This window comes from Podarcis melisellensis, assembly GCF_964234715.1.
Source record: "Podarcis melisellensis genome assembly, chromosome: 2".
In the NCBI taxonomy this organism is placed as follows: Eukaryota; Metazoa; Chordata; class Lepidosauria; order Squamata; family Lacertidae; genus Podarcis; species Podarcis melisellensis.
Genome location: NC_138529.1, coordinates 82194122 through 82298899, shown reverse-complemented (window position 1 = coordinate 82298899; position 104778 = coordinate 82194122). Strand labels below are relative to the sequence as shown.

General features: G+C 46.9%; 1 protein-coding gene across 1 annotated transcript; it reads right to left on the bottom strand.

The window, feature by feature from the left end:
• Positions 1-10614: 10614 nt before the first annotated feature.
• CELSR3 (cadherin EGF LAG seven-pass G-type receptor 3) lies at positions 10615-101898 on the bottom strand. The gene is made up of 36 exons (XM_081899390.1): positions 97820-101898; positions 68328-68960; positions 56510-56732; positions 55565-55680; positions 52937-53025; positions 52115-52272; positions 49551-49714; positions 48696-48821; positions 47601-47770; positions 47150-47335; positions 46799-46909; positions 46086-46254; positions 45584-45725; positions 45046-45166; positions 43426-43609; positions 42317-42418; positions 40985-40999; positions 36934-37028; positions 35089-35298; positions 33094-33277; positions 32254-32403; positions 31083-31269; positions 30721-30888; positions 30013-30139; positions 29454-29660; positions 28936-29110; positions 28239-28351; positions 27233-27312; positions 26656-26782; positions 25147-25260; positions 24623-24759; positions 23729-23835; positions 22693-22866; positions 21840-22040; positions 16770-17892; positions 10615-16283 (listed from the first exon to the last, which is right to left on the bottom strand). The coding sequence occupies exons 1-36, from the start codon at positions 101868-101870 to the stop codon at positions 16256-16258; spliced, it is 10467 nt and encodes a 3488-aa protein (XP_081755516.1). The 5' UTR covers positions 101871-101898; the 3' UTR covers positions 10615-16255.
• Positions 101899-104778: the final 2880 nt, after the last annotated feature.

The following is a 104778-nucleotide window of genomic DNA, read 5'->3' as shown; positions in this document are numbered from 1 at the left end:
AAAAGGAGAGCTTTTGTTTAAGTCCAAAATGTTACCCAGTTCTGTATGGAAGCTCACCTGCTGACAGTGCAGAGGTGGGGATATCAGGTGGTGGGATGAGTTTTGTTTCAACTTTTATGACTCTCAATTTTGTTGTGTTTGCATACTGCCTACACAAAATGTATTCCATTATTTCTAGACTAGTAATTGATAAGCCAAACTTCAGGTACACTTTTGACCTTCAATTATAGATTGACCATCCAACAAACTTCAGATAAACTCTGGCCTTGATCATTAAAATTCCTCAAATAACCCTTTGACCCTTAGCAACAGGGATTTAACGCAATACTCTTTCCTTTTTGTACCCAAAGCCCCTTGGGAATTTTATGCTACCCAGAATTCATTATGAACTTGCTTTGTCTTTGTGTCCCCCCCCCTAAAGCAATCGCTATTCTGTGCTTATTTACATCTTCAAAGACTTGGCCATCCTGCATGACCGTTCTCATTTGCCTATGCTATAGCCTACCTTTATAAAATAAGATATTTTCTGTTTCTTGCTCAGAGATGGATTGGCATTGTTCTCAGTTGCCATTCTTACCAATTCCAGAAAAGCTAAATAGACTCTCCCTTTAGGAGACTTCTTTTTTGTTTTATTTGGTTCTCATTTAAAAAATCAAAATGAAAACGCAGCTGTTGCATTTTTAATTATATATTTTATTGTAGTTTTTAAAAATTGTGGGATGTTATTGAATAAATAAAAAAAGGAAATTTACATTTGCCCTTCTAGAAGTTTCTCAAGAAATGTGGGATAAGTAACACTGAATATCTTGGTTTTTGCCCCCTTTATGTAGTATGGAGCATTTTATTTTTGGTACACCTTGTGCCTCTGATGGTTTCAGCTATAGGTTTATGTTTCTGTATATTCCGAAAGTCATGTGCACCACACTCCTGTTCTCTCCTTTCTTATGAAGGTACTCTCCACTTACCTGTCTGTATCTCATTGCAAATATCTGTATAACCAGCTTTTTCATTTTTTCTTGTGAATGAATATAACAGCCCATGCCAGCCTTTCTTTGGTTTGGTTTGGTTTTCATGTGTTTGTCCCAGGAAATTCTATTTTGTTATTTGGACTATATGGATAACAATTAATAAAAAATACTTTTAAAAACATTTTATTTCCAAGTCACCTTGAGATAACCTGTTCCTAAAGGTGGAAAATAAACAAACTATGAATGAAGGATGTAAACTGTACCCATTTATTTTTTTGGGGGGAACACACTTCTAGACACAGGTATCAGGCAGTGGATGGCAAGACTAGGTCCTCCCTCCCCACAAATCATTGAGACTGGAAATATTAGCAGAAAGTCAGTAACTGGGTGACTCTCACCATCTCTGCTCCACCAGTGTTGGCATGTTCACATTAACCAGTAAGAATTCAGAAGCAGAGTGCCTTAATCGTATTAGTCTAATTTCCCTTCTCTGTCCCTTTTCCTCCTCATGAGTAGAGCCCTGCTTGATCAGGCCAAAGGCCCATCTAGTCCAGCATATTGTTCTCGCAGTGGCCAATCATAGGTCTATGGGAAGCCCACAAGCAGGACTTGAGTGCAGTAGAACATGCTAGAATCTGAAGGCTTCTTCTTTGGCTTCAGAGGTCTAGGGCAGAGGTGGGCAACCTCAGGCATGGGGTCAAAGCTGATCCTTAGGCATCTCTAACCACCCTTCAGGACTCTCCTCAGGCCACAGCCTGACAACACACCTCACAGATTCTTCTCCATGTCCTCTTCTAGTACTGTTGTCTGGCTGAAATGTTTTTGCATCTGAACACATCTATGTATAAATAAACCATATAACATAAAGATACCAGTCTCTGTTCTGGTATCCGTTACTGAATCTGTTATTGAATCTGAGGAGACTCACATAGGAAATGCAAATGCTCCTGGCAGATGTGTCCTACAATCAGCAACCATTGGTAAGTGCGGGTGTTTGCCAAACCCTGGGGAACATGGTGTGCTCTTTTCTGTGGAATTGTGGCCCATGCTCTTATGAGTTACACACATGGAAGGCCCCAATCACCTTCCTTATCTTGTTATGAAATTATAGATCGCAGATGGCAATTCAATCCTTTGTGTACTCCATGACCTTGATAACAAGATCAGATGTTGGACTGTGGTGGGTTTTGTTTTTGTTTTTTGTCTCGTTAAGTTCTCTGTTGCTGAATCATGACCAGAGGACAGCATGCCATGCCACCTTGTTATTTTTAGATTATTACAGTAGGAAATGAATTAAATGACAACAATAAAGCTTGGGTCACATACTCAAGATGCAAATGTGATACAGTCAAGCCAATGAGAGCGATCACGGGATTTTCCAGTGCTTCATATAGCCCATGCAGCAATGCCATTAGGAAATTTCAGATTGTGAACTTAATGGTCTTATGGGGGTGGGGTCATCTTTAGAATGATGACAACATATTGTTATGAATTCGTGGATGCCAGGCTTCTAATCCCTATAAATCTAGCTTCTGCTGCTTCTGTAACTACTGGTCTTAAATCTTATTGCTGTGATAGTAGCTTGTGTGCTACGCTTTTCTAATCTGAGCCATGCTTTCCTCAGGGAGTTGAGAATGTTGTTGATATCTGTTTTGGCACTGTCATTAAAACATCTGTTTTTATTTGTCTCTGTGTGCCACAACTCTGGTCCGTTCTCTTTCCTCTTTTTGGCCTCTCCTCTTACACGACAAAACCTATGGTCCTCCAGATACAACTCCCATCATTCCTGACCTTTGGCAGTGCTGGCCAGAGTATTTGCATCCTAGGATCCTCATTCCTGCTTTATATAGTTAGCTTTGCTTGCAGTTATTCTGTTTAAGGTATCAAAAGAATTATTCTACTGCCTCCAGCCAACTACCAGTCTCCCAAAATTCTGTTTTTCTCCATAATTCCATTACTAAGCAGTTTTTATCTAGTGCACAACCATTAAAAATGTAATAGACCTGTAGGATCAAGCCACAGGCTCATCTATTCCATCACTCTGCCCTCACAGTGGCTAACCGTGGTTTGTTTTGCTTTTGCTTTTATTATGTGTTTTGTGTTTTTTATCTTGTATTTTTATATAGTGAACCGCCCTGAGATTTTTGGATGAAGGGCAGGATACAAATTTAACAAACAAATAAATAAAAATGAGTGTTCAAATATACGTCAGGCTAGCTTCCTCATGAGGTGATTGCCAGGGCCATTAAAACAAAAGAGGGAAAGGGGCCCTGTGCCAGGAGACAAATGGGTGGGGCCCCTCCTCCAGCTCTTAGATGGTTAGAAAGACAAAGCCCGAGTTTTTAGGGCAAAGCTTTGTGTGATGTTAAGAAGCTATGGGAAAAACAGCAAGCAGAGGGTTAGCAATGCTTGATATCTGTTTGAATCCGAGGCTGCAGCTATGAGAGAAGCAGGATCTTTTGGGGGTGTTAACATTGTGAACCCCTCCATCGTAGACTCAGGTTGCATATATGTGTAAATAAACCATATATCATAAAGATACCAGTCTCCACTGTGCCTCATTTCCAAAAGGAAATGCAAACCCAAAGGGAAAAGCATCTGGAACCCCTTGAGTCTTACACCACCTGGAGACTGGGATGGCATCAGAGGACACACCCTACACAAGCTCTGCTCCATGTCTTCTTTGAGTGCTGTTGTCTGGCTGACATGTTATTGCCTCTGAGGAGACTCACATTGGAAGTGCAAATTCTCCTGGCTGATGTGTTCTACAATCAGCATCCAATGGCAAGTGCTGGTGTTTGCCAAACCCTGGGGAACATGGTGTGCTCTTTTCTGTGGAATCATGGCCCATGCTCTTATGAGTTACACACATGGAAGGCCCCAGTCACCTTCCTTATCTTGTTATGAAATTATAGATCGCAGATGGCAATTCAGTCCTTGGTGTACTCCATGACCTTGATAACAAGATCAGATGTAGGACTGCAGTGGGTTTTGTTTTTGTGTGTTAAACCCTTTGAATCATGACCAGTATGCCACCTTACTATTTTTAGATGATTATGGGGGAAATGAATTAAATGACAACAATGAAGCTTGGCTCACAGATTCAAGACCTAAATGTGATGCAGTCAAGCCAACGAGAACAATCACAGGACTTTCCAGCAGGCCATGTGGCAATGCTGTTAGGAAATTTCAGATTGTGGACTTAGTGGTCTTATGGGTGTGGGGTCATCTTTAGAATGATGGCAACATATATGTGTATATCATCACCAACCTCAAAATGTGGTTGCTGCATTTGGATGGGACCAGGGCAGAGAATGGCGCTTGGGGGCAGACTCCAACTCATTCTGCTGAGTGGAGCCCTGGTAGAGTTCAGAAAGGGCAACCGAAATGACCAAGGGGATGAAGTGACTCCCTGGTGAAGAAAGGCTGAAGAATTTGGGACTACTTAGTTCAGAGAAAAGGTGAGAAAGCAGCAACATGATAACGTTTATAAAGTTTTGCATGGCATGGAGAAACAGAAAATGGCAAATGTAAGTACAGTCGTACTTTGGTTCTCAAACAGAATGCGTTCCAGGAGTCTGTTCGACTCCCGGAACCATTCGAAAACCAAAGTGCGGCTTCCGATTGGCCGCGGGAGCATCCTGCAGCCTATTGGAAGCCACACCGGACGTTCAGCTTTTGAAAATCGTTCAAAAACCGGAACACTCACTTCCGGGTTTCGATTGTTCGGGAGCCAATTTGTTCAGGAGCCAAGGCATTCAGCTTCTATGGTATCAGTGTACTGTACACATTGGGGCAAAAATGGTCAAAGTCATATATTCTGTGTTATGTACTGAAGTTCTCACCTTGGGCCAGCAGGGGGATTCTGTAGATAGTTTTCACTCAGGTCCACATTTGCAAATAAGGGATTGAAAGTGAAGTTCAGTGATTGGATAGTTACAGAAAGTAGTTACTGTTGCATTCTAGTGGAGCTCTATATAAGCAGGCTGGCTGAACCCTTCAGTTCAGTTCTGTTCTGGCCTGTGAATAAACAAGAGCTGTTTGAAGAATCGCTGTGTCGTCTGATATGTTCACCCACAACTTAACATTCCGTATTATTCTATTTGAGTTTGTTTGTTTTTGTACAATCAAGCAGTGTATAAATTCTGTGAAATTAGTAAATAAGGCTGTTCATTTTTGGACATCTAATAAAGTTGAGCGTTGGACAATTCAGGACCGACAAAAGAAAATACTTCACACAGCACCTAGCTAAATTATGGAATGCTGTCCCACAAAGACAGTGGGGGGGGGGGGTCACCAGCAGCTTGGATGGCCTCATAAGAGGATGAGTCAAATTCTCATAGGCTAAGATTATCAGGGGCTACTAACCCTGATGGGTATGTTCTACCTCCTCAGTGAGAGGTGGCATGCTTCTGAATAGCAGTTGCTGGAAAGTGGAGTAGGGTAGTGCTCTTGTGCCCAGATCCTGCTTATGGGCTCCCCTTGGACACCTGGCTGGCCACGGTGAGAACTGATCACTGGACCAGATAGGTCTTATGTCTATAACAATATGGCTAGAGCCAAGAGCAAGGCAGACTTTAGGCTTTGTTCTTCCCCTCCTCCTATCCGGTTACTGGCTATTGGATTCCCATTAAACCACTCCTTTCCTTATCTGCTTGTTCAAGGCTGAATTGCCACTTAAGCAAGAGAGACACAACCCCTCAATTAAGCTATAAACGAGGTCCTTGCAGAAAAGGACCTAGAGACCTTTCACTCTTATCACTTACGCTTTCACTCTCCTGTGCCTGCCTAGTTTTCTTTGCTCGCTTTCTCGTAGTCGGTTCTTGCTTCTTACCTGCCCATGAGTTCTGTTGCTTCAAAGCTAAATTTTGGTCCTCTTCACAATCAGGAAGGTGCAAATCCTGTGTAGACAAATCACATCCCAAAGCAGCTGAACTGCCAGTTGGACTTTACCTGCTGTTACGGCTGCTGGCTGACAAGCTTAACTTTCTTTTTCATTTCCTCAAAAATACATATAACAAACAATCCCCATATTACCACCCCCCACAGAAACATCCCAGGCATAAACAATGTTAATGATGTAGTCAAACATTATGCAGGTCTGTGTAATGGTTTCAAGTTGGTTACATCAGGTAGGTGCCTTCCACCCTCTCTTTCTTTCTTTCTTTCTTTCTTTCTTTCTTTCTTTCTTGACTTCTTTTTATTCATTTTCTATAACCAAACCACAAAAAAGGAAAAACAAAAATAAACAACACACACCAAAGAAAAAAGAAAACATCAACCAAAACAAAACACATGAACAAACCAGAAGACAAACATTAATTAACAACAAATAACGGTTGACTTCCCTCCATCTCGGTTTTGGGTTATGTAAATATTAAATCCATTCTGCAGTTTTTCATTTTATATCGTCTACACATCGCAAGGGTTATATTAAACCTACTGTGATTTTTATATCTCTAGAATTTGTTTCCATTTATGTTATGAATTTGGTCCAATCGTCAATAAGCTTTGTACCTTTTTGCTGTCTGATGTTCTGCGTCATTTTTGCCAAATCCATATATTCAAATAATTTAATTTGCCAATCTTTAACGGTCGGGATATTTGGGGTTTTCCAATTTTGTGCTAGCAGAATCCTGGCAGCTACAGTTGCGTATTGAAACATTATATAATCTTCTTTCTTAATCTCGTCTCCGATCATTCCCAGAAGGAAGGCTTCGGGCTTTTTAACGAAGGTGTATTTAAGTATTTTTTTCAGTTCATTGTATATGGATTCCCAATTTTTTTTAACTTCTTCACATTTCCACCACATGTGGTAGAAACTTCCCTCTTTAGATTTACACTTCCAACACCTTTTATCACCAGTCTTATACATTTTTTTGCAATTTCACAGGGGTGATGTACCAACGGTACATCATCTTTTCCATATTTTCTCTAAGGGTAGTACAGGCTGTAAATTTCATTCCTTTAGTCCACAACCTCGTCCATTTGTCAAAATCCAAATTATATCCGATGTCTATTGCCCATTTTACCATAACTTCCTCCACCCTCTGTTTCAACCAATTTTCCCAGAGTGAGCCATGTGGAGGTGGCGGTGAGAGGACACCATCCTTTCCAGTTCCCCGAATGGGCCATGCAGTTTCAAAGCTGTCTTTGTGTTTCTTAGCGCTCCAAGATGCTTAGTTTCTCCATAAGGGTTTGTGTTCCATCTTCCTGTGGATGATGTTGTGCTGGTCCCGGGGGTAAGGTACCGTGGGTGTAAGCAGAGTCCACACGAAGAGGGGCGAGGTCCGAGGCGGAGAGCCGGGCGGGGAACAGGAATGCTGGAACAGGAGGCTGAGCAGGGAACAGGAACACCGGATGGTCAGGAACAGGAGGCCGAGCAGGGATCAGGAACACAGGTAGGTCCGAAGCCAACAACGACATTGCTCCCGCCACCTGGGGCCGGGCTGACTGGGCTTTTATCCTCTTCTAAGGCTTGGGGCGGTCCCGGCCCCCAGGAGCCCCGCCTCCTCTGGCCTTAAGGCGAGCACTCCTCCTGGGGGCAACCAGTTCCCTTCGCCTCTCTGCCCTAAGCCTCTGCAGATCAGGAGAGGCCGAAGGGTTACTGGGCCCTGGAGGAGGCTCACCTGTGGCCACTGAGTCGTCAAGCCCCTCTGGGGCCAGAAGGGCTTCACCTGGGGCCAGCTCCTGATGCTCTGCCACAGGTGCAGGCTCTTCAGCATCTAGGCCTTGCCCCAGTTCAGCCGGCCCTGGAGGCGGGGACTCCTGTGCAGGCTGGGATTCCTCTGGTTCATCCTCTGAATCGGAATCCCAGGCCATCACAGATGTTGAGATTCCTGCATTGCTGGTATTTGGACTGGATGACCCCCAGGTCCCTTTCAGCTCCGCAATTCTACTCTGCTAGCATCCTGAAGCAAAAGAGAAGATGGGGAGTGTGAGATGCCTGCCACTGTTTGTGTGAACCCGACAGTTGCATATGAACAGGGAAGGTTAGAGGTAAGTGAGGTATATCATATTGCAACATATTGTAACTGCTTCCTCAAGAGTTATTTTGTTTGGAATTGAGAAAGCAGCGTATGAGTCAGTACAGGGGTAACTGAGCACCAGCAGGGAACAAAGAAACGTAAACTGTGCATGGTTGTATTTCAAACAATTTCCGATCATTTATTTGTTAAATGTGTATACCACCATTCATCAGTAGATCTCAGGGCAGTTTGCAGGATAAAAGGATTGTGGTTCTCATTGTTCGAGGCAGTTCTCATTAGACTCATTTTGTGGAGGCTGTCCTTTGCTGCAGCAGAGAATAAAGAGGGCACCTAGCTTGATGCCATGCTTCAGATTTTTTTTTTTAAAAAAAGATTGTCAAGGAAATGCCCTTAGGTGTTTGTCCCAGGTGGGATTAAACAAAGACACGACCATGAGAAGTGCAAAGCAAGGCACCCGGATAGGGCATCCTCCACACCGCCATACCTCTAGGGTTAAGTTAGTAGATGTTTTCCAATATTTCCATCTGCAGCCATGAAGAAGATTAGTAGGTCTTTAAGTAAATTATTATGTTCAGCTATAGATTAAACAAAGCAAGCCTTGGATCAGGTTGTATATCACCTGTCCCATAATAGAAGAAGCTTCTTCGGAGATTCTTTTTCCAAAACAATTGTAGAGTTTGCAATCCCAACCATATATGGAAATATGAAACATAACTGTTGACATCCTCTTCAACATAAAGCAGATGAAAGAGATATTAACCTGTGGCATTTCGTGGGTGTCTAGTGCCATCTGTGAATTGCTTTAAAACCACTTTCCCTCATTTTAGCAAACACTGACTTCATAGGGTTTCCCCACCAGGTTTTCGCCAGTCTGCGTTGTCAGTTCCACAGTGTACATGCATTTCCAATACAGATTTTAATGAGATTAGATCCCCTGTGATCACAGCACAGATAATCTTGTAGATATTTGAGGGAAGTTTTTTTTTAAATGTCTATGTAGAATTAAAAACTAGTTGTTCAAATGTAGATTACTAGTTAACCGTTCAGGATGGTTGACATTCCATCAGTGGGACCTGATGCTTAGGAGATGGGCACAATTCAGTGTTGGTGCTGACCTTAAAAACCCTAAACGGCCTTGGCCCAGTATACCTGAAGGAGCATCTCCCCAGAGTGGTTGGGGAGGCCTGGCCAGATGGGTGGAGTATTATTATTATTATTAATCATCATTAATATTATTATTATTATAATCAAAGCTTGGATAAGGTGACCTACTCTTGCTTTTATATCTGTCAATGGCTTTTAGCAGGTATAGGCAAACTCGGCCCTCCAGATGTTTTGGGACTACAACTCCCATCATCCCTGACCTCTGTTCCTGTTAGCTAGGGATGATGGGAGTTGTAGCCCCAAAACATCTGGAGGGCCAAGTTTGCCTATGCCTGGCTTTTAGTCATGATGTATCAACAGAGCCTCTATGTATCAGTTACTGGAGATGGAGGACAGGGGAATGTCCCTCCATTCATGCCTTGCTTGTGACCACCCAGTCATTTGACTGGTTTCTGTTGAAAATGGGACGCTACAGCAGAGCGACCTTTGGTCTGTCCCAGCAAAGCAATTGCTCATATGCCCTTTACAAGCATTTCACTCTGGAATCAGCTCAAATAGTAGCTGGAAGAAGAGAGCAAGTTTAAGATTGTTCATGGGGTGGAGTGGAGGGTGGATCCATGGTTTGCTGTAAATATTTATCCCTCTTCACTCTTCAGAGGAAAATAAAACTCCGGTATGCTCAGTAACTCATTCCTTGAGTGTTCCAAAGTTGGGCAAAGCTATTGGGTTACTTTTTCTTCCTTCCATGTTTAGCTATTGTTTTCAAAGAGATTATTATCCAACTACGATGACTGACCATCAATTAAAAAAAAATAGTAATCAATTAATGTCAGTGCTTTTTTCCTGGGGGGACACATACCCCTAAATATTTTGTGTATCTAAGTTTGGCCTCATTGAGGGGCAGTATTTCAATATGAGTAGGAAAATGAGAGTACCCCTAAACATATTTTTAGAAAAACAGCACTGATGGATGTCATTCATGATTAAGGCTGCAAGCCTTTGTAATGCTTACCCGTGATTAAGTTCCACTGAACTCAACAGAAATGACTTTTGAGGAGACATGCAGAGAGGAGTGTGTCCTGCACACATTTACTTGGAAGCAGGTAGGCTGTATTGAAATGTGGGACTTAAATCTTGAGGAGGTAGGCACAGACTCACATTGTAAATTGAACAGAATAAGCCCTACAGTCCAATAGTTCTCCAAGTGATTCTTACTGGTTTACCAGGGTGGTTAACCAGGAGCCCTTCTGGTGTTGATGGACTACAACTCCCATCACCGTGGACCACTGATCACGCTAGGGGGATTGATGGGTGCTGGAGTCCAACGACATCTGGAGGGCCATAAGCTCCCTAGTCTTGTTCAGCGGGGTACCATTTTATCCAGTGGAGAGGACCAGTCTTTTAATTTCCTCATCCTCATCATTAAACTTTCAGAAACCCTGGAACTTCAGCATGGCTCATCATCATATAAGCACTTCTGCCATACTTTTCCCCATGAATGAAAAATTTAGAAGAAGTAAGAAGCAGACAGGCACAAAACGAGGGAGCCACACTGTGTTTTATCTTTTATTTCCAAATCTGTTGCTTTCATGGTACAATTTTACATGGCTGGGGAGGACGTCCACAGACCTCTCTCTGCCCCTTGCCAACAAACTGGAGAGGGGGAGGGAAAGACGAAAAATAGAATTAACCAACCAAAACAAATGCTCTCCAGAGCCTAGGCCACCACATGTACAATCAAAGAACCGCTCTGCAGATTTGCACGGCAACTTCATCTCCCAGGAAAGAGACGGGGATGGGGAATGCCTCCCCCCAGGAACATTCTGAGCTCTTCAAGGCAGTGATAAGAGTGCCAGCTGTCAGCAGCAACACAGCAAACACTAGGAAGGCATGAGAGAGGCTGACACTTTTGCCTATAGCTCAGTGTCATTCTTTTTGGCACACATCTCTGCGAAGCGTTTGATGAGTTCGGTGGATCCTTTCCTTATTCCCCAAAGAGGCATGCAAACCTCTCGGGCAGAAGTAGCGCCTCTGAACATGACCCATCTGCTTTCTTCCTCAAACTAACAAACAGGGTTGGTGTTGTTAAAGGAGTGCCCTGGTAGACCAGGACAATCTGCACACAGCTTTGGTGGGTTTGATGGCCTCGCACCCCTCCTAGACAAAACCATGTTCAACATGCTGGGAAGTAGAAGTGGAGGTTCTGAAAATGGAAGCCTCCTTGTAAGAAAGATCTGTACTGATGCAGTTATGTGTGTGTGTGTGTGTGTGTGTGTGTGAGAGAGAGAGAGAGAGAGAGAGAGAGAGAGAGAGAGAGAGAGAGAGAGATGAGGGCTTTCCTTTGATGGCATGGCCTCTTCTAGATATTGAATCGAACCCACAAGAAAACATAGCCACTCACCCAATCAAGCCCTTCCCGAAGAGAGAGAAAAGCCTGGTTCCAATATAAATCAGTTTAAAATAAAAACAGAAACTCCAGTATTCCACCAACCCACCAACTAGCTTACTTTTCTTTTCTTTTTGATGATGAATAAACATTGCAGACATCAATTGAATTATAAAGAGGGCAGAAAGTACAAACAGCATCCAAAGAAAGTAGGAGACAATCTTTCTTGAGATCGGTGGAACAAAGAGAAAATCTGGATCCTGGTTTGGCTATATATACATACACAGACTGAAAAACCCCCAGTGTAAACAAGCTCTTTAATGGAGCCCAACAGGTCACATTCAGGGATGATGAGTACACAAAGGACTTTTGCATTCAGCACGTCTGGAATGATCTGCACTTTTACATGAGAAAGAAGTTGCATTTCATTTCTTTTACATATTTGCACAAAAGCATGCCTGGGTCTTTGCTTGCTTCTCAGCCTCGTTTCTTCCTAGCTTGATTCTTATAAACAAGTAAGTTCTGCTAATTTTTTTTTCTGGGCCCAATCCCCCATCTTCTGCCTTTGCAAGGGTCAGTGATAACTGTGCCCTCTGCTTGGAAGCCGAGGTAGATTGCCACCCGCCTCTTGGCTTGGCACATAATGGTTTCCTCCATTTCTACATGGGAGAATAAAGGCAGCTCTGACCAAAAGCTGGAGCAATCCCACCTTTGCTCAGGCAACAAGTGGGAAAGGTCAGAAGGCTAACGGGAGCCCTTTCCCTCCCAGGGTAACAGACTGTGGAATGTATTTGAGAATCATTAAAAAAGAAAAACCCCATTCCTTTTTCTTAGTCACAATTAGACCAATCAAAAGGCGTCTGGCCTGAGCGAGTGGAAGGGGCGGCCACAAGCCAGCTGCCACACACCTTGGACCATCACAGAAAAAAAAGTCCCCCAGTGTAAACATTAAGTCAGTTTTGTTTAACATTAAGCTGTAGCATTCTGTGGTAATAAGGCAGTAAATGGAGCATTGTCGCCGCTGAAAGTGAGTTAGGAGACATCAACATGAAAGGGAAGCCTGAGATTGGAAGTAGATCTTATATAGCACCAAAAGACCAGTTGCTTCTCTGATAAGCACAATCCTCTCGGCCACCAGAGCTAGAAATTTAAACATTCAGACAGATATGTGGTACACTCCTCTGTGTGTGTGTGTGTGTGTGTGTGTGTGTGTAGGGTGTTATTTGGACGCAACCTTCTCAAATTATCCCTGTATTTGGAAGAAAACAAATTTAACATATCTGGGAGGAGGCCGCCTTCTCCCTAACTTGGAGATTTTAATGGACGGTTCTGCTTTCAAACAGGCAATTCTTGGTGATGGTTCTGAGAGAACGCATTGCCACGAAGGGACTGTATCACTTGCCCTTATGAACATTCAGGTCCTACTCTCTGATCTGGGCGAGGGCAAGGGTTTTATTGGTTGTTCTGCAACATTTCCTCAGTGTCACCACATTATTGCTGTCTGGAAAGGCACTCTTCCGCTCTGGCGCAATAAAAGTGGGGCACTTCTGCACCTCAGCCCATTGGTGGAGTGAAAATTCACAGGATTTCAGCAGGAAGCTTATGGGACACACACCAACTTGTTTGTCTACCCTGAAACTTTTGCAGGAGCAAACAGCACTGGCAGGGATTGCGTATAACTGCCCTGACACCATCATGAGTGCAAATCATCATGAATGCACAATGAAAAGGTAATCTGGAGAGGCGAACAGTCCTAAGTGGAGTTAAACACCACTAGTGGTACCCCACTATTGCTTTAAAAAAAGTGTGGTTAAAAAGAAAACAAACAGTTGTGCACCAAGGCCCCAAAATTAACTGGGTGCCCTTGAGAGTTGACTAGACTGCCACACTCCTGGGACAAAGAAGAAATGAGTATATGGGCACCCAAAGGAAGAGTGGAATAAAGTGTGAAAAGCAAATTAGAATTACAGGTTGTTGCTTTATGTGTGTCTGTGTGCATTTTGCATTTCTATTTCAATTTAAATAAGCACAAGTGCAGTGATGAGGGCCGTTTCTTCTAATGCCTGGATAGAAAGGATGGCTTTTGACAGCAAAGCAGCTTTTCTGAATCTTTTAAGGCCATTGAGAGCTATAATTTGTTAAAAACAAAAGCACCTGGAAATGCATTTGGTTTAGAGCTGGAGAGGTGTGTGTGTGTGTATGTGTGTGTCCATGTACAACTACATACAATGATGTAAATGTTCACTTCATTTCAAGACAAGAGAGAAATGCTTACAGTCCAGGGAGTAAGAAATCATGTACTGTACTGTGAAAAAATGAGCAAGTCAAAGCTATTGACTAATTCTGGAATAAGTGAGGCGAAAGTGTACAGTTAAAATGCTTTGGTACTACTGTAATGAGACTTAGGGCTACAGTCCTTATGCATACTTACTCACTAGAGAGTAAACTCCATAAAAATAGTGGGACATTTCCATGCAAACAATAGGATTGCACCATAACATGTATAGGATTGCGCCATAACATATATAGGATTGCACCATAAATCACAACTGGATTTCACTAGTTTCTACCTAGAGAACATATTTGTGTTGTTTTGTATATATGCACACCAGGACATGAACTGCTAAATGAAAAGGATGAATGAAGGATTTGCTCCCTTGTTTAATTCGGTTGTGGTCTATAGCTCATATTCGTAGGTTTTCTAGATCCGTATCAGTATCCAAACGGCAGATTAAAGAGAGAACTCCTGGAAGATTAGCACTTGCTTAGGAATGCCAGGAGTCAGTGGCAGACCTGAGCAGCAGCATGAAAGGCATGGAGAGATGGTGGAAGCAAGTCAGGTGCCACTTCTGCGTAAGCTTGGGGTGCCACTCTGGTACCCTTCTGCAACCTGGTGCCCTCCAGATGTTTTGGGCTCCCATTGTCCCTGACCATTGGCGACCATGGTACTGATACTGATGGGAATTGGGGAAGGCTGGCACTATGGGATAAGCCTCAGATTGACATAGATACTTCCTGAGTAATCAATAACCTCACCACATGTGGATTACATCAGTGGTATAGCATACCACAAATATGAAATAATGTTATTCCACGGGTGGGGAAACTATTGAAGGACCCTTTAAAAACAAGGTTTTGAAAATAATGCAGAAGAGCATCCTGTCAGTTTAGGCCAATCACTGCCAAGATGAATGAGATCAGCATCACATTAATGGAATGTCTGGAATCCTCAGAATGCTTTCTTCTTCATTTGATGAGAGGGAACATGCAGAGGTTGGGTGGAAGGAAATAAGTTTTCCACAAAGGATTTCTTTTGAAACTTCAGGGCGGGGGTCCCATTCAAAATGGGATGCTTTGGAGAATTCTCCAATCTCTCTTTCAGCTTTTAGTGAAGGTTGCCCATTTCCCGCCCCCACACACCCCAGGCAGGACTTCTGAACTTTTGTTTTTTAAACATATCATTCTGAATTTTTCAATGCTGTGTGTGTGATGCCAAAAAAATTCAGCAGGTGGCTGTAGTCAGGGGTAGATCCTGACCTGCTAAATTCCTGCTGCTGTTAAATGTAAGAGCCCCACGGGGAAAAAAACAAGCCACCCTGTTTTCGAAGTTGTGTCCTAAACACTGTATACCATGACATTCACACTCAGGGCCCAAGGAATAGGAAATTGGTAGGAGAAGGTAGGCTGACAGCGAAGCACCGTGGTTAATGCACTTGTCATGAAGGAAGAAAATGAATGAGAAAGAGGAAGAGAAAGGCAAGTTTCTCATGTACGCCATGGCTGGATCAAGGCTAAGTTTAGGAAGAGGCACCTTAGAGGGCTCAGATTCTTCCATCTCTTCACTGTCAGCCCAGCCTCACAGGACGGATGGTTCCCAATACCCAGTCTGGCTGCAAAAATGTCTGAGAAGAGGACGGAGGCCGTGTATGGAAGAGCATATAAAATATATGCGAGGCCTCTAAATTGAAGCAGTAAAGCTGTGCCCACATGGGGAAGCATTCACAAGAGCTCCACGAAAGCTCCTGGCTAAGGGAATGTGGGAATTCTGGCGCATTCAAGGGTCCAATCACGGGACTGACGGCTTGGGCCAGTGGTGGGTGTGTTTGGGCCTGCCCCTTCCCCAGCAAGATGGCCGCCACTTAGTGCTGCCACCGTGAGGATGTCAGGCAGGGGCCTGCCTAAAGGGCAGTCTGAAGAGGGCCTTCAAATGATCTGTCGCTCCATTTTTCCTACCCTGCAAGGCCCTCTGAGGAGCCCTCACTTGGAGAAGAAGCCTGCATAGCATCATGCCACAGTTCGGACGTTATCACTGCCAAAGACAAATGAGATCAGCATCACGGCAACGGAAACAGCAGGACCGTAAAAATAACCATAGAAATTTCTCTTCTCTCTGATTACAAAGTTACAAAAATGTATAAAAAACCCCTTCCCGGACCCTCCCACCCTTTCACGGTTGCACAGAGTATAGAAATGTATCAGAAAGGAAGATTTCAATTGGTCTGGGTTGTTGTTGTTTTTGTTTATATGATTTGCTCGTGGTGTGTTAACTTCCCCACCTCATTCCCTCGGAGCAGGGAGAGTGGCCAGTGTGGCACAGAGGTACCCCCCCTTCAAAGACACCTTTCTTCCACAGCCAGGTCTTGCCTGACTCTCGGCCCACGAGTTCTCCACGTGGTTGATCTGGGCCCCCAGTCAGCCTCAGTCCTTCCGTGGTAGGTGCCCTGAGGGATTCCCAATCCTCTGCTGGAAGTGCCTGGCCCCAGCAACCATTCCTGTTTCTTCCTTTGTTCTCACAGCAGCTGGACCCCTCAGGAATGACCTTCACTTCTTGTTATTCTTTGCAGGGGGATGGGAAGAAAGGAAAGATATAATTAAGATGGACATTCCTTTCTTAAGACGCCTAAAAACAGAACATCTCTGTTCAGAACGAACTGCGTTTATGAGTTTAAGGAAATGTGTCCCCCTCCCCAGATTATGCCACCAATTCTGCACAATTTTTCAACTTCCTGACTGCTTCCCAATTTTCAGCCAAAAGTTCTCCAGCGAGAATTTTCAGCTCAGTCCTGCAACTGATGGGGCTTTTAGACCACACTGAGTGGTGGTGAATCCCGAGAACCTAGTTCAGGGCAAGAAAATCACAACCCTCCCTGACATGCAAATACCTTCTCCACCCCTGAATCAAGATTTTCTCTCGTTCAGCTGTTTTCTCTTCAACAAAGAGATCCACATTTCTAAATCCGCCCACCTTACTGGATAGGTCACAGGCAACATGAATTGGACCAAGAAGGGGGGAAATGCCCCCTCAGAAAGGAAGCCACTTACTCTGAGTCTGGCGAGAGCTCGGAAATACTGTGGGATGTTGCAGAGCGAGGTGGTGAAGGGCACGGCATGGAGGGTGTCGAGGAAGTCTGGGCCACGGAAGGCGTGGGTGTGGTCTGTGGGCCTGAGGGAGTGCTGGATGATTGCACAGAGGACAGGACAGAGGAGTTAAAAGATGCTAGGATGGAAGAAAGGATATCTAATTGCTCTGTGGAGGGGTGACGGCTGGGGGTGGCTTCTAGATTTTCTCTAGAAGGGAGCCTCCTGGAGAGGAGTTCAAGGTTTTCCCTGGAAGGCTGCTGTCTGGAAAGAGGCTCCAGGTTTTCCCGAGAAGCCTGCCTGCCAGGCACTATGTCCAGATGCTCTCTGGAATTAGATCTTCTGGATAAAAAGTCCAGCTGCTCTCTCGACGTCTGCCTAGCTGTTGCCAGCTGCTCCCTCAGAGGCTGCTTCCTGGAAAGCAGATCCAGCTGTTCTCGAGAAGGGTCTCGACTTGGCAGTGTGTCCGTCCGATCTCTCGAGGCTTGCCTGTTCGGCATAGTGTTTAGCCATTCCCTAGAGAACTCCCTGACTGCTCCCCCACAGTCTAGCGGTTCTCTTGACCCAAATCTACAGGGCAAAGTATCTAGATGGTCTCTAGATCCCTGCCTCCTGGGTAGGGTGTTCCCATGATCTCTTTGATCGTGTCCAGAAGCTGCTTCTGCTACATTTTCTTGAGACCCATGCCTGCTGGGTATGCTTGCAAGGTGCTCTCTGGACCCGTGGCGGCTGAGGATCGTGTCTAGGTGCTCCCTTGACCCAGGCCTGTTCAGGATGGTGTCCAAACGCTCTCGAGAGCCGTGCCTGCTGGCAACTGCTTCTAGGCACTCGCCGGAGGTGTTGCGGCTCAGCTGCTCTCTGGACATCTGCCTCCTCATCAGCATGTCCAGCTGCTCCCGGGAAGAGTAGCGGCTCGCGGGCTGAGAGAGGCTGCCTGCCCCCGAATAGATCCTGCCGTAAGAAGCAGCGGGGACAGCCCGGTGGCCCAAGGTGGAGGTTTTGTACCAGGAAAGGTCGTTGGCCATCCTGCCCACGGAGGGCAGGCCTTGCAAAGTTGGAGGGTACTGGAGCCGATTCTTCAGGATACCTACACAATGTAAGCAAAGCAGAAGGTGAGAAGGATAAGCCTCTCTCCCAGGGCTCTCTCTGAGAGCTTTCCATTGGCAATGCCCATCCTATCTATAGTCATCTTACTCTATCCTATTTCCTAACAGCAGGTCACTTTTGTATTTCTATTGATAGGAGAAAGCTTCCTTATCCTGCATTTACTCTTCTCTGTCAATATCCCTCCTCCGGTGTCTCTCTTTATGGCCTCTTCCTGCTGTTTCTGCTTACTTGAAGAATCACCTTATCCTTTGTATGTCCACTCAACTGCTTCAGTCTGTGGAATTAGCATTTAACAAGTGATACACAATGTTGGAAGGATTCTATCCTTCATTATGGCAGAACCTACACTCTGGAAATCTCTGTCCACGGAGGCACCTTTTCTGTATTTTTGGCATATGCCAAAACCCTTTTTTAATGCTACCCCAGACGTGTTCATTTGGCATGTGTTATAACATGCAATTGTATTTCATTAGGTATATTTTTAAATTGGCTATTTTATTTAAAATCTAGGCCATCTTGTTTTTAACATATTGTGTTTGCTGGTATTTCAAATGTATATTTTATGTAAACTGCTTTGTGGCTTTGATCATTAAGCAGTATATACCGTATTTTTCGCTCCATAGGACGCTCCTGACGAAAAGACGCACCAAGTTTTTAGAGCAGGAAAACAAGAAAAAAAAATCGGACTCAAATGTTGTACTAAGCTATTTAAAACAGCAAAGTGTGTGGCTCCTGTCCACTTTGCTGCTTTAAAGCGAGCCACGGTATATAATGAAGAGAATGGGCAAAGGACAGACATTCCATTATAATGCAGCTGTTTTCATTATCACTGGGAAGTCAGTATTGGCAGCAGTCACAAAAACTAAAATTTGAGCATTTTACTGTTATTAATCAAGAATATTAATAGTCAGGGAGAGAAACCAGGGCTGTGCAAATGAGAAGTGCTTGGAGTATGGAGGAACAGCAAAGAGATAAAATGATTGCGCTCCAGTTCCTAAATCTCTGAAGTTTTCTCAAAATAGGCATGGTTGTTTTGAAAGGAAGATTCAAAATGGAGTGACTGAGCAAAGAACAAAGGAGGAAAAGAGGGCAGATAAATAGCTTCCATTCAATAACAAGAGAACACAATGTTTTTGGTTTGGTATAGGTGGACTGTACTTGTAAGAATTTGTATAATGAATTATAGATTTGGAGTGGAATATCAGTGTCTCTTTTCAGCAATAAAGATTAGCTGCTAGGAACATGGTCCACACACAAACACACAGGATGTCTGGTTATAGTTGTGCAGTTTAAACTGTTCCTGAGCCAGATGCCTGCTCAGTTGTAGCTGAGCTCACTATTACTGGTTTGTGGAGATGCTTTGCATGTATTTATGACTATTTCTGCAAAACTGCTACTTGAAGAAATCCCCAAACTTAATATTTTTAAACTTCAAATGGAGCTCAGAATCCTGTTAGGCAATCCTCTGCAGTTGAATAAGGAGGCACTGAGAGACAGCAATTTGCTGCTCCCCACCAAGCATCCCAGGGGTGCAGGGCAAAGAGCACCCCAGGAGCACACAGCCTTCCCTCTGCATGCAAACCTTGTCGGGGCTTCAGGGGAAAGCAAAGGCTGCAGGCAGAGCAGTGTGGCTCCTCCCCCCCACCCCAAAGAGCACCCCAGGAGCACACAGCCTTCCCTCTGCTTGCAAACCTTGTCGGGGCTTCAGGGGAAAGCAAAGGCTGCAGGCAGAGCAGTGTGGCTCCTCCCCCCCACCCCAAAGAGCACCCCAGGAGCACACAGCCTTCCCTCTGCTTGCAAACCTTGTCGGGGCTTCAGGGGAAAGCAAAGGCTGCAGGCAGAGCAGTGTGGCTCCTCCCCCCCACCCCAAAGAGCACCCCAGGAGCACACAGCCTTCCCTCTGCATGCAAACCTTGTCGGGGCTTCAGGGGAAAGCAAAGGCTGTAGGCAGAGCAGTGTGGCTCCTCCCCCCCACCCCAAAGAGCACCCCAGGAGCACACAGCCTTCCCTCTGCTTGCAAACCTTGTCGGGGCTTCAGGGGAAAGCAAAGGCTGCAGGCAGAGCAGTGTGGCTCCTCCCCCCCACCCCAAAGAGCACCCCAGGAGCACACAGCCTTCCCTCTGCTTGCAAACCTTGTCGGGGCTTCAGGGGAAAGCAAAGGCTGCAGGCAGAGCAGTGTGGCTCCTCCCCCCCACCCCAAAGAGCACCCCAGGAGCACACAGCCTTCCCTCTGCTTGCAAACCTTGTCGGGGCTTCAGGGGAAAGCAAAGGCTGCAGGCAGAGCAGTGTGGCTCCTCCCCCCCACCCCAAAGAGCACCCCAGGAGCACACAGCCTTCCCTCTGCTTGCAAACCTTGTCGGGGCTTCAGGGGAAAGCAAAGGCTGCAGGCAGAGCAGTGTGGCTCCTCCCCCCCACCCCAAAGAGCACCCCAGGAGCACACAGCCTTCCCTCTGCTTGCAAACCTTGTCGGGGCTTCAGGGGAAAGCAAAGGCTGCAGGCAGAGCAGTGTGACTCCCCACTCCACCCCCAAAAAGCACCCCAGGAGTGCGGAGCAAAGGCGCACAGCCTTCCCTCTGCTTGCAAACCTTGTCAGGGCTTCAGGGGAAAGCAGAGGCTGCCGGCAGAGCCGCGTGGCTCCTCCCCCCCATCCCAGGAACACACAGCCTCCCCTCTGCTTGCAAACCTTGCCGGAGCTTCAGGGGAAAGCAGAGGCTGCCGGCAGAGCCGCGTGGCTCCTCCCCCCACCCCCAAAGAGCAGCCCGGGAGTGCACAGCCTTCCCGCTGCTTGCAAACGTTGCCGGGGCTTCAGGGGAAAGCGGAGGCTGCCGGCAGAGCACCGTGGCTCCTCCCCCCACTCCTAAAGAGCAGCCCAGGAGCGCAGGGCAACAGCGATTTGGCTCCAGGGACCACACATTCGCTCCATAAGACGCACAGACTTTTTCCCTTACATTTTAGGAGGGAAAAAGTGCGTCCTATGGAGCGAAAAATACGGTAAATCCTCTTACGTGAAAAATAAGGAAGGTCAGTGGATGACATACTAACCACTGATAATAATACATTTTCTAAATTTATTAGCCATGTGTTACGGTTGTATTTGAGCGGATTATTCTGTATTGCAACACAGGGGTTTGTTTATACCAAGTCAGAACACTGGCCCATTTATCTCAGGATCCCCTCCTATACTGACTGGTAGTAGCTCTACCTGTTTGAGACAGGAGTTTTCCCCAGCCATTTCCCTGGAGATGCCAGGGATCTTTCTCATTCAAAGCATGTGTTCTAACACTACACTATGCCCCTGACTTTCCCTGGACCCCAAGCTACCCAGCAAGCATCATGGATGAGTGGGGATTTGCCACTAGGCCATCTTAGAGGCCCATATAGGCCTCGGTCACTTCCTTCTGAGCTTCTGAGCCATAATAAGGGCGGTGACAATAAAATTATGGCACATGAAAACAAAACAAGGTGCTGCCCCTCCCTGGACAAAAGAAATAAAAGAAAAAGGAGTGAGACATAATCTGAATAGCTTTAACAAATTCATATTTCTGTGCAAATGCACTCATTCCTGAGGGAAATCATGCTTTTGTGGAATTTCACAGGATGATGATTAATTCAATTTATATACCACCCTTCATCCGAAGATCGCTGGGTGGTGTACAACATTAAAAACATAATTGACATAGAATAATAATAAAAGACAATGAAACAATCACGGGGGAGGGGGATTCATAATAACAGCTCTAAGCTGCGTGAGTGTGGCACAATTTGATCCACTTAAGCAGCTGTGATGCTTATAAAAAGTAAAAAAAAAAAATCAATAAGCATCTGAATGGGAAGCCCCCTTTGAGCTTGAGGCCTGGGCCACATGGCTCTCCCACATTGGCCCTGCTTGCCACTACAGCGCACTGGCTGCAGTTCCGTTTCTCTTACCTTTCCGCTGCCTCTGGGTCTGGGTGAGGGAGTTCTCATCGCCACTGGTCAAGGCCAGGTCCGGCTGGTTGTTGTTGGCAGCGTCCTTACTGGCATCGAACCCAAGCTTCCGCTCAGAGCCCCATTTCTGGAGGGAGCAGGGGTGAACTTCGCATTCGCCCAGCGCTGGCCAATAGGACATCAGGTCATTGCCATCTACATCTAGAGGGAGGACATGGCTGGTATATTACAAGGCGGACAAAGTGCATCTCAGCAGATTAATGTGAGAATTCGCCAGGGTTTTTGACTACGTGCTGTGAGGAAGAATTGGTTAAGTTTTTCATCCTTTGCAGTGGATGGCGCAAAACTAATAGGGATGTGTCACATTGCCAACTCCCCACTGTGTAGCATCCACTGCATGCTGCGCAGCTCTGGGGGCAGAGAAATAGCAAGTGCCTGGATGACACCTGTACTGAAGGTAATATACAGACCATCAGGTAACGCCCCCTTTGGGATGTTTGCAGAGATCTCAGAGTGCCTGATATGAGTTGGAAGAGATCATGCAAGAAGACTAAGACAGCAATTAAGTATTTAGTTTAATTCACATGCACAATTATTTTTCTTCTTCGCACTGAAATGCAGGCTCCTTAATTTTAAGAGGAGCTACCCGCAGGCAAATCCTTGACCACTGGGCCATGTGGGCTGTGTATTATGGGAAATGGAGTCCAAGAGACCACAAGATTTACAATCCTGTCTTAAGATGTGCGTTCCATGTTTTGTAATGGGCCCTGACATGTTACACAGTGCATAGCTCAGAGCTTGTTGCCCAGCTTGGCCTGAGAGTCAAGGCGTTTCTCTGCCCAGCAGAACTTGCCTTTGGGTGTGGTGTTGGAAGGGTTGGTGAGGAGCCTCTCGCTGTGTGCTGCCCTTTTGAACTGGCGCTGGAATCTGCCACGGAGATGCACGTTTTCCTCGCTCTCTGATGATGGAATCGAGAGGCTGCGCTCTTCGTCAAGAGAGAGGTCGCTGTCCGAGTCAGAGTCTTGATCTGCGGGGAGATATGTAACACATGTAAAGAAGGTGGGGTTGAGGGAACAGCTTTTCAAGTGATGGCTAATAGCTTTCCAGTACATAAACTGCCCTCTCCTGAGCAAGCTGAAGTTATGAACCCTGCCAGACTGGAACAATGGGTCAGTCTAGCAGCACATACCATGTCACTGGTTCACAGCCTCTAGAGGACAAAATGTTAGAATGGTGGTTCCCAAATGTTTTGGTGCCACTGTCATGGACTGGTTGGATGCAGAGGAATTATGGGAAGAACCAGCTGAGGAACCCCAAAGGGAAGAAGGCTCAGAGCCCAGGGAGTGGCGGTGGGACAATGATGAGTGGTCAGAGGGAGAAGACTGGGAGGAGGAGGTGTCGGAAGCTGAAGGAGCAACAGGACTATGTGAGCTGGGAGAGTCTGTGTCAGACAGCAGTCCAGGATCAGAGGCAGAAGCTGAAGTAGGAGAAGAGAGAAGCTAAGAGGCAGAGATGAGTCAGGCTGGTGAAGAACCACAAGTGTCTCCCCCTCCTGCTGTGACAAGATCCCACCCACTGGTCACCCAGAACTAGAAGAGGCATGAAAAGATAAGAGAAGTTAGTTTTGCACAGGCGCAGTCTCAGATTGCTTAGGAAAAACCCTGGAGGGGAGGGAACTTGCTACTTCTTCCCTTCCCTAGAGACGTCTGCTCACTTAGTCACTTGCCCTTGTTGCAGGCTTGGTCTGTGCTCAGTATATATAAAGATGTGTCAAGATGGCATACAGCATTGGAAGATTTCTTTTTAATTTGGGATCTGGAGACACCCCTTCACCTTTCACAGCCGCAGACTTCCCCATCAGAAGCACGCCTCCTGGATTTTGGCCTTACCTGGCCCTGCGTCACGATGAAACATTGCTATGTCAAGGTCTGTTGGACCAGCGTGGTTGAGCAAGTTGTTTTCCAGAGCAGAGCCTTGATGCGCCATCATGTTCTCTCTGAAACTCGTAAGAGAGAAATATTCAGAACTCTTGCCTGTCCCTTCAAGTGAGAGGTCAGAAATCAATGTTGGGAAGTGCACAGTGGTAAAAAGGTTTGTTAGACAGGCCTAGTCCATGAACACCTATCATAGGGTGGAATTCAACATAGGGCTAAGGAGATTGTTCTGTCAACGCAAGCATTTCCACATGGCTGATGGAACAATCTCCTTTCTCCTCGTCCCACGTGCTGTTCTGGGAGTTCTCTCAATGCTTTAGAAGAAATCCTTGTGTAGCAGGGAGGAAAATTGAGGAAAGCGCCATTGGGCCAGCAGGATCCCTTGCACTAGCTTCTGCTATCAGAACTGATTAAGAATCATAGAGTTGGGAAGGGAAGGTCCAACCCCTGCAATGCAGGAATTAGTTGAATCCGGCCCATAGTAAAAGTATAGTCCATGAGCTCTGTTGCTGGGTTTTTAAAATAATAATAATAATAATAATAATAATAATAATAATCTCTGTTCTTTTGGAAATCTCTGTCCTGCATCAAGAGAGAAATGTGGAGGTGAGGGGTGTCATTTTGAGGGATGAGAGGGAAAGAACCATTCCGATCTGCATCATCATTCCATTTGCTTTTATACCCAGCCTCGCAAACAGAGGAACCGCAATTAAGTCCCAGGGGCTGCTTTGGTCTCCAGCGGAAAGGCTACCCTTCTCAGCACGCAAGTGCCTATAGCTGTATGTTCTCAAGTGGTGCTGAGGGTGGGCAGCCCAGAGACTCATTCTTGCTGCTGCTGCCGCTGCTCACCTGAGGTATCCCCGCTGGCTGGAATGGGTCCGAGCTGAGCGCACACTGCTGACAGAAGAGATGGTGGAGGCTCCCAGGGTGATACGGATGAGGCCACTCTCTTCAAAGAGCGCCGTGTTGTTGTAGGCGTTGGGACCCTGGAGTGGGAGGGAAACACACACCACAGAGTAGCCTCTCTAGGGAGATGCCTGAGGCGCTTCCATGCCCACCTGTCAAAACTGGCCTGCCCAAGAGTGGTTCAGTTCTGGATTTGACCCTCAGGCTGGAAAAAGGCTCCCCCTGCCCCAGGTAAACTAAAAGGACTATTTCCTTTAGAAGTAACGAGGGCAGTAGGAAGAAGGCCTGAACCCCTTCAAGGATGCACACCTGAGGTAGGCCAGGTGACTACAAGGCAGTCCTCCTGCACTTTTTGATCAAAGTGTTAAGGTCTCTTTTGGGAGAGGACAGTATCCTTGGCTTTGGATGGACCAGGTTATCCTCCCATCTCCCTTAACCCAACGAGTAAGATCAAACGCAGCTCCCACCTGACCGCTTCTGGTGGATTCCTCGCCCTGACCCATCTTGCCAAGGCAGGCTAGTTTCCAGGCTTCCTGTACCTCCTTGTTCAGCACACAGAACAGAATCAGTACTGCCAAGCCCTATGGGGGGATAGGGAAGAGGGGCTGTGAATCTGAAACTTAGAAATTGGTGTTACGCTGTGTCAGGCCATTGGTATTCAGACTAGAAGCAGCTCTCCAGATTTCAGGCAGCTATAGCTGGAGATGCCAGGGGCTGAAGAGGAATCTTCTGTATGGAGCACATATGCTCTGCCACTGGCCTATGTGCAGTTACTGAATCTGAGCTGCAAATGCCATTTATGAGTCACCGAAGATGGACCAGGAAAGTGGGGTGCGCACCATCCACTTGTTCTGTCTTGCATGGCATATGGCAATCCAAATTCTTCCTCCTTGTTACGGAACATGCACAAAACCACTACTACATAAATGCTGAGTGTTCATGATCTAATTACCAGAATGACTACATTAGCTTTCCGCTAGAGGGAGCAATTAGTCTCTATGTGAGCTCAAGGATAGGAAAACTCTACATAGAAGCAGGCAAATATGAATCGACACATAAAGTACAGGAAGCTCTGTGAGTATAGAGATCTAACAAGACTACAGCATATCAGAAGTACTGAAATAAGCATATGTACAGGCACCACCGGATATCTCAAAATGTCTGCAAAGTCACACGATATTTAATTTGCCTTTAAGTAATATTTCGCAAGAATCTTAGCAAGTGAATTCTAGGGTGGTGGTAGACTAATTTCTGCTCCCCCGCTATATGTTTCACTCATTATCATAATTCCTTGCTTCCTATTTAATTTTTTTCATGCAAATGCCTTCTGTAAAAGTTTTAATGTATGTACTTGAAAATAGGGATATGCAAATCTGGTCAATTTTGCAATCCCCCCAGTCTTAAATTCAGTTTGCCGCATTTTCAGTTTGCAATGTGTTTTAAGGGAAATTCCTCACATGCATTTTGTACCATTTATTTTAGCTGGAGAAATCCATGGCAAAATTTGGGCACAACATGCATTGTTTTGGAAAATGTGAATTAGGTAGGTTCATATTAAAACACGAAATGTCTTGCTTCTGGACTGGAAGGGCTGCCATCATGCATTGCTTGGTATGTTAATCACCACACAGTTGCTGGCTGATATATCGACACTTACAAAGCATGTGCAATTTACAGCAAATGTGCCAGTTGTGTTTGCAATTTATTTAGATCTGCACACCCTCAATCGTAATGTAATGGAGCAAACACACCAGATTGGCGCGTGTGACTTGATCCAGAGAAATTTGCAACCAGTTCTGTGAGTGAAGAAGGTGTAGACTTATGACTCCCAAACCACATGTGGTTCATTTGGGGGAACTGGTGAGAATTAGTTATGTTCTGCAGGATTGCTCCCACCAGAAGCCACTATCCTCTTTGTCTGCTCCACCATATCCTGATTCCTGCCTGACCATCCTTATCCTAGTGCAGAGAGTTACCTGAAGGCTGCAGAGGACAGTGTAGAGGTAGTGGAAAGCCAGGACACTGTTGTTGACAGCCAAGAGGCCAAAGAGCCAAGCAGTGCTAATAACTAGAAGCAGAACGAAGGAGCTTCGCAGCGTCATACTGGAGAGAGATAGAGAGAGACGGAGAGAAAGAGCCATCCAGAAGGACAGACACAGAGGTTAGAATCTGTGGTTGAGCTGCAGGGCAAGAGACACTAAGGAGGGTCACAAACCCATTTCTACACAATCCAGCCACACCCATAAAATGCTCTGGGAACAGGCTCCCAAGAGGGCAACTCTTTACAGCTGAGGGTGCAGGGTGTTTCCCTAACTCACAAAACAAGTGACAGCGGCCAATACTAGCTGAGTACTGACAAAACTCACCACTTCTGCCTCAAGCAATTTCAGTTGTGGAGGAGGCAGACAATCCAGATGACATTTAGAAGGAGAGCATCTCAAGGCAGAGTGACAGAAAAGTGGAAGGACACTTACGGGGAATGGAAAAGTGATGCTCAGGCACTATAGAGCACGTTTCTGTCTGAGCAGATCATTGTGATAAGTTAATACTCACAGAACCGATTTCTTCTTGGCTTCCTTCTGGCCTGGTGAGCACAGCATCTTTGCAACCAGCAGAAACATCACCCCGTTCATCTGGAAGCAGACTGGCTAGTTAGGAACAGGCACTCAAGTGGAAAACTCTGTTTTGTTTTATATTTATTGTCTATATCCCACCCTTCCTCACTTTCATGCTCTTGCTTGTCAACACTGCCCACACTGTCTTTGAGGATGCTGTATTTGGTGTGCATTGCACAGCTGGCTTCACTGGACTCTGCAAAAGAAAAGCTTTGTCTCCCCTCTTCCGACTCCTCTTCCGATTCATGGGACAGGGCAAAAGATAAGAAGATCGCCAAGGATGGGGTCACAGTGCTTAAAGGCTCACAAGCCCCCAGAGTCATAAAGTGTGGAAAAGTACATGAAAGTTGAGCTGGATCAGGCCAGGAGCCCATCTGTGTCCAGCATCCCCAAACAGATGCCCACAAGAAACTTGCAAGAAGGACTTGAGCACCAGAGCACTCTCCTCTCCTGAGGTTTCCAGCAACTGGAATGCAGAAGCATATTGCCTCTTACACTGGAGCAACAGCTGGTACCAGTGATAGCCTTATGCTCCATGAATCTGTCTAATCCTCTTTTAAAGCCATCCAGGTTGGTAGCCATTACTGCCTCCTGCAAGAGCCAATTCCATGCTTTTACTATGCACTCTGGGAAGAACTACTTTCTTTTGTCTGTCCTGAATCATCCAACATTCAGCTTTATTGAATGTTCGCAAGTTCTAGTCTTTTAAGAGAGAGAGAACTCTTCTCTGTCCACTTTCTCCATGCAGAAATGATAAAATGAAGGGCCAAACTGGGGGGGGGGGAGGGAAAGGAGAGAGAGGAAAAATAAGTGCAACACTAAACATTAATGACAGGAAAAGGAAGCAGAGGTACAGCAGAATGGGGACCAAATATGCTGAACGAGGAAATGGAAAGGCTACAGCATCCTGGCAAAGAGACTGAAGAAATGTGAGAAGTGCTTACCACAATGACAACGGCAATGGGCCCTGCAAAACTCCAGATCAGTTTATCATGGATGGAAATCCAGCAGAAATCTGGATTCCCAAAGCCCTCTGGATCTAAGCCAACAGATAATCCTGTCCAAAAGGAAGGAAGAAGGTCAGCCGAACAATGTATTATGTTCTACATTCCTAGTCAATATACTTTCCACATCCTTGTAGGTCAATGTAAACCTGCTTCCTCCGTTCTCCTTTGATCTACTCAGCTTCTGATGCAATCATGAGCAGGAATGCTACAAACAGAACTCTCCAGTGGTCTTGCTTTTGAAAAGGCTTTTATACCCCAGGAGGCTCATTTCTATGACAAAGTTTGAGAGCCTCTGATCTGTGAGTCTTGCTGCTGACTAGCCACACAAAAGAAGACCTGAAGTCTTGGCTCCCCAGAGACATAGGCTTATGACGGACACAAGCAGTTACCCGCAGCATTTCAGCTGAGCAGCGGCTGTGGGAACTGGGGCGATCCACACTGCAATGCCTCCAGCTTATGCATAACGTCTTGGTCACATGGCATTGCAGAAAAGGCACAGTTTGAAGCGCTACTGTAGGTTTGTTCCAAACTAAGCACATTCTGCATGTCAATTGCCAGGATACATTTCTTTCTAGGGGCAGAAAGAGAGGGGGAAAAAAGGAAACCCTCACTTCCTAAACACATCTGCACTTACCAGTGATGATGGCAGGGACGCCCCAGCCAATGGCGTAGTAGAACCTCATCGCTCCATAGTTGATGTTGCGGGCCTCCGTCTGCATGCGGTAGATGTGGAGGCCTTGCACAAAAAGCCACGCAAAAGTCGAGAGGAAGAAGTAGTGGAGCAAGATGGCAATCACAGTGCAGAAGAACTGAAACAAGCAAGAGCACCACAGTTCAAAGATTTCCTCTAAAGCAGCGCGAGTATCTTGCTCCTTATCTGAAACTAATATTTTACAACATTTCCCTTTATTGCTTCAGGAGCCCAAGACATTTTGTGGCCTAAGGCAAAGCACAAGATGCCTCCTCCAAAATTCCATGTGCAGGAGCTGACAGGTTTGGCAGCTGAATCCTATTTCAGTACTGGCAATGGGACAGTGTCCTAGACTAAGAGCAGCAGTCTTAGTTGGGGGGTGCAGACCGTGTGGCACACATAGCTCTAAGCCTCCAAACATGCTGAACCTAGGACTTGCCTCTTGCTCCTCCTCCTCTCACCTGGTTTTCAGTGCGGTTGATGCCCAAGAGGAAGAGCAGCTCGGAGAAGAAGAGGGTGACCGAGATGTTGCAGTGGATTCCCCGCGTATTGGACTTGAGACCTTTCAGGCATACCAGGAAGGAGAAGGCCAGCAGCAAGAACAGAAGGGAGAGGGACACCAAGGAATAGGTCACAATGGCCAAAGTCTCCAGGTCACCTTCCAGTTGCTGCAAGGAGAAACCAAAGGCAAAAGGAGAAAGTCAGAGAAGGAAGCACACAGTAACCTGATGGGCATGTTAACACCAAGCCATGGTTTATTAACCATGGTTTACTAAATGCCAACAACACTCTTGTGGCTCCATGGTGTTTCCTTGCCAGCCACTCCTGGAAATTAGACCTCCCACTCATTCCCTGCTTTATACAGTGCACATGAGTAAACAAACATGGCTGTCTCTGACACATCTAGTTTGGTCCTTAGCGATACCAAGGCCCACTGTTTTGCTTTTTATCCCTGGCCTCTCTGATCACACCTCACTTATCACTTTCTAGGTCTTGCTGTGACCTTGTCATCAGAATTACCTCTCGGTGGGAGCTGTCCATCAGGACCCCAAAAGTGCCAAACTGGGAGCAATGGCAGCGAACGTGCGTGGCGTTTCGATAAACAAGATCACAGTCCCGTGCTGTCCAGAAGCCAGTGGGCTCAATCCTGCAGTCACAAAGAAATCCAAAAGAGAGGCCTCAAAGGAAAGAGTCTTCAAGGTGACATTTTCTTTTATAGGCAGGCATGAGGATACTCACTGAGGATCTATGAATTATGCTTGAATTATTGAGCTTTTCGGGTCAGACTCAGGTCCATTGATTTTAATGCATTTTCTCTGAGTATAACTAACAATAGCTATCACCCTATATCTTTAAGTTACTATGGAGGGTGCCTGTGAATGGAATTCAGCGTGGCATTGAGGTGAACAGTCCATCAATGCAAGGATTTCTTTTTGTGCCATGGAATCTACCCCCACCTCTTCCCTGCACACACACCCTAAATCTGTTCTAGGGTTCCCCCCAATGTTCTGGAGCAGATTTGGGGATGGCGCAGGGTATGTGCAGGGGGAGGAACACCTAACTGTGAAAGCAGAGGTTGTTCCACATGCACAATTATTTACTTGAAGACCGCTAATTGTATTTATGCTTTGAATAATTTTTATGCCCATCATGGAATCCATTGGGCAAAGGGTGGCTTAGAAGCATTTCAAATGAATAGGGCCTCAAATAGGCAGCAAAGCAACTTACTGGCTGGAGTGATTCCACTGGACACAGAGGGGCTTGCTGCGGTTGGCAGTCTCCAGCAGGCGGAATTCTAGCACTAACGGGGTTGCCAAAGTGCTCTGGAGGAAAGTGTGGTTGCTGAAGACAGACACGCTCACTATGGGGGAGTTCATCACAGGGTTTTTGGGCAGCCTGCAAAGAACAAAGGCAGCTTATTACTTGATGCCACCTGGCAACACCACTGTGCCCAGACTGGTCCATGCAATGGGAGAGTGGGCTATTGCTGACCAATCCTTGACAAACTGTTTATGGTCCATTCAAGTCGGAGTCGTAGGACTTGAGATGGTAGCAAAGAGCCCAGAAGAGGAGTAAGCAATGAGTGGTACCTGAGATTGCGCCGATCCACCTGGTAGCGGGCAGGAAGAAGTCCTCCTAGAGTACGGTAGATTATGAGGATGAGGATGGTTACAGCAGGCTCAGGTTCCGGCAGGAAGTGCTTGGGAGGGGAGGTTTCCACAGTGTCATTGGTTTCACTGTTTACCAGTGTCAGTGCTGCTGTGCTGGGAGCTGGAGCTGGGAAGGCAGAACAGGAAGGAACCAATGGTATTTCTGCTGTGCACCATTTTGAGGCAGGACAGAAGAGGAGAGAGGTGCCTAGCATTGTGGTGGTATCATCTCTCAAGTTCTTATACTTTGACTGAGCTGAGTCCATTGAGCCCAACTGGCCAATCCTTTGAAGCAGAAGGAAATTCCTCCCTCTTCAACACAAAGGTATGGAACCTATTTGGCTCAGCAGGCCAGATATTTATCTCCCTCTAACCCCAGGAGTGAATTCTTGACAGATGGGCGAGAACACACACCTGTCAATCATCTGACATCATAGTGACACCAAGTGATTGACTTGTGGGTGGTCCTGACCACTTGTCAAAGTCAATCAGCGGGGTAGGCACGGGGTGATAGTGACCAAGCAGCATTGAAACCCCCCAACCAATCACCTGATGGGCAGAGGGTTCAAGTCTGCTTTCTTCAGGCATTGACCATCAAACCCTACCATCTGCTAATATCATCCACCCATTGAGCGGAGGTAATCTGATTAACAAGGTGTGGTTTCACAAAAACGGCAACATGGGCCAAACTGGAATCCCTGGTGGGCCAAGATAAGCCCATGGGCTAAAGGTTTGCCCCTGTCCCAAAGGAGAGCTGTCTTTTTGTTGCTCAGAAGGTGCTGCTTCCCACCAGAAACTTCTCCTGGGCCTTTCTCTCATGAGAAGCAAAGGGCTTCTTCTGTTACAAAGCCAACTGATCACAAACTTCTAACAATGCTTCAAGTAAATTAAACAGTCCTTCTCCAAGGCTCCAAAAGAAGAACGGGAAGCTCTCCGAGGGGGTTCCAGCCATGAGACATCCGTGTGCACTTTGCTCTTTCCCCACAGCACTGCCCAAAGGAACATAAATGGGTGCCCAGTACAACTTGAATGAAGCATGCTGGGAAGGAGGCAATCACTTCTTGGGTTCTTGGTTACCTTGGTCTGGGCCTGGTGGAGCTCAGTCACTTACCTTCCACTTTGTGGGGTGTAAGGACTGAGAGGGGAAGCACGACGTGGGTGTGTGGGTCCCACATGACCTGGCCACGGAAGAGGGTGCTGTGATATCGGGGGTAACGCCTCCTGAAGTGGGTGTGGTTCTCCATGCGATCAATGCTGAGCACTGCATGGAGGGGAAGAGAGAGAGAGAGAGAGGAGCAGATATGAGGTATGAATTGGCCTACCTGAGTGAATGATGAGAAATGAAAAGGGCCCCTTGGCCAGAGAGATGCTTCCAGCTTCAATGGAAAATCATGCATAAGGATCAAGTAAGGCACAAATATGCTGGCTTATGTTTACTGGTGGAGTGTGTTTGATGCTCTCAGAGCTACTTTCCACAGTGGTTTCTAGTAAATAGATGTGCACGGGCAATGTAGTCATAGGCATCTGTTTGTAAGAGAAGGCCTGCTTTGGGAGGTTTCCTGCCCAACTGCAGAAAACATACCTGTATTACTTCTGCATGCATGAGGCGTGAAGCACCTACATGGGACGAAGCCAATGGCTTGCCAACACTTGCCCACAAAACTTAAAAGGAACAATGTAAGGCAGGCCAAGAAATGCATGCACACCTGACCTCCCACTGGTGTGGCATTCTAGCAGTCCTCCTCTCCCCCTGTGCTGCCTTGCCCCCACGATTGAGCCTGTGCTACTCCAGCTTCTACCCCAGAAACCCAATACATCCTCAGCAAGCCCATGGCTGCCTGCAAACCAGGAGTTCACAGATGGTGGTGCAGATCATACAGACCTTCAGGGTGGTCAGTGAGCTGCTTGCGGTCTTCCAGCAACGCCCCCCCCATGTAGTGCTTCTGCTTACCAATATTGGGGGTCACCACACCAACAGGGTTGAGGTAGGTGAGTTTCATGTTGCTGGCCAGTGTGCCCGTGTACTCTCTCAGCTGTTCCATCAGTCCTGCGCTGCTGTGGTCGTTCTGCAACAATGCTTCCCAGTGCTCTTGGTTATCTAAGGCCAGCACTGAGCTGCCGGCCCGCAGCAGGTTCTACAGGGCAGAGATCAAAGGTGGAACATCAGAGGACGTAAAAATCCTCCTAGCACAATGGGCTGCATCCAACCCACTTCTACTTAGAGTAGACACAAAGAAATTAATGATCCTAAGCAAGTCATGTCTATTAATATCAGTAGATCTGCTCTGAATAGGACTCGCGTGGAGCACAACCCCACTGTCTTTTAGAAGGCTGCAGTTTCCAGAACTATTTAGCCCACCTTTCTTCCACGATGGAGCCCAGGGGAGCATACATTGGTTCCCAGGCAATCTCCCATCCAGGTGCTGACCAGATGGGGAAAGGCTGTATCTCGGTGGCTGAGCACATATTTTTAATGCAGATGGTCTCAGGTTTAATCCCTGGCATCTCAGTCTTAAACTGAATGGGTACATGGATCTTTTAGGTGGGAGGCTAATCACAGAAGAAAGGTAATAAGCTGCCTTTTCAAATCAGGCACTTCTTCTTGTCTAGACACCTGCCTCAAGAATCTATTAGAGGCTACTTGTTTTGAGGCTTTTGGAAACTGCAGACAGTAGGTGCAAGAGGCCTTATTTCAGAATTATGCAAGTGTTGTATAAGGTGGATTTGGGGTGGAGGGAAGACCCGGGTAAAGAGGGGGCAGAGAAGGGGTGGCTGGATATTTGAAGAGCAAATGCTTCTGATCAGAGTATTTTCCTATAAGCCTGTGAACAGATGGGTATACCACACAGGAACCAATTAAAAGTATGTGTAGGAAGGGCAATAGGAAATGTGGGAAAGGTTGCGAAGAAAATAAGATTATTTTCTCATGTGGCAGTCGTGCAAATAAAGAAAACAGCACAAGGGAAAGGGGGGTTGGATAAAACGAAACAGGTGAGAAGAAATAAAGGGCCTCTAGATTCACAAGTTATCCCGTTGAAATGGTTGTTTGAAAGAAACATTGCTGCCGTGAGAAAATGCTTGCAGATGAGGTGCACACAGTGAAAAGAAAGAAAAACAGCACTTGTGGAAACTTGGCACTTTGCTCCAAAACTCCTAATGACCACCCCCAATGGCTTCATATAGATGCTAAATAACATTGGGGACAAAATGGTGCCCTCTGGAACCTCTGTGCTGCGGGTACAAAGGGCATTCCCCAATGTTACCCCCTGGACTTGAACATACTGGTGGAAGAGGAACCACTGTAGTACTCAGATACCTACCCCAGAAGTTGACGCAGGAGGGCACCATGGTCAAGGGTATCAAAGGCAATAGCATAATGTGATAACATTGAGGAAGCACTGTAGTATAACCAATGAAGCAGAACGGCTAAGTCCAGTGTAACTCCATCCTAGTATATGCAGTTGTGTACACCTCACTTGGCTGGCGTTACTGCACTGCAAAATTCACACTAGCACGAATTTCAGTTTGCGTATTGTTTTGAAAAGCGCTGATTAGGTATATTCCCCTTGAAATGCAAACTGAATCAAATTGCTCCCCCCATATCCTTACCTACAGCTAAGCCATCTTTGCTCAAGACGTTTTAAATATCTTAAATCATTTTTATTGTAAGCTGCCCAATCTAGAGATATGGTAAGTAAATAAATAAGCAAGCCCTGTAGCATGAGCGTAGGAGGTAGGAAACGTCCTGTTATGTTTTGTGTTTCTTTGGCAGCATCTTCTGTGATCAGCTTCATAGAGAAAAGCATCTAAGCCCAGCGACTCCCCCTGCCACCCACTTCCTTGAGGATTCTACCTGCCAGTAGGATGGAAGAGCAGCTTCCTTGCGGCCTAAATCCCCCTCATCCATGTTCCCAGCATGCACAGTAACCAGAAAAGGTCCCCTCACCTCATTGAAGTGGGCATCCTGGGTGGCTGTCAGGCCAAAGCCATGCTGCCTGCTCTCAAACGCCATCAAGTGGGACAAAAGGCGATAGGTGATGTGAACGTCATTGCCAAAGTAGCGCTCCATCTGATCGGTCACTGCCCGCAGTTGGTGGGCCAGCTTCTTGGCTTCTATGGTGTTCAGTTCCGTCTCGTTCCTTTCCAGACCTTCCAGCTACCAACACAGAAAACAAGGGAGGTGGGTGTGGGACCGTGCAGTGCCTCTAGCAACTGAAACATAGCTCCTGTTTTTAAAGAGGTGCAAATCACATGGAGAGGAATGGGGCTTCTTATGTTGCTGATGAAGTGGTGGGGATTAGGGACCACTGGAAACTGTGAAACAGAACTAGCTAGAGGTGAAACTGCCACTGTGTCCATGGCCAAATTCTAGCATTTACTGTGTCAATGAAGGAATGAGAGAAGAGAAACATCCAGTTAACAGATGGTTCTGATATTTAATCCCCTGGGGGAAAAGGAAGCAGAAAAAGAGAGAAAGAGAGAGGATTTTATGGTAAAGCAATAAAAAAGGTAAAGGTAAAGGACCCCTGGATGGTTAAGTCCAGTCAAAGGTGACTATGGGGTTGTGGCGCTCATCTCACTTTCAGGTCGAGGGAGCCGGCGTTTGTCCACAGAGAGCTTTCTGGGTCAAGTGGCCAGCATGACTAAACTGCTTCTGGCGTAATGGAACATTGTGACAGAAACCAGAGCGCATGGAAACACCATTTATCTTTTGACCACAGTGGTACCTATTTATCTACTTGCACTGATGTGCTTTCAAACTGCTAGGTTGTCAGGAGCTGGGATAGAGCAATGGGAGCTCACCCTGTCGTGGGGATTCGAACCACCGACCTTTCGATTGGCAAGCCCAAGAGGCTTAGTGGTTTAGACCACAGCGCCACCCGCATCCCTATCTCTTAATAATATATAACCCTTAACACTTGCCAATATTTATCCTCAAATTTCTGTATTTTATCCCCACCCTCACCCTGCTTTTCTCTATGAAAGAGCCATATGGATCTTAGGTAGAACTACCTATGCTAAGTTTCTTTACCATGCCTGGTGTATATGATGTCATGTAAGCAGGATGCGTAAAGGCATTTGTTTCTACAGAGCGATGGGAGCAGATTCCCTCTTATTGATAGGGTGGTAGAAGCATCTATCTAAGTATTTGGCTAGTAGTATAACAATGGAGGGAGGAGCGTCACTGCAGAGAGATGGGGTGGGCAGAAGCTGCTCATTCTGCTTTCCTAACGTTCAATTAGCTGCCTCTTCTAATTCCAGGCAACTCAACTGAGTGGTGATTGATCGGACTGGATGGCACACAGTTTATGGCCTAGTCAGTTTCAGCCCTAAGGGGAAGTTTTGCACTTTGAATGCCCTTGATGGGCTACTCAATTTAGTCAGACCTCAGCATCCTTTATGCTTCAGAAGTTATTGCTGTACAAGCCGCTGCTTGCACTCTCACCTTTGCTGTGGGTCAGCAGAATCAAACCAACAGATTCGGTGCAGTCTTTTTGCAGGAACGAGTTCAGAGTCATTGCACAAAACAGGCCAGGAAAGTTTGAAAACCACTGTTTTAGCATAAACGTAGACACAGCACTCGGGAGAGAAGCCATGCACTGCTGACAACATTCATTCTGAAGCAGGCTGTATGTGTGCAGCCCATAACACACATTATCTGCTGTGCAGACATACTAGGGCAGTCAGCGTAGGCTTTGCACAGATACTGTGTTGCCTATGCAGCTCAGAAATACCACAACTGTGAGCCAAGCAAAGCCCACCCAGACAGGAGACAGACAGAGAGGGTTACCAATGCTGAGAGCTCCTTGAAGGCAGGTGATGTGCAGTTGAAGAGATCGGGTTCCAGCCAGCCTCTTTCCTCATCGCAGTGCCGAACTGCTGCACCTTAGAGAAGGAAGAATGCCTAAGTTAAGAAATGTGTGACTGAGGAGGACATTCCCTGCTGTTGCTGCTGCCTCCCACTAAGAGATTGTCAGGGCAACAGCATCATGTCAGGTCAGGCTCACTGAACAAAGCATTGGCAATACCACCAACACAGAACACCAGCATCAGTGAGGGAACAGATTCAGAGGAGGCTGCACAGACCCTACATTAGCATTTGCTAAGGTCACCACCCTGATTTCACATTCACAAATTTGAATTTTGTGAGAGTCCCCCCAAATGCTGGGGTTAATTGTTTTCAGGCTAGGCCTGAGAGAACTCACCAGTCACAGATTCTCTGCCATGTATCTAGCACATCACATGATATTTCAGTTACCCCATGAATGGACAGATAAAAGCTTTTGAAGGAGAGGGGTAAATATTATGTTGTGCAAACCCTTATCAAGCTCAAAAACAATTTCTGATTTGTAAGACTTTCTGGACTACCGTAAGAGTCACATGAGATGACTCCACAAAGAAGGATCAATGCACAGCTAGAGCAAATCAGAACTGATGTAGAATTAAAATTTCATTGGGCAAGCTAATATAGCTCATTATCAGCCTCTGGCTGAATGCGGTCTTTTCTATTTTTTGCCTTGTGCACTCCTGAGAATGAACCATCTCTCACTGTACGCCTGCAGAGCTGATCAAACGAGGGGAGGAAGTTTTGAATCATGATAATGATTTGTCAAGTGCTACTGGGAGGGACAACTGCTCTCCAAACCGAGATTGCAATTTTTTATTTTATTTTTTTAAAAAATGAAAACTGGGTTAGTTCTCATACAGACATCCAGCAAGTTTGACCAACTGGTTGTATGGGACTTTAGCATGACTAGGTTTCTCTGGATTGGGGCAAGATTTTATTCCCTTATCAATTATGTTTGCAGAACTGATGCTTCTTTGACAGTGACACATTTGATAAGGAAAGTTGGGGAGGACTCCAGAGGGTAGGAGGCATGTACAAACAAAGGGAGAAGGAAGGAAGAGCTGAGGATCTGAATGAAGCATGAAAGATCCACACCCAGGACAAGTGGGGGTGGGGATCCCTCGCTAAACCTCTTTTGGGAAAACGCAACAGCTCAGTGGTAGGACATCTGCTTTGCATGCAGAGGATTTCAAGTCCAATTCCCAGCATTGCCAGGTAGAGCCGAGAGATTCCCCTGTCTGAAATCCTGGAGAGCTGCTGCCTGTCAGTGCAGACAACACTGAGCTAGATAGGCCAAAGCCTAGACTCAGAGCAAAGCAGTTTTCTATGTTCCTCTTAGATTCTGAGTGACAGCCAGATCAGAGGTTACAGGCAATTGTCTAATTTGGAGAGACAAAAACGGAAGATGACGGAAGAGGCTACATGGACAATTTGGAGCAGAAAAACGCCATCTTTCCTCCACTGTTTCTCCACTCCACATCACCTCCTCCACATCACAAGCCATTTTTCAGTGGGGAGGAGAGGTATGTTTGGGGCAAAGTACACATGTTTGCAAATAACGTTTGGCTTAGCCCCGACACGCCACCTGCATGTTTTCAATTTTTCTGCAACCCAAAGGGCTAAAGACTTGGATGTTTTAAGTCAAAGAAATGTGACAGTCCCAAATTGTGTTTAAGCCACAGAACACTGCACTGGAGCGCAAGGTCCCACCATTTGTGGCACCAATCACAGTCATGCAGCTTTCTAGAACACTTGAACTGTCACCAGCATCACAAAAAGCCAGAAGGCCCACACTACCAATATCTATACAGAAGTGATATAGATATCTAGTGGGAGCATTAAGACACCCTTAATGCTATATTCCATATCACAAACAGCACTGACACCATTATCAGCATGACCTGCGCCATCTGCCATCCTCACCGGTGGCACTAGAAGTGTGTTCAGCAATGACCTGAATGGGAAAGACATCAGCAAAGTAACAACAGCTGTGATCTCTAATAGTTCAAAAGCATGGCAGGTGAATCTGTCATCTTCGCTGCTTTACAAATGGGGAGGGGAAATGAAGTTGTGGCAGGGCCAGGATTACGTAAATCAATGCTGGAGGCAAACGAATGCTGCTCCTTAGCAAGTATATCTGAGCTGAGATCTCCTGTGTTGAATAGAGTGTCCACAGTCCAGTCAACTGAGATGCCCCAGGTAGTTGCTAAAGCTTCCACAGTGGAAGGCTACCCATTCTGCTAGCTCAAGATTCTAGGCTCAATCCTCCACACTTTTTGTTAAACGCTGTCAGGGAGAAAGTCTGGGAAAGTCCTTTCCAAGGGCTAGGATATCATGAGCCCTGCAGATCTATGTTGCTCAGCTGGTCCATTGGTGCGACGGGCGGATTGTCTGGCCCTCATCTGTTGCCTGTAGGGCCAGCTATTATGACAAGCTGTACGGCCGAGACTGGACTGCTCCCTAAGTTACCCAGTTTTTGAACATATATAACCATCTTCCCTGAATCAAGATCTGGGGGAACCTGTCCTGAGTTTCAGCAGCAGCCAGAATTACAGCAACGAATGTCTGGCCCTTGTGTCAGTCCCTAGCCCCTTCACAGAACAGTGTAAAAAACTACCTGTAAAAAACTGAGGGGAAGCATCAAGGAAAAGGCTTGAGCAGTTAATCATGCAAGGCTCTTGAGGTTAAACAACAATAGCAAGAAAGCAGTCGGCCTGCCTGAAGCACAAGAACTAGAATCCAAATATTGTACATGTGGTGTTATAAGGTGGGGTAGAAACTGAGCTTACTCCACAGTAGAAAAATGTTGCACGTGAATATAAGTCTGCATGCAGCCAAACCCTCTTATTGCACAATTCAATGCCTTTCTTTCCTTCTCCTCTTTATTAGAAAGTGGCACCCTGGGCTGCTTTTTGAGATGTGCACCTAAGACATTTAAGCAGACACAGATGGAGGCTGGTGCCCATTGGGATGGATAGGGTAGAAAGCAGGGAGGCAACACTACATGGAACCACAGCCAATGATAGATGGAGCCTGCTCTGGTTTTGTCCCTATCATCCTCCACCTTGCTGAGCAAAACTGAGGCTAAGGAGGAGCATACTGACAGCCAGTGACACCCCCTAAACTAGTTGTAAGTAAGGAGGCAAGTACGTTGGGGCTGGCTAAGGGCAGGCAAAGTTTGGTGGGGTAGTGTCCCATCTGCCCAATGGACCAGCTTCCACTGGCATATACCTAAAAATGTGAAGGGTGAATGCAGCAACTGAGGGTCTGCAAACATGTGTATTTATGTATCTTCATCCAGTGAGCCAGGACTGGCTGCATCTCCTTGCTGAGAGCACACTTGGTAAAACATGTGGTATGGCCAAGACAATAATTAGCAGAAAGCAAGAAAGCCAACACAGCAGACAACAACCAAGCCGATTTCTTATGTTTGTACTAGCTTTTGCCAACACGTGCTCCATCACCATCACCATCACCACCACCACCACCATCATCATTATTCTTATTCTTATTCTTATTCTTATTCTTCTTATTCTTATTATTATTATGTCCTGAAACTGAGAGGTGGAAAGCAGGCACAGTCTACACCATTGGCTGTGCTGGCATTCCACCTCTCAGTTTCAGGACTCATTGGTTGGTAGGGATGGTTGAGGAATTGCTCATAATTCCTAAAAGAACATCAAGGCAGTAAGCAGAAGCGGAAGCAGGTTATACAAGTGCAGAGGGAGTGGGAGGAAATAAAAAGGGGGAATTGCAGGCCATTTTCTGCAGGTTAGTGTCTGGTGAAAGGCAAAGAAGCTGAAGGTTCAGGCAGGGTTACAAGGAAATCAGGGCCAAGCAAGGCAAGAACGACAGTGCCAGCAGCCCTTGCAGCTGATGGGGAAAGTGTGGGGTCCAGCGGTGTCTCAAGCAGGAAGCAGGGAATGGAGAAGCCACACAAAGCAGCCCTTATAAAGCAGGTGAGGGGAGGAAAAGAGACAGCAATAGGCCTTACCTGCACCCCGCAAACCTGCACAGGTGGAAGAGAAAGAAACGTAGAGAAAAGGGACAACATTAAAAGTTCTAAAGCAATGCTAATGCACTGTGAGTTTCCCAGGACAGAGTCTCTGCTGAAAGGCAACTGTGCAGAAGGTTACCACTCCTGTATGTGTATCGATCCTCAAAACTTATCCAAAAAGTGTATTTACCACAAAACTTATATGTACCACAAAACTTATCCAAAGAGTATATTTGGATTCAAGCAAGCAATGGCTTAAGCAAAGCAACGGTGCGACTCCCCCCCTCAATCTGTAAACATTCCAAGGCAACCCATCTCCTTGAGCCTAAAAGACAACACTTCCCCAAATCATTCTGTCAAATGCTGTGCCTTGATCAGAGCATCTATATGTGGGAATGGATGGGACTGCCCAATGCCCTGCAACCCACTCCCCCACTAAGGACGGCAGTAGTACAAGGCAGTGCTAGAACTAATAGGTGAGAATAGAAGGGTAGCACATTTCAGATTAAACTTGAGGAGAAACCTCCTAGTGGTAAGAGCTTCCTAGTGGACAGGTTGTCCCAGGAGATAATTGGCTCTCATTTGCTGGAAGTATTTATTTGTTGATCAGATAAATAGCTGTGCTAATGCAATGGGGCTTCCTCCCTCTCTTCTCCCCTGTGCCACCCATGCACCCCCAATTTGGCCCCCTCAAAGCAGCACATGGGGGGGGGAGAGGAGAGATTGTTCTGTAGGGCAAGCAGAAATGCTTGCACTGACTAGTGATCTCCTTAGCACCTCTTTGAATTCCACCCTACATCTCTCACCTTTCCACCCAGTGGTGATCAAGAATTCAAAGGCAGTAAAAAACACTAGAACAGCAACAAAAGTACAAAGGAAAGCACAGCAATAAGAAGGCTAAGATAATGCAAAACAACCACCACCTGTTAAAAGCACCATCAATATATTTACAAATCAGCTTGACGGGGATGCTATGGAGATTTCTGCACTGAGCCAGGGGTGGGCGATTGGGCTGGAGGATCTCCAAAGGTCCCTTCCAACTGAAAAATGGAACCCTGGCAGCATCACCAACACATTTCTATTTACTGTCAGAAATAGTCTATTGTCAGGACAACAAACATCTTTGAGCCTACTTCAGAAGGCCCAATTTCTTCAAAATCTTATTGGTGACAATGGCTCCCAGAAATCAGCTAGGACAGTGTTGGAAAAAAGATGACAGAAAAGATATGACTTAGAAGGGGGACTAGCAGTGACTTGGGTCTGCTGAAACCAAACAGGACAGATCCAATCTGTCCATAAAGTCATCGCCCTGCAAGTGGAAACACTTACCCAGTGAACCTTTGGGACAAGGCACCACAGCTGTCAAGCCGAACTTGGTTTGAGGCCACCACACCCCAGATTTCAAAGATTTAGGACATGCATCGTAGAGCACTGTGAAGCCAAACACAGAAACATAAGTTACAGGGAATCTAAGGGAGGGGTTTTATTCCACACAATGCCTTGATTGAAGACAGGGAGGCCTTTGAAGAACTCTCAAAACTGATCAGTGTAACATCGAATAAAATATAACATTGTCTAAAATGAAATTTCAATTTCCAATGGTATTGAATAGCTTATAAAGCACAAAAAAGGAACCTAGACCACAAAACTACAGAGGCAGCAGATTTTATGCGCATACAGTGGCCTTGTGAGAAAAATCAAAAATTACTGTGGGGGATGATACAACTCATTAAAGAAATATTAGGCTGTGAACGGCTGAAGGGGCCCAGAGGGGCAACTTCCAAATCCTTTGCAGCATAGACCCGAGTTGCGTGATACAGAATCTGTGCAGAGTTGTGTTCTGCAGAAAGAATTTCATATAGTACTACAGCAGCAGTGACCAGGAAGCCTCTATGACTGATAAATGTCTCAAAGATGGCCATGCTAACTAATTATGTTAAAATAAGGAAAGAATAAAGGTGGGAAGGTTCACTCATTGGGAACGAGATGATTTGCATTTAGTCCTGGAACAAGAAATGTAATGATCCAGTTCAGATTTCCCCCCATGTTGGCTGTACTGTGAATTGCTTGTCTTTCAGCTTAAGCTGCCATCTTCCATGAAGTTTCAGTGCTGAAGCTGCTCTCATGAAGAACCCCTCTAAAGCACCCTGAGTTTGCTCTCCCATCAACTTATGACAAAGCCATTGGCGAATGAGAGGAGAGACATATCCCCCCCTTCCATAAATTGGGGAAAATGACTATTCCCCTCAAATTGGCTGTTACATTCACCTGACACCCCCCCCCATTTATTTGGACTTCCTGAAGGGCCAGAAGCAAAAACGGGCAGAGCAAGCCCAGCTCTGAGGAGTGGACAGCTACAGGTGGAGCAATCTCCCCAGTTTGACAGGGGAGACGGGAGGCTCCCTCAGAACGGTTTAGAAACGTGGACGCCTACTCACCCTGGCACCCGCTGGGTGTCACCTCGGCAAAAGGGCTGTCGCAGCTGTTGCACTGCCGGCCGATCACGCCGGGCCTGCAGTGGCACTGGCCCACTTCCTGGTCGCAGGAACGGGAGGAGGAGCCGATGGGGTAGCAGTCACAGGGGAGGCAAGTGTCGCTCCCTTTGGGGCGGTAGTGGAACTCCTGTGGGGAGAAGGGAGAGGGGCAGGGGAGGCGGTTAGAGAGCTGGGTCGCAGGAGGAGGAGCGGGGCAGCAGAGGGAGCGAAGGGCAAACTGTGGGCAAGAAGGGAGGGCCGACATAAGGGAGCCCAACGAAACAAGCAGGAGAAAGGGAGCAGGGCCTGGTGGGACAAAGAGAGGAGCACTGTTAGGGCAGCAGAAAGCAGAGGCTGGCCCAGCCAAGTCCAGCCGGTCAGTCAGAGAAGGGAGATTCTATACGGTGTTTCTCCAACTTGGGACCTGGCTGTTGTTGGACTACAACTCCCATCATCCCAATAGTCCTGCTAGCTAGTGATCAGGGGTGATGGGAGTTGTAGTCCAACAATAGCTGGAGACCCAAGTTGCAGAAACACATAAGCTGTTCCTGACTCCCAAGCCTGGTACCGGCAGCCAGTCAGCTGGGGGACACTGGTTCAGGGTCCCAGGGGCTCAGAAGGTTCCTTTGCCAAGCTGATCCAGCTATGCTGCTGGGCCCTGCCCCAGGCAGCTGCTTTTGAGTGAGAGCCAAACTTGGCTGCACAAGTAGGTGTGAGTGTTAGTAGGAGGGTGGCATTGGCAGCACTGTGTCAGCCCTGCTTCCTCCATTCCAGTGCTCCCAAAGTGCTTTTGGCCGTCTGATGATGCAGGGTCCTCCCAATCCACCATGCCTAGTAGGTGCCAGAGTGAACAGCAGCTTCTCAGTTCCCTTAAACAGTCTCTATCCTGGTTCAAGCACTATTTCTAAGCCTGCAGCATTGGGTTCGGGTCAAGGAGTGATGTCCTGATAATAGGCAAGAAGGCAAGCAGGCACAGGTATTGAGAGAGGGAAATGGAGGACTCTTGCCAGGTGGCGCATAGAAAGATAGAAATGGAAGGGACCTCAAGGGTCATCCAGTCCAACCTCCTGCAATGCAGGAAACTTTTGTCCAATGTGTGGCTCAAACCCATGACCCTGAGATGAAGAGTCTCATACTCTACTATCCCAGCAACCACACAATTTCTATTGATTTACTTCCCACCTTTCCTCCAAGAGGCTCAAGGCTGGTATACATGGTTCTTCTGATTCCTCCCACCACCCATTTATCCTCCCAACAATCCTGCGAGGTAGGCTAGGCTGAGTGAGATTGACCAGGCTAAGATCACCCAGGGAGCTTCATGGCTGTGCAGGGATTTGAACCCTGGTCATCTCAGGTCCGAGTCTAACACTCTAACTGCTATGCTACACTGGGTAAGAAGACCTGAGAACAAAAACTGGAAATGCAAGGTGAGGTTTACATTCCCATAGCTCGGTGCAAGCATTATGACATTGCAGAGGCTATATTGCGGGTGGTGGGCAAAGTGAGTCAAATGCTTCCTCAGATCCTAAGGGGAGCAGAGCCCCAAAACATTTCACAGAGAGAAAGAAAGCTCCGTTTTCTTACCTTACAGCGACATTGCCCATTGGTCTTATTACAGTCTGGGTCAAATCCTTTGGCTGCATCGCAGTTGCAAGGCCCACATGTTGGATTCCCCCACCAGCCCTTGGGGCACTGCTGATCCATCCTGCAGGGGTAAAAGTCAGATGGATCCCTGATGTTATACACCCAGCACAGCACAACAGCCATCTTTATCAGTCTTCCAGGAGCTTGATCGCCTTCTTGGTTTTCCTCTCTTCCTCAAATTGAATAAATGCAGGTAGGGGCTGCCGGCCACCTGCCTTGGTGGGTCACGAATTGTGTGGCCTGCCCCATCTCACACTGATACGCTCAGATCACCTCACTGCTAATTAGCCATGTCCAAAGTAAGCTGCTAATCAACTCTAATGGGAGGAACAAACTGATGCACAAAGAACGAAATTCTCTGGTTTTTCTCCTCAGTGGCCTATCGGTTAAAGACTGGAGTGGAGGAAACCAAATGAATAGGGGAAAGAGCCTAGGCCCATAGGATGTTGAGAAGTACGGGAGCAGTCCTGGATCTCACCTGTGCTCACAATATTGGCCAAAGTGATTCTCTCCACATTCGCAGACATAGCCGTGGGGAGCCCCAGGCTTCCGCCGACACACTGACTTGTTCTTGCAGGGGTTCAGATGACAGGCATCAACGCAGTTGGCACCATAGTAACCTGGAAGGACAGGTTAGAAGTAATGTTCTAACTGAACCCAGAGAGTTTATTAAGCTGGAGTGGATCGCAGTGCTAAGCCCTTATCAATTCTCTCTTTCACCCACCCATCCAAAAAGAAAATCCTGCAACAGAAGAAGCAAAAGGCTATGATTGAGGTATAGGTATTGTGCAAATTTGCTTGATTTACACACCTTTGGCTGAAAAATTTGGCTTATTTGATCACTGAATTGAGAAGGACACCCCTCCCCCTGCCTCCACACACACACACACACACACACACACACACACACACACAATGACTGGGCAGCTTGTGAAAATCATGGGCAAGTGAAGGATCTGTGTTGCTTGTGCATCTCCTACCTGGCTGGCAGACACAAGTGTAGCTTTGCCATTTGTCCTGGCACAGACTGTTGGCAGGGCAAGGGTTGGAGTCACAAGGGTTGGGCACAGTACATCCTGCTTCCACGTTCAGAGCGCTGCTGGGCTTGGGTAATGCCATCCCCGTGGCTGTGTCACCCAGGCGTACTCCCTGGAAGCCAAGTGAAAGGGGCATTATACAGGATCTCTTTAGGAAAGCCAGTGGACCATTGGGCCAGCCTCTCAAGCGACTCTTTTATAAAATTGCCCAGTAGCCTTTGCCAAGCTTTCCTGATATTTTCTCCTCCCTTATTACCAACTATTCAGGTGTCCTATAGAAAGCCGCCCCACCACTTCTGCCCACAAAGAGTGGCAGTCCCTGCAAGGAAAAAATCTGTGGCTTGCGTCACGTCCGTACTATAGATTTAAAGCACTCTTAACCCACTTTAACAGTCATGGGTTCCCCCAAAGAACCCTGGGAGCTGTAGTTTGTTAAGGATGCTGAACTCCTAAATATTCAATTTCCAGCACCCTTAACCAATGAAGGTCCCCAAGATTCTCTGTGACTGTTATAAGTGGTATAGTGATGCTTTAATGTATGGTACGGATGTGACCTTTGCGTTTCTTTGTTTTCTTAAATCTCCCATTTGTGAATACTGCCTGTCACAGAATCAAAACGGAGAAGCTTTGACATTTGGAAAATTGCCGGGACTTACCTGGATGCAACCTTCCAAACCGTGATGCACTTTACCAGACTCTAGGATTCCCCCAACATGGAGATGCTTCACTTTCAGGCCATGTAGCTCATTTCCAACAACTACAGTGTCCTGAGAAAAGAAACCCAACCAATAGCAATTTCATACTTTACATGTTCTCTACATGTTCGAAAAAGAAGCTCTCAGTTACAAGGCTGGAAGAGACCATTAGTATTGGTCATATAGAGAGAGAGAGGGAGAGAGAGAGGGAAGCAGGCAACAAGGTTCTGTTAAGAACACTCAAAAGGGTGGAAGAAGACTCACAAAATGTGGATCATTTGGGGATAATGTGCCCCCACCTTCAGGGCTCACCTGGTAAAAGCCAAAGTCCAGGTTGAGGGTGATGATGTAACGTGTCTCTCGACCACTCCGGACATCCTGTAGCTGTAGCTGGAGGTCGTGCCACGTCCCATCATTCAAGTGCATCTGATCCAGGAGGAGCTTGGTGGTGCGTCCAGAGCCCCTGTTCACCATGAAGGAGAGCAGGCCGGAGTCCAGCTAAAGAAAGGGCAATGTTAGAATGGAGCAAATTCTACCCAGGGAGCAAGACCCAAGAAAGCTCAGAGCGAGGCTGGTAAGAGATGGATCCAAGGGAGATTTCCAAAGGCCAGAGAGGCCTGGAGTGTGGAGGGTCACAGTCAGCCCCTGAGCTACATGAGTTTTGGTTTTACAGCTTTAAGTGGAATGAATACCCCTCTCACAACATTTGCTCACAGCACAGAGTGGAAGCAGATGATAGGCTTGTGGGTACTAGGAACAGTACCTGGCAGAGTATGGTGGTGTACTGGCCAGCATGGGCCTGAAGCAGCACTCCATTCAGTTTGCGTGTCCGGAATGCCAGGCCCATATACCAGGGGGTGGAGATCTTCACTTCATTCTTGAAGTCCCAGAAAAGGATGCTGTTGCCACGGAAATGGTGAGGGTGATGCATGGCTGGAAAAGAAAAGAGGAGCATCAGAACAGATGCTGGAGATCAGAACAGTGTGATGAACATGGCTGTCAACTTTTCCCTTTTCCTGCGAGGAATCCTATTTGGAGTAAGGGAAATTCCCTTACCAAAAGGGAAACGTTGACAGCTATGGTGATGAAGCTTGTGACGGGAGATGCCCCAAAGCCCCCCTTGCTTGCTTCACTTCAATGACTTTTGTGCCATTTTGTGCCAAGGAAATGCCCCTGGATTCGGCTGGGGAGAGGAGCTGGAGGTTTAATCTCACTTAAAATGCCGAGGAGTGGACACACTGTGCAGAAGGAAGGCAAGCAACATGACCAGATGACAGGTCTAGCAGGTCTGGGCCAAACACTTGAGAACTGCAAATTTCGATGATTCTACAGACTGAAAAAACATTTGAGGGCTGGCTTTCCCCCCCAGCTAAGTGTTAGAGCATGTGCTTTGCATGCAGGTTCAATCCCATGCATCTCCAAGTTGGGCTGGGGGAGACCTTGGTCTGAAATCCTGAACGGTTGCTGCCAGTCAGTGAGATAATACTGAGCAAGATGGGCCAATGGCCTGACTCAGTCAAGCCTATGTTCTTCTGTGAAATTGTGCTTTTCTCTTCAACATCCTCAAAACAGATGGCTGATTCTTTCCTGACCACCACTCACATGCAGTTTAAATGGAAAAGTCACAATTTAGATATACATATGTGCACTATAAGGCAGCATGTTTTGACACTGAATACTAAACGCACTATCAGTTTTGCCTGACTTTCCTTGGGAAACCACATCCCCTTCCAACAGAACCTTTCCAAAGCCAAAGTGTTGCGTTTCGTTTTGACCATACCTCTTGGCTTGCACTCCCATGACAGTCCTGGCCACCCCTTTCACGTGCCTCCTGAATATTTCACAAAGTTACACTCACCATGCCTGCACTCCTTGCCTCCAAAGCCTACTGGGCATTCACAGGAGAAGGAAGACCAGCCCACAGTGCAGGTGCCACTGTTCTTGCAGGGGTTGGAATCACAGAAGGAGTGCTTGGCATGGCAACCTGGGGACATTGCAAATGGACAGCACAAGTGAGGACAAAGGATGTTACTTGGAATAGCTTCTTCTTTGGCTTCAACTCCCAACTTTCCTAAACTATGATAACAGGCCCTCAAAGTTGAACATTAACAATAGGCAGGAACATCTCCCGATGCCATCAATTTCCTCATTCAGTCCTTCAAGCACTGCCTTTCTTCACAATGTCTGGAAGCTGCAGCAGACACCAAGAATGGTCCTCTCCAAGTCTCACCTTTCCCTCTGGAAATGCCTTTCTGGTTAGGCACAACAAGTATGAAGTCCCCAAGAAATCTACAGTGGGAAAGACTGATTTGGGATGGTGACCTAAGGATACAGAGCCTTTCCCATTAGGTCAGTGGTTTGGGTCTGGCCCACATCCTGCCCGGGCAATGAGAAAGCAGAGGTGCCCCTATTAGTATTACAATCATAGCGTCAGCCAAATGGTCATGCACGTTCGTTAGATAAAACAAAGGGCCAATAAACATACAGAGCTGAACCTCTCTTCTTCCAGGAGTCTTGCCAGAGCTGCAAAAGAGAGGACCAGCTGGTACTGGTGCAGCCTATGGTATAATTAAAACAACGACCTGGTTCCCTGAACCATCAAGCCAGCTATAGCCAAGCTCTTTGCAACACTGCAATGGAAGGCAAGGATGATATGGGAGAGGAATGAGCCATGGCTTGGGAGAGCCATCCATGGTTAAGCAGCTGACATTACCTGTTGCGGTCCCATTGTTTGCAATGTAGGAAGCCAGGTCAATGCGTTTACTGTCAATGTACAGATCTCTCATGCACCCCACAAACTCCCTGTGCTCCACTGGAAAGTTCTCAGGCAGATTGGGGACCCCTCCAAGGAGCAAAGGCCCAGTGAGGTCCAGCGATCTGGAGGAAGAAAAGGCCCGTAAGTGGTATTTGCTGCGGGTCAGCTTTCCGAAAGGTTACCTTTAAGCTAGAAATGGGAGTATAATGGGAAAGGGGACAAGCGTTTTGCTTAATCTACAGATCAGGGAAATGCAGAAGCCCCGTGCACAGGCGTTTTGACATTAAATGCAGCCATACTGTTCAGGTAGTCCCACCCTCCCTGAGCCAAGCATGCAGGATTTAGGACAAGCCATTGGCAGCCAGAACTGTGGTGGGACACCAGATCTTCCATGTATCACCACAAGGAAGGAAGAAAAAATGAAATTCATCCCACCAGCCCACACTTTCATTGATGCTGTTAGATATTTAGCATATAGAGTCCTCTAGGGTCTTGCCATTATAACTTTGACAAACGGTATGTAATATCAACCTACCTTGCAAGGTTGCCGTAAGCATTACTGAGATGATATATAATTAGTGCTTGAAACATTCAAAACATGCTATATAAACTACTCAGAAGCCTAGTTTGGTATCAAGCGGTGGAAAATAAATATATAAATAAAATGAAGCTATCACAGTTGTCTTTACTACAGAATAGTTACCACCCACAATTGTAATTTTTATCCCACTTTATATACGTGAACTGAAATGACAGGAAAACCTCTAGATTTTCACTGAATCAACGACCCCTGATTTTGTATGTTACAAGGTTGTTAAAGCATAGACCAATTTGTGTTCAATGGTCTTAGACATTCTGAAGAACACCATGAGAAAGACCTGAGTAGTGGGAAATTTGGGGTTTTCTTAATGAACATCATTGATAAAAAAACTTTACACTCCCACCATTTTATTCGGTTCACTGAAAAGCAAGTGTTAGCATCCAAGTGCCAATGCAATTAAGGCTGTTGCACGATTATTTGAGACCCATGACCGATTCTGACACTCACAAACAAACATCAGTTGGTAACACAATACATTAATCCCAACTAAGGAAAATCCTGAAAATGAAGCTTGTATAAAGTCTTCGACAGTGTTCTTTCCAAAACAGACACTCCAATATTAAGAGCCCTCTTGTTATTTCAGAAGTCATGTTCAAACTTTTCTCATGTCCCATTCCCTTGCATCTATTTTTCATTATATCCAGCTCTTCTTTTGAGTAGAGGCTTGCATGTAGCGTGTGTGTGTGTCCAGTATAAGGACTATCTTCTTTCCTTGCCATTCATTCCTGTTTGCTTCTAACTTTCTCTGCCTTTCAGTGCGTTTGCAATCTCCACTTCCCCTCTTCCCACCCTTTCCTTAACCCCCATTCCATTTTTGCCCTGCTATCCTCAACTCCCCACTTTCCTCTCTCGGCCCCCTTTCTGTAGGTGACTTCTGATGCATGACTTAGTTACACAGAAACAGCCACAAGCAAAACAAAATTCGCAATACAAAAAGCTGATATTTCCCTTGGATCGAAGCTCTGGACTGCTTTGTGCATATGCAATGCTTTCTAGCCAGTCTGAGCCATCACACACAGGCAAGTGCAGTGGACATGACAAGTAGGGTGTCCAGAGGATTGCCCGAGGCTCCTGCTTGCAATTGCTACACTGTTCTAAAGGTACTGCTTTATTGTGCATTTTAATTATGGATATTTGTATTTCTGTGGTTTGTGCAACTTAGTTTTGTAAAGTCTATTTTGGCATTAGACAGCATGTGTGTATGTGTGTGTATCGGGGTAGCCAAAGTTGTGCCCTCCAGATGTTCCTGGACTACAACTTCCAGCATCCCTGACCATTGACTATTTATCGTTTATTGATTTCTATCCCACTCTTTCCTCCAAGGAGCTCAAGATGACATACATGGTTCTCCCCCTCCTCAATTAATCCCCACAACAGGTCTATGAGGTGGATTAGGCTGAGAGGCAATGGCTGGCCCGAGGTCACCCAGTGAGCTTCATGGCAGAGTAGGGATTTGAACCCGGCTCTCCCAGGTCCTAGTCTGACACTCTTATCACTACACCACACTGGCTGGTGTGGTGTTATGCTGGCTGGTCGGGGTTGAAGGGAGTTGGAGTCCAACTACATATGGAGGATCACAGATTAGCTCCTATACAGGATACAGAGCTGAGGAATAAAAACTGCAGCTGCCTCTGTAGCTGTGGGATGGGGGGGGGCAGGCAAAAACCCAGAGAGAGACAATGGCACAGAGCAGTCTGTGTGGGTAACTGTGAGACTCCCGCTCACACTGCAGTAGGGTGTGGCTTATTATAAATCACGTGACCACGCTCCAAGCTTCTCATTCCCAACTTCCACTTGAGCATGAACTGGAGAGGGAGCTTTGACTGCATTGAGGGCAGGGGGTAAGGAAAGGTGTTTCTACTTAGCTCTTTGAAGAGTGGGCAGCACATTTCTGGTCTAGCTGCAAGTGGGAAACACTCACTTTTTGGAACTGGACTGCACCCCCTCTGCTGCACAGGAATAGTTCCCAATCTCGTTGCCGAACTGCAGTGCCACAGATGCATCACATTTGTCCACCATAAGAATGGCCACTTTTTCTTTGGAAGGTCCCTGCACAGAGCCCAGGGAGCTGATCTTGGGCTGAAATGATAAAGCACGGACTAAGCAGGCATCACCCAAACAAAAAAGCCACATTGCCTTATTCTCAAGTCACTAATGTCCCAAGGAAACATTCAGAAAAAAAAACAAGTCAGAATGCAAGATGTGGGTGGGTGGGTGGGGAGCAGAATCCCTGCAGATAGAAAACTAGCAAGGGACAAAGAACATCAGATTCTTATTTAATGTAACCCCCCCGACGCATGTCTGCAGAAAATCCTTCCTTTGAAGCAAGGGTTAGATTAGAGGGGAAATTTGCTGCAAAGCAAAGACCATTTTCAGAACAGAGGGGTTTTTTCCCTCAAGACTGCAACTAGGCTAATTTCCCTCTCCATAAGGAAAGAGTTCAACTACCTCTCCATTCCTGGTCTGATCCCATTAATTATCAACACTACACCCCTGCTAATGCAATTCACATTTTTTTTTAAGCCAGCGTATTTGATGCGAAGAAGTGGTTTGCTGGGTGGGGCAGCAGTTAGCCAGGTAAAAAAAAAAAAAAGGACAAGAAACAAAATCAGGCCAGAGAGAAGAATCTGATAGAATGAATCTGTATCATATTTCCCCTTAAAATCCATGGCACATGGAAAAGAACTGCAGAGGAAGACAGAACCAGGATAACAAAATAATCGCAATGGCAGAAAGCACCTACCTTGTTGTAATAGTGAAGCTGCACTGTATGCCATTGCCCATCACTCACACCTCCGGGCACATAGGGAGCAACAATGGTGCTAGACTCTCCTGCAAGGGGAGACATCATAAAATGTCAGCCAGGAAGACTTTGGGCCAAACTAGACAATATGTAAAATGTGTGATTTTAAACAATTGTCCCCTTTCCTTCTTTAAAAATGGCAGTCATAGGGAACCAAACAGAAGCAGGACCATGGCACAGGGTGGCATGCTAATTCTTCTCTACTGTGCTGCAGACCCTAGTTGTCACCCCAGTTGTCACTGCCATATCCTGCAATCCTGATCCTGCTTAGGAGCCTCCTACAGCTGTTACTTTTGAAGGAAAAGGGCACATTTGTCCCTTTGACAAATCCTAAGGGAACACTGCTAATGTGTGGTAGCAGTATCACTCTTCCAAACATATCAAGATAAGAGAGTCTCACTTTGGCCCATATAATCACTGACAGTTCATCACATGTAGGCATGTATGTAAAAGCACAACTTGTGGGAGACAGCATGATAACACATGTGCTGTGCATATGCACAAAGATAGAGAGGGAGAGAAGTTGCTTTGAAACATGCAGTAGCATTCATTTAGTATTTCTAGATACACTTTCTAAGAAATGAATAAGGCACTACAATGTTAGGAAGAAGGCATGCACCCTTCAAAGTGATTCAGTCGAATGGTTCCAAGTATATTGGCAAGGGAACATAGGAAAGGCAGCTGCCTTGGAGCTAATCTTTGCCTGGCCCTTCCAAACATCAGCTCCCCATGTTGAACAGCTTGTGAAAAAAGAACCTGTTACAGCCAAATCCTGTCTAGGATATGTAACAACTTGGTAGTGTCTTTTTGAAGAGGATTAAATTTGAGGAACAGGAGGTGATTGGCAGCTTTTAGTATGACTTTTTAAAAAGACAACAGAGAAAATCAACCCCCTAAAAAATGTGTGGTTCCCTCCTTCATTCTTTGTATTTTTGACCCTTTATTAAACAGGTTGATTGTTTGATTTAATTGGTTATGGGATATTAGGATTGAAAGGCGGAATGTAAATAATATAAATCCACCGTGCACATAAACATGCATGCAAAGCTGAGGAGTCCAGCATCACAGTGTTGATCTGATTTCAACCCCTCCAACTAAGCAAGCAAACAAGCTGATGCTCTTGGGTTCCTATTTGAGGCTGTGGTCACCCATCGCACCCTGACCATCGACTCAGAGACATTAAGAGTCCCGGAAATAACAGCCCTTTCAGTAACTATATTTAAGGCACTTGACATCTGAACATTGCCTTTGAAGCTGAGCAGCCCACAAAAGGCTATATCTCTTCACATGTAAAACGGACATGGTTTTGGGTGGGTGTTGTTGTTGCGTCATATAACAGGATGCCTTTTAAACCACAGCTTAAAACAGAACATGGCTTCCCACTGACGCAGCTCCATCATTCATCCCAGCACAAAAAGCATGTTTAACTAGTCCTCTGAGACACAATCTAATTTGACTGTTTGTGACCTTCAGACCCAACCTGATACGACGACGTACAAATACATATTATACAGGCACGCGAACACAAACATTGCTGCGCATACAAATATGTTCCCTTGCAATCTACACCATTTGATGCTTTTTTTTCCAGCTTCATGCCTGCTCACACCCTATACCTACATATAAATAGTACCCTTGTGGTTTCCCATTAACACTCTTTAATTATAATAATTTATTAAATTTCTATACTGCCCTTCAGCCGAAGTTCAAAGGGCAGTTTACAACAAGACATACCATAATAATGAACAAAAACTATACATGCCCTCAGTTTAAAAGGCCATGGATTAGCTAAAGGCCTGAGAATGTCTTTGCCTAACACCTAAAGGTATGTTGTGAAGGTGCCAAGTGAACATCCTTGGGGCAGCTTTTGCACTCAGCCCTTTTGCCCTGTGCAAAACATCATCCAGCATTCCTCTTCAGTCCCAGTGGTTACAAATGCACCACCATTGATTGCAAACACAGTGCAACACAGAAACCCAGCCCACCAGCTTCTCCCATTCTACCCCTGCCTTCAATGTCTCACCACACAGATTCACAAAGAATCACACATTCAGGTACAGACCCTGAAGACACAAGGCACAAACCAGGAGTTCAAACCTGAATGCTATCCTGAAGCCCTATGCTCCTCTGCAGGGCTGCTAATATGATTTTCTGGGCCAGGTACACTGTTTGTGTTCAGTCCTCTCCCCCAAAACCCACTTGAGTTCTAGTTGATCCCCATAACAGTTTCACTTGTACCTCCTTTCTACAGTCCTGCATTGCTGATTCTGCTTTCTCTCCAATAAAGCTCCTTCCATCCCATCCTATTCTACAGTCGAGCAGTCCCAAAAACCCACAGATATCGGCCATCACTCCTCTGTTGCTAAGTGAATGGAGCCTGGTGCCCCTTGGAGCTGGTAGGGCAGAAGGCAGGGAGGCCAACAGTAGGTGGCGCCAGACCCAATGTCAGGCAGAGCCAACTCATTCTAGTTTCGCCCTCTTCCTCCTCCCTGCTGAGCTCTACAAAGGAGGCACCCCCGTTGTAAGAAAGTAGGTAAGTAGTACTGCAGACCCATCTACATCACCTACCTGTGGAGTACTTCAGCTGGACCTGCCCATCCACAATCTCTACAGCCAAGAAGTCATGCTTCTCATTTAGACGTCCGTTGTAGATTAGGAGGCCACTGCGCTCTAAGGTAGCAAATCTAAACAAAGCAATACAGTGATAAAGCAGAGAAAGAATAAGCATTTCTGAAAGTTCTTAATTAGCTAGCCTGGGCCTGAGATGAATTATGACATTCCCTGGGGCAATACTTCATCGGGTACAATTGGCTGAAGAGAATGTTGCAACTGCAGAATGATTAAGATTAAGATTCAACCATCAAGAAAAAGGAGGGTTGGTGTCTTTCTTTTTCTGCCTTAAATGGCAGGCCAACATTCAACAAGTGAGAGCTAACATTGCATCCCATTGCTGTGGTCTAAACCACTGAACCTAGGGCTTGCTGATTGGAAGGTCGGCGGTTTGAATCCCCACGACGGGGTGAGCTCCTGTTGCTTGGTCCCAGCTCCTACCAACCTAGCAGTTCAAAAGCACGTCAAAGTGCAAGTAGATAAATAGGTACCGCTCCGGTGGGAAGGTAAACAGAGTTTCTGTGTGCTGCTCTGGTTTCGCCAGAAGTGGCTTAGTCATGCTGGCCACATGACCCGGAAAAGCTGTCGGCTCTCTTGGCCAGTAAAGCGAGATGAGCACCACAACCCCAGAGTTGTTCACGACTGGACTTAACTGTCAGGGGTCCTTTACTTTAATGCTAATAATCTTCTTTTTCTTCCAGCTAGATTTTAAAAAGTCACATTTGAAGAGTAGACACTCAGCTAGAGCTCATATATCAGCCCAATCTAGTATGAAGGAGAAACCTAGAAAGGTCAGGCAAATGCATTTTGGAGAGCAGAATGGAAAATGATTATCATCAGCTGCAGCTGAAAGATGGCTGTTCTGTTAACTGACATGACAAGGCTCCAGCTCAAATAACTTACGAGAGGGAGAGGGTTAGATGGAACCTCTGGCGAAGTCCTCGGAACATGATGAAAGATTTTGGGGGGAAGGAACGTGTAGACACTTCACAGTAAGGCTTTTCGAAGCCCCCAGGTGGGCAGTGACATTGAAAGCCGCCATCGGCAGAATTGGTGCAGGTGCCTCCATTCCTACATACGCCAGGGACGCAGCGTCCGGCCCGACTATCCACCTCACAATTATCACCTGTTGGGGGGGAAAACAGAAGAAAAGAGATCAAGGGGCTTCTGGGAGTGGAAGAGGCAAAGGCTGAGAGTTCCTGGCATTGAACAGGGTGGAGTAATATATATAGATTGCTAAGACAAGGAACTTAATATCTCTGCATACTGTCAATCATGTTTGTGGTGCTCCAGAAAAGCCAACCAGCTGCAACAGCTTCCAGCCTGATAAGCCTCTTCCTCCTGATTATACCCTATGTAAAACTTCATGCATCGAAGATTTCTAGTTTAGGAAGCCATGCTTTGGAGATCTAAAACCCCGCTCACTGCCATATACACCAAGGAGAACCATGAACACTCAAAGCATGGCATCTTCTTCAGACTCCAGCTTTATCTCAAGGACCTCAGCTCCATCACCCTGAAAGCTGCTGGTCGCTTTGCATGGCCGAGGAGAAACCTACGCTGAACTCTCAGCGAATATCTCCTGTGAACTAATTTGAAAAGGTCTATTAGATCAGCTCCTTTACACACAAGGCAAACATTTACTCGTATTAGAATTGGTGTCTTCCAGTCACCCAAAGAAAGAGATTGTGTGAAGTTCCTGATGGGCTGGCCATGACAGCAGATCCCTCAGTCGAGTCCTCCTTACCAGGAACAAAATCCTTTTATATAGTTCCAAGTATGTTTGCTGGAATTTTTCCATGAGTGACTGGCAAAGTAAAACACTGAAAGGCAGAGTGACCATTTCTCATTTTAAGAAATGAGAATAATACCTGTACATTTTGTCTCATGTCTCAGCAGTGGCGTAGCGTGGGGGGTGCAGGGGGGGCTGGCCGCACCGGGCGCAACATCTGGGGGTTAGGGTTAGGGGGCGCAAATCCACGGGTTAGGGGGCACAAATCCATGGGTTAGGGGGCACAAATTACTTGCCTTGCCCCGGGTGCTGACAACCCACGCTACGCCACTGTGTCTCAGGTTTTACAAGTGCTAAAAGCTTGCTTAAAAATCAAAGGCTGGTAATTATGGTTCATACAGGAGAGGGTAAACTGCCTCCCTCCTGTGGACACCCATGTATGGTTCTCCTCACAAAAGCACATTAAACTCAGCTGAGGAATTTCCCTCAGGTTTATAAACATATCAAAAGCCCTTGTTCTTGTCAAACCAGCTACATAGGCCGACTCTCCTGAGGCTTCAGCAGGCCTCATTTCCAGGCATATACGCTAAAAGAGCTTGGGATGGGGACTAGCAATTCCCTCACCATTTCATGCATTAAAAAGATTTGTTTTCTAACACGAGTATCGCCAGAGCCATCACCTGGGGACTCATAATTAGCTGATAAGAGCATGAAACACCAAGGTCATCCATCCAGATAGAAATGTTCAGCGGGGAGCATTTTGTAAGAGCTAGTATGACAATGTGCATATATTAGCAGTTTCCACTCGCAGGCAGGGTACATGGGGCTGCCATCATCACCGTGCTTGTGGACTACTGAGGAGGCAGCAAGAGGCCTATTGCTCTAGTTTAAAGCAGGCCAGGCAGCCACCCTTGGGGAAATGGACGTCATCTATCTCTTTCAAAAGAACCACAGTTGCTGGGCGGGCACCATCAGGTGCTCCTGGCAGTGGTTAGCAACAGCAAATCTCTCTGCTCATTACAGCTGCCAAGCTGAGGCAGTTTTCAACACAACTGGAATCTGTGTCCCTAAATGTGGCTTCTGGAAGATCTCTCCTGTTTGTATTGTTGTGCCCCCAAAGAGCCACTTGGTGTCGCCATCTACCATTTGGTGCCTTGGGGAACCTGAAGCAGAGCCATCAGACAAGCTGAAGTGACAAGCTGAACTCTTCGCTGTCGTCACCAATACCAGGCATGTCAGGCTTGCTGCTATAGTTTCCCCTTGGCTGAGCCAGAATGCAGAGTGTTGGGAAAGGGGAGTTCTCTTTGCCAGTGGTTTGTCAGTGCGCACACAGGTGAGGAGACAACAACTCTCGGGCCCAGCTGAGAGCTAATTCCTTAGAACCATTTGTCGGCAAGGCTCATATCCTATGCATCGCAGCACACCTGAGTTCAAATACTTCTCTGGTTCACTAGAGCACAGAGTCTAGCCCTCGCATGGGTATTAAACTCACTCACACCTTCCAAGTCTGAGAGAAGTACGCTACTGGGCTCATGTTTTCCTTGTGGACTTTTCATAGGTCATTTGAGAGCAGACTGCTGGACTAAATGGGCCTTTTAATCTGGTCCAGCAAGTCTCTTTGCATGTTCGTGGGCAGTGGCGTAGCGTGTGTTGTCAGCACCCAGGGCAAGGCAAGTAATTTGCGCCCCCTAATCCGTGGATTTGCGCCCCCTAACCCTAACCCCCAGATGTTGCGCCTGGTGCGGCCGGCCCCCCCTGCACCTCCCCCACGCTACATCACTGTTCGTAGGACTAATGCTGATTACAGAAGATGGTATGGGCTGAGTATGGGGGGGGGATGGGTCCCTGTTCTTCCACCAACATTCAGTTATGATGAGGGCCACACAACCCTTGAATCCAACAGGAAGAGAAGCAATTGCTTCTTGCCAGATTGTGGCAGGAAAAGACAATTAGTTTGCAAATGCCAATATTCCCCCACCTCCACTTCTCTGAAGCTGAAACAAGAGAGGAGTTTAAGAGACAGAGGCAAAGAGAGGGCTGGCTAGGATCTAAGGAGCCCATTGTGCCTATAGTTTGCTGAAAGAGGCTCTCTGGAATGGCAGTATTACAAATCTAGGCAGATCTGTGGATGGAAAACTAACCACAAGCAGCACGGAAAGATGAACACCTCCTGCTACACTACTGGACAGTTGCCACAGCTACCAGGCCAACATACAGCTCACCCAGTCCATTGGTTTTGTTACTAACAAACTGGTATCAAGCAGCATTGGAGGACATGTGCTATGCATCTCCAGCAGCACTATTTAAGCAGAGGGTTTTGTAAAAGACTGTCTCTGAAGCCAGTAAGAGATCTGGAAGGCTAAGGGTCTCGTGGGGGGAGATGGGGCAGTTAGTTATGTACTTATTTATAAAATTTCTTAATTGCTTTATGTCCAAAAGAATCTCAAAGCAATGTACCAAACAGAAATGGATACAATTTGAAGAATACCAGATAAAAATCTATTAAAATAACGTTATACTGTTCCAAAATTAATAGTGACCAGGCCAGGTTCATCATTCTAGGAAGGCCTGGTGGAATAAAAAGGTCCCCAATGGGTGCCGAATTCCCAAAAGGGTTGGAGCTCGTCTGATATTCACCAGAAGGCAGTTCCAAAACACTTATTCAAAAGACAAGGCTTGTAATTACAGATTATAGTCATCCCTGGTTGACAGATCAAACTTCTGTTGTTTTCACAATCCAAATTTACGGTTATCTCACCGTACAAATCTGTCTGGCTGACACTGGAATATGCCCTAATGCTAGTAAACAACAATGCAATAAAGAAGGTAATCTAGAAAACTCAGCAGGGCTGGAACAGATTAAATGAGGAAAAAAATGCTTTCCCAAGTGGCCCTGGGATAGCTTTCTTTTTAATATCCAGGAGATTTGTTATTTGTCTCTGCACCACAACATTCAGAGATGGTCCCACCCATCATAGGTAATAATTGTGATGATTTGGAGGAAGTTGAGTAATGAGTGCTAGAGTCATAGTCCTTAAAAGGACTATGATTCATCCAGAAGGAGATAAAGTCTATAGAGGACGGACCAAATTACCTGCACACACAATCCGACACAAGCAAAGGTAAAGGTAAAGTGACCATTAGGTCTAGTCGTGGACGACTCTGGGGTTGGGGCGCTCATCTCGCTTTATTGGCCGAGGGAGCCGGCGTACAGCTTCCAGTTCATGTGGCCAGTGTGACTAAGCCGCTTCTGGCGAACCAGAGCAGCGCACGGAAACACCGTTTACCTTCCCGCCAGAGCGGTACCTATTTATCTACTTGCACTTTGACGTGCTTTTGAACTGCTAGGTTGGCAGGAGCAGGGACCGAGCAACGGGTGCTCACCCTGTTGCAGGGATTCGAACCGCCGACCTTCTGATCGGCAAGTCCTAGGCTCTGTGGTTTAACCCACAGCGCCACTCGCGTCCCCTGACACAAGCAAGCAATGCCTACTTGGGCTCAGAGGGCATCCTGATTCAGGGCTGTGAAAAGCGCTGTTTGCAAGACGCCTCCCTTCATCGGTCTGCTCCTCCATTTCATCCCCTTTCTGCTAAATACAAGGATGATCTATGCAGCTATTGAACAGGGAGCTGCCACCTCTTTAAATCTAGGAAGAGGGAATGGTGGGGCTCCGTGTACTCCCCCCCCCCAGGGGAACCTGAGGCATTTCCCATTGTCTCTGAAATGAAAGCGCCCTCTCTTTGATGAGATCTGTAATGATTCCCTCCAGTCTGATACCAGGGGGAGTGAAGACGGGAGCGGGAGCCACATTTAATCTGTTACAACTGGAAAGACAGAAGCTACCTGCTTTGCAAAATATTCATGGGCTTCAAACTTCCATAGCAGCAGCTGCTGTTGCTGCTGTCTCCACACATCTGGTTCTTTTTGGCTGTACCACACTAATGACCCTTTCTTGGGTCTTGAATCAAAGACACTCGCCAGGTATGCTAGCTCCAGCAGGGCGGATGCGTGTCCTGCTCTCAGTCCTCTATCTGAAGGGCTATCTGGTCTTAAGCCCAGTTCAGAGTGAAAGAGCCACAAGAAAGGAGAGCAGCCGGGGCCTTGTGGATGCTCATTAGCAGGTAGAAACTCCTGCACAGAAGAACAAGCAAACATGCAGGTCACCTGGTTGCAATCTTCCTCGTTGTGATGAGATGGATTGCATTTTAATTATAGCCGCTGTTTTGCTTCTACCTGAAGTCTCTTGCTTGTGAGCCCCAACCTGAACCTACGGGAGCCAAGGTTAGGCAATTGCAGGTTGCTCCATTGACTCCCAAATTGCAGATATCATTTCAGGAGGCCCATTCTGTGTGATGTAGGGATTGGCCCTTTAGTGTGGCAGCATTTGCCCTCTGGAATGACCTCCCTGCTACAGATTCAACCGGCACCTCCACTCTTGTCCTTTAGCACCTTCCTACTTCAAACAGCCTTTCAAGAGGACATTTCTTTCTATCCCAGTTTGTATCTGCACTGAAGTTGTTTTTATCTATGAAATTGTTTTAATGGTTGACGTTTCTGTTGGAAACATTTTATAGGAAACAATTCATAAATGCAAATAAACACAGAGCATCTCTTTGGCTATACCTTTGAATGTGCACATTTTATGTAAATCTGTGTCTGCCTTTTCCCTCTTACGATAGTGATGCCTTTCTGGGGATAGCAATGGTGCAATGCTGAGGGTGTGCCTCTGTGTCCTGTTTGTGGCCTTCCTGGAAGCATAATCTAGTTGGCAATGTGGGCAGCAGGAGAGTGGACCTGATGGACCTTTGATCTGACCCAGCTGGGCTCTCCTTGCCCCCTAATGGTCACTTCTGGTTGGCCTGCCAGTTCCAGGTATTGAGCATCACCGCATGGGAGTTCATAGGGTCCCAGTTCACATACCACAGGTGCTGCTCATGCCTTTGCCAGTTGCGAAGTAGTATGGGAGAAAGGGTAAGTGTGATTTCTCCTACCCTGTTCTCTCTCCCCTATTGCAGCAGGCAATGATCAGGGGAAGCAGCGGGACTGGGCGACCCTCGTCTCCCATGGCCACCGCACAGGTGAAAGCAGCATCTCTGCATTGTGGCCTGGTGACTCAGGAGCTTACCCACAGCAATGCTAAAAATTAGAAGTGCAGAAGCAGTGGCTCAAAAGGAAGACCCCTCATGCACGGCAAGATTGCGCACCAGGCTGACTGACTACAAAGGAAGATATTTCACAGCTGTATAGAAGAGGGGGATTTTGGCAAGCAAAGCTTGCCACGCATGGGCGAGAAAACCTGAAACCTATTCAGAAATACCAAAGGCCCTGCCTTCCTCCGCATCTGCTCACCTTATGTCTCCTGTTTTCATTGCTGTGTTGTTTTAATGGGGTTGCTCTATTGCCGATTCTAATGATAGATGTTTGAATGGGGTTACTGTGCTGTGTGTTTGTTATTTCAGTGCAATTGATTTTTACGCTTGTAAAACTGCTCAGAAGCCTATTGAGTGGCTTACAAATTAAATAATGAATGTAAGTGTCAGAGCCACCCGTGGTCCCAGCTCACAAGAGACCTAAGTCCAATCCAGTTTATTTACAAAAGTCTTTATTGAAGAACATTGCTGCTTTTACATTCCATCTCCGTGGCTCTACGTCTGTGACATCAGACCGCTGAAGTCCCCTCTGAATCAGTGCCGCCCCTGCACCAGTTTAAGAGGTTTGTGCTGGACCACCTCTTCCTCTCCTTCCTCTTCCGCAGGGTCTTTCTGCCCCCCTGGGTTCCCTCCCGCCGGGACTCACCAGAGGCTGAATCCTCTGACGCCTGTTCCCCCCTCCTTCGTGCTTTGGGGCCGGGCTCCTCCCCAGGGCTCTCCTCACTTCCGCGCGCCTCCACATTTGAACTTGGCGCGCGTACGTTGCTTCTGACCTTCCTCTCGACCGCTACACTGCTCCCGGTGCTACTCTCCGCCCCTTCCGGCAGAACGTCTTGCCCCGATCTCCTTCCCCTGTCTGCTTCCTGCTCTGCTCCCTCTGACACACTGGTAACTCCACCCCCTTCACTCCGTTCCGGCGGAGAAACTGGCCCCAATCTCCAACTCCCACTGGGGGCTCTCCCTTCGCTCCCCTGCTCCTGACTGCTTCCCCCTTGGGCTCCCCTTGGTCTGACCAGGGGGGCTCCCTTTTGGGAGTCCTCTGACTCACTGGACAGACTCATGGACGACCTTTGGTCATTGTCATCCTCCTCCTCGTCTCTCTGGGATTCTTCCCCCTCGCTCTCTGTCTCCTCCCTCATCTGCTCTTCTCTCCCTGAAACCCTGACAGTAAGCATTCATAATAATAACATAAATAGCTAGAGTGATAAACACAGAGAATCTGATAGGGAGGCACTTCTTCATCCACCAGTCTGTCTGTTGGGTAGGCTTAGTTCAGCACAGAGCTACTTAACAACAGCCTGTAAGGGGAGGGACAGAATGAAACCATCCCCTCCCTCCTCTGATTCCTCCACTGGTTCTTTGCTCTGTTCTTTTGGTCCTGTCCACTCTCCTAAGGAAATGGGGGAGATGCCAGGAAGTGACAGGGAAGCAAGTGCACATTAACCCTCCTCCTAATGTGGGCTTGCACTTCAGAAGCTCAGGGTTAATTATCATTGACTTTGCTTATCTCTTCCCCAGCCAGGCTTGGAGGCGCGTCTCTCCCTTCTGGCAGGCCGAGGTGTGCAAAGCCAGTTTACCCATTGCCTCATCCTTTTATCAACCGCCAGCCCCTGGCTCCTCTGTTCCTGATTGTCTGTCCGGTGAATATGTGATCTACCCTGTAGATCAAGGGAACAGGAGGCTTGCTAGGGATGATATGTTAATAGCTGTCTCAGCTGCAAGAAACCATCCATGTGTGTGTATCTAAGCGAAAGAACTGCAATGCCTATCTTCACATCCATCCTGCTCATGAAAAGACCATGTCACAATTACTTGAACGAAGCCTCATTAAGCTCAATAGGCCTTCCTTCTGTGTATAAAAGGCTCAGGATCAGGCTTGCATTTCTGTAAACCATTAGGCTGCTTAAATCCTGTAAAAGTCCATTCAGCTAAGTTTTACTCAGCATGGATCTTCTATAAAGAAAGAATATGACTGTTTTAGGTCCGTTAACTTCAAAAGGCCTACTCTGGCTAAAACTTAGGTTTCTTTATATTGTTGTAATGCTGTTATAGTTTAATTACTTTTTTATATGTTTTAAACCTTCTGTGTTTTAATTTGTGTAAGCTGCCTGGAGTCCCAGTCTGACTACCCAGTGGAACATCTAAGAAGCTTGATTAATGCAACAGAAAAACTGCTGTCACAGCTCTGCAACCTTTGGAACACAACAGCCAAGACCACATAACACTGGTTCTGAAAGACCTACATTGGCTCCCAGTACATTTCTGAGCACAATTCAAAGTGTTGGTGCTGACCTTTAAAGCCCTAAACAGCCTCATCCCAGTATACCTGAAGGAGCATCTCCACCACCATTGTTCAGCCCGGACACTGAGGTCCAGCTCCGAGGGGCTTCTGGTGGTTCCTTCATTGTGAGAAGTGAGGTTACAGGGAACCAGGCAGAGGGTCTTCTTGGTAGTGGCGCCCGCCCTGTGGAACACCCTCCCATCAGATGTCAAGGAAATAAACAACTACCTGACTTTTAGAAGACATCTGAAGGCAGCCCTGTTTTGGGAAGTTTTTAATGTTTGATGTTTTATCATGTTTTTAATATTCTGTTGGGAGCTGCCCAGAGTGGCTGGGGAAACCCAGCCAGATGGCAGGGTATAGATAAATTATCATCATCATCATCATCATCATCATCATCATCATAGGGGATGCGGGTGGCTCTGTGGGTTAAACCACAGAGCCTAGGACTTTTATTGTGTTTTTAATATTTTGTTGGAAGCCGCCCAGAGTGGCTGGAGAAACCCAGCCATTTGGGCAGGGTATGTATGTATGTATGTATGTATGTATGTATGTATAAATAAATAAATTTTACAGCTCTGTGTCTATGCCTAAAGCAACCTTTTTCTTAGGACAGCATTAAGTAAAACATTGGAATACTAAGCAGGTTTCCCAGGAACAAGTACACAGATATCTGATGACATTTCTTCAAGTATATTTTACTTCCAAACTCTAGGCATCTGCTGGAGAAATCAACACTTCAACCTCAGTTATTCCTGCAGCCCTGAGAACAACCTCTCATCCATGGGATAGCTCAGTTGGTAGGGCATGAAACACATAATCCCAGTGTCATAATACTAGCCTCGCATTGGGCAAAAGATTCCTGCATTGCAGGAGGTTGGACTAGAAGATGAACCTTGTAGTCCCTTCTGACTCTACAGTTCTATTATTCTCGTCTCTGATGACAAGCAGACTCTAGAAACACAACCCTGATGCTTGTATTTCTAATTTGGTGAACTAAGCTCTTTTTGTAACACACAACAGTCTCCGCCCCTTCTGCTGCCATCCTAGAGCCTGCACTTTTCAGTCTTGAGCAGACTGGCGTGAACGATTCCCCTGGAGGAAAGTGTGGTTGCAAAGATTTATAACTCACAGCCTGTCCATCTCTGCAATTCTCTCAGTACCTTCTTTTGCAAGACAGCCTGCCTGTTGAGCCTTAAGCTGGAACCCTGCTAGTAAGTAACTAGGTCTGCTTGAAAATCTTCTCCATTGCTGCTGGCCATGTAGCCTGACTATGGAACATGGAAAGTACCTGCCGATCACCATCACATTTTCCTCCTCTCCCAGCTGGCTCCCTGCTACTCTCCACCTGCTGGCAGATGAGTGCTTACATTATAGTAAACCCAAAGCTCTAAAGCAAGAATGGGGAATCATTTCTAGCCTGCAGACCAGATATTTATCTCCCCACCCCAGCGGTGCCAATTTTGACAAGCGGGCAGGGAACTTAACTGGATCCCACCACTCCAGCCCTTACAAGAGGGATGTGGGACCTGTGGCCCTGCAGACCATCAGTCTTCCAGTTAGCCTTAAAACTCTTGAGTGAACAGCATTTTTTTAAAAAAAAGATAAATAAAACATTAGCACAATATCGCCGAATGGAAAGTTTTACAATGCTAACTTTCTAAACGACTAAATGGGGAGGACCTGATCACCATGGGTTCTTCCTCCTGATTAAACTCTTTCAACCAACAATTCTGATTTTAAAAATGAAATGTTAGTTAAATAACACTTACATAAAAGAACGTTAGAGATTTACAGTGGTACCTCGGGTTACATACGCTTCAGGTTACAGACTCCGCTAATCCAGAAATAGTGCTTCAGGTTAATAACTTTGCTTCAGGATGAGAACAGAAATCGGGCTCCGGCGGCACGGCAGCAGCAGGAGGCCCTATTAGCTAAAGTGGTGCTTCAGGTTAAGAACAGTTTCAGGTTAAGAACGGACCTCCAGAACGAATTAAGTACTTAACCCGAGGTACCACTGTATAGCAAAATAATGCTAATAAAAGGGGGGACACTTTTCAGCCCCCGCCATTTTAGCAACATTATTCCCCCCCTCACCAATTAAATGCTTCCAGTCATAAACGAACATTAACTACTTTTGTTTATGGGCATTTCATGGGTAGCAATGGGGAATCATGCTTAAATTAATACGTGCTAGGCATGCGTGCACACACACACACACACACACACACACACACACCTTTTTATAAAAGGGATTCCTTGGATTCTGCCTTGCCCACTTCCAAATGGCTGCTCAGGTGGGCTGGATCTTCCCTCCCCCATCCACAGTCGCTGTGTCGTGCCCATGAACAGGCAGAAAAAGTGCAATATCCCCAGTAGTGTAGAAAGTCAATTGCAATTCCACTTATAGCTTACAGTGGAAAAGCAGTGATTTATTAGCGCCCAGAGCCTCCCGTTTGGAAGCAGCTTTGGTATAAGCTTTGGTTGGTTAGTCAGGCTTGCAGACCAATAATCCAATATCTTGCGAGAAGGTGATTGAGGGAAAGTTTTTCTTCTAGTCACAGTTGTTGTAACTTAAAGCCCCTGTAACAGAGGTTGTGCACAAACCATGCACTTAAAGCACCAAGAATCCTTGAAAGTGTTGGTAGTTAAGGGTGCTGGGAATGGTAGCTCTTTGAGAGGTAAACTACAGTTCCCAAGATTTTTGAGAGCAAGTGGTGTGTTTTAAATGTACATTAAAAAAAATGGCTCTTAAAAAAGTAATAGTCAAGATGATGATGATGATGATGATGATAAATCTATACCCTGCCATCTGGCTGGGTTTCCCCAGCCACTCTGGGCAGCTCCCAACAGAATATTAAAAACACAATAAAACATCAAACATTAAAACCTTCCCAAAACAGGGCTGATGCCCTTCAGATGTCTTCTAAAAGTCAGATAGTTGTTTGTTTCCTTGACATCTGATGGGAGGGCATTCCACAGGGCAGGCGCCACTACTGAGAAGGCCTCTGCTTGGTTCCCTGTAACCTCACTTCTCGCAGTGAGGGAACTGCCAAAAGGCCCTTGGAGCTGGACCTTGGTGTCTAGGCTGAACAATGGGGGTGGAGATGTTCCTTCAGGTATACTGGGCTGAGGCCATTTAGGACTTTAAAAGTCAGCACCAACACTTTGAATTGTGCTCGGAAATGTCCTGGGAGCCAATGTAGGTCTTTCAGGACCAGTAATATATGGTCTTGGTGGCCACAAGCATGTTCTATCATAAGAATATTCCAGGAGGCAGATCAGAGTCCAATCTCCCTCCATGTTTACAGGTAGTTCCTATATTGAGCATTAATTATTATTATTTTTTAAATCACTGTGACGAGAAACAGGAACCCACACAAATAAAGCACGTCTAGTATCCTCAGTGCAGAATGTGGATGCCTCTGGCACACGGACCCGCCTGGTCCTAAGTAGGCATATGGAAGCCCCTGGGAGCAGAATTTCATTTGGGGAAAGGCTGCCCCCCCCGTCCCACAGCAAGCCTCCTCTTTCACTGAGCTTTGATCACGGCCTTACCTGTGAAGTGCTGGTGGCAGATGCAGGTATAGCCGCCCTCCTTGCGGGTGCAGACCCCTCCATTGCGGCAGGGGTTGGAGTAGCAGAGGTTGATCTCCATCTCGCAGTAGTCGCCGGTGAAGCCCTGGGGGCAGCGGCAGCGCAGGCCCGTGATGGGGTGGATGGGCCGGAAGAGGGTGGAGACGGAGGCGATGAAGGGAGCCGAGCTGTCAAACTTGAGCACCGAGATGCACTTCATGTAGTTCTGGCAGGGCTCGCGGAGGCAGACGTTGTCATCGAAGGGGAGCACCTCCAGCATGGAGACCGCGGTCAGGGTCATGCGCTTCATGTACAGCTGCTCCTGGAGCTCCTCCGAGCTGAAGAAATGGCCACTGCGGGGCGCCATGGCGGAGAAGCTGACGTTCAGCACCTGCCCTCCGACGTCCGTGTCGTTCTGGATGTTGAAGATGAAGACGTCCTCCTTCGGGGTGGCCAGGACGGTGGCCACGCCCTCCAGGAAGTTGGCCAGGAGGGGAGAGAGGAAGCGCTCCTGCCACATGTTCTCCAGGCGCACCGTGATGCTGTTGGCCAGCATGTCCTCGGTGATGACAATGACGCGCAGGACGCACTGGGCTGTCACACTGTGGATCCCGTCTGCAGGGCAGAGAAGGGAGAGGTTAGAAGAAGAAGAAAAAGAAGAGTTTGGATATTTGATATCCTGCCTTTCACTCCCTTTAAGGAGTCTCAAAACGGCTAACATTCTCCTTTCCCTTCCTCCCCCACAACAAACACTCTGTGAGGTGAGTGGGGCTGAGAGACTTCAGAGAACTGTGACTAGCCCAAGGTCACCCAGCAGCTGCATGTGGAGGAGCGGGGACGCGAACCTGGTTCCCCAGATTACGAGACTACCGCTCTTAACCACTACACCACACTGGCTAGGACAGGGGTTCAGAGGGAAGGGCTTCAAACACAAACACCTGACACAAGAGAAATTGGCTCACAAATTGAGACTGGCAAGAGGAGCAAAGCACAACAACAGCAGCAGCAGTAGCAACAGAAGCAAGAATAATTTATTTCATTATTATTTATACCCCGCCCATCTGGCTGGGTTTCCCCAGCCACTCTGGTTGGCTCCCAACAGAATATTAAAAACACAATAAAACATCAAACATTAAAAACTTCCCAAAACAGGGCTGCTGCCCTTCAGATGTCTTCTAAAAGTCAGATAGTTATTTATTTCCTTGACATCTGATGGGAGGGTGTTCCACTACCGAGAAGGCCCTCTGCCTGCTTCCCTGTAACCTCACTTCTCACAGTGAGGGAACTACCAGAAGGCCCTCGGAGCTGGACCTCAGTGCCCAGGTTGAACAATGGGGGTGCATACCTTTGCGGGAGAACGGCGGAGCTTTATTCCTTTTTCCAATCCTCCAGGAAATCACAGACCAGTTCCAAAGCTTGTGGGTCAATTAACAGGAAGTACACTGCTAAAAGTTGTGGTGTTATGTATGGGAATATGAGCTTTGCATACTGTATTTTTTTTGGGGGGGGGGTCTCTGAATGGGGAGGGAGGAGCAGGGGTTCTGGAAGTGGATTATCGCAAGCACAAATCAAGAGCATAGAACACTCTGTCCCCCATAAAGGCAGCTAAGGGGAACAATGCACATGTGGAGGGTGACTTCTGATATAGTGAACCAATCATCTGATGAAACCAACCAAGAATACTACAGCAACTTAAGCACTAACAGTTTTAGTCTAAGCTTTCGTTGAATAGAGCCCACTTCATCCGATGCATCTCACAGACGCGCACAGGTATAAAAAGGCAGGTGATTCGTGTGAATTCCTTCCACCTCCTGCAGCTTACATACAATGATTAAAGTTGTAGGACCCTGCCCTCTTTGGCACTGGACCAGCCTAGCCAGCAGGAGAATCCTATGAGCAGAGTTCTACTCTCAGGTAGTTATGGCCCAAGTTTCTACAATAAAGTATATAGCTATGGTGGAACAGACACAAGTCACGCCCATACCATGCATTTAAAGCACTCCTGATGCACATTTAAAGTGCATGGCTCCCCCTCCCCAAAGAATCCTGGGAACTGTAGTTTCGCCTTCACAGAGCTACAGTTCCCAGCTGCCTTAACAAACAAGAGTTCCCAGGATGCTTGGGGGGACGACTGCATACTTTAAACGCACTTTAAATAAGGCATAGGCAAACTCGGCCCTCCAGATGTTTTGGGACTACAACTCCCATCATCCCTGACCGCTGGTCCTGTTAGCTAGGGATGATGGAAGTTGTAGTCTCAAAACTTCTGGAAGGCCGAGTTTGCCTATGCCTGCTTTAAATATACAGCGTGGATGTGGGACTGGTGTTTCTAATGCACACAAGTTTTTCACACATCAAAATGCCACCCCGTATTTCCCCACCCCCATTTAATCCAGGGAAAATCCAATAAGAAAGAAGTCTGTTGCCAGTTACTGATTTGCCACAACTCAATGGCTCACTTGCAGTATTAAACTCACACCTGAAAGCACCAGGGGAATTTAAAAAGGGGGTGGCTCTGGGCTGTTCACAGCCATATGGACAGGGATGCATTGGAATGGAAGGCCGTGTGCTGGGGAAAGTGGAAGGCAAAGAGCTGTGGCTTAGTGGTATAACACCAATGGACTAATCCTCTGTTTTGGCATAATACAGCTCCCTCTGTCCCTGTTAGCCGTCTATTGGTATTAATTGCAGCTTCCAGACTCCAGAGGTTCAGACCAGAGGAGAGAACTGGGTCCCTGCGGCATGCTTTTCCGCAGCTGCAGCCTGCACAAACTTCTGCAAAAAACATTGCTAGAATCTCATGAGCGATTTGCCTTGAAATACATCTTTCGCCTGTAAGCTCTTCAGGGCAGGGTTGTAGCTTATGGATACTCAGCAAGAGACGGAGGAAATTTACAGGACTGTAGCAATGTTTTACAATCACCATAAGGAGCCTTGCCATTCACCACCAAATGGAGTACTCCATCTTCAGACTTAACTCGCATGTTATTTGTCACTTTGTCTTAAAACACACACACACACAGTGCTCTCTGCCTAGTGGCTTTGCTTGCCTTGCGATTGCCAGCTACACTTCACTTCCTGGAGCAGGACGGGGGCTGTATGAGGGTTAGGGATGGGTAGAAATTAAATACAGTTCACAGTTAAAGGCAAACCTCCCTCCTTGTCCCAAACACACCCAGACCAGCGAGGACAATTAACTGGAGCCCTGAAGGGTTGTACAGTGGTACCTCGGGTTACAGACACTTCAGGTTACAGACTCCGCTAACCTGGAAGTAGTACCTCGGGTTAAGAACTTTGCTTCAGGATGAGAATGGAAATTGCGCGGCGGCGGCACAGCAGCAGCGGGAGGCCCCATTAGCTAAAGTGGTACCTCAGGTTAAGAACAGTATCAGGTAAGAATGGATCTCCAGAACAAATTACCATATTTTTTGCTCTATAAGACTCACTTTTCCCCTCCTAAAAAGTAAGGGAAAATGTGTGTGCGTCTTATGGAGCGAATGCAGGCTGCACAGCTATCCCAGAAGCCAGAACTCAAAAGGGATTGCTGCTTTCACTGCGTAGCGACCCCTCTTGCTGTTCTGGCTCCTGAGATTCAGAATATTTTTTTTCTTGTTTTCCTCCTCCAAAAACTAGGTGCGTCTTGTGGTCTGGTGCGTCTTATAGAGCGAAAAATACGGTAAGTTCTTAACCCGAGGTACCACTGTACTGTTATGGGGCCCCCAATGAGGTCTGGGTAGCCACTGTTATCTTCTTCCAATGGGGTTGTTTACAACAACCTTTATAACATCTGTGCTACTAACTCTCAAGCTGTGAGATAGCTGAAATACATGCAACCAAAAAATCAATTTGAGTTGTGCACTACTAAACCCATTTTATTTAAGCAATGTGGACTAAAGTTGTTTCTGGGGTCCCTCAAGAATTAGGGGCCCGGAACTTAAACTTCATTAATTTCATAGTAGATCAGCCCCTGACCTAGCTGTCTAGGCAACCTAGGACCGTGGACCTGTGCCCCATCTCAGACTATTGGAGCCACAGTGTAGGACCCACCCCACCTTCTTAAACTCCCTTGTCTGACTGTGCAATCAAAGACCTGAAGGCTCCTCTCTAACTGTTCCCTTTTAGCATGGCGATAACAGTGGGAGTAACTCAGGGGATTCCAAAGACACAAATCTCTTTGAGAGCACCACAGCCTCTCCAGACTCTGAGACCCAGCACAGCTCTTTTCCTGTCTCCTTCTACCCTCTCTCTGGCTACCCGCTCTCCTCCTATCAACTCCCCTCTTTCACCACCACCAGCAGCTGCCTCATGGATGGCACAGAACCCCACAAATCACTGGCCCCTCCCCCTAGATCATCATCCTCCCCACCTGCCTCCTCGGCCCATGCATCCCCCCACTTCTCAGGCTCCTGCCCATCGCTGACACTCATTCGCACTTTCTGGAACAGTATGCAAGCTGAAACACAGTCATCCTTCAAAATTTGCACTTCTCCGAATTTTGCAATGCAGTTCTCCAGTCGAGTGTACAAAAAATGCATATACTAAGGTAAAATGTGCATTAAAATACATATATTAGTGAAAGTGGCATTAAAATGCATTATTGGAGGGGAATGTTTTTGCAAAAATGAGTATTTTTGGCAAAATTGCAGGCAAATGCTTTTATTAGGAGAAGTTTGCTAGTGGATTTCGCACGAGGAGTTTAGAATAAAATCACACACGGGTGTCAAAATGTGTGGAACTGAACTTAAGATTGTGGGGGGTGAGAAATGGAGAGAAATGGTTAGCATTCTGCGGTAGATCTAGGAAGAGCCCCTGCCTGAAACCCTGGGGAGCTGCAGCCAGTCAGAGCATATCCCAATATAAACCAATGGCTCAGCTTGGTCTAAGACAGATTCTCATGTTTCTACTCTTGGACCTGTGTTATGGACAATTGTTTCTCTTTGCTGGTGCCCTCTTTCCTAGCCTGAAACTCCCCCTCTCTCTGACAGTCTTCAGCAATAGCTGTAGAGAGACAGAGAGAGAGAGAGAGAGAGAGAGAGAGAGAGAGAGAGAGAGAGAGAGAGAGAGGGAGGGAGGGAGGGAGGGAGGGAGGGAGAGAGAGAGGGAGAGAGAAAGCAGGCCACGGGATGGCATGACTGTGATGGAATGGTCCCCTCCTGGAAAAGAGTTTCTGAGGAATAAGAAGTCAAGCCATTACTCCCTGCCCATATGTCTTTGCTCTCTTTGTGCTTTTATTTATACACATTTCATATTTTCTCCTGCAGCTGAAAAATGGCGAGGTGCAGCTGTGGCTATTTATAACCAGAGTGTGCGCTCCTCTCAGCTATAACAAAGCACCACGGGACATCCAGCCAGAGCGGCCACTGCATTAGCAGAACTCTGCGCCCTCGGCAATGCGCTGTGGTTGCACAACAGTTATAATGGTGCCCGCAAGTGTCAACAGGTAGCGAGCTGCCTTAACTCTGCACAGAGGACTTTTTGAGTTAGCACCAGGTGGGGGAGAGAAGATTCTAGGAACATATAGGAAGCTGCCTTATCCGGAGTCAGGTAAAGGTAAAAGGTAAAGGACCCCTGGATGGTTAAGTCCAGTCAAAAGCGACTATGGGGTGCAGCGCTCATCTCGCTTTCAGGCTGAGGGAGCCAACGTTTGTCCACAGACAGCTTTCCGGGTCATGTGGCCAGCATGACTAAACCGCTTCTGGTGCAACGGAACACCGTGACGGAAACCAGAGCACACAGAAATGCCGTTTACCTTCCTGCCACAGCAGTACCTATTTATCTACTCACCCTGGTATGCTTTCGAACTGCTAGGTTGGCAGGAGCTGGGACAGAGCAACAGGAACTAACTCCGTCGCGGGGATTCGAACTGCCAACCTTCTGATCAGCAAGCCCTAGGCTCTGTGGTTTAGACCACAGTGCCACCCGCACCTAGAGTCAGACCATTGTTCCAGCTGGCCCAGTATTGTCTGCACTAACAGGCAGAAGCTCTCCAGGGTTTTAGGCAGGAACTCTTTCTCAGCTCTACCTGGAGACCTAGGGGTTACAACTCAGATGCTCTATGGCCCTCTCTCACAAATTCCACATGGTGGAGTAGCAGATTACAGGTGTGCTGCCTGTTCAGGATGCCAGCCGCTCCCCTCCATCCCCTGCTCCTGGTTATCCATTTCCCCCTCCACAATCAGTCAACATTCTATTATTCTATTATGAATTTATAAGCTGCCCTTTATCTGAAAATCACAGGGCAGTTAAAAACATAACAATGCAAAACAAGAACACAAAATATGTACATAATAAAACAAAAACAAACCAATAATGCCCCCTCCCACATTCTATGGCCACTGAGCATGCTCAGTCCTGATTAGGCTTCTGCAAACATTGGGATTCTCCCAAGCCTTCCAATACTTCCCCTTTGTGCCTAGGTACTGCTGCTTTAGCTACATAAGCCATGGCACTCATGTGCCACACCCTGTAAACACCAGGAATTATACCTCCCCAATCCTAGATTGCTAAAGGTTTTTGTGATGAATTCTGCATGCTGAGGTGTGCAGCAGGACATCTGAATCCTGTCTCTCCAATAGCAACTCCCCAAGCCTACGGGGCCTTCTTTGTGGCAGCCCCAAAGCTGAGAAACTCACACCCTATGGAGTCTTTTGGACTTACACCATAAGTCTTTGGTTGTCCTCCCTGTAAATGGTGTTATTAGTTGTATTTGTTGTATGCTTTGATTGCTGTCATTTTATGGTTTGTTGAATATTCATTGTTTCATTATTGGATTTTGTTTTATGTCACCTGCTCTGGGACCTGAAGGGGGAGAGTAGGTAAGAAATACCAGAAATAACCTGCTGCAACTCTTAGCAATGTGATTCCACACAGCCCCACACAAAAAACTGCTTACAAACATTTCCCCATAGATTACTCTATGTATACTGGTACTTGCTGGGAACCAGATCTGTAGCACAGTTCAGAGGCTCACGTGGGTGTGGAGAGAGAGAGAGAGAGAGAGAGAGAGAGAGAGAGAGAGAGAGAGAGAGACACTAAGATTGGTAGGGTAGGGTGAGAAGACTGTGTCCAAATTTTTATTAGTATTTCCCCCTATCATTCTCTGACAAGCTCACTCAAGGTAACTAGCAAAGCAAAATACACATCATGCTGGCAAGGACTGATGAGAATTGTAGTCCAAGTCACCTGAAGGACACTAGGTTGAGGAACGCTGCTAGAAGCTATGAATCAAAAAGAAATCCAGCACACTCCTAAAAAACATAATAAACTGTTTAAAAAATATGTATATTTTAAAAGCATTTTTGCAACTAATTTCTAGCAGCAACCATGGTGACAACATTGACACAGGTCAGTTACCTTGCAGTAGGTGGAAGGTAGATGAATCTTTTCCTTTAGCATGCATATCTAGAATGTGAGCCCTTCCCCAAGCACCCAAAAAGTTATCTGCACCCAGTTACTGTAGTTTAGTCAGGCTTCATTCAACTGGAAGATGCTCAAGAGCTTGACGAAACTAATGATTCTTAAGATGCCATTAACATATCTAATAAAGTTCTTGCCAAAGTGTTTTTGTGATTCCACACTCTCCCAGCATATGAAGAGCAGATGCTTTAGATGAGTCACAGCAACAACAGCCACAACTTGTCACTCCATTAGCAAACAGGCACAGTGGAGTCCAATAAGCTCCGTGGCAGTATCATCAACACAATTAGTTCAAAGCGAGGATCAGAACAGAGGACTGCATGTTCTGCAATATTACAGAGGAACGATTTTAAAAAATGTATTAGAAACAGCAACACAGTGTAGTCAGGACTTTCAAAGGGTCCCTCCTGACTGGCGTTGTTGTTACTGCTGTTTGCAGGGTTGTATCCTGCATCGTGCCACTAAAACAATATTTGTGCATCAGTGGTGGATTTATCCTGGACTGTCCACACATCATTTCCCTTCATGAGTTGCTCCTGCACTGTCATTGCATCATTGTCTCTTGCCCTGCAGTGGGACAAAAGTGGGATAGCATCCAAACATTTGTAATATAAAAAGTTACAGGAATTCAGTGTGCGCTTGTTGGTCAACAGAGCATTTTGTCTGCCATAGAACCTTTGCAGACACAAACAGTTCTGGAAAGCGGGATTCCATGGAACTGCCCTGATACTGTCACGAGCAAGAAATCACCACAACTACACAATAAAAAAGACACCTGGAGGGTCTCTGTGTTCATTTCCTCTCCCACCTTGAAAGCTTATAGGCCACTATGATAGAGTTGGAATAAAATCTTGCAACTGAAATACATGCACATTCTCTTCTTCCTGTTTACTATTACATCCTTTCCCTCTCTAATCTCCTCTATATTGAATTTTTAGACTGTAAGCTCTTCAGGGCAGGGGTCCTTTTCTTTCTGGACTTTGCAAAGCATTTGGAGGGTGTTAAATAAACAAGCAATGCCTTAGGAGGCATTACAATAGATTGAGTAGGTGGGCTCACTCATTGCATTGCTCATAACAAGACATTCTGTAAATAGAACTCGTGAGTTGGCCACGGATATAGGTAGGGGCGGGCATGGAATCATCCAGTTAGAGCACTGACCCAAGTTTGGGGAAGATCCAGAGTTCGAATCCCACCTACCCACAAAGCCCCCGGGGTGACTTTGGGCCAGTTACCATTGCTCTGCCGAAACCGCCCTGTGATCCTTGGATAAAGAGCAGTATTGTGGGATATAAATGTCCTCATAAAGAAATGACACAGAAATCATCATTTGCGGTGTGAAAAACAAAAGGGGAAATACCCCCCTCCTTACCCTATATTAATGGTGCCACTGCAGAGATGCAATTCTGAGACGTCTCTATAGACTACTCCTATGGATTGCAATACTGGAGGCAGCGCCTTGTCAATTGCATATTTGTACCAAGCTCGGTAGTTTTGAGCACTTTAAAATATATATATGGTGACCGTACGTGACAGAAGAGACCTTGGAAGAGGTGCTAAGAGAGGGCTGGCAGGCTGATCATCTTCAGCAAGCCATACAGGTACATCTCTGTGTCAGCATCCCACTCCTCCTGTTCCCAGGTTGAAGCCTGGCAATGAAAAGTGGCTCAAGCTTAAGCCCTGGGCTCTGTCACCTAAGCCAGCTTCCTCAATAGACTTGTGACAGGAAAAGCCCGGGGGTCATGAGCTGTTAACACGGCGCATAGGGAGGCATTGTATTGCAGGGACGGCACAGCGGGAGCATCTTTTCCGCTCCCCTCTCTATGCATGAGCTGCCAGCCCTGCAGAATGGCAGATAATTGCATCTGGTGTCTCCCGCAGCGCTGACATAACCTAGACTTCAAGGCAGAGCACACAACAAATGGGCCCTGTCTGCCGGGGAGACCCACAAGGGGGTTCGTGCTCCACTTGTCACGCTGGACGGCAGGCTGCAAGGGAGGCTCGCCTGGGGAGCATCAAGGCTGGCTCCTGCCACCACCCACAATGCTTTGGATTGCGACATCCAATGCAAAACCCCACCTGCGTTTCAGAGAGATGCACAGGCAGGTGTGTGGATTAATCCCCTTTAGCATGCATATAGGGCTCCAGGCACTTTGCAGCCTCCCTATACAGTGGTACCTCGGGTTACATATGCTTCAGGTTACATACGCTTCAGGTTACAGACTCCACTAACCCAGAAATAGTACCTCAGGTTAAGAACTTTGCTTCAGGATGAGAACAGAAATCGTGCTCCGGTGGCGAGGCAGCAGCAAGAGGCCCCATTAGCTAAAGTGGTCTTCAGGTTAAGAACAATTTCAGGTTAAGAACAGGCCTCCGGAACGAATTAAGTACTTAACCTGAGGTACCACTGTATAGGCCAATATTCAAGAGGGAATGCATTTGTTCAGAGACATCCCAAAAGTTATCACGTAGGGTATGTTATACGCATTACACAGATGACAGGCTGGGAGGCTTGCCTAGGGCCACCTAGTGAGTTCATGGCTGATTGGGATTTGAGCGGAGGATTTTCTGTCTGACAGCTCAGGTTAGCCAGCACACTCCACTAACTTGCCCCCTGCAGAAGCTGCAAATGCATTTCCCACATTCTATCAATGCACCGTTTTTTAAAAGCAGCCAGAGGCATTAGAGCTGGAAGGGAATGGGGATCTGAACACAGGCCGGACTGCCTTTCCTAAGAGAGGTCCTCTGCACCATGACGTCTTTAATGCATTAGCTCACATCATCCATGGGATTGCTAAACACCCTTGAAGAGGTGCCTGTAGAATCGTAAACCAATACAGAAAGCTCAGGTAATCGGCCAATCCTGCATGCTCCCTGGGAGGTTAGGGCTGCGTCAAAAGGCAGAGAGATTCCCCCCCCCCACGCCATCTCAGGGCAGGAAATGCTTCACCCACTGAATGTTCACTTTACTGTGTGACTGTTAAAGATGTAAAAGAAGGTGCTAACCTCCTGAGGGATTCAGTGAAATGACCTCCTAAATACAGGGCAGAAATAGGGGGAGCTGCCTTATACTAAATAAGGTTATTAGATCCTTGTGGCTCAGTATTGTTTGCTCTGTTGCCTGTTCATTTCAACAGGACATGGCAGGGATTGAAGCTGAGGTCTTTTCTATGCAAAACATGTGCCATGCGGTCAAGTTGTGCTCCATCCCTTAAATGGGCCTTGCCCATTGTGGGTCTCTCCAGCTGTTCTGGACTACAATTCTGGTCAGACTCATGACCAAAGATAAGGGGATGGTGGGGACTGTGGTCCAAAACATCTGGGGAAACCAGACTGGGTAAGGCTGCCTTAAAGCAATCAGGCCCTGAACTTGAAATTGAAAGCCGCTCTTGCATTCTGCCTGATATCCCACCTGCAGCTGCAGTAACGGCTGATGTTTCCAAAGAAGTCGGCTTTTCCTGCACCTCAGTTGCTACCTTCAAGACCTAATCCATTCCTACATCAGAGGTGGGAATAAGCTAGGCAGGACTCCGCTGCTGGAGTACGAATCCATTTCTGATGGACAACCAAGTCGTAGAATGTTCGCACAGAATGCTGGGTTTGGCAGCTTTTTATTAACATTTTCTTGTTATTATTTATTAAAGTTGTATACTGCCCTTCATCCAAAGATCACACCCGAAGATCACAACATAAAAATACAAAACAAGAACACAAAAGAATACATAATAAAAACAAAAACATACCCCAAAAAACCCGTCTCCCACAAACACATTTAAACAGCCATAAAATGTTAATCAGCCCAAGGCCTGATTAATTCAAGGCTTGATAGAGAAACATTTTCACCTGGTGCCTAAATATATGTAACAAAGGCGTCAGGTAAGCCTCCCTGGGGAGAGCATTCCGCAAACGGGGAGCCACTGCAGAAAAGGCCTGTTCTCGTGTTGCCACCCTCCAGACCTCTCAAGGAGGCACATGAAAAAAGGCCTCAGATGATGATCACATGGTCTGGGGCAGTTCATATGGGGAGAGGCCGTCCTTGATCTGATCCAGGGCAGCACACATAGGATCAGTTTGTCATGTCTATTGACTCCAGAGTAAAGTGGGGTTAGGACCACAGCCTTCATCATGTCCCTGGATTTCAATGGGCCTACTCTGAGCATGCCTAAGCACTAGATATGGCCCTACCTTTCCTCCTCAGGTGTTCATGGTTCAGGAACATCTCTGTAAGGGAACTTGGTGCAAGTCCCCCTGTAAATAATATTATTATTATTAATAATAATAACACACACATACACCACCCACCTCTGGGTGGCTCCCAACAGAATATTAAAAATGCAATAAAACATCAAACATTAAAAACTTCCCTAAACAGGGCTGCCTTCAGAGGTCTTCTAAAAGTCAGGTAGTTGTTTATTTCCTTGACATTTGATGGGAGGGCGTTCCACAGGAAAAGAGAAGGCCCTCTGCCTGCCTGGTTCCCTGTAACCTCACTTCTTGCAGTGAGGGAACAGCCAAAAGGCCCTTGGAGCTGGACCTCAGTGTCCGGGCAGAATGATGGGGGTGGAGAGGCTCCTTCAGGTATACTATCATGTTTGCAGGATTTGGTGGAAGCAGAAACAGCCAGCCATGGGTAATAAGCAAGGGTGCTTCCATCACAGCCCCCTAAAGCACCCCAGTCCCCCACACTCTGAAGCTGCTCTAATGGGAACCAATATTCCAGGAAGGAAACACAGTTGTCAAAAAAGAGAGAGAGAGAGAAACGCCCTCCTCCTGCTGACCCGAAGAGCAGCCAGTTGATGGCACTCCATGTATGGCTCAGGTCTGATTGTCTTCTTCTCCCTTGGCAGCCACAGAGCCCAGACACAAGCGCTTTGATTCCTCCCGTTCCTGTTTGAAGTTAAGGGCTCAGGAAGATTTAACGATGGAAATAGCTCTTCCTTCCCCTTCTTCTTTTGTCCTTTAAAGAGTGAGATTTCCTTTGGCAGCCCTGGAAAATTCCAGAGGAAGCCTCAGGTGCTGGCACCAACAACCCCTGGAGCTCTGGAGATAAGACTGAGCTGGTGGAAGGGGGGTGGGAATGTGTGGAGGGAGGAAAGAGCAAGGGAGGAATAAGAGAGCAAATAGAGGCACCGGTGCAATAACACAGGAACTAATCTTCTCGATGGCGGAGTCAGAGATGTAGGGGGTGTGAAGCACAGGGGGCTTTCATTTCTCTTTTGAATCATCCCTTTTTAAGCCTCATGTGGAACCAAAGCAGGAAATTCTGCTGTGCATCCTTGAGAAAGACATTTCCCGTTATATTATGAATCTGCAGCCCTCTGCTGGTTGAAGGATTGGATTTTATTGGAGAACACCGATGTCCTCGACCTGGAAGGATTTGATAATGCTTTTGGGTGGCATGCATATTTGTGGTACGACAAGGTTAAAGTTCATAGATTGTTCAAAAACCATATTGTCAGAAGGGCAATTTTTATGGTCTGGTCAAAATATAAAGACTTATTGGAGAGTAAAACTCCAAGGTGGCTCTCACCGATGGAGGCCAAAGCACGTAAAAGACTCAATATGGAGGCCCACTGGCCTAAATATTGGGAAATAATTGAAAAAATTGGAGATAATTGGAGGTTGCAGAGTATGGAAAAGTTAAAAAACAAGGTGCGAGATTGGTTGCATTATGCCCAAATCCAGGAAGTTTTTAAAGCGGACAAAAAAGTGGGTTTCCAGGAGGAAAAATCGAAATTAGAGATAGAGTTGCTAGAGCCAAAATCTAAGTTAATTTCGAGAATGTACAACTTGCTGCTTAAATGGAATACACAGGATGAGATTGTTAAATCCTCCATGATAAAGTGGGCACAGGATTTGGGGCACAACATTATGTTCGAAGACTGGGAAAGGTTATGGAACACCGGAATGAAATATACGGCATGTAGTGCCCTGAAGGAAAATATTATGAAAATGATATACCGGTGGTACATGACCCCAGTCAAGCTTGCAAAGATATATCACCTGTCTGATAACAAATGTTGGAAATGTAAAGAGGAGGAAGGGACATTCTTACACCTCTGGTGGACCTGCCCGAAGGTGAAGGCCTTCTGGGAGATGATACATAATGAACTAAAAAAGGTGCTTAGATTTACCTTACCCAAGAAACCGGAGGCCTTCCTCCTGGGCATGGTGGACCAGAGGGTGGCAAAGAAAGATAGAATTTTCTTTATGTATGCTACTACAGCAGCAAGGATCTTGATGGCAAAGCACTGGAAGACACAAAATCTACCCACATTGGAAGAATGGCAGACGCAGCTGATGGACTATATGGAACTGGCTGAAATGACTGGCAGAATTCGAGACTCGGGAGAAGAAGAAACGGAGGAAGTTTGGGAAAAGTTCAAGGATTATTTGAAAAAGCATTATAAGTTGTATGAATGTTAAAAAATGCTCCTTTTTAGGAAATTACAGCTTCAGCATCGGAAAATTTTTGAATTGGAAAATAAGGTATAACAAGACAGAAGTGGTGTAATGAAATAATTTTATTGTGTTGAAACTAAAAATTAATGGATTTGGACTGTAATGTTTAGAGACCAGATATCACGATAAAATGGAAGACATATTATTATGTTTAAAATAAGTTAACAAATTGCTGAGGTTTTGAATCGATAGAGAATGCAGTGCTCGGAAGATGGGGGGAGTCTATTAGATCTATGGAAATATGTATTTGGAAGTTGGATTTTGTACATTATAAACTTAATAAAAATTATATTAAAAAAAAAAGAGAAAGACATTTCCCCACCCCCACCTACTCCTCTGCCTCAGGGAAAGAAATACAGTTAAGTAATTCTAAATCTGGACTTCATGGTCTTGGGGTTGCTAATGCTTCGGGGCTTGTAGGTGCACTTACAAACTGCAGGGTCTGCCTTCGACATCTGAGATGCTTCTTCTATTCTTGTGATTGTGCTGCTATAAAATTTTAGGGTGCGCACACATAGCAGACACACACTCCATAGTAAATCCAGTCCTTCACCCTTCAAAAGTGAGGAAATATGCCCTGAGAAAATTACACTTTATTTTAGCGCATAGAACAACCCACATCTTGTCTCTTCTAATGACTCTAAATATTTCCTCCTCAGCCATGAAGCCTAACCAGCCTCACAAGGTTGTTGTGAGGATAAAACATGTATACATGTACAGTGGTACCTCAGGTTACAGACGCTTCAGGTTATAGACGCTTCAGGTTACAGACTCCGCTAACCCAGAAATAGTACCTCAGGTTAAGAACTTTGCTTCAGGATGAGAACAGAAATCGCATGGCAGCAGCGGGAGGCCCCATTAGCTAAAGTAGTACCTCAGGCTAAGAATGGTTTCAGGTTAAGAACGGACCTCCAGAACTAATTAAGTTCTTAACCCAAGGTACCACTGTAATAGTAAACAAACTACCAATTCATTTAAAAGAATAGACATATGGCCTGTGATGCCAGATTATATCATAACTATATGCTACTCCTCCTGTAGGCACCTCAGATTGACATACAGGGGGATTCCCATGCAGATTCCCAACAGGGATTTACCAGACTGAGATGTATTCAAATGCTTACAACGTAACAGCAGCACCACACACCCAAGCACCGTCCAATTGTTCTGTGGGCAGCTCATCCGTCCCACTGTGGGAGAGATGCACAACTTCCCTGTTTGGATATTACACCAGAAGAGGGACAAAAACAAACACAAGTAATTCTACTTTTCGATGTGGCATCCAAAGATCCACTTCCTGGTTCTCGCCTCCCAAAGAACCCGCTGCCCCTCCATGCTCACCCCTGACCCCACACATGGCCTTTATACCATCTCGCTTGTTCCCAGAGGCCCAGCTGCCTCTTCTTCCCGCGCCTTCCTGGAGCCGCCTTTGCCTTTGCCCTTTGCCCTTTGCGGAACAGACAGCTACAGTGCCCACTTCTACTGCTCACATCTGGGCCAGGCAGCACCTTATCAATAGCAAACATTGATTTGCCCCAGCAGGTCACAGTGAGTCAGGGATCATTGCTGCTGCTGCTGCTGCTGCACAAGGATAGTTTCTGGTTATGGCAGTGGATTTAAATGAAGGATGGAAACAACCGAACGATGCTCGGTGGACCTGGGTAAACTTTCCATATAGAAGTCCCTGCTTTCAAACCCTGGCACTGGCAACTTAGGGACACTAGGAGGATGGGCTGGAGAAATCACCTGCCCAAGACTCTGGGAGGGGCTGACAGGCAGAGAGTAAGCAGGACAGCACTAGATGGACCATTAGGCTGACAGGGGGGCTGCTGATGCCTCTGATGTAGCAAAACAGAGAAGAAAAAAGCCTTCCCCACACAGAGCATGGCATTACTCATTGTGCAGAGCAAGCTGCAGAGCAGAAACTGCCTTCCTGAGAGGAGGCAAGGCAGAACAGCCCTCTCAAGCAGTGAGGTTGGGAGGCAATCAAGCTTTTAGTGTGCCATCACCTACTCTCTGGAACCCATGAATATTAGACACCATCTGGTCCTTTAATTAATCATTTCCTGATGACCCGTTAATTAGTTGTTTCCTTCTTGTAGGCCAAGCAACCTTACTATTTATATATTCTCATAGCTGTGCAATTGTGATGATGATGATGATGATGGGACGAAGCAGAAGCAGAAGCAGAAGCAGCAGCAGCAGCAGCAGAAGAAGAAGAAGAAGAAGAAGAAGAAGAAGAAGCAGAAGAAGAAGAAGAATGGGACTGCTTAGGCTTTGAGTAGGAAGCAACTAATTAAATGGCCAGTTGTGCCTGAAAGTTGCCCACAATGATTTATTAAAGATTCAGTAGCAAAGAGAATTCACAGTTGCATTTTGCCACTCTATATGGGCCCTGTGGTTGTCTTTAAAGTGCCATGTCACACAACCCAGCCATAGGACTAAGCTGCCATTGGATGCCCTGATGGATGAACTTTACAGAAAGCAGCATTGCTTCTCAGCCTCTCTGTGGCTTTTCATGGTGTCCCCCTGGACTGGCTTCATAGCATGGGAACTGTGGGAAGAAACTGTGTTACAGTGGTTCCGGCCCCTTCCTATGGAACTGAGTCTAGACAGGAGCATTGGGAGAACGATTTCTGCTTCCTTGGTGGTTCTATCCCCAGGACTACTGAATATTTCTATGAAGCTGCTGGCAGTGGTCATTAGGAGTCTTGGGGCAAGGGACTATCAGTATACTGACAACACTGAGCTCTATTTCTCCATAGCATCTGACTCAGGAGAGGCTGTGTGAGCCATGGACCAGTGTTTGGATGTAGTGCTGGATGAAAGAAGATAAGCTGAGCTTGAATCCTGGCAAGACTGTGGCACTGTGCGTGAGTGGTTACTTTGGCAGAGAAACTGGTCAGCTCCATGCCCTAGATGGGGCTGCACCCCCTCTGAAGGAGCAGGTACACAGTTTGGGGGTGCTTCTGGACCCAGCTCAGTCACTGGAGGCCCAGGTAGTCTCAATGGGTAGAAGCATCTTTTACCACCTGAGATTTCTGCAATAGCCACAGCAGTCCTGGACCAGGAAGGCTTGACTGCAGCAGTTCACTGTGCTATTTTGAATGCCCGCTTAAAACATTTTTATTTAGGCTTGCCTATCCAGACACATAAAAAGGGATGTGGGTGGCGCTGTGGTCTAAACCACAGAGCCTAGGGCTTGCTGATCAGAAGGTCGGCAGTTTGATTCCCTGCGACGGGGTGAGCTCTTGTTGTTTGGTCCCTGCTCCTGCCAACCTAGCAGTTCGAAAGCACGCCAAAGTGCAAGTAGATAAACAGGTATCACTCTGACGGGAAGGTAAATGGCATTTCCGTGTGCTGCTCTGGTTCGCCAGAAGTGGCTTAGTCATGCTGGCCATATGACCCGGAAGCTGTCTGCGGACAAACGTCAGCTCCCTCGGCCAGTAAAGGGAGATGAGCGCTGCAACCCCAGAGTCGTTAGCAACTGGTCCGGGGTCCCTTTACCTTTACCTTATCCAGACACATAGAAGCTACATATGTTTTATTGCTTTTTAACTGCTGCAGCTGTTAACCCTCTTTTGAACATTTCAAAATGCCTGCTTTCTATCTATAATTATAATACTTTATATTTTTGTAAACTGCTTAGAGGTTTTGTTGTTTGTTTTACAATCAAGCAGTCTATAGATAGTCTTAAATATAAAAATAAATGGAAGGGCAACAGAGAGAATGTTGGATTGTAGGGATTCGACAGTGATGTCATCTGGCTCTTCTGTAAGAAGTGAGCGAACAAATTAAACCCACCTAGGAGAAAATGGCATGGAAAGCAACGCATATCAGCACTCATCGAATATCTTGTAAAGTGGGGAGGAGAACAGCATTTACCACACATTCAGTTCTGGACAGAGATCTCTAGGATTAAAGGTGCGGTCAATTCTTCTGACCAATTCATTCCCCACATAGCTCCGAGCACATAGTGGTGAGCTGGCAATCTCACAAGCTTTCTTGGGAACAATGCGTCATCACGAAACACTGTGTGCAAGCAAGGCGGTCTTGTGGGCAGAACAGGTGCATGTGCACATGCAGAAGCACACATGCAAATGCACGCTACGAGGGTTATTTTTAGGGGCTGTGTTACGTTGCGAGTATTGCTTGCAGTGCAATCCTGACTGGTAGCTCCGGCCTCTTGCCCAGACTCACAATCTGTTCGACATTAAAGGGAAGCAGATGGTTAAGAGGAGGACCCCCCTCCCCCTCCCCCTCCCCACCTTTCAATCGACACACAAAGGCAGCCCAAAGCCTGCTGGAAGCGCCAACCCCCCCAGGAGTAATTTTAATCAGAGAGCCTCAGCCATTCTCGACAAACGCAGGTCCTGGCAACTGATGAAGAGCCAGAGGCTGGTGAATATTCATGTCCCTCTCCCACAGGGAGCTTCCTCAACATGTAGTTGCAGGCGCACTAAGGCAGGCACAGCAAGTGGTTGCATGGACAGGTCACAGTGGCTTTCGCCAAACATTTATGCGCATCTAGAGTGGGGTTATGGTTGCAGAGAGCTAAGCGGAATGTTCCTCTGCCCCTGGAATATTACAGGAGTGAGCCCAGGCAGCACTTGGTGGCAAAGGGAGCATCCACACTTATGCTTGTCCCCTGCCTAGAAATCACAGGTCCAAGCACTTTCCTGCTTGTCCCATGTCCTCTAGGCATGGGCCTGAGCATTTATTTTTGCCCTTTCCCTTTAGCGTTAAATCAGAGCTAATGTCAATCCAGAGAAAACCCAACTGACGTTTGCTGATTCAGCAATAAGCAGGGGCTTCCCTGGGGGAAAGTGGCAGGGCAAGCAGAAGTGCGGATGAGCCCAGGGGTGAAACTAGGCTTTATTTCATCCGGGTCAAAGACTCAGTTTGGCACTCCCAGCACGCACATTTGTGTACACACACATCTTGACGCATTTGACTGTGTCTGCAGCTTATAAGCTTCAGCTTGGTAGGAACTGGCTGCAAATTAACTCTGGGAGGTGTCTTCCCTTCTCCCCTCCCCTCTCCCAATTAACCTCTGTCTCCAGGGTCTGTCCCTGTGACATCACCAGGGGCCACCCCTTGGTCTCAGGTTTGGATCCTGAAATCTCAGGGTCAGGGATGCTGCTGATCTGTTAACCCTATTTCCCGTTTCCTGTTTTGCTGGCCATCTTAGAAGTGGTTTTCAGAAGATACTCTGTGAACCTTTTGGGCTAAAGGGTGGGCTATTAATGCCTTGGAGGCTTCACCTAGGGCAAAAAACCCCCACCCCAGCTAGCACCCCCTGTAGCCACCCCTTGTAGCCATGGCACTGGATGAGCCAGTGGATCCATGGCACTGGATGATACAAATGGGGAAAGGGATCAATGCTCAGCTGCTTTGATCAATTCCCCCAGGAAGGAAGCTCCTCTTCGTCTCCTTACAAAACAAACACAGGCCACATGCTAAATGCGGGTGGATGCTCACATGCATCACTGCATGGTCCATTGACGCTCTCCCTTAAGAGACAACAAGAGTGATTACATTTTCTCAGCCTAGCCTAGAACAGAATACTAATAATATATAATAATAATTTATTATTTCTACGATGCCCATTTGGCTAGGTCTCCTCAGCCACTCTGGACGACTTCCAACAGAAGGTTAAAAATACATTATCAGTTATTAAAAACTTCCCTAAACAGGGCTGCCTTCAGATGTCTTGTAAATGTCAGATAGTTGTTTATTTCTTTGACATCTGATGGGAGGGCGTTCCACAGGGCGGGTGCCACTACCACTACCACAGAAGTCAACAACTCAGTTGCATTCAGTGAAATGCAAAAGGGGAAGGCTGAAACCGGACGTCATTCAAATCTATGATAAGCCTGAACCCACTCAATTAAATTCTCCAGTCCATTGTTTCTAGAGGAAGTTGGGCTTTTTCACACAAGAACTCTGCCCAATCTAAAATCCACACTTGGAATAAAAATTCAGCTGTGTTCATAGCTGTAGGGTGGCCAGATTGACTAAAAGGTAAAGGAACCTCTGACAATTAAGTCCCGCCGCAAACAACTCTGGGGTTGCGGCGCTCATCTCGCTTTACAGGCCAAGGGAGCCGGCACTTGTCCGCTTCCACAGACAGTTTTTCCAGGTCATGTGGCCAGAATGACTAAGTCGCTTCTGGTGAAACCAGAGCAGCGCACGGAAATGCCGTTTCCCTTCCCGCCGGAGCTGTACCTATTTATCTACTTGCACTTTGACGTGCTTTTGAACTGCTAGGTTGGCAGGAGCTGGAACTGAGCAATGGGAGCTCACCCTGTCACAGGGATTTGAACCGTGACCTTTCGATAGGCAAGCCCAAGCGGCCCAGTGGACTACTACACCCTTAATAGTTGTGCGGAGGAGGGGTTTGGGGCAGGGGTAACTTGTGGTTCAGCACTAGCAACTCAATAGTGGAAGACCTTCAGAGTATCTAGAAAATCAAATCAGGAAGGCTGAACCCCAACTGGTCCCAGTCCTAGGTAGGGCTGGACCACCTGGTATATGACCCTCTTAGTGCAACATGAGAAGATAGTCCAAAGACTTCTAGGAATAGCCTCTCACCTCTCATGCCTGCCCATCTTGCAAGCTGCTGTTTGGCCTGGCAGAGGAGATAACTGCACACCATTTCTGATCTGGCAGGTGCCACCCCTGGCACAAATAATACTTTTGTGCTGGGAAAGGCACTTGATATGTGAGGATTGGAGCAAGAGCTGGGGTTGCTTTTTTGGCTTCGCAGTGTTATTTCCTGCGCAAATGTTTGTCGGGGGTGTTTAATGCTAGGCCACTTTGACACCATCCCTGCCAATTGGCGCCTATGAAATGAAGCGACACATTTGCGCATACATATAGATAGATAGATATGTGGGATCTATGCACCACCGGTCAAATCATACACCTGATTATGCACATGAGCACTTTCAGGAGCAGCTGCAAGGAGGAAAGCAACTGGGAAATGGGGCTGATCTTGTCCTAAGATTTGCACTAGCTGGTCCCCTTTTCATGCCGTTCACATGCTACAGTGACTGGTAAAGGAGATTGGTCTTGGCTCGACGGCATTTCTATTTTTCAACACACACTGAGTGCTGGGAAACGATGCCTCTTGGCGGATCGGTTTACCCAGGGCAATTGGACTACACACAAAAGAGCACTCTAGCCTTGACAAAAGGATGCTGTGGCCATGAATTTGTGTCCAAGTGGATGGAACTAATTGGTCCCTAATGCGGGACCATCCATATTGGCTTTTGAGTACGGAAGCACTCCAGGGGACAGTTAACGGTGTGTGGTTATAACTGTGCAATGTTTTAGCCCCACATCAGAATAATTTCAGCAGGATGTGCTCCCCCCACCCCCACCCCCCTCCCCACCAGGACTAAGAGCTTTTCCTCTTCCATATACAGCATTAAATCCAAGTTGCAGCAGTAGTGACAGCAACAAGAATGTGGGATGCCAGACTGCCACTGTTTTCAAGAAAAGTTTAGATTTGTACAATTTAAACTGATTATAGCACTCTAGCACTGGTGCAACAAATCCACTTTAAAAACAACAACAGACAACCCAGCAGACTTCTTGTGGTTAGGAAAGTGCACTGGAAATGAATGAATGATTAATGGGAAGACACATAAACACCCTGCAAGCAAGTCGCGATGGATGCTCCCCAAAGACTGGACTAACTTTTGTTTAAGTTTTGTGCAAGCAAATCAGGATGGATTCTGTATAAGCACTTCGCCTGGAGGCGCCCATAATTGCCCAGGCAGGCACGAAGGATATCACACACAGAGACCAATGATTTTCAGGTCATAAAAGAAGGAAAATGACTCATCTTTCAAGTCTGTATGTTTTCATGGGATTTTTTGTGGACTAAACTCACAATCCTAAACACATGTACCAGGATGTCAACTAACCAAATTTAATTGGCATATACCTCTGGGTTAAAATGCTTCCTTTTGCTCATTGCTCCATGAAAGAAAGAGAGAGTTTGGGAAGAGTTTTGGATTTGATATCCCACTTTATCACTACCCGAAGGAGTCTCAAAGCGGCTAACGTTCTCCTTTCCCTTCCTCCCCCACAACAAACACTCTGTGAGGTGAGTGGGGCTGAGAGACTTCAGAGAAGTGTGACTAGCCCAAGGTCACCCAGCAGCTGCATGTGGAGGAGCGCGGACGCGAACCCGGTTCCCCAGATTACGAGACTACCGCTCTTAACCACTACACCACATTGGTTCTCAGGAAAGAGAGAATGAAAAAGAGGAATGGCAAAAACAAAAGCTGCTTGTTTTTGAAGCAAATGCTTCTTTGCTTGGTTCCCCCCCTTGTTATTTTCTTCTGCAAGGCATCCACAGCTCTTTAAAGTTCCTGGTGATTATTTGGGGGAATTAAGCGATTTTGCAAATCAGGTCAAATTTGGCTTTCACGATGCATTATTACTAATTTAATTAAAGTGCCTCTTGCCTTGGAAACTTTAAATGCGGAGATTAAAACACACAATCCAAGGACACTACAAAACTGTTAATTAACAGCTAACCTAAATACATGCAGCTTGCATGACACCCTGAAAATGACTAGCCTGGAGCTCTGGCAGACCTACAAGGGAGCAAATCCCAAAGATGGGACCCCTCCAGAGAAACATCTGGCACAAAACAGAGGGTGAACTCAGCTCCAGGGTAATTTGATTGACTTCAGTGGAGAAACACACATGAAGCTTTTCAAGTTGAAGTCTTGACAGCAAGCGCATTCCGGGGGCTCTAGATGGCCATGACATCTTGAGAATTCCAGATCTTCAAAGACGTTCTACGATGCAAATTTCAGCCATCTCCTCACCCTGATACCTGTTTTTAACCACCTCAGGAAAAATCAAGTTGCAGAGGATGGCATGTAGACTTCTGACAGTCCTTGCAGTTCCACATGCAGTCCATAGGATCATTGTCAGTGGTCCTAAGTGACTTCATCCCAGTTTGCATGAAGGAATGATAGAAAGCTGCATGCAACCCTCTGTGGTTTTACAACGCCAGTCAAATAATTGACTGACAGCCTAATTTCAGAAGTTGGTTGGAAGGCCTGTGTGGAGCTTAGCCCTTAGGGTTCCCAAGCCAGTTTTCCTGCTTGCTGAATCTCAAGCCCCATGCTAGGCTTGCCAATTGTGTTTGCCAGTGTTATTATACCAGTGGCTGCTGTGGTATACATGGAAAACATTAGTGCACATCTCTGAATTCTAGTGTGTGTACCAGGGAACCACGGCTGGGTCCATGCCTCCCTGACACTAATAATAATAATAATAATAATAATAATAATAATAATAATAATAATAAATAATAATAATAATAATAATAATAAAATAATAATTTATTATTTATACCCCACCCATCTGGCTGAGTTTCCCTAGCAACTCTGGGTGGCTCCCAATCAAGTGTTAAAAACAGTACAGTGTTAAATATTAAAAACTTCCCTGAACAGGGCTGCCTTCAGATGTCTTTTAAAGATAGGATAGCTGCTTATTTCCTTCACATCTGAAGGGAGGGTGTTCCACAGAGTGGGCGCCACTACCAAGAAGGCCCTCTGTCTGGTTGCCTGTAACCTCGCTTCTCGCAATGAGGGAACCACCAGAAGACCCTCGGTGCTGGATCTCAGTGTCTGGGCTGAACGATGGGGGAGGAGACATACCCACTGGGTGTCTGGAGATGTGCAATGCCTTCCCTGTCTTGACTGCTGCAGACAGCAGTGCAAAACTGGTGCAACCATGAAACCCACGATTGCTGCGTAAAAGGTGAAGCAACTGATCTGGCCCCACCCATGAAGAGTAAGAACTTTGACGCAGCTGTGCCTGGTAGGGGTGTTGGATTTATTTGGAAGCCAGCGTTGCTGCTGGAAGGGGGTGGGCAACACCAAAGGGGTGTTTCGTGAGCAGAGCACCTAAGCCCCAACAATTGGTGCGCGCAAAAATGGGTCATTGTGATGTCATTGTGACATCAGATGATGGGAAGGGGTTGGCCCCATCGACCTGTCACACTTGGCCCATGGAGCGTGCGTGGAGAAAAGGATCCAGTCAGATCTCTGAATGAGGGGCTACAAAGAAGGAGAAAGGAACTGCATAAAGAGTAGGGCTTTTTCTTTTCTTTTCTGTGACAGTCTCAGCTTCCTTATAATATCAATCTTTGCCCTTGGTCTGTTAGAAGAGCTTCCCACCACTTGGGAATGTAAAAAAGGAAAGAACTTCTGGGAAATGATATATAATGAGATGAAAAAGATGTTGAAATATACATTCTTAAAAAAAACCAGAAGCATTTTTACTTGGTATTATAGGTCAGGACATTAACAGGCAAGATGTCAAATTGTTTTTATATGCAACAACTGAGGCAAGAGTACGGTTAGCCCAGAAATGGAAACAAGAAGAAAATCTGACGAAAGAACAATGGCAGACAAAATTAATGGACTATGCAGAATTGGACAAAATGACAGGAAGGATTCGAAACCTGCAGGACCAGAGATTTGCAGAAGATTGGAAGAAGTATATGAATTATTTGAAGAGCAACTGTAATCAACAAATTACGCTAGAAGGACTACAAGACGTTTTGTAAGGAGAAATATACGAAGTGTTACAAAGTAGAAAAAGATAGAGATATTGGTTATGAGTTTGAAATGTAATAGGGAAGATAAGAAATGCATACTGAGAGATTAGATTGGAAAATTTTCAGACAGGATTGATGGAAGTCAAAAATTTGAATAAGATGTAAAAGTATGTTTAATTACTGTTGAAAATGATATGTTTTTTAAAAAAAACCTACTAAAAATTATATTAAAAAAAGAAGAAGTGCTTCCCACCACCAGGCTGGTTAGGCAGCTTTGTATCTCCAGAATTAATTTTTCTAAGCAGCAGCAGCAGCAGCAGCAGACATCCGCTTGCGCTTCCTGCCTCTATGGAACAAGCTCCTGCCTCGGCACTAGCTGTTTTGACATGAGGCCTTTCACAGAAATAATTGAAGAATCTGGGAGGAATCCTGCCCTCCCACTTCCAAGGAAACTCCGTTAGCTGATTCATACTCACTTCCCTTTGGGAAGAATCATTTTGATCGTAGTAATGTAAAGTTTTAGTCAAGCCTATTAGTATGATGCAGCTCATTCTCTCTATTTATCAATAGCTTTATTAAGTCTGTTCCTAAAGGAATAACATTGGCTTACGCCTCTCATTTTCATTCTTCACATGAACAGGATTAAACCCACTCATGACAGCATCTTCTGATCCAGCATCTGTAGCTACGATAGTATACACATTCATCCTGTAATATGGCGAGCTTAAGGCTATAATTTTAGTATCATTTATATACCATGCTGACTCTCCAAAGTGCTTTACACTTTTAGCACATGGGGGATCTGTGCATGGGTGCTCAACCACATTGTGATGCTCCTCTGGGCCTTCCTGAATTGTTGGGATGTGTCTTTTGAGCTGGGTGGCGATGCACACCCTTTTCCCACGGTGGCTCTCTGCTGTGTGAGACCATCTCCATGCGTCCACAGCAAAAGCAGAACCAATGAGAGCTCCAAAAGTGATGGCACTGAATCAGTTGCTGTTGAGATATGAACCTGGCTTTGTAGCTCTCACAGTCATTGGACGCCATTGGCACCATCAGCAAGAGTGTCTTTCAAAAAGGAGATTGCAGGCACTGGGGCACCTAATCTGGATCAGGACCCTGGCATGGAGGGTGGGGACACTTTCCCACCATTTTGGCCCCAATCCATATCAAGATTTACACACTTACAACTTACTTTTTAAAAAAAGCATTTCGCAGAATTAATAATTTGTCCAGCATGGCCCTCAGTTAAATGTTTCATCTATTGGAAGTTGCTGAGTTCATGGGATGAGAAGGAATGAAAGCTAATAATAATAATAATAATAATAATAATAATAATAATAATAATAATGCAATATTATTGTCAAATGCCTTGGTACTCATATGTTTTGGCACCTGAATGCCGCAAACCCAGAAGTGGTCTGGTTTGCGAACATTCTTTGGAACCCGAACATCCGACAGGGCTTCCGCGGCTTCTGATTGGCTGTAGGAAGCTCTTGCAGCCAATTGGAAGCCACGCCTTGGTTTTCAAACATTTTCGGAAGTCAAATGGACTTCCAGAACAGATTCTGTTCGAGAACCAAGGTACAGCTGTAATAATAACAACAGTTGCTGATCTTCTGAAATAAATGTGTGCTCCATGATACAGACTGAGGCTTGCCATCTTAATTTCTGCGTGGGGCCTGTGTGTTATTAAGCAAAGTAGTAAGTCTGGGGTTTCCATCCATTAAGATCCTTTTTCGTAAATTGCTCCCTCCTCTTCCCTAGACATGACTAATTGTGCATTGATTCCAGCCACCAGCTCTGGCACTTGTTTCCACTGGATCAACTTGGCATGGGAGGTACTCCAGAAACAATAGATTCTTTTTAAAAATAAAAGAAAAGAAAAAACACAACAAAAATAAAATCCAGGGGTTGCAAGAAGTGCTTGAACAAAATGGCCTGAGCATCCTCAGCCACCACCAGAGCCAACAAAAGGCGCAGTGCTCCCCCCCCCTCCGATCCCCCTACACCTCTCCCCCACCTCCTCGCCTGCCCCCAGGGAGGGCTCCTTTGCCTAATTCCCTTTCCATGCTTCTCCTCGCCTGCATGAGCTTAGCCTTTTCTCTCCTCATTTCCACACTGGAAGCTGGGGAAATGACAACACCGTCCTTTCGAGAGAGCCTTGTTGTTCTAAGGCAGTTTAATGTGAGACCCGAAAATGTGATTTCTCCCTGCCTTTGTGCGGGGTTAAGTGTGTTAGGGAGGCAGAGCCAGCGTCAGCAGCGCACCCTGGCAGAAGCATGAAAAGGTCAGCTTAGCTCTCCAGTAATCAGCGCCCAATGCCTGCCTGTGTGCCTGAATACGATATCGCCCTGCCCTGCAGTTACAATTAACCCCTGAAGAACCCCAATCTAGCAATGAGCCCCAGCAGAACACATCGCCTGCACCCCCCATCCTTTTGAAGGAAACAAGGGCTGCATTTTCCGAGCCCACTCCCTAAATTAGTAGGGGGGGGGGGTTATAGGAGAGAGCTAGATGATAGCTAAGGATGTGGGGAAAGTCATGAATAATGTAAGTCTCCCTAGACACAGCTGGGTAACTAAGCCTGTGAGCCACTGATACATACAACCTCCTTCCTCTGTCTCTCCCCACTCCCCATAAACAGGGGCCTCCTCCCACACCCGTTTGCACAAGTCACAGTTGGGTTATTTGGCATAATTAGGCTCCATTTTCAAGCACACCTATTGCTAGCAACAGAAGGAAGGGGGTGGCCTTATGGAAAGAGCGAAAGATTGGAGCAGCTCAAGCAATCTATGTCCTATTCCTGGCCATAACGTAGATTTTCCTTGATGGCCTTTGGCTATTGGTGTAATTCCTCTCCTGTGACTGCTTCCCACTAATAAAATTAAAATAACATCTCCTTACAGTGCAAGGGAAGTTTTCTAGAGACACATTTGTTTTTTTTATATGTCTAGACCTGACCTACCAAAGTGCCATCTATGGCATTACACTCAGGCACAAAACTAGTTTATGCCAGTACAGCAAATGGGCCTTTGAAAAATGGGCCCGGCAAAATCGATAATGATAAAGGTAACATTAAAAAGGAGTAGGATTAATACCCCAAGGCCATGTTTAGTAGGAGGGCAGGGAGGACAAAGAAGGGACGGGAGCCAAGACAGACATGCTGACATGTTAACATGACCAATTAAGTGAATTAAATGAAAAAGAGCAGTTTTGATGAAATCTGACCATCAGGCCAAATCCTGATGAAGATGAGTGAGTTGTGGCTTGGGCAAAGCCTGTTAAGACTCCAAATGGCACTGGGAACAATTTTCCATCTTACAGCAAGGGGGGGACTGATGTTTTCAGTGCCTAGGTCTGAGGCAGCATCTAAGAGCCAGCTAGAGTAATATCAGTTTGGCCATGGGGGATCAACTTGTTTTTAAGAGAAAACTCCAAAGCATTCAATTATGTGTACCTGAGCCGCAAGAGAGAGGGAGTCAAGACCTTGAGAAAGGCAGCTGATCCATAGGCTTAGAGATGCATTTAATGGACATGTCTAGCATGGGATTCTTAAAAGAAGAGGCGCTGGGGTTGAATATATGACCAGATGTCATGTCTTCTGTCCCAGAAGCCTTTAACTCTCAAAGCCAGATGTGCAAAGGCTGTTATTGGCAAGGGAAAGACAGAGCCGCTCTCTTCATTACTACTTCCTCTTTTAAGGCTGAGCCCTGACATCCTAGACAATTCCGAGGCTAAGTTCTAATTGGCATTCAAACAAAAAAAACCAATGGGTTGGCACTTTCTTTTCTTCTTCTTCTTTTTGCATTTTGCTAGCAAGGCAGCTTGCAAAAGTAACTCCACCTTGCCATGGTTTGCAGGTGGGAAAGCTGAGGTCTGGGAGATGGGAGACTTGTTGGCATATACTTGAGGGTAATAAGCCACCATTGCCTCTTCGGGTAAATACACATTGCCATCACGGTATCCCTAAGCCAATTTAGAAGGAACTCCCTGCAGCATGGCAACAAGAGTAGATCTTTCCATGCCGTTCAGTTCTTTGCTGGGAAGGCCAGAATGACAGATAGTCATGGACAGTTGCCCCAAATCTCAGAACAAAATCCTCCACCCCCCCCCATCTGCAGCCAAGGTACTTTTTGGTGCTGAGCATGCTAAACCACTGTGCCGGAAACCCACAAGCCCTGTGGAAACTGTGGTAGTCATCATGCTGCTTCCAGCTAGTCCAGGCTAGTCCAATGGAAGGCTGGGAGATTTAAAATCAACAGAGGAGCATGGTCTGAACAAAACAGCAACCGTGCCTCAGAAATCCTGCACTGGGTGGTATCTTTTTCTCCGGGCAACCCTTAACCTGCTCCCTCCCTCTTTCCCACCCAATTCCAATTAAGTTCCACAGCTGTGGGGAAAGCCCCTAGGAAAGCAAAGCTCTCCAGGCTACATCACTTGTTGCAACCAAACCCAGACGCAGATTCTCCTCTTGCAAAGGCCTTGCTGGAACACACTCTACATTTAGTGAGCTGTTTCCAGCACTGAACAAAAGAAAGCCAAGAAAAGAGCCGGGAAGCCACTCCAGCCGTTCCCCCCTTTTTTAATCCTCTCCGCAACAAGCAGGTTTGTCTCAGCCCATTTGCATCCGTTCTCCCTTCCTTTGTGTGCACTTTATCTAATTTAGATTGTAAACTCTTCAGGGCAGGAACCTGGCTCTGCCTAATAAATTATGAAATGAGTCTGCCACGAGATAATAGCGAGCAATCAAATCTTGCCTTTTTGGTAGCCCACTGAGCTATTACGCCCTAAAGGAAGCAGGGGTAAAATAAATAAAAGATCCACCAGCATAATTACCATCAAAGTCTCTCCCCATCCCCCTTATCCTCCACCCCTGGCATAATGGTCCAGTACTGAGAGTCTGGCGCCGTTTAACACGGCTAAAAGGCTGGCCCAGTTGTCATAAGTCAAGGAAATGCAACCTTTCCACAGTCACCAAAAGCACTGAAACTGCCTTTACCTGTGACGGTCACCAGCATGGAGGCCACCAAAGGGCGATTGTTGTCCAGCTTGCGACTCAGCCGGAGTTCCCCACTAGTCTGGTTGACAATCAACAAGTGCAGCTCATTTCCTCGTTCAAAGGTGTAGAACAGTCTGTCAGATGCATCTGGGTCATACGCAGGGATCTTCCCTATAACCCCAGAAGGGAAGGTGTTGGATTTGTTGGAGACGTAGTTGTTAAAGAGAATCTGGAAGTTTTTAAGGATGGGGCTGTTATCATTCTGGTCAATGAGCTTGATGTGGACTGTGGCTCTGCTGACTAGGGGGGCAGAGGTGGCCTGGACTACAATCACATACTCTGCCTTGCTCTCATAGTCCAGGTCAATCAGGGCTGTGAGCTCACCCGAAAATATGTCCATCTGGAAAATTTCAGGGATGTTGCCTTCCACAATCTGATACATGATCTGTGCATTGGGCCCTTCATCTGGATCAACAGCTGTAATCTGAGCCACCACAGAGCCCACAATGCTATTTTCCTTCACTAAAACCTCAAACTCTTCAGCTGGGAAGACAGGAGCATTGTCATTCACATCTTGCACGGTAACTTGAATGTGGACAGGTGTCCTCTGGGGAGGGATGCCTCTGTCCACGGCATAGGCAGTGAGTTCGTAGACTGGGATGCTCTCCCGGTCCAGTCTGCGGACAGTGCGGATAATCCCAGACGTGGGTTCTATTGTGAAATCTCCATCCCCATCATCCCCATTCTGGAAGGTGTACTGCACTCGTCCGTTGGCATGGGCATCCCGGTCCGTGGCGGAGATCTGGAGCACGCTGGTGAAGGGAGGGCTGTCTTCCGAGATGATGCCTTGGTAGTGAGCGCTAACAAACTGAGGGGCATTGTCATTGACATCGTTCACCATGATTTCTACGTAGGTGGTGTCTGCTTTCTGAGGGATGCCGTTATCTTTGGCTGTAATGGCCAGGGTGTAGGTCACTTGGTCCTCGTAATCCAACTGCGCTTGCAACGTGATGGCGCCAGTGTCTGCATCAATGCGAAACTGAGGAATGTTGTCTTCCAAGTAGTAGGTAATCCTGGCATTTTCCCCTACATCATCATCAGTGGCACTGATCACCACCACGGTGCTGCCGACAGGCCGGTCCTCATTAACACTTACTGAGTAATGGGCGCTCTGGAACACTGGCCTATGGGTGTTGGCATCAGTGATGTTGATATGGACATGACAAGTGTCATGCAAGGTCCGGTCCGAGGCTGTCACTGTCAGCACAAAGCGCCTCTCCTGCTTGTAATCCAGGGGCAAAGAGAGGGTGATTAGTCCCACTCCTGCCTGGGTACTGATGGCAAAACGGTTCCGGGTGTTCCCACCTGTTACCTGATAGCTGATGGCACTGTTCACATCCCGGTCAATTGCCGTGACACTCAGAACACTGGTCCCCACGGAAGCATCTTCGTTGAGACGGATAAAATATTCTTTCTGGGTAAATTCAGGCCGATTGTCATTTACATCCATTACAGTGATGGTGACACTAGCAGAGGCAGACAACGCCGGAGAGCCGTGATCCCGGGCCTCTACTCCAAAGAAGTAGTGCTCCACCGTTTCTCGATCCAAGGGGCCGCTCACAGTAATCCACCCAGTGGCACTGTTCACCACAAAGGGGGTGTCAGATGAGACCCCAGTGAGTTTGTACTCCAGGCGAGAGTTCTCTCCATAATCTGCATCCACAGCCTGGATGTGGATCACCGAGTGGCCAAAAGGGGCATTTTCTAACACTGATATTTGAAAAGGGGTGCTGACAAAGATGGGAGCATGATCATTGATGTCCACTACTTGGATGCTGATCATGCCTGTGTTGTTGGAGAGAGGAGGCCGCCCTGCATCCTGGGCACGTATCCTCAGTGCATATTCCCGCTCAACCTCAAAATCCAAAGGAGCCACTACCTGTATTTCCCCAGTCACACTGTCAATGGAAAACTGGCCCCTGCTGTTCCCACTGATGATGTTATAATGAACTAAAGCATTATTGTCTTTGTCCAAGTCAGTGGCAGTAACTCTCAAAATTTCTGAGTGGGGTCTGATATCCTCTCTTACCTGGACTATGTACCGCTTCTCACTGAACTGTGGGACATTGTCATTCTCATCAAGGACTGTGATATAAACTCTAACTGTTGCCGATCGAGGGCCAGGCTCCTTACCTTGATCATTTGCCTCCACCACTAAAGAATATTTCTCCATTTTCTCCCTGTCCACTTGCCCACTGGTGGTGATCAGCCCTGACCGGGAGTCTATTTCAAAGACAGAGTGAGCTGCTTGTTCATTTACAAAACGATATCTGATGTTGGCATTGGGTGGGGAGTCCACATCTGTGGCCCTCAGCTGTAAGATAGGGTAGCCCTCTTCAACATTTTCTCGGATGGTCTCTCTGTACTCACTCTGCTCAAATACTGGATTGTGGTCATTCCTGTCTGCCACTGTAATGGCAACCATGGTGGTGGCAGAAAGACGGGGAGCCCCGTGATCCACCGCAGTCACTCGAAAGTAGTGCAGGTCCATATTTTCTCTGTCCAAAACTTCAGTGGTGGTGATGAGGCCGTTTTGGGAATCGATACTAAACAACTCCAGGGACCTGCTGTTCATCAGGGCATCCATGGAATAGAGCAGGCGCCCACCTTCACCTGAATCGGGGTCTTGGGCTGCCATCGTGATCACAGGGGTCCCGGGAGGTTGGTTTTCGGCCACTTGGACCTGGTAATTATACTGAGGGAAGAGCGGGTGGCGATTGGCTGCTCTCCGAGTCCTTAGCAAAGGGAGCAATGCCCCGTCTCTCCTCCGTTTCTTGGCACACGAGGAATGGGTTAGCTCATTCTGCATAGTTGGGTGAGTAGGTTTTAGCGGCAGGTACGGAAAGAAGTCTGGAGTGGAGGGACTCCTAAAACCCACGCCGAAACAAAGAGTTTGTAAACAGCCTTTGGTGGAGTCGAGCGGGTGGAAGAGAAGGCAGAGCTCCGGCTTCCTCTGTTCTCGGTCTGGGTGGGCGCCCAGCGAGACGCCGGGAGCTGTCCTGCGCGGTGGTGGTGCTGAAACAGCTCCTGCCCAGCCTCTCCCTCCCCAAGGCTGGAGGCAGCATTGTTCCTGGCCGGCTCCGCAGCACTCGCCGCCGGCACAGCGACGGGAAGCCCCCGAGTGCCCCGCTTGCCCCGCGCGGAGCTGGAGGCAGGTCAGCAAGGCGAGCCACCCGCAGAAGGGCGAGCAGGAAAAAGAAGCGAGGCGCATTCTCGAGAGCCAAAGGGGCTTCGCCGGCGTCGCGGCTCCTCTCCTCGCTCTTGCGTCGGATCTCAGCAGCCCACGCGGGTCCGTGTCGTTCCACACGCGGGGAAATCTCTGCCCGCAGAGGCGCACTCGCCGGCTCCGGGTGTGGAGACCCGGTGCGCGCAGGCGGGATTGGGATGGGGCCGCCCGGCTAGTCTCTCTATAAGCTCCATTGTCCGGCTTTCCGACGCCGGGCTTGCAAGGGCTGGAGAAGGTGCCCGCCTGCTCCCAGTCCGCCCCGAGCGTGGCTCGCTGGAGAAGGCATTCCCGGGTAGTCCGGTGGCACCACCACGCCGGGCGTGGGGGATCCGGAAGAAGTGCGGAAGCGTTTATAATCCACAAGCAGCGGGAGCAGCTGCCCCACGCCCCCGGGGCGCTCGCTGGACGCCGGCTCCTCTTCTTATCCGGCGGTGGGGTCACGTAGCCAGCCCAGGAGGCACCGCCGGCCCCCGGCGGGGGCTGAGAGAAGGTGCCGTCGCAGCCCCAGCCGCCCCCTCGGGCACTGGCTACGGAGGAGGCTCCCCACCGTCCCCCGACGAGAGCGCAGCAGCACAGCTCGCAGCTCGGCCCTCCCGGCGCAGCCAAGCGGGCGCAGCCCAAGCCCCCTCTGTCCGACGGCTCCCCCAGGCTGAGGGGAAACAAAGGGAGGAGAAGGAGCAGCAGCAGCCCCAGCCGGCGGCACTGGCGAGGACGGCGGCGGCGGTTTGGTAGTCCCGGCTGCTGCTGCTGCCGCCGTTCAGCCATGGTCTCTCGGCCCCTTCCCCGCCCCCCTGCCCGGGCCTGGCGCTGCTCCGGCCCCGCCTCGCCTCTGGCTCTGCCCCCTTCTCCGCCTGCGCCGCCGCCGCCACCACCATCTATCTAGAAGCGGCGGCGGCTCCTGCCTTCCCTGCGGGCCTGGCTGCTCCGCGGCGGCGGCGGCAGCATCGCCTCCTCCCGCAGCCCCAACATGGCTCCCGGCTGCCCCGATGGTCCGCTCCGCCCTCCCTCCCACTCCCTGCCGTGGTAGCGCCCACCCGTCTGGCGTAGGCGGCTGAAGCCACCGCCTCCGCCATCTTCGCTGTGGGCAGGTGGGATCGGAAGGGAAGGGGCTGGAGGAGGAAGAGGAGGAGGAGGGGTCGTCTGGCTGAGGCTGACGGAAGGTCTCGTCGGGGCTGGAAGGGGGCGTGCCCGCCGCGACGCCGGGCTTGGCTAAGCGCTCCGAGGGCTCCGGGAGCTGTCCGACGTGCTGATCTAGAGCGATGCTTTGGGCTGTTTAGGAAATAGGTGGGGTCTCCGCTGGAGACGTTTGGGGAGAATTAGATGGGGTAGAACGCGCCATCAAGGCACTGGTGTAGAGGCAAGGAGCGGACTGTTTTGAGAACTCGATCTCATTGCTTTGGCCCTAGGGGCATATGTTCAAAGTTCTCACAATGCAAAGTTATCCTGTAGCACAATCTAAACAGTTTTTTTGTACACACACAGGTAGGGTGAAGTGGGTACCCACCTGTTTAATGCAGGCATGTAAAAGGTAAAGAAGGTTAAGGTAAAGGACCTCTAGATGGTTAAGTCCAGTCAAAAGTGACTATGGGGTGAGGCGCTCATCTTGCTTCAGGCTGAGAGAGCCTGCATTTGTCCACAGACAGCTTTCCGGGTCATGTGGCCAGCATGACCAAACCGCTTCTGGCGCAATGGGACACATGACGAGTGCCAGAGTGCACAGAAACACCTTTTGCCTTCCACAGTGGTACCTATTTATCTACTTGCACTGGTGTGCTTTTGAACTGCTAGGTTGGCAGAAGCTGGGACAGAGCAACAGGAGCTCACTCTCTCACCTGGATTTGAACCACCATCAGCAAGCCCAAGAGCCTCACTGGTTTAGATCACAGCGCCACCCGCAGGCATATGGGCATTATGCACCAGGTTAGTGATTGAAATGAATCAGCTGAGTGGTTATTTTCTCCAGATTAGAGCAGAGGACAATGGTTAGGTGGTATATGCTGTTTACTTTTATTTATTTAAAAAGGAAAAAGGCACCAGCTATTTTTTCTATCCCAACAAAAGTAGTTCCAGACTACTTTTTAAAATATCATTAGTCTATAAGAAATGAGACATTCAGGCTAACTGATCTGCCACCAGATCCCATGCGTGTTTGTTCAGAAGTAAATCCCACCAATGAGGTTTGTGCCCATGTGTGAGTGCCTAGGACCAAAGACTTAATTAGATCTCCCTTCATTAAGTGCATTCAATGAAGCTTGGTGTGCTCCTGGCCAGAGTGAAGCAAGTTGTTTCTACAGGATTGGAATATGTTGCAGGGGCCAGGGAAATGAAAGATCTAGAGACAAATTATACGACACTGGAAGATTATAAGGATGCCAAAATTAGCATAGCTGCTGAAGATGACAGTGACAAGATGTTTGGGGGAAGGGTCATGTAGAATGAGGGTCAGAGGGGCAGGATGAGGAAGGTAACCTCACTGGAGGGCAGCAAAGAATAAAGCTACAGGGAGTGTGTTGGGAATAAAGGACTCCTAGTCAATGAATTATAGGATATGGGGTAGCCCCAAACGTATTTGACAGCACAGCAGCAATTAAACACCAGTTTCTTATTCAACAGCTCAGGGAGTTTTCTTCTGAATAAGGAAACAAAACTGGACTATGACTCCCAGCACTGATCATCAGCCATGGTAGTTGGCGCTTGTGGGAACTGAAGCTCAGCAACCTCTAGTGGGCAAAGGTTTCTCCAACCCTGATCAGAATGATGCCTCACCTGCTATACTTAGGACACCTGCCTTCCTGTTTGTCATGTGCCATTTTCTTTTGTTTGATCATTTCCCCTTGCCATCCTGCTTCTTTGCCCCTTTCCCTTTTCTCCCTCCCCTCCTATCCTTGCTTTCTGGTCAACCAATGTGGAAAAGATATGAAATCCATTCCTTGGGGCACCAGTCGTTTCCCTTTGACTCTTCCTTTCCCAGCAGTTGGGATGACTTGCTGATTTAGTCTAAGTCTCCCAAGCTGACCTCCCCCTCGCCCAATCACATCTCCCTCAACATGCATTTTTAATGCATCAATGGTGGGGAATTAACACCTTCTCAGGAAATTCAGTTTTTAATTAAAATGGGGAACCAGGAAATTGATGGTGGACTGACATGCTCTTACTGCTGATTGAAGACACAAAGCATAGCTTTGGCTTCCGCTTGTTTTGTCCACCCCCCAGCCCCACAATGTCATGCTGCTCATAAAAATCCCCAATCAAGGGAGATGAGGTACAACACTTCTGACAGGGTGCAGATCGGCTGTCTGCCAAATGTCATTATACACAATAGTGCTGGAGGAGATGAAATAGATGGCTAACTTTCTTTTAACTCTGCCTCCCTAATAAAATTGCTGAGGAAAAGAAATATTGCTTCATTGAAGAGGTGCAGGCTTGCAGTCCATCATCCCAGGCCTTTGGCTGTGATGGCTAGGACTGAAGGGAGTTGGTGTCTAACAGGAGACCCCAAAAACAGTAGCGGCAGTGTTGGTGAAGTCCAGAACATGACAGCATCGTGCATATGTGTGTGCTGTCCTTTATATGATCAGACACAAACCTGCCATATGTTCACCACAATTAGCTCAGGCAGCATGTTGTGTTGCAGCTTCATGTAAGAGCAAGAAGTCCCATGGACAAGGTCCTA

Coding starts and splice junctions, on each gene's coding strand:
- CELSR3 (XM_081899390.1), bottom strand. CDS start 101,870: ATGGCTGAACGGCGGCAGCAGCAGCAGCCGGGACTACCAAACCGCCGC. Junction 46,255..46,798: donor GTTTGGAAGGTTGCATCCAG/GTAAGTCCCGGC, acceptor CTTGGCTTCCAG/GGAGTACGCCTGGGTGACAC. Junction 35,299..36,933: donor TCAAGGAGCTCTCAGCATTG/GTAACCCTCTCT, acceptor CTGTGTTGGTAG/CTGGAAGGTCTGGAAAGGAA.